This window comes from Schistocerca cancellata, chromosome 3 (assembly GCF_023864275.1).
Source record: "Schistocerca cancellata isolate TAMUIC-IGC-003103 chromosome 3, iqSchCanc2.1, whole genome shotgun sequence".
NCBI lineage: Eukaryota > Metazoa > Arthropoda > Insecta > Orthoptera > Acrididae > Schistocerca > Schistocerca cancellata.
The window spans coordinates 700,243,431-700,387,609 of NC_064628.1; the positions used below are offsets into that span (position 1 = coordinate 700,243,431).

At 41.4% G+C, this 144,179-nt stretch overlaps 2 protein-coding genes across 3 annotated transcripts; both read left to right on the forward strand.

Moving 5' to 3' along the window:
• Window positions 1-17,631: 17,631 nt before the first annotated feature.
• Window positions 17,632-48,312, forward strand: LOC126175689 (ketohexokinase-like). Of its 2 annotated transcripts, XM_049922623.1 has the most exons (6): window positions 17,632-17,762; window positions 17,847-18,035; window positions 23,295-23,414; window positions 39,957-40,164; window positions 40,369-40,613; window positions 47,944-48,312. In XM_049922623.1, exons 2-6 carry the CDS (start codon window positions 17,938-17,940, stop codon window positions 48,215-48,217), a joined length of 945 nt encoding a protein of 314 aa, XP_049778580.1. In that variant the 5' UTR covers window positions 17,632-17,762; window positions 17,847-17,937; the 3' UTR covers window positions 48,218-48,312. The 2 variants fall into 2 exon arrangements, with proteins under 2 accessions (XP_049778580.1, XP_049778579.1); XM_049922622.1 differs by having other exon boundaries at window positions 17,662-18,035.
• A 37,239-nt stretch (window positions 48,313-85,551) lies between these two features.
• Window positions 85,552-112,638, forward strand: LOC126175690 (ketohexokinase-like). The gene is made up of 6 exons (XM_049922624.1): window positions 85,552-85,670; window positions 85,762-85,936; window positions 98,053-98,172; window positions 105,520-105,727; window positions 105,843-106,072; window positions 112,175-112,638. The coding sequence occupies exons 2-6, from the start codon at window positions 85,839-85,841 to the stop codon at window positions 112,446-112,448; spliced, it is 930 nt and encodes a 309-aa protein (XP_049778581.1). The 5' UTR covers window positions 85,552-85,670; window positions 85,762-85,838; the 3' UTR covers window positions 112,449-112,638.
• Window positions 112,639-144,179: the final 31,541 nt, after the last annotated feature.

Here is a 144,179-nt window from a genome sequence, read left to right on the forward strand (position 1 = left end):
GCTCGAATCTCTGCAATTTTATTTTCATGGTCTTTTTGCGAGACTTATGTAGGGAGAAGCAATATATTTATTGACCCTTCAAGGAACGCACCTTCTTGGGACTTTGACAGTAAGCTACACGGTAATGCAAAACGCATCTCTTGCAGCGTGTGCCCCTGGAGTTGGTTGATCTTCTCCGCGATGCTTTCGTGATTACTAGATGAACCTGGAACGATACTTTCTGCTTTTCTTTGGATCTTCTCTATTTCCTATATCAGTCTTGCCTGGCACTGATCCCATACTGATGAGGAATATTAAAGTATTGGTCCAACGAGAGTTTTGTGAGCTACCTCCTTTGTTGATGAACTACATTTCCTGAGGACTCTTCCAATTACTCTCAGTCTGGCATCTTCCTTTCCTGCGATTAGTTTTGTGTGCTCGCTCCACTTTAAATCGCTCTGTAAGCATACTCATAGCCGCTTTATGAGAGTAACTGTTCCCAGTGATTGTTTTGCAATCGTGTCTATGTGTACGCAGTACGTTACATTTGTTTATATTGGGGGCAATTGCCACTCCCTGTACGAAGCGTTTATCCTTTGTGGGTCTTCCTGCATTACGCTACAATTATCTAGTGTTGCGACTTATCTTTATGCAACAGTATCAGCCGCGAAAACCCCCATGTGACTTCTGACGTTATCTACTACGTCGTGAAAAGTACGTACATATTGTGAAAAGTAATGGACCTATAACACTCTCTTGGCGCACACCCCTGTAAAACTCCCTTTCGGTACGTCCGAAGTTACGTTTGCCTCTTCATACTTCTTTCCATTAAGAATGATATGCTGTGTCCTGTTTCCCAGAAACTTCATTTGTCTGATATTCCGTACATTGTGTTTCGTTCAATAAGCGGCAGCGAGCAACTGTATCGAATGCCTTACAAAACTCAATGAAAACCTCTTGCACCGGCAACTACTACCTTCTTGGTCACGTGGACGAACTGAGCGACTTGGATTTCAGACGATCGTTTTTTACGGAACCCATGTTGATTCCTACAGAGAAGATTTTCGGTCTCCAGAAATGTCATAATTAGCAGCCGTAAAACATGACATAAAATTTTACAACAGACTGACGTCAGAGACATGCTCCTATAGTTCTGAGCACCTGTTGAACAATCCTTCTTGAAAACGTGAGTGACCTATGTCTTTTTCCAGTCATTAGGAACGCATAGTTTTTCTACAAGTCTACGGTACACTCCTTCTAGACGAGGGGCAAATTCTTTTGCATATGCGGCGTAGAATCGATTTGGTACCGCGTCAAATCCAGTGGACTTTTCTTTGTTGAGCTATTTCAGTTGCTTTTCTATCCCTTGGTCACTTACTTCGATATCACCCAATCTGTCGTTCACGTGACAATTTGAAAGAGGTGATGAACATTGTAAGAATGTTAGGGTAATGTAATTCATCCACAAAAGAAGTGGCTCACTAAACACTTGATCGACCAATTACTGAGTACTGTTCATCATCCTGGGACACTTGCCAAGCAGAATTAACAGAGACAGAGAATACCCATCGAAGAGCGGCACATTTCGTCACGGTGTCGTTAGTGGGTACGAAAAGATTATGGAGATCCTCAACAAACCCCAGAGGCAAACGCTACAAGAGAGGTGTAGTGTGTCACAGAGACAGTTACTATTAACATTTTGAGAGCATACGTTCGAAGGAAAGTCGGGCACCATATTACATCCTCCCACACGTGTCTCACAAAATGGCCACGACGGGAAAATTAGAGACTTTGAAAGGAAGTTTATCTACTTTAGTATTTCTCACGCATTGTTCGTAGGTGGAACAGGAAAGAGGGATACTGACTGTAATATCATAAGAAGCCATCACCACACACTCTAATTTGGCTTGCAGTGTACAGATGTGGATGCAGATGTCGAAATACCAGATACAAGAACAATTGTAATACTGTAGGAGATGAGGGACTAGATGTGATTAGATTCTCTTCAACTCTTCATAGTGCAATAACATATTTGTATAAGATTTTATGGAGTTACACTTACAGAAACCACATAATGTATATCTGCCATTTGCGAGCAAAGTACAGTGTCAAGTAAACATTGGAAACACATCAATGAACTAACTATGGACAACTAATTGTTATTTTTATGATATACGAGTACAATTGGGGAAAAACAGATTTTGGATTTGTACTTTTATTATTTTTATTAATTATTCATTCCATACTGCCACAAAAGGGGGGATCCTCCTGGGTATGGAACATGTCAGATAAACACATTACAAAAATTAAATTAGAGAAACTTGAGTTTTATTAATTTTAATGATCCTCAGTCAATAAACAGAAAATTATGTATATGAATTAAAATTAAACTTCTAATATTAACAGGTTTAATACTTACATCTGCTCTTATTAAATCCATCATACACACAGTAGCTAGTTACTTGGCTCTTTCAACCAATTATTGTCAAAAATTAAAGTATAATAAATTTTCATTAAAATGGTCTACTGCACTTGTTGAGAAATTCATGGATGGAACAGAAGGAGTTGGCCACCAAAAATTCTTTTAAATTATATTTAAATTGTGCCTTGTCTGAAACTAAACTCTTAATGGTTGCCGGTAACTTACTGAAAATATGCATTGCTGAATACTGAACTCCTCTCTGGGCAAGGGTAAGTGATTTTAAATTTTTATGTATATTGTTCTTATTCTTAGTATTGATACTGTGTATTAAGCAGTTAGTTGGAAAAAGAGATGTATTATTTACAACAAACTTCATTAAGGAATAAATATACTGATAAGCTGTGGTTAGTATGTCCAATTCTTTGAATAGGTTTCGACATGATGTTCTTGGATTTACACTACACATTACTCTTATTATACGCTTCTCTACTCTAAAAAATTTTTCTCAGTTTGTGGAGTTACCCCAAAATATGACACCAAAGTACAGTGTCAAGTAAACATTGGAAACACATCAATGAACTAGCTATGAACAACAAATTGTTATTTTTATGACATACGAGTACAATTGGGGAAATACAGATTTTGGATTTATACTATTATTATTTTTATTAATTATTCATTCCATACTGCCACAAAAGAGAGGATCCTCCTGGGTGTGGAACATGTCACATAAACACATTACAAAAATGAAATTAGAAAATAAAAAATGGGTGACATAATGGGGTGAAAATAAGCAAAATATGCCAGTTTTTTATATTTATATCTACTGTGTCTGACATCATTTGCAGTGCAAACACAGACTTGTTTAAGTGCTTTACCAGTTCGTTAGTATGTCACTCCCAACTGAATTTATTATCAAGTTGTAACACCAAGAATTTTACATTCTCAACTTCTCCTATTTCTGTGACATCATATTTTATACACACACTAGAAAGAAATCTCTTGGAAGTTCTGAACTGCATATAGTGGGTCTTTTCAAAGTTTAATGACAGTGAATTGGCTACAAGCCATTTATTAATGCCAGTAAAAATTTGATTAGCTGCCTTTTCTAAATTTATATTTGATTTACTGTTTATTGCAATGTTTGTATCATCTACAAATAAGATAAACTTGGCAACTGGTAATGTAACAGATGACAGGTCATTAATATACACAAGAAAAAGTAGTGGACCAAAGTACGTAGTTGATGTAATACTTAACTTTATTCCATAATTGGAGAACATCGGTCTTGATGATACATAAGTGCAATCTCAATATACTGGAAATGGCGCCTTGCTAGGTCGTAGCAATTGATGTAGCTGAAAGCTATGCTAACTATCGTCTCGGCAAATGAGAGCGTATTTGTCAGTGTAGCTTCGCTAGCAAAGTCGGCTGTACAACTGGGGCGAGTGCTAGGACGTCTCTCTAGACCTGCCGTGTGGAGGCGCTCGGTCTGCAATCACTGACAGTGGCGACACACGGGTCCGACGTATACTAGCGGACCGCCGCCGATTTAAAGGCTACCACCTAGCAAGTGTGGTGTCTGGCGGTGACACCACAGTATGGAACCTTGGGGAACACCATATGTAATTTCTTCCCAGCCAGATGATGTCTGATTGCCTACTGCTGAAGTGTTACGTAATGACACCCTTTGTTTTCTATTAGTAAGATATGACTGAAACCACATTGCAGCACTACCAGTAATGCCATAATATTTTAATTTATTTAAAAGAATGCTGTGATTCACAGTCAAAAGACTTTGACAGGTCACAGAATATGCCAGTTGCCTCTAATTTGTTGTCTAATGAATTAAGGACATTTTCACTGTAAGTGTAAATAGCCTTCTCAATATCAGAACTCTTATGAAAACCAAACTGTGACTTTGACAGTATGTTATTTTCACTAAGGTGCTTAAGTAGACACTTGAACATAACCGTTTCAAAAATTTTTGAAAAAGCTGGGAAAAGGAGATTGGTCGGTAATTTGTTGGCATTTCTTTACCCCCTTTCTTGTGGAGAGGTATAACTTCAGCATATTTAAGCCAGTCTGGGAATGTTCCTGCGATAAGTGACTGATTACACAAATAACTTAAGATATGACTAAGCTCACATGAACACTCTTTTATTAACTTTGTTGATATGTTATCATAACCGGTAGAATGCTTTGATTTCAAGGACTTTATGATCGATTATATTTCTTTGGGTGAAGTAAGTGTCAATTCCATTTTACTGAGATTGCTTGTGTGCACTGGTCTCAGATATTCCACTGCATTATTTACTGAACCTGACAACCCCATGCTATCAGTGACAGGGATTGCTTCTCCCTTATATTCCAGTCTCGTATTGTTTGTGGAAAGAAGGATTGTCGGTATGCCTCTGTGTGGGCTCTAATCTCTCTGATTTTATCCTCATGGTCTCTTCGCGAGATATACGTAGGAGGGAGCAACATACTGCATGACTCCTCGGTGAAGGTATGTTCTCGAAACTTCAACAAATGCCCGTACCGAGCTACTGAGCGTCTCTCTTGCAGAGTCTTCCACTGGAGTTTATCTATCATCTCCGTAACACTTTCGCGATTACTAAATTGTCCTGTAACGAAGCGCGCTGCTCTCTGTTAGATCCTCTCTATCTGTTCTATCAACCCTATCTGGTACGGATCCCACACTGCTGAGCAGTATTCAAGCAGTGGGCGAACAAGTGTACTGTAACCTACTTCCTTTGTTTTCGGATTGCATTTCCTTAGGATTCTTCCAATGAATCTCAGTCTGGAATCTGTTTTACCGACGATCAACTTTATATGATCATTCTATTTTAAATTACTCCTAATGCATACTCCCAGATAATTTATGGAATCAACTGCTTCCAGTTGCTGACCTGCTATATTGTAGCTAAATAATAGGGGATAATTCTCACTATGTATTCGCAGCACATTACACTTGTCTACATTGAGATTCAATTGCCATTCCCTGCACCATGTGTCAATTCTTTGCAGATCCTCCTGCATTTCAGTAAAAATTCCCATTGTTACAACCTCTCGATATACCACAACATCATCCGCAAAAAGCCTCAGTGAACTTCCGATGTCATCCACATGTTCATGTATGCATATTGTGAATAGCAACGGTTCTACGACATTCCCTGTGGCACACCTGAAATCACTCTTACTTCGGAAGAGTTCTCTCCATTGAGAATGACATGCTGCGTTCTGTTATCTAGGAACTCTTCAATCCAATCACACAATTGGTCTGATAGTCCATATGCTTTTACTTTGTTCATTAAACGACTGTGGGGAACTGTATCGAACGCCTTGCGGAAGTCAAGAAACACGGCATCTGCCCGGGAACCTGTGTCTATGGCCCTCTGAGTCTCGTGGACGAATAGCGCCATGGTTTGCGACACAACATGCGTTTTTTACCAGGGTTTCATTTATTTTTAGAGCTTTTTGTTCCTCCTCATTTCTGGTCCTACCTGTCTCTGACTTAACTATATCCCATATTGTTTTTATTTTATTACTGGATGTATTTATCTTCTTCTCATAATGCAGGAGTTTAGATTTCTGGATAAACTTCTTGAATATTTTGCAGTAATTTTTGTAATGAGCTATAATGCTAGTATCAAAGGTGTCCCTACATATCAGATAGAGTTTCCCTTTTGTCTCACGTAATATCTTTATCTCTTGTGTGATCCATGGTTTGTTATTAGACTTCTGCTTAATTTAAGTTACCTTCAGGGAAAACCAATTTTCCAATAAGGTCCTAACTTTATTAATGAATGTTCTGTATTTTCCATTTGTGTCTTAGATGCTGTAAACATCCACCCAATTAATTTCTTTGAGCAATCTCCTACATTTCTCAGTTTTTGACTGTTTTATTGGCCTTCTCATAGATGTTATACCCTGACAATTTTCAAAATTCGATGTTAGGTGTTGCATGTCATGGTCAGATAGCCCATTTACTACTGGTTTTGTAATGTGGGTTAGTTGCCTAGAATTGTCTATAAACATATTATCACTGGCAGTCTTAGAACATTTGTATGCCCTCGTTGGGAAATTTACAGTAGAAATTAAATTGAATGACAACGTAACTGATTTCAGTAACTGTGTCACTGACAGTGTTTTTCAGGACATCTGTATTAAAATCACCAGCAACCACTAGTCCTTTGTTTTTTAATTTTAGATGAGATTATAAATCTTCTAGACTGTTTATAAACAGGTTGAAATTTCCTGAAGGTGTTCTGTATATGGCTACCATTATAAAGGACCTATTATCAAATTCTATCTCTGTTGAAGACGCTTCTAAGTGCTGCTCTAAGCAAAATTCATTAATGTCAATATTCTTAAATTTAAAACTGTTTTTTAACAAATTTGGCAACTCCTCCATTCTCCATATTATATCTACAGAAGTAAGAGTCTAACTTAAATTCTGTAAGGTTTAACATCTCTATACCAGTGGTCACGTGATGTTCAGAGAGGCTGATTATATCAACTGGGTTCGATGACTCTAATTCATCAATGGACATAAGTAGTTCATTAATTTTACTTCGAAGCCCTCGAATATTTTGATGCACTAAAGACAGTTGCCATTTCACATTTACCGAGATGAAATCGGGTGGAAATAAAATGTCTGCTGATTGCTGTAAATTTTTAACCAACAACTGTGTTCGCAGATCCAATGTGCCAGGATTATGGTGTTTGATTTCTTTCTCAAACTGAAGGTTTGTTTCAATCTGTACTTCCCTCAGAACTTGACTTCGTTCTGTCCTACCTATCCTAAAAAAGGTGCTGCTCCAACACCTATGACCACTGGTATATTACCAGTCATGGCAGTGCCTCCCCCTTTTCATTTCCTGCTACTAGCGCACCCAGTTTACCCTTCCCTTTCCTGTTGAGGTGTAGGCCATATCTAGTATAATCCCACGTACTGAGAGAATCAACAGGAACCAAACCAATAGGTGACCCCGCACCCAACCCAAGTAGCCATTCCAACTCCAAACTAACTCTCCAGGCAGAAGAGTATAAATGAGGTCGGCCATGGCGTCACAGAACAGACACAAACCCAACACTGGTATGTCTCCTTGCTGATGCAATCTTTACTCTATATTGTACCCAGGATCTCTGTCAGTACTATTGCCTGCCCCACCCACAGTAACCACGGTGTCTTCCTTGGTAAAATCTTTACAGAGTGAACCTAAATCCTCTGTCACCTGACACTGAGAAAAGTGAGTGTGATGTGTTCATCTGCTTCCTAATCTCTCAATGTGTCGTATCAAGGAAGGTTCCTTGGACCCCATAATATGCTGTGGTATAGATTATATGGGTATTTCATCTCAAAATTTTATGCATATTTCATGACATATGAATACGTGTATTTCATCATGTAATATCCAACTAACGGAAGCATAGCCAGATTCCTGATGTATGCACTGACGATTTAGATTCTTCCCTTTGGTGATAGGAGTTTATACACACCATAACTAAGTGCCAGTGTTGTCGTAACTGCCATCTGCTTCACATCTCCTGTGCAGCAAGCTAAGTAAATTTGAGTATTAACTGTGTTTCTCTTACTTGTTCCTTCTTTTTCCGTGTGTTTTTGCTTTTAGGAAGCTTTAATTTTCGAGTACAAGTAATAGTGTTCCATAGATTCCGTTTTTGTTTTGAATCATTCCAGAGACAGTTAGTGCTTATTTTCATTGTTTCCAACAAGAAGTGTCTAGTAACCAAAACTTAGCCAGCTGTCAGCCGCCTTTAATGAATTAGCAGTCTAGTTAAAAGTTGATTACTTAACTCTCTGCAGTAAATTGTTGATTTCTTAGGATGGACAGGATGTGTGACTGCTGTATACGGACGCAAGAGGAGCTGGCCACTGTTCGCGAACAGCTGAACATGCTGATGGCCACGGTCAGCCATCTCCAGTCTGCTGCCTCGGAGTGTAGCGGCAATGAGGAGTCTGGTGCATTGCACAGTACACCACAGGTGTTACATGCTTCACCCACGGTCCTGCTGTCGAGACATCTTCGCGGGTACAGGGCGTGGTTGGGCCACCCTCTCCCCAAGGGGAGTGGCGGGTTCAGCGGCGTTCGCGGTACTCGAGGTGGAGGGTCAATGTGGAGGCTGGCCATGAGGCATCGCCCGCTCTGCCTGTGAGTGGACTTGTGCCCGCTCCTTTGGCAAGGTCCAAGCAGGCACACGGGGGGAGGGATTTATTACTGATTGGGAGCTCCAATATTAGGCGGGTGAGTCCTTAGGGAAATAGCGGAAAGGTCGGGGAAGAAGGCCGGTGTTCACTCTGTCTGCTTGCCGGAAGTATCATCCAAGATATGGAGGAGGCCCTGCCGGCGGCGGTAGAGAGCACTGGGCGCACCCGACTGCAAATTGTTGCTCATGTCGGCACCAATGACTCCTGCCGCCTGGCTTCAGAGGTCATCCTCAGTTCATACAGGCGGCTGGCGGAGTTGGTGAAGGCGAAAAGCCTCGTTCGTGGGCTGGAATCTGAGCTAACTATTTGTAGTGTCGTTCCCAGAACCGGTCGCGGTCCTCTGGTTTGAAGCCGAGTGGAAGGCTTAAACCACAAGCCATAGACATTGGTTCCCAGGTAGATGCCGTGTTTCTTGATTTCTACAAGGCGTTTCATACAGTTCCCCACAGTCGTTTAATGAACAAAGTAAGAGCATATGGACTATTAGACCAATTGTGTGATTGGATTGAAGAGTTCCTAGATAACAGCACGCAGCATGTCATTCTCAATGGAGAGAAGTCTTCCAAAGTAAGAGTGATTTCAGGTGCGCCGCAGGGGCGTGTCGTAGGACCATTGCTATTCACAATATATATAAATGACCTTGTGGATAACATCGTAAGTTCACTGAGGCTTTTTGCGGATGATGATGTAGTATATCGAGAGGTTGCAACAATGGAAAATTGTACTGAAATGCAAGAGGATCTGCAACGAATTGACGCACGGTGCAGGGAATGGCAATTCAATCTCAATGTAGACAAGTGTAATGTGCTGCGAATACATAGAAAGAAAGATCCTTTATCATTTAGGTACAATATAGCAGATCAGCAACTGGAAGCAGTTAATTCCATAAATTATCTGGGAGTAGGCATTAGGAGTGATTTAAAATGGAATGACCATATAAAATTAATCGTCGGTAAAGCAGATTCCAGACTGAGATTCATTGGAAGAATCCTAAGGAAATGCAATCCGAAGACAAAGGAAGTAGGTTACAGTACACTTGTTCGCCCACTGTTGGAATACTGCTCACCGGTGTGGGATCCGTACCAGATAGGGCTGATAGAAGAGATAGAGAAGATCCAAAAGAGAGCAGCGCGCTTCGTTACAGGATCTTTTAGAAATTGCGAAAGCGTTACAGAGATGATAGATAAACTCCAGTGGAAGACTCTGCAAGAGAGACGTTCATTAGCTCGGTACAGGCTTTCGTTGAAGATGCGAGAACATACCTTCACCAAGGAGTCAAGCAGGATATTGCTCCCTCCTATGGATATCTCGCGAAGAGACCATGAGGATAAAATCAGAGAGATTAGACAGAGGCATACCGACAATCTTTCTTTCCAAGAACAATACGAGACTGGAATAGAAGGGAGCACCGATAGAGGTTCAAGGTACCCTCCGCCACACACCGTTAGGTGGCTTGCGGAGTATGGATGTAGATGTAGATGTAGATGTAAGTTAAAATACTGGCCCATTCGCCACCAAACGCTTACCATATGTCACAAGTGCTGACATGGCAATGAGAAACAATGGTGAATATGGCTGCAGTTAATAAAATCTTACACTAGGATCACTTGATTCCAAATAACTTTGATACAACTTTTAGCTATGGTACATATAAACTCTCCTTAATAAAAGTAAGAGTCCAAGTCGTCAGTACATACTTTGGGACTCAGGATATGCCTCCCTATGTTGTATATTATGTGATGAAATACATGTACCCACATGCAATGTAATGCAAATACGTTTTTCAGATGAAATACCCACTTAATCTATGCCACAGCGTATTATGGAGTCCAAGGCTCCTCCCTTGATATTACACATTGTTCTTGCCAATGGCCAACTAGTGTAGGTATATGTTTGAGCTTGAAGTGCTTTGAACTGCGTGCCTCCATGGCGTACAGTACATCATGTGAACAGATTACATCCTACCATGTACAAGACAGTATTGGACATGTAAGCAGATTATAATACGAGTGTTGATAAGTTTAAAGATATAGATGTTCTGGAAGGTCGAAGTGTATTTTGTGGTAATCAATTTGATTTTGTTTTAACAGTTTTGGGGTTTACCTGGTCAAACATGGCTTTCTATAGCTATTGTTTGTATGGTTTCTGCACTGCATTCGTTACTAATTGTTTGGAGAGTTTTTCTCCTTGAGATGCTCTGTTGTTTAGGACATTTATGGTAACTCAACCTGAAGTTACTACTCAAACAGATACATCTTTCTTTAAGGGAAGTTTGAATGTACCATAATTATCTTAAAATACCCACCTACCCACTTCCATGCATCCACCATGCGTTACGAGTGTGGACATGGAATGAGCAACAGTGGTGAGCGTGTCAGTGGATAAGTAAGTTCTTACACCAAAGTCACATATCTGTGAAGAACTTTAAAGCTCCAAGATGTGACTAGCATATAACTTTGATTATCGGCTTTTGACAAGATAAACATGTAGTATCAAAGAAGCCCTCTTGGGCTATATAATATGCTGTGGCATAGGTTATATAATGTGTGTTGCATTGCATACGAATATGTCTCGTCCATCACATAATACACAACAAAGGAAGGTGTAGCCAGTGTCCTGGACGCTTGCTTTCATTAACGGTAGTTCATATACACCATAACCATATTAAAATACCCGCTAACCTGCCCCCCCCCCCCACACTTCTTATATGATATGAGCGGTGATGTGACAGTGTGCAATAGTGGTGAATGCTGCAGCGGATAAGTAAAATCTTACACCATGGTCTCATAGTTATACAGTTAGGTCGGCCGAAGTGGCCGTGCGGTTCTAGGCGCTGCAGTCTGGAACCGCGTGACCGCTACGGTCGCAGGTTCGAATTCTACCTCGGGCATGGATGCGTGTGATGTCCTTAGGTTAGTTAGGTTTAACTAGTTCTAAGTTCTAGGGGACTAATGACCTCAGAAGTTGAGTCCCATAGTGCTCAGAGCCATTTGAACCATTTTTTAGTTATACAGTTATGGTAGTTTAATTGTGCTGAATGAAAGCAAAGAATTCAGAACGTCAGTACAAATATTAGACTTTGGCTATGTCTCCCTTAGTTTTGTATTACAGGATGCAATACACATATCCATATGTGATGTAATATATGTTGGTTTTTTAAATTAGACTGATGTTGCGTCAGTGAATAGCTGTAAGAGGTGAAATATTACGTTTTCTGCATACTAAAATCACTCTCAGCTTACTCTTCTTGACTTACCAGGAACCAGCAGAAGATGGTAAAAGTGACTGCATCTTCTGTTACGTAAAAATAGCAGAAAGGAGATTATTAATAGTACAGAGAAATGTAAAATTTGGTATTCTATACAAACATTTATTTTCTGGCATACTTATTGTAAACCCTTGTTTGGTCGTTTAACTATGGAAACTGTGGGATCTGTGACAGTGGACTGAGAGCTGGCAAATACATGTACAAAGGTTGTTGAAAAGTGACCTACCCTGCCTTGGTTCTCAAGGGGAACGGCCTTCATCAGCGTATTCTCTTGGTGAGTTGCTGCTACGTAGATACAGATGAAAGTTATAGCAGAAAAAATGTAAAAATGTTAGCTTTAACCAAACCTACTTCACAAGCAATTAGGGTCCTTTGCCCTAACCAGTCGGCCATCAAACTGCTACTGATACGTAAAATATTATCTGTAATGAATATGAGCACAAAAGTAGTTTCTTGTTTATTAGCAGTGAAGTCAGCAGCTATGTTGAGCCTTCACCCCATCACCCCTAGGTTGTCATGATACGAACGGCTCCCTTCATCGACCAGAAGTGTCATTCTCTCCTTCTATTTGGGTAGCGGATTACATACCCTCCTTGGCTCCTCATTGAGTTTAAATCCTCCCAGCACAATATTTTCCTGCACTTAACAACGTGTTCTAAATGTGCCTATAGTGGATGCGCTGTGTTACAGCCCAAACAATACTTGGTTTTCCAAGGTGATGATTTGGCAGTAAAAAGAAATAGGTATTATTCTTTCTGGAAACAGGGTGACCTGTCCTTCCCACAGGATGTGCTGTGTTCTCACCAGCTTGAGAAAAACGTTGGCCCTTTGTCTACTCGACCTCCCCTGCCATATTAGACAATGGAAGCTACTTAATACATGCATCTACTGACTTCACTTTGCCCGCACATATAGTTCCCTTCATTAGAGTACCCAACGCAATAGTTTAATAATCTATTTCGAGTGCTAAGTGTTTCACAGTTCGTGTAAAACTGTGGATGTTAGATTAGGGAATAATCAGGCATAGGCACTGGTGTAGGAATACCACCATTGGAGACTAGAGGTGAAGGGAATGGTGACTAATGTTAATGAGGCGCCATACAAATTGGTAGACATGAATGGCATGGTACAAGTAAAGCCATATGAATTATTCATTCCCTTCTGCCAGCAAAACTCTGTTGAGATAGGTGGTGGAAGAGGTATTCCTGTATGGGGAGAGGGAGTTTACATGGGGTGAAATTTGGCTTCTGATATGTCTACCATTTCATTGCTGAGTGAAACAGGAGCCTGCCATCCGATCTGCTCTTCTATAACACTTTGCAGATGTTCTGAGCTTCCAACAAGAGCCGGGAGTGGAGGGCATGTTGGGTCACTGGTCCCTTTGTTCTCCTTAGGCAAACAAACCAGTCACTTGGTCCCACCCTCTTAATAACGACTATGTAAACAAACCTCACACTTGCCTCAGGCCTTTATATAAATAAAATTGCTACCATTGCATTTATCGTTATGCAAAGAAACTGCTCATTTGGCTGTGGCCGTTATAAACAAAATGACCACCAGAAACTTATAAACTACTCTATTTATGATGCATAATTGCCATCTTAATTTCTATAACTTATGATCGAAAAAAGGCCACTACCACTCCATTTTAAGTGGGTTTTGGACCATACAGGTGGTATGGGAATGTGCATGTGGTGTGGATGACAAAATAAAATACAATCTCCCTTATCAACCTGCAAAATCAAAGTTTTAAACTGTTCACAAGTTCTGTATCAGCTCAGAGCCCCAATATGCTACTGCACGAAACAATTTACCCACACATTACACAGCACAAACACTTCAATGGGCCCCCATAAATGAGTTTGGACTTGCAAGGTTGGCTAAGTTTCGTCTATGGGGCACCAACTCATGTTCGTCACAATGCATCCAACGTTCCATAAAAATATTTAGTATAAATTCAAAATCAAAAATTTGCTAGGCAAAAATCACATACTGACATACTTTTCGAAGTTTCACAAATTCGTGTTTATTTCCAATAAGAACATAGAAAAATCGAAAGTCACAGTTAGCAATAAATTAATTTCAGAGCCTGATTGAATTTCTTAAGTTATTGGAGATGGTTAAATAAACCACAATAACTGTGTATGTTTACTTTAGAAAACCACTGAAATTCCAAAGTACCTCATACTATAAATTCCACAATGTCTTCACACTGTAACCTTCCAAGTGTGGCTTGTATCACGCGCAACCTGAAAAATAACGAGTCCATCAGATGCCGAAAATTTTCTATGTCCGAAAGTAGGAACACTGAGTAATTCACACACATGAACTAGTGGCTAGTTCACCGCTCATCAGATAAAACTTCACGGAACACAGGTTAACAAAGCCCGACTGCCTCCAATGGAGTATAAACATAGACTCCCTCCAAAACGCCGCCGTTCACCCAGCAAACCTCGAGCAATCATCACTAAAGTCAGATAAACTACTGAATATAAAAATTGCTGAAATCCTTAATTTTAACATTTTATACTCATACGATGTATCAAATCACGCGGAAATTTTCTGACAAATATTATGCTGTTATAAATTTTCTTTTACCTGCCATAGTTTATTTATAAACAATAATTTCTATGATTTCACTCGATTTCGGATTTATAAATACTAACAGATAATTAAAATTATACATTAAACAAGTTCCTTTGTACCTAAATTTACCGTACTGCCGCTACTTTTAGTGTTTCTCTACAACTTAGTGAGAAAAGTTGTTTCTGATTGCACAAAATCTACATCGCCGTGCCCTAAATCAGCTACCAGAGTTCCCTGACCGTGGGATCTACCACCAAGTGAGAACGATCTTTGACATTATATAGCTCTTCTTGGCTTTCATGCAGAAGTCATAGGAACAGTCAATTTTTATGCTGTGTAATGAGTTCAGCATTGTAGAAATCGTAGATAGATTAGAACATTGCTGGAAGACTGCCATATTGTCATGTAGGAACTACGTAAACAGGAGTGCTGGCGACAAAAAGATTGTTGCATTTCAAAATCAGGATGGTGGAAGCTGGGGATACAACAAGCAAATTGCATTTCAAAATTTGGAAGATATATGTTGAAATGCAAATGCTGTATATTGAAGACCAATTTTAGTGGATCATTTGTTGATGACAAGAATTTAAGGAAAAGCAGAACCATAGAGTAATATTCTAAAATACGGCTGAGGTGGAGTGGTGTAGATAATCTATTTTTAGTACAGTTTTGTTGTTGAGAATATTACGAAACATTTATTTGCCTAAAAAAAGATGGCTGCTCTGTATCATCATGTCATGTACTGGGCACTGTATATCTTGTTATTTCATAAATTTAAAAAAAAAATCTGTTGCACCACTGATTGGGGTTTAAATGCCTCGGTTCTCGCTCTGGTCAGTCTCCCGAAGTTGAGGGAGGTGATTGAGTCATCATAGATCAAAATGGATCTGAAAAAACTCTTCCACACCCGATGTAGCTAACACACGCTTGTGCAGTAGAAATCGACTGGGAGGTACACCAGTGGTGGATAAAACTCCCACTGCCAGTATTTGGCCAGCAAGTGGAGAGCGTAAACTTGCCTAAGGCCAGTCTTTGCACCACTGTCCTGGGTTTAATCCCGAATCTCTCCACAGTGTCCCATGAAATGAGGACACGTGGTTGTGTTGATGGTGATATGCTTTCTACTACTGACTTTTATTTATACGCTAAGACCAAGAAAACGGTGCACCACGAAGGAGATATGCAAATTGGTCACTAACCGATGTCCATCTAGGTACTGATGGAAAATGCGTGATTGTAAACTTTGGCAGCCGATGGATGAATGTGTAGCGCTGCAGCTGCCAAGGATAGTAAACAGGGAACATTTCGATATCAGGTCATAAAGCCTTTGCAGATTTTATTCTGTGTAATCGGATAGTAATCATGCCTTCCAGACAGGCACGTGAAAATTATACACAGACGTCAGCATTAGAGAGAGGACGTGTTGTTGGGCTCAACGAAGGCGGTTGGAGTAGTCACTCGACATTTGAATAGGGTCGATACCTCTATTCGACGCTTTTGGGAGGAACTTGCGAACCATGGCCGTCCACAGTGTCAAGGAGCGTGCAGTCGACCTAGAGAGACGACGGAACTTGAGGACAGAGCAATCGTCAGAGGGGGCACTCAGAGCCCACGGTTCATTATTATTGTCGATCCGACGTGCAACTGGTGCTTCAGTGACCACAAGGACTGCTGATAGGTGGCTGACAGAAAGGGAGTGAGCTCGTGGCGCCTTGCGCCACCTACCATTGACCTCTATACACCAACAAGCCCGTTTTCAATGGTGTTGGGCACATTGTGTCTGGAATTTCATTGAATGGAGTAGAATTGTGATGAGTCCCGCTTCGAACGTAGCCCTGATGATCAGTGAAGACATGTATGGAGATTCCAAAGGCAGCGGTCGGGCACGAACCTGACTGTCGCCCGCCATAGGGCACCATAACCAGAATGGTCTGGGGTGACATTTCATTTCACAGCAGGACCCCTTTGGTTGTCACCCATGGCACCCTTAAATCGTAGCCGTAAGTCGATGATGTTCCACGTCTCGTTTTGTTGCCCTTCATGGCGAGCCATCCTGGGCTATTTCGGCAAGATAACGCAGCCTGGACACGGCGAGACTTCTGCTTTTCTTCGTGCTTGCCAAACCCTACCTCGGCCAGCGAAGTCGCCGGATGTCGCCACAAGAGTGCACATTTGGAGCGTTTTGGGTAGGATCCTCCAACCAGCTTGGGATTTTGACGATCTAACGTGCCAGTTGGATAGAATCTGGCACGATATCCCTCAGGAGGACATCCAACAACTCTACCAAACATTCAAAAGACGAATAACTGTTTGCATAAGGGCCAGAGTTGGACCATCGCATTATTGACTTGCTCAGTTTGTGAAGATCTTTCTCTTGAATAAACCATCCAGTTTTTTCTGAAATTGTAATCATTTGTTTGTTTGTCTGTACATGTACATTACATCTACCAAATTCGTCCCATTCGGATAATTCCTTCGTGGTGTGTCCTTTATTTGTTTTGTTTTAGAGTGTATTTGTAGCCGGCCGGTGTGGTCGTGCGGTTCTAGGCGCTTCAGTCTGGAACCGCGTGACCGCTACGGTCGCAGGTTCGAATCCTGCCTCTGGCATGGATGTGTGTGATGTGCTTAGGTTAGTTAGGTTTAAGTAGTTCTAAGTTCCAGGGGACCGATGACCACAGATGTTAAGTCCCATAGTGCTCAGAGCCAGAGTGTATTTGTCGCTAATAGTCAATGACACATTCAACAGTGTTTGTTGGAAATCGAAAACAAATCTTACGGTCTATCGCATAGTGTTATGGGTTTATTACAGCCGATAATGTTCAAATAGAACTGACCACTCTGTACAAGCACCCGCTGTTCGTAATTGTAAAGTATTTCAGCCTTATATTCATGAATCTTGAACACTTATTTATTGCTTGAGACAGAAAAGACACTTCACTCTATGCATGGAGCACATCTAAATGTTAATGATCTTCCCTCTATTTTAGGTAAGCCTTTAATCTTTAAGTAGAGTGATAATCAAGCATTTTACTGGTAGCAGACAGTTATATGGAGGGAGCACGTTCCCAGTTCTCCTCACAGGAAGACTCTTGGCTTAGGTCCCTGACCTGCTAATCACTGATAACCTCTACTTCTCGATTCAACGTTCGTTTTGTAAAGGCACAGATGTCGCCAGCAACCAAGTGCTTGAAATAGTGTTACGTTCACATACAAAAGCCGCACAGCAATCCAAGTGAAGGCCATGCTGCCTTGAACAGCTGTCCAAATGTAAAGAGGTAATTCCACCATGTGATAAGAATGACGTAACGTGCTACTGTCTCCATGTTTGCCGTGTGCTAGTGCATACAGTATGTTGATAGCCTCAAGATTCAGAGACATCATCCACGACTTTGTTCAGCGTAGAGTCCTCACGTTTTCTCCGCGTTCGGCACCGCCGTGAGTGCGTAGACAATGGCGGGGAATGAATTTAAAATACTCTGCATTGGTAAGGTATGCCTTGACGAACTGCTGTACTGCGACAGCTATCCCGTCGAAGACACAGTTTTAAGGTAAATATTCCTGCTGTTTACTACAATCAATAGTTTTTAAGTGCCTGTTTGTTTTCGTACTTGTCCTGTTTGATAAAAAGAATATAAAGTCGCCATTAGCCTTTCTTAAGTATTCCAAGGTGAAATTTACGTAACATAGATATGTTAGGACTAGAAACACAAATGCATATTTCAAACAAGAGGGTAATTTCAATTAATGTTTCAACACGTCTCTACATGATCTACTTCTTGATTCGCGTTTGGTACATAAAAGCTTTCCTTTTTCTCTGACACTTCAGCAATAGTTATCTCCACATTGTCTCATCACTACACAAACACTACGTTGATGGTGAACAGTTCACCGGCAAGTTGCGAAGTGTTAAGATCTATGCAGCAAACAAAAATTATCCATCGCGAGTCGGAAAACCATAAGTAATGCAGTTCAATGACGTATGCTAGATAAGGAAAGAAAGTCCTCGCAATTAAAATGACCGATTATAAAATAAAGAAAAACTTATTATGAAATATGTCTGACATTTATTTTGTACAGTATATTCATTGAACATGCAACGTGACTCCAAGGAGGAACGCTAAAACAGACTTTAACGAACACGTTTCATCATTCCTAGCATTTAACCGATTTCCCTGCACTGTCGAAATAACCTTCAAAACAGATTCTGTCATTAAATAAAAATTTGTACGAAATACTGTTACTGTTACTTAATGTAAACTAGTTTTTACTGTCTTTATTTGCTAATGAAGTTGCACCGCCAGTCAGCTATTTACGAAAGGAACATTTTTAAATACTTAAATTCTGCGACACATTCCGGATTAAGCACGCCAATACATAATTATGCTTGTGACAGCAGAAATTCAGTAAACACTAGACATCGAATGGTGCAAGCGAACAACGTAAGAATGTTTATACTTCGTACCTTTATTTTGTCATCACAGGATTGATGTGGAAACCATTCAGTTCGCTTGGCTATCATTTTTTATATATTTACGTAAATGATTGAAAAATTAAGCCAACTCCTTCCACAAGTTCTTTAGTGATCGTATTTTCCTCACAGCAGAAGAAGCGTAAGTGTTGAATGTCTGTTTACAATGTGCGAGATATTTCTGTTCCTGTTTTCTTGAACCCAAGTTATCCTGCAGCTTTATTTCTAATGGAGCAATATTAGTGTTATTGATCAATACTGTGCCGCGTTAAATCAAATTATGAGCAGATTCATAATTTCATTATGTATTATTTTTATTTGCATAGTAATACAAAAATGTTAAAAGCCGTTGTGACTCTCGACTATACTTCCGTAGGTTCAGTGTAGTATCCAAACTGCAGTCCTTTCTTTACAATTTTCTAATAAAAAACTTCTTCACTTAAAAAAGTTGTTTGCCTCAATCAGGTAAAAATTAGTTCCTAAATTAGCGGTGCGTTTCAACTATCATTACCAGAGGTTTACGTACACTCTAGGGAGAAGTGTTTCAGCGGTTTCAAATGTTACTTATCCTCAATTTTGATCATTATTTTATTTTTATTTATTTGTTTATTTTTTGTCGTCCGCAACATCCTCTTCAATACTTAGGTCTGTGGGCCTTTCTCATTTTCAAGTTGAATTGTTGTTCCATCTGACGAGGAGTCTTGGTACATTCTGTTATACGACTGCATTATGTTCTATTGAATTTACGCTGGCGAATGAGGAAAATATTGGTTAATACTATGTCATAAGAAAACTCTTCAAACACAGCAGCACATTTTAATTGCTATGACACTTACTGTTGTGCTTTATAACAACTGTATAAGACGAACTACACCTACACCCAACAAAAAAATCCTCGATGCTGTGCCTGATACTAGATCATCATTAAACAACGTATCTTATCGTTGTGTAAGATTACTTCATATACTAGAGATGATACAAACAAAAGAGCATTCGAAAGACTTTTCTGTATAATAGTTTGCTAACTGCTTTTATTTCTCATTTCATGTCTCGAATGTAAGGGTTTCTCATTTATTCAAGACTGGAGAAAAAGTAAACTGTTCTTTGCTCACATTTAAAAAAAATCTGTGACTATAACCAGAATTATTCTACTGTTTGCGTTTTCGAGGTTATATTCCATATGCATGTTATATTTTTTCCAGAGTATGTTAACATTTCTTTCATTTCCCCTTTCTTACACTAAAATGACACTTTAATCGTTATAAACAACCACTTAATTTTCTATGTACTAGTCTATACGATTTACAAGTTACAGTATTAAGGATAATTTTACAGTTCTTAGGCTTTTGTGTTTAACTAAACATCACGTTTCATTTCTCGAACAGAATCTTAAGTATGGTAAAAGTTTATTTTCAGATAGTACAAGACTGAGACAGTAAGTTTACATCGAGAATTTTGAATAAATTGTATTACAGAAAGGGATACTGAGTTGCAGAATTAAATACTGAATTAGGTATATGGGTGATGTGATGTCAGCGTTGTGAAAAATGTGTACGTCTGCAGGGCGATTACGTCGAGAAGTAACGCCAGTTTCATCGATTTTGGCTGAGTAGTTAATTAGAAAAAAAATCGGAGGCCTTAGAACTTGAATGCACCTCGTACAAGCACTGTGGATAATTGTACGCTTGCCATTCGGGGAGAGGTATGACATTTAATTAGGTTGTCGGAACACGAGAGAAACTAGAGACTAGAAATGATGGATTCATCCTTTGCGATGCATCTTTTAACATAGAAGCAACCACCTTGTGATGTTAAGAAAAGCAGAAGCACTTGAAAACAGTAAATATATGACTTAAAATGGTGATTTATTTTAAATGTCAAAACACAATTTTCTTTTCCCCTTCGTTAAAATACGTTTCATTTACACAAATGTTTGATTATAATAGTAAAAACCATTTTATTGTGCGCTCACTTTTTAAACTAACAGATAACTTTGCAACGTTTTCAATGCTCTGTGTCTGTACACTCATCTGGCTTACTAAACGACTAAACCGGTCCACGGTCACTTGATGCCAGTTGCAGGTTGCCTATCTAACGACTGCCAGGGACAGTAAAAATTTTAGATTCAATATTTTGTATAAATACAGACCAAATTTAAATATTTAAAATGTTGTCATAATCCACACATTTAGAGGTGTAATCCTAAGTTAAAGGTTTAACACAGAAAGACTAGCTTTACAGTCGGAATGCGTGTATATGTCTTGAGGCAGAATAATTCAAAGCGCGCAAATGACCCTGATTCTGTTCACCAAGTATTGGAGAGTCTGAGCACTTAACGACTTCCAACATACTGTACACATCATTTCAAACATTTACGAAACTTTTTCTGCTATCAGTTTATTCCCCACTGCAAACAAAATAGTTTTAAAGCGGAGTTTTCCATGCCACTTCGATAGAGTGGTCCCAAATTAGTCTATTACGGTACTCGTTTTATCTATATGTATTATCAGGGACAGTAAAACATGATGAATAACCAGTACTCAAGTGCGACTGAGAAGCGCTGCTGCATGGTGGTAGTCAGTGCTGGCCAGAGCTATCCTGTCGCTGCTAGAGTACTAATTATTCCTTGTGTTTTACTGTCATTGGTAATAAATACATATCAATAAAACAAATATCTCACCGGACTAATTTGGGACCGCTCTATCGAAAGGGCACTTAAAATTTCGTTTTAAAAATCATTTTGTTTGTAATAGGAAACAAACCGACGCTTTCCTTCTACACTGGGTCTTGCATGAAAGACGTGATGTGAACTGTCTGTTTGGGCCAACTCCAACTACACATTCAAAACAAGAAACTGCAAATATCTGCCGAAAAAAAAAACAGAGAAAAAACTCTTTACGACTCTTAGTTGAGACGCCCTGAATGTATACATATACAGGGCTATTACAAATGATTGAAGCGATTTCATAAATTCACTGTAGCCCCATTCATTGACATACGGTCACGACCCACTACAGATACGTAGAAAAACTCATAAAGTTTTGTTCGACTGAAGCCGCACTTCAGGTTTCTGCCGCCAGAGCGCTCGAGAGCGCAGTGAGACAAAATGGCGACAGGAACTGAGAAAGCGTATGTCGTGCTTGAAAGGCACTCACATCAGTCAGTCATAACAGGGCAACGACACTTCAGGACGAAGTTCAACAAAGATCCACCAACTGCTAACTCCATTCGGCGATGGTATGCGCAGTTTAAAGCTTCTGGATGCCTCTGTAAGGGGAAATCGACGGGTTGACCTGCAGTGAGCGAAGAAACGGTTAAGCGCGTGCGGGCAAGTTTCACGTGTAGCCCGCGGAAGTCGACGAATAAAGCAAGCAGGGAGCTAAACGTACCACAGCCGACGGTTTGGAAAATCTTACAGAAAAGGCTAAAGCAGAATGCCAGTTCGGCATTTCTTAAACAGGAGATTGGAAAACCGATGGATCGGTCGTGGTGGAGATCATGATCAGCAATTCATGTCATGGCCTCCACGCTCTCCCGACTTAACCCCGTGCGATTTCTTTCTGTCGGGTTATGTGAAAGATTCAGTGTTTAAACCTCCTTTACCAAGAAACGTGCATCAACGATGCTTTCGAACTCATTGATGTGGACATGCTGCGCCGAGTGTGGGAGGAACTTGATTATCGGCTTGGTGTCTGCCGAATCACTAAAGGGGCACATATCGAACATTTGTGAATGCCTAAAAATACTTTTTGAGTTTTTGTATGTGTGTGCAAAGCATTGTGAAAATATCTCAAATAATAAAGTTATTGTAGAGCTGTGAAATCGCTTCAATCATTTGTAACAACCCTGTAGTTTAGGTGATATGACGTCGTGAACAAACGGATGCGTGAAAAATTAACTTCTGCTTAAAACGGAGCGTAAATTAGCCAGAGTATATCCACCCATTGTTTAACAGCGAGAGCACTTAGAGATCTCCAACAAACTTTAAATTTCGTATCAAACCCTTTCTAAACTGTTTTCTCGCTTACATGTTTAACATCAAGTATTTAACACATTAACTCATTTGTGAAGTAATCAGTCATTTGAAGCTGTTTTATACATGAGAGTTATGTGGAGGGTATTTAGTGGTATTTTATAAGATGCATGTCGTTATATATGTGGTCGCGACATTCACTTGTCACCTGACGACTGCCTGAAGCTCCCCCCACACTCACACCAATTCATTGGCCATCCTACCGACTTTTTTTTTAGATTGGCTGCCTGGGTATGGTCATCCGACAGATTTTTTTTTAAATTCTTGTTCCCACTTCTCTAATATTTGATTTTAATTTCTCAACAGAGTCCTTGATCGGAAGCTGAGTTCAGGAGGCAATGCTGCCAATAACTGCAAAGTTTTGGCGGAATTGGGTGTCAAAAGTGATTTGTTTGGAACGCTTAACGTTAACTCTACAACTGGGAGGTAAGTTCTGCATGATTTTATTTTCTTCTTTTGGATGCACTTAGCAACACGCTAAAATGTGACAACTTCTTTTTTTTTTTAATTTTGGAGACTGTTCGCCGAAATGAGTGAACTAACTGAGAGAATCAAAACATTCAAGTGAAATGAAAGCTAATTATGCAGTGCTTGTTACTTGAGGAGGATGTATGTTAGGCAAGAGCACTTTTCCTGCCTCGTATAATGTCAATATGACATACCATTCACACAGTTCATTTTCGCCATTTTGATTGGGCGAAAAGTAGAATCTCAATGTCAACTGGAAAAATCATGTTATAGGGAGTAGTTGTTATTGCTATTGTTGTGGTGTTCAGCCAGAAGACGGTTTGATGTAGTTTTGGACGCAAGTGTGTCCTACACAAGTCACAGTATAAGTACTGCAACCTACATTCACTTCAACGTGCTTACTGTAGTCAAGTTTTTGTCTCTCTTCATAATTATAGAGTGAAAATCAATAATGGGCTAAGTGCCAGAAGACTTATTCCAAGTTATTCAGTTCCTTTTGTTTTGATGGGAAAGCCTTAACAATATTTCTTATTTTTTCTACAGTAAGAGTCACACAACCACTGCAATTTTTTTAAAATTCCCTTCCTTTTATCAATGAAAATACACATTTTATTCTGAAAATCGCAGAACTTGCTAAATGCCATGCAGCTATCGGCAAGAACGAGGTAAGTGCCACTGAAAGAAATCTCAATGATTTATCAGTTTTGTTAATGATAAACATTTTTCAGATACATTTTACAGATGCATTGTTCAGAGTTAAATTATTTTTAATCCTTCTTTTAATTTTATAGAGTACAAAGCAATTTTAATTGATTAATGTTCGAAAAATGTTCTATCAGTTACTTTCAAATACTGCAGCATCTGTTGCAGATCCTTTTTCATTTCAGCTGACAAGTTGTTTTTACATTATTGTGACGTTAAAATAAAGTCATTTATTATGTAAGTGGGAACTCCTTACTTGAAAATCTTGTAGTCTTCAAGTCCGTTAAACATTGTTCTCCTCTCGATGACACTAGGTGCAATTTCTTTCGCTTGAATCCAACCATGTTTGGAAATATTTATTTTCGCTGTGTTACTATGTGTTTTGGCTGCTTTTTTAAAACAAAAAGTTCTCAGATTGGAGCATAGTAACCACAAATGCATTGTTAGGTGTCGCATTCTCCGTAAGTTTTACAATGACCATAGGTGCTTGACATCTGACATTCTTCGAGCCTCCTACGTTTTTCAATCTTGGTAAAATCTCTGTCATACGCGCCAAACAATTGCAAACCTTTGTAGACTTAGGCCGGTTTAGCCTCACCAGTAGACCGTCACATATCGCTCACGCTATCTTTCGGGCGTTATACGGTATGCGCTACTAAGAAATGATTGTAGCGCTTAGCCTGCTTCTCAGGTTGTTGGCAACGGCACTAAGCTTGATTCTTAAATAATTTTTTTTGGTACTTAGCCCGCCATTGATTTCCACTCTACAATTTAGCCTCCCACCCTTCCTTCGATTACATCTTGACTCTCGATGCCTCAGGGCATCAGGCTTCTATGCAGCTGATCCAGCACATACTTCCCTACAATTAAATTAAAATTAGTCGTGTAACCCCGGTTGTGAGCGATGTTTTCTGGAGGTTTCCCGCACAAATGAGACAAATCCAGATTTGAAAATCCCTTCCCACATATTCCCAACTGCGACTCCATCCGCCCCAATCTCGGCTCGCCTGGTGTTTGTCTGAAAATGCCATTAGTGTACAATGGGTCATTACTCGAACATCTCTCTCAACCTAGACCATGACAAAAAAAAGTTAACGCCGTTTCTGTGTATCACTCACTATAGAAGAAATCATCTGTTTTATATTTCAGTCCTTCAAAATATCCACCATTATGAAGACGCAAAAAAAACCTAGCCAACAACCTCACCTTCCATCTCAATACACGTGTCACCTATTCCTAAACTCAAGCCAACGTCTTTTCCAGTTGTCTACAAACATTACACATAAGCCTCAAACACCTTCCTGACTAGCGGAAAATAGCACAGTAGACGTACAATACCCTATACCAAAACAACCATTCCCTTCTCTGCAATAAATATCTCCTTACTTGCACCTTCAGGCAACAAGACGTGCATGCATTACACCTAACCACTCCTTACACATAACTCCTTACACCTGACACCGAACTGACAGTCCCAATCCTATTACCATGGCAGAGTAGCCGTGGCCATCTCCGAAACATGCTTGTTTCTCCTCAATCATTTCTAAGTGGTCCAGTTGAGCACCTCATCTTCGCCATCTGTCTCACGAAACTTACATTAACCCTTGGAACTATCAACATCCGCCCTAACAATCTAATCGCTTACGATTTCATAACTCTTGTGGACTGAACCTGTAACACCTACATAACTGTTGCCAGTATTAACCTGCATTCCCACCTACCTGTCCAAAGACAGCTGTGTCGTCAGTTTATTGATGTAATCAATGTCCATGAAATCCACATCCCTGCCCAACCCAACCTGACACAGATATCACCCTTGTGCCATTACTGCCAACTCAAACCTCTTGAAGTGCACTGCAATAGAAGTCTTGAATCCATCTGGGAGTTGTCGTCTTCCTGTCCTTCTCCACATGTCATGCAGTGTTTCAAACTATAACCAACCCCTACATAACTATCCACCCTGACAAATACAGGAGTTTTCCCATGCAAACTTTAGTGTTTACCATAGCCAAATCCATATCCTAATCGAAAGCAATGGCTTTAACGTTCAGAAGCTTCACGACATCCAGTATGAGGCTGTTTTCTTACAACACACTTCACAAATGCAGTTACCAAACATACCCCATTCGATATTATCTACCATGAACGTTCCACTTTCCCTCCACGATCTTTTCCACTGCCCCAAGAAACCCATTGCCTCTACAGAGAATTCTTTCATATGTGTAATCGAGATACTCTCACACGCCACCGACAGCTCCACCAAAATGTTCACAGTTATAACCTAAACGAAGTTGGAGCTGCCACATAACACGCATAAAACTAAACGAAATACTTACAGACTCTACAAAGTATTAGAAAGCATTCCGTAGACTTTTGGGAAAAATCCCACTCCCACATATCATATCTCTCGCAACAACAGATGCTCCATGGCAAACTCATCAAAGTCAACAACTCCTGTTCTGCCTAGAAGACACCTACACCATTCCACTTGACCCAAACTCTATTAACTCCACTGATCCCTATACCATCCCACTTGACCCAAACTATATTAACTCCACTGATCCCTATGCCTATGAGCATTGAAACTCATATATCCCATATCTCGCCCCAGACTTTCAGCGCTTACGTGGCACAACACGAACAGGACTAAACACACCAATAACAGCTGAAGTCATTACGCTAACACACGACAAAAATCGTGACGCTGCACCTAGTCACGATACAGTTACCTACCGCCATCCCAAGGAATGTCACAAGGTCTAACACGAAACCTCTGCCATCCTACACGACACCACCCTCTACGTGAGAGCAGAGCAGAGCGAAACATTCAAAACCTTACTCTTTCTAAAAACTGATAAACAACCCTGACAGATCTCAATCTACCGACTCACAAAGCTCACGTCAGCCCACAGAAAAAACCTTGAAAGCATCATAACGTAAGGCATTCGTCAGCACCTTGCAACACATCAATCTATCTCCAGCATCCAATGTGACTTTCGTCCCAACTGTTCCATTGATGATCAGCTTCTTAACTTTCCTCCCATCAATTACATAAAATAAAATTCGTCCTATTATTTTTCTTTGATATTCAAGAACCTTTTGATTGGATGTGACATTCTGCACGGCTCTTCAAGCTAAACGACTGATGACCATAGATGTTAAGTCCCATAGTGCTCAGAGCCATTTGAACCATTTGAATCTTCAAGCTAAACAAATAGGTATCCCAGTTATGTCCATCCTCCACCATCGTTCTAGATACAGTATGTTACAAAAATGGACCGCACCTGTTGACCCTACTAACAGTGTGCCTCAAGGCTCATGACGTCCTCCAACTCCACCATGCTTTCCTCCAACTTCGCTTGAATCTCCTAGTCGAGTGGTGTAATACATGGAAACTTAATTCCAAGAAAAGCCAAGCCACCATTACTGGCCGCACTACTCAGAGTTTCCGTCATCCATATTTCTTCCTCTCCATCTACAACTAACCCATCCTTCTCACTAACACAGTAAAATGTTTCAAACTAAACCTTGACAAAAAACCCAATGTGCAATGCACATCTCCTTATCATCCAACACAAAGCTCACAGCCAACAAAAGCCACCGTAGCTATTAGCAAGCTGCATCTGGGGTCTACGTTCTTCTACCATCAACCTCGCCTATAAATCCCTCATCCGCCCAGTCGTCACATACGCCAAAATTTCGTGGATCTGCGCCTCTCCTAAATTATACAAACCACTAGAAATCCATCCTTCCGCCATCTCCATCCACTTAATCGCAAAATTGAGTTTAAGCACCCATTACCTACCCACTATTCATCAATCCGGATGCCATGCTGTGCCACTACATCCATACCCCATATTCCACGTACGTTCATGCTTTATCCAACCTCTCCCGCTCGAATTTCTACCAACTTCCTCTACCTAATGATGAAATCTGCCCCATAATATACCTTTCCTTCTAGCTCCAGTAAACAATGCTTCAATTAACCTTTCCGTTTCCTCTATCCTCTGGCTACATCAAACCCAGTACTCGTTTAGGTAGCAATAACTGCTCCCCCCTTCACTATTCCATTCGTGCATGGCGCATGGAAAGAATGATCGTCGGTAAACATCTGCATTACCTCTAATTTCACCCATTTTCTCGTTGTGCTCATTTCGTGAGACGCATGTGGAGGAAGCAATATGCTACCTAACTCTTCCCAGAAATTACTTTCTCGAAATTTCAGTATTAAAACTCTCTGTGAAGCATAACGCCTCTCTCGTAACGTCTGCCACTGGAGTTTATGGAGCCGGCCGTTGTAGCCGAGCGGTTCTAGGCGCTTCGGTCTGGAGCCGCGCGACCGCTACGGTCGCAGGTTCGAATCCTGCCTCGGGCATGGATGTGTGTGATGTCCTTAGGTTAGTTAGGTTTAAGTAGTTCTAAGTTCTAGGGGACTGATGACCTCAGATGTTAAGTCCCATAGTGCTCAGAGCCATTGAACCATTTTTGGAGTTTATTGAACATCTCTGTAACGCTCTCGTACCGACTAAACAATCCCATGACGAAACGCGCCGCTCTTCGTTGGATCTTTTCTGCTGTAAGTAGGCTGTTTAGGTTTTCTTATTGGTAACGCGACGTAGCGGTCTGTATGAAAATCACTGGCTGTGCTGTGTGCAGTCTGTGGTTAGTTTGCATTGTTGTCTGCCATTGTAGTATTGGGCAGCTGGATGTTAACAGCGCGTAGCGTTGCGCAGTTGGAGGTGAGCCGCCAGCAGTGGTGGATGTGGGGAGTGAGATGGCGGAGTTCTGAGAGCGGATGATCTGGACAGAGACAGTAAATTTGTAATATTGAATATCATGGACTGATACAGATATTATGACTTTTGAACACTATTGAGATAAATACATTGTTTGTTCTCTATCAAAATCTTTCATTTGCTAACTATGCCTATCAGTAGTTAGTGCCTTCAGTAGTTTGAATCTTTTATTTAGCTGGCAGTAGTGGCGCTCGCTGTATTGCAGTAGCTTGAGTAACGAAGATCTTTGTGAGGTAAGTGATTTTTGAAAGGTATAGGTTAATGTTAGTCAGGGCCATTCTTTTGTAGGGATTATTGAAAGTCAGATTGCGTTGCGCTAAAAATATTGTGTGTCAGTTTTGTGTTGATCAGAATAAGTAAAGAGAGTAATGTCTGAGTACGTTCAGTTTTGCTCAGCTGTTTGAAAAGCAAGTAATGTAAGAGGTTTACCAGCACAGCAATTCATTAATTTTTCTAAGGGGACGTTACACTGCCTCTTCTATCAATCCTACCTGGTAAATGGACCCAAACTAATGAACAACACTCAGCAATCGGTCGAGCAAGAACCTTGTAAGCCACTTCTTTATTGTATGCAGACATTCCAGCTAAATTTCTAAAATCATTGAGGGTAGTGGCAACAAAACGACTAATCACACTGATATTTAGAATCTATGAGACTGGCGATACACACACATCAAAAAAAGTTTTGCATCACCTCGGTTCCGGAACCTGTACAGAAAAGTGAAATATAGATCAACATAAATATCATTTCCACCCTTTTTATTGCTCATGAAAACCACACAGTGCATGTTGTACCTCCATACAGGGAGACCTTCAGAGGTGGTGGTCCAGATTGCTGTACACACCGGTACCACTAATACCCAGTAGTACGTCCTCTTGCATTGATGAATGTCTGTATTCGTCGTGGCGTACTATCCACAAATTCATCAAGGCACGGTTGGTCCACATTGTCCCACTTCTCAACGGAGATTCGGCGTGGATCCCTCAGAGTGGTCGGTGGGTCACGTCGTCCATAAACAACCCTTTTCAATCTATCCCAGACATGTTCGAAACGGTTAATATCTGGAGAACATGCTGGCCACTCTAGTCGAGCTATGTCGTTATCTTGAAGGAAGTCATTTACAAAATGTGCACGATGAGGGCGCGAATTGTCGTCCATGGAGACGAATGCCTCGCCAATATGCAGCCCATATGGTTGCACTATCGATCGGAGGATGGCATTCACGTATGTGCAGCCGTTACGGCGCCTTCCATGACCACCAGCGGCGTACGTAGGCCCCACATATTGCCACCCCAAAATAGCAGGGAACCTCCGCCGTGCTGCACTCTCTGGACAATGTGTCTAAGGCCTTCAGCCTGACCAGGTTGCCTCCAAACACGCATTCGACGATTGTCTGGTTGAAGGCATATGCGACACTCATCATTGAAGAGAACGTGATGCCAATCCTGAGTGGTCCATTCGGTATGTTATTGGGCCCGTCTGTACCGGGCCCGTCTGTACCGCACTGCATGGTGTCGTGGTTGCGAAGGTGTACCTCGTCATGGACGTCGGGAGTGAAGTTGGGCATCATGCAGTCTATTGCGCACAGTTTTGAGACGTAACACGACGTCCTGTGGCTGCTCGAAAAGCATTATTCAAAATTCTGGGGTTGCTGTCAGGGTTCCTCCGAGCCATAATCCGTAGGTAGCGGTTTATCCACTGCAGTAGTAGCCCTTGGGCAGCCTGAGCGAGGCATGTCTTTCTGTATCTCCTCCATGTCCAGACAACATCACTTTGGTTCACTCCGACACGCCTGCACACTTCCCTTGTTGAGAGCCCTGGAAGAGCCGACAAGTGAGAGAATTGTTGTACAATTTGCTTAACAGCGCCTGCATACAAGTTCCTGACAAGAATAATATACAGAAGAATGGAAAAGAATATTGACAATCTGTCAGGTGACGATCAGTTTGGCTTTAGGAAAGGTAAAGGCAACAGGGAGGCATCTCTGACTTTGCAGTTGATAATGGAAGCAAGACAGTAGAAAAGTGGAGACATGTTCGTAGGATTTGGGGACATGGAAAAAGCAATCGACAATGTAAAATGGTGCAATTTGTTCGAATTTCTGAGAAAAGTGGAGAAAGCTATAGGGAAAGACAGCTGATATACAACATGAACAAGAACCAAGAGTGAACAACACGACAGGGGGACCAAGAACGAAGTGCTCAGATTAAAAAGGGCGTAAGACACGGATGTAATCTTTCGCCCCTACTGTTCAATCTACACATCGAAGAACCAATGACGGAAACAAAAGAAGGGCTCAAGAGTGGGATTAAAATTCAAGGTGAAAAGACATCAATAGAAAGTTTCGCTGATGACATTGCTATCTTTAGTGAAAGTTTAGAAGAATTAGAGGATCTGTTGAATATGAGAACAGAATATGGATTGAGAGTAAATCGAAGAGAGAAGAAAATAATGAGGAGTAGGTAACATTCTATGGTAGTGAAACATCATGGATCCGGAACAGAAGAGCATTTGAGATGCCGTGCTACAGAACTATGTTGGATGTTAGGTGGACTGATAAAGTAAGAAATAAGGCGAGGAAAGAAGCATATCGACAACACTGACAAGACGAAGGGACACGATGGTAGGACACCTGTGAAGACATCAGGGAATAACTTCCGTGGTACTAGGGGGAGCTGTAGGGTGCAAAAACTGTAGAGGAAGACAGAGATAGGAACACATCCAGCAGATAATTGAGGACATAGGTTGCAAGTGCTATGCTGAGATGAAACGGTTGGCACAGGAGAGGAATTCGTGGCGGGCCGCATCAAACCAGTCAGAAGATTGATGACTGAAAAAAGTTGGTAGCTGCTTCTTGAAGTTTCACAGAGCCTCTGTAATATTCATCATTCCATCTCCACCATGAACATGATCATTTTCATGTACCACCAGTGTTACCATTATAGCATAACAGCATCGACATTGTCTTCACTGATTTAATTTTAGCGATTGTATAAAATCATATAAAAAGTTTTGAACGTTATAATATTTGTGTACACATAAAAAATCAGATTTTATTTTCATCTGCTTTACATTTGTTAAAATTTTTGTTAAGCATGTAAAACCTTGAACAATTTTATCCGCTGGCACCCCAACTCCTTGCAGGAAACTGAAATAACAATAAAGAAACAAATGAAATCTATCGGTATAAAGCGACCATTGCTGAGTGCGATTAAAGTCGTTGACACACATTCCATTTTCTACAGCGTCATTGATGACTCAGCGCCAGTAATTTGAGTGGAAAATGGCTCTGTTCAGACGTCGGTTAGTTTCATGTCTGTAACATCTTCAGTTGCAAGTTTCAACAAATGCCAATGCCAACATTTCGTCACCACAATCTAGTCTGCTACAAACTGGATTTTTTTGATCCTTCACTATTGTGTCGTGCAACGAATTTACACTCAGCTTGTAGGCCTCACGCTGACCTATAGCTTAACAGATGGTATGAGCGGCAGTGCAAGTTGACATTTCTCACATACCAAACACGAAGGTCACACTAAGGGCAAGGAAATCCTGAATCTGAGAATCAGTCACCATACTTTTTATTTTTCGTCGCTTATTTTCTGGTAACTCTCTTCGGGTGAGGTGATACAGTAGTGAAGATACTGAGTTCAATGATGATATTGCTGAACACTGTATGACTTACAGCGGTCGACGTCACGGTCATAAACGCTGTTCCCAAAATGGATTATATCAAGTATGTTCGAAAATGGTACAAATTTAAAATTTTCCACTACAGCTCAAAAGCTAGTCGCACACATACAAAGTGCACACCACTTATGACAGAGCGTATACTACGTCAGATATTAAAACATACACTAAAATAAAAAGAATTATCATTAGAAATTAGCTGTGTTTGCCTATTGAAGAAGTTTCTTTTCACCCGACTGCGTTCAATTCGTGACTGCACAGTTACAAAGTGAACGATTTCGCCATATGCTGTGACAATCGAGAGGTAACAGTCTACGGATTGCGTGGCAGGGTGGGCGACCTGTTTTGACAGCTGAGGGACAGGCCCGCACGTGGCTCGCCCTGACAGCAACGATGCATCAAGCTCCAGGAGGTGGTGGTCAGGCTTTCGGGCACTTGCCGCAAGCAGAAGACAAATTTCGACTCCGCTACTGGCAGAAGTTAGAGCCTGCGAAACAACCCAGCTATCAGAAGGGCAGCAGGTGGAGAGGTGAATTACTGGCAAGTGTTACTGAATGCCGTGCAGTTGCGACCGCGATCAGTGGCGGTCGGCATGGCTCGCCGGACGTTTGTGGTCACCCCCTTCGCCAGATAGTTTGAGCAGCGATCCGTCAGGCAAGGACGGCCCTTTCTTGTACTCGAGTCCGCTTTCAAGCCGCCGTCTCCGCATCTTACCCGAAACAGCCAGTACGTAAGGAGCGTCCTTCTTCTAAATCTTGACTTCTTGAAATTGAAAATACCGACCATAATTATTAATGATCCCCCTCTGAACAGGTGGATTTTAGACATACTGTAGTAGTTGCATCTAATACTAACATATTTCCAACTACCTTTCCATTGTACCGAAATATAGAGCTTCTTTTCAATATCTGAAAATCGAAATATTGAAAACTTTTGGGAAACGAAACCACTACCTTCGACTATGTCAATATGTAATTAGTTCTTTCCAGCATAAATATAACCGCATCCTCACTTCGTTTGTACGGTAGCTTCTTTCCACACTTATTGACTGCGACAGAATCAGCCCATCGCCATGGGAGGAACAGGAAAGGAACGATGTAAAAAGAATGCAAATGTTCGCTAAGCATTTTCAACGCTACATTTGTGACTATTTTAATTACTACGACTGACAGTCCAAAAAAATAAGGAAAGAACGAATGGGCACATGAATGGTTGAAAAAAAGAAAGACATAATCCATGTTAATTTACTCACCATAATGCGATATCCTTTACGGACAAAAATTTATTAATAACGTGTTGTGGCACAGCGTACAAAATAGGAAAAGAAAATACTGTCACTGAATAGGAAATTGCAGTTGAAAATTGATAGATGTAACTGTAATTTCTGATGACAACTAGGTAACTTGAGTGACGTTTAATGTTGGCTTCGTTAAGCTAAACGTCACCGTTTATTGCACTGTTGTAACGTCTGACACACTCTTTAATTTTTTGAAGTAATAAAATCTGATTCCCTTCACACTTTGCACAGGTTTCAGAATGTCAAAATTATAAATGGCCATTTACCATTTCGGCATGTCTGAAACTCATCTTAAATAGACAACATCGTTTTTATGCAAGAATTATAGAACACTTTATTTATAACTATAACTTAATATTAGCGCCGATAATACCAATGCAGTATACTTAATAGCTTTAACTAAATAATCTGCGAAGACTCAGTGCTCTTTATAGGTTACTTTTTAATGTATATTAGTCCAGTTTTTGAATATGGGCAAAGGCTCTCAAGCTACACCTAATGTTGCCAGTCTCTTTACAATTTGTTATGGTTTTCTTTATCCTCTTGTCCAGCTTCAAGTACTTGTTCGTCCCCTTCTTCTCTTCGAGATTCATCTCCAACTTAATGCACACGCAGTTTTTGAACTCCACTTCCTTCTTTCAGTACTCCATTAAATAGGTGAATCTAGGGTGAGTGTTCCCAATAACATTATTTATATTGTTGTTACAAACTTCAATGACATTCGTCGTTCAGTGCCTTTTTTCGTAACAATTCCACACTACTATGGGGATATCCCCACTCTGTAACCACTTGGTCATGAATTAGTTAATATATTGAAAGAGTCTTACGTTATTAGCAGCTTCTTTCTTGAATTTTAACCCATTCGTGTACAGATGCTGACATGAAATCTGAAACCCTCGTTCTAGTTGTAATCCTCAGTTAGATCGAGATCTTTAAGTTCTCTCCACAAGCTCTCCTCTATATGGAAATAACATCAATTTATTTTACTTGAGTGGAAACTTGACGAAGGGCCGATACCACAGCTGCCTCAAAATCGACGTTCACTTCTCTAGGACACTGGTTTAATCAGAAGAACGTGTGTGTCTTTCTTCTTATTAGGGAACAGTGTAAATACAGCAGGAAGAATTTTTGTTTCATCACTGGGACCTCCTAACACAGCGTGTGTGATGTAGATCTGTGCAAACTGCCTGCTGCACCTCTTAAATGTTCCGTCCATGAAAAAAACAGTGGTAAGACGTTTTTAAGCTACCTTTTCTTTTGTTTCGACTAAGAAAGAATATTCTCTCCTCTAATCCATCTCTTCTAGAAGGAAAACTACTGCCATCTCGCATTTTTAAGAAAACTTCATGAAGATCAATTTCATAAGAATTCTTGGGCTCTTGTTGGTTCCCCTGTGCTCGATGCAGCTGACGACAGAAGATCCTCTTCGTAGATTATGAGATAGGTATCACTGTAACAAAGTCATAACCATTGTAAGGAAGCATAGGAAAATAACAATCAGTCGCAGTCTTGTTGGTTTTTGTCTTATTCTTGTATGGAATTGCAACTGATTGCTGTATTCGTCTCCATCCTTATAAAATTACGCAGTCGTTGTGCACAACTGTTCCGTATGGAATCATGCTGGTGAAAATCCATAACCATTATTATGAAGATTTCCCATTTCAGCCACCATACATGCCACATAGCTGCGTAGTTTCTTCCTCGAGCGCTCTTCTCCTCCCTCTCCACTTGCTTCTCCACTTCCATAACTGCATCATCAGGTGGTCTACACAGCTGTTCTGATACGTTAAATACTTTTTAGTTCTTCGATTGCAACCTTCTCTTGCAATGAACCGATTTTTGGTGTTAGCACACAGCACATCCACGCAACTTCAACTTCTTTATATTCCTTCACTTCACTATACGCGTAACCACTGTAATGACCAGAATGCCTGCCCTTGGTCGCTGTAATAACTTCCATACTGATGGACACACTAGGAAGTTAGGAGCCAAAGTGCGCATAAGGACTTGTGTTTCTATCAGCGTGGCGTTATCCCTTCGGAGCGGGGAAAACCGTGTGTCTGTCTAGACACCATCCAGGGGAGTTCCAGCGGTCGGGTGGCGTGGGAGGTGGAGGAGACAAGGGTACCCAACTCTTCGGAGCAGGTAAAACCGCAAATATCCAGGGTCGCATATGTCCGCTTTCGCAGTTGTCCAGACACCGTGTTACTGACGCGGTGGGAACTCAGCCCATACAACAGTTAACGAGACTATAGAGGGAGGTTTCCACTTTGGCGGGAACGAGTGTCTGGAAAATTCATTGCACAGACACAATCAATAAAAATCAAACTGATACAATTATAAAATAAGAAAATACACGTATTAAAGAAAAAGTTATCGTTTTAAATAATTATGTTGGTTTCATCATGTTTGTAATTAATTATTAGCAAATTAGCATATAGAAACTACCAAATTGATTTAACAGTGGTTGGGCTAGAAACAGTTTAGAATTATGTGCCATATTATGCTAGATATAAGAGAAATGTGTATTTGAAAATTTGGATGACGACAGGTGAGGCTGTTTAAGGGCAGCGGCCATCTGGGCTCAGGGTATTGCATTCAGAGTCTGGAAAGCAAGAAAACATGATTTCATGAGCGGTGTGTTGGCCGTATCGTTAAAGTGAACCTAGAATTTTGTGGCACAACTTGGGACCGGTTGGTAGGACATGTCCTGAGGCATCAAGGGATCACAAATTTAGCATTGGAGGGCAGCGTGGAGCGTAAAAATTGTAGAGAGAGAGACCAAGAGATGAATACACTAAGCAGATTCAGAAAGATGTAGGTTGCAGTAAGTACTGGGAGATGAAGAAGCTTGCACAGGATACAGTTGCATGGAGAGCTGCATCAAACCAGTCTCAGGACTGAAGACCACAACAACAACAACAACAGAATTTTTCTGAGGACATTTCCGCGAACTTGTCATAATTTTGTGCTACGATCAGGCATCAGATCAGTGGACTTGGAATTTCCGCCAGTTGTCTAGAGTTGGACTTGTAATATTCGCTAGTTAGCTTGGTCTTTGATTTATAGAGCAAGTGTTGTACTATTTTTCGATATTTAGTTGCTAGGAGTTAATGTCTAATGATAACATGAAGTGACACTCTTAGCGAATTTTTGTAAAGCATTCATTCTGTCGCTGTATGAGTTCAGGAACTGAATGCTTCACAAAGTTTATTTTCTTTAAAATAAAATCAATGTGAATAGTGAACATTGTTTAATTTATCACCAGCCTCATTCCTGTCTGCATTTAATTAACTTGTGATGTAGTGAGTCGACTATTTATTGCGCGATACAATGGGTATGTGGTTCTGCCCTGGACTTTATATAGCCATTCCCTTAAATGGCACAAAATGCATATATTGTATCTCCAGATTTATTTAGTCATATTCAAGAACTAATCTGTGGTATAGAAGGAGTTATCAAGGAGGTATGATTTCAATTTGTTTTTGAAACTATTTTTGCTGTCTGTCAGACATTTTATTTCATCTGGTAATTTATCAGAAAGTATTATAGCAGCATATTTTACCCCTTTCTTTGCCAAAGATAGGTTAAGTAAAGGATAGTGTAGGTCTTTTTTTCTGGTATTGTAATCATGAATGTAGCTGTTGATTTTAAACTGGTCCATGTTGTTGAGAAAAAGTTTCATTATTGAGTAAATGCACTGTGAAGCAGTTGTAAGAATTCCGAAGCTTTTAAACAGATGCCTACAAGATGTGCGACTATGAACTCCACACATTATTCTAACTAATTTCTTTTGAGCAGTGAATACCTTTTGCCTAAGTGTTGAGTGGCCCCAGAATATTATGCCGTATGACATCAGAGAGTGTAAGTATGCAAAGTATGTTAGCTTACTATTTCTACATCCTCAAAATTGGCAATTATTCTGATTGCAAAAGTTGCTGAACCTCGTCGCTTTAGGAGATCCAAAGTATGAATTTTCCAATCAAGATTCTCATCTATATGTACACCCAGAAACTTAGTTTGCTCTACCCTGGCTACTGACTTCTTTTGATGTGTTATTTTTATTGAAGGAATTATACTTTTTGCAGCAGAAAATTGGATGTACTGTGTTTTTTCAAAATTCAGAGCAAGCCCATTCGCAGAAAACCAATTAATAACTTTTCCAAAGACCTTATTTGTATCATTTTTTATCGGACTTTCTTTTACTGGATTAATAATTATGCTTGTATCATTAGCAAACAGTGTCAGTTCAGCATCTTGTTTCACATAAGAAAGGAGGTGATTCACATATATCAAGAACAGGAGGGGACCCCTGATTGAACCTTGTGGAACAAAATGGCTCTGAGCACTATGGGACTTAACCTCTGAGGTCATCAGTCCCCTAGAACTTAGAACTACTTAAACCTAACTAACCTAAGGACATCACACACATCCATGCCCGAGGCAGGATTCGAACCTGCGACCGTAGCGGTCGCGCGGTTCCAGACTTTGGTGGATGTATTTGTATACAGGTTTCCATCCGCAGTATGTTTTTCTCCTATACACCGAAATACACAGGAGATTTTAGAGGGTTCCGGATCAAAACCCACGTCCTAAACCGTCATCCAATGAGGCAACAGGACATCGCATTCATAGGACTCAAGGCCTTTGTATGCAGCAGCCAGCTCCATCTTCTCCACATGGTAATAATCAGTCGCGATCACTGATTAACAAATAATATTCCGAGATGTTTCGCCGTCGGTCCTCCAGCGTACAAAGTCACGTTTGTCGCCGAAGGGATGGCCTCGTGGCAGGATCCAGCGCCTGTAACTTCGACGCTCTGTAGCGTCGTTAGATGACGTTTCCGGGCACGGGTTCCTATCCTCCTTCCTCAAGGCGCTGTGAACTTTGTCGCAACAGTTCTAGGACACCCTGTATAACCAGGTGAGATTTAAACCTTGGTCGTCCTGAATACAAGTCCAATGTGTGAACAAATGCGACACATCTCTCAGCAGTGACTTCTAGTTCAAACTTGGTGTTATGCCTCGTTTCCAACCACTGCTTCCTCAACTGTTGAAAAAAAAATATTGGTCTCAGAGAAATTACAATTTTACCCATTTTCGACAAGAGAATAACAGTTTACATTTTGTAATCAAGCTAACAATGCCTTAACTTCTTTTCGGAGCCATAATGCCGCAAAATACCACTTTAAACAGTTGTCCAGCGTCGTAAATACGCATTTCTCGTTTTCCCCTTTCTTTCTCTTTTTCTTGGCATAAGTTTTGATCTCGTAACACCGTTACTACTATATACAATACATCAATCTTGTTCTGGCACAGTTGTTGCGTAGCAGTTCTTATGTAGACTTTGCAAAATTGAGTACAGTACGCTGCTCCGACGTAAGAGAGGACCCGGAGTCCCTAATCATGCTGGAGTAAATAAATTAATGAAATATACTGCAACAATTTTATTCATGCGCAATAGTCTGTAAGTGGTCTAAGTCACAATGGTAACCAATTCACATTTTTGAAGTGTCCATTGCTGCAAACCTAGAGCAATTTTTTGATACAGTAAAGATTATTTTCTCTTTTCATAATTTTTCGACACAGTTACATGAATATTTCTCAATGGCGTAAGCACTGTCAATCAGCCAGTAGCCATCTCGAGCTTGGCTTTGTGAAAACTGATGTCAATGTGTCGGCATAAAAATAAAAGAACTTTAATTTCTAAAACAGTACGTCATTTTTTTCCAAATTAAAGTTTATTCCAGTTAAAAATACGCATCGTAAGATTGTAGATATACCGATTTCGGCTGTCTGGTTATTACCAATAGCCCAGCAGATGTACATTGTACAGTGACTGCGTTATAAAGTATCAAGCATCATTCGGCCAGTGAGGAGATTTGAGTTCTGCGTGACACGTGACACGTTATGATGCAGTCATTGTGCGAGATCATTGATAAACGTGCCCTATCGCTTTTTATCACAGAGATATGTAATTTTTCTAGATATTTATTCTTGCTGTTCTCCGCACAGCCTTATTAAAGAAGAACTGGAGTCGTTTGGCGTCAACGTGAATCAGTGTGAATTAATTGAAGGCTGTGAAATACCAATAGCGATATCCATCGTTAATGAAGGAAGTGGATCTCGAACATTCCTGTACTACACAGAGGACTGGCCGGAGGTTTCGTACGAAGCTTTTCTAAAAATAGATTTGTCGCAGTATTCTTGGATTCACGTAGAGGTACGTTCTCAAAATAATTCGATAAAGATCTATATTTGTTGTTTCTGTTTCGGCCAAGCATGTTATGTAATATCGCTTGGAACAATTTATTTACAAAATTTTGCTTTTATGTGAAATTTCGTTGATTCTGTACTGTGTCATCCAACCCATGTGTACTGTATTTTCTTCTAGACGTAATTACACCTGTCCGTTATGTCTGTTCAGATGCGAAAAAATGACCAGCTGAAGCAAATAGTACAAAGGATTACTGAATGGAATTCGACACGTGCGGCTTCTGGAAAACACAGTCCAGTTCCAGTGTCTCTGGAAGTAGAGAACAACGATGATCGGTGTCTGGAAGTCATGCCACTTGCTGATTTCGTCGTCGTCAGCAAAGACTTCGCTAGGATTCACGGATACAACTCAATGCCTGAGGCGCTGGATGGTCTTTATGGACGTCTGAAACCTGGGTGAGATATTGCAGCAGTTTACTTAAAAAAAATGAAGGTACTGTTGCACATAAAGCGAATGACTATTCCCCAAAGCGGGTATCAAATTCCGTTCCCTACCTTGCGGAACAATTTTCTTTGGTTCCTTAGAGAATATTGGGAGAATGTTGAGAATGTTTCATGAAAAAAACATTACATACTCGTAAGGTACGTTTAATAAATCTCGCGAAGAGGCCTCTGTAGATTTGGAAACAATTCAAGGATACAGAATGACTTTTTCACTCTGCAGCGGAGTGTGAGCTGACATGAAACTTCCTGGCAGATTAAAACTGAGTACCAGATCGTGACTCGAATTCAGGACCGAGTTCGAATCTCGATCTGGCACACAATTTTAATCTGCCAGGAAGTTTCAAGTCAAGGACATACATTTTCGCAGGTGTTCTTCATTTTCAGCATCCATCTGAAAACTGAACTGGATTCTGAATATGTTCCTCGGCGCAAATGCGTTCCAAACGTTGTTGCTAGTCAGGCAAACGCGAATAATTATTTAAGCAAGTAAAAAAATTTAAGCTGTATCCATTACCATTGTTTACGTGAATTTAGGTGACAGTGTGAAGGCGGGAAGGTTAAGGCTCATTCTTAACACTTTTTACGTGCTTTAATGAGGTGACAATGAAATTAATTTGATATTGTGTTTGATCATAGCTTAATTTTTAAGGTTGTTATACTTCATTATTGCAAAAACTGGTAACGCAAATCTTAGCATCATAAATTGACACTATTCGGACCTTTTAAAACTGTATTTTTGAGAGGTTCCACAGCAATCTTTCGCTAACTCATGCAGCAAGTAAAAATTGATAATGACATTTTGTCAAATGAAGACACGGTTGGAGACCGTGGATGTTATATGAAATAAATTGTTGATAGTGTACAGCAGGCAGTCACAACTTGCTTTTGGGTTACTTTATTCAGAAAATACCGTTACCGGTTACGAAATTACACATTTCATGATCAGATTCGTCAAAACATATGATGCATTGGTTTAATGGTGGGTTGCCGTGAAATGTCCGTGGGACCATTTGATTTCACTATTTTCTTCTAACATAATCATATTCAGGGCCGGCACAAGCCAAAGTGCCGCCCCGTGCGAGCTGCTAGATTGCCGCCCCCCACCGTTTCCGTTATTTTTTTATTTTTTATTTTTTTACAAAACGTTTGTGTAATTTTATTTAAACAAATCTGTAGGAAATGTCAGCAATCAATCGCAATTTTTGTTTTTACTTTTCAGATCTACCTACGTTTCGGCCTCTGAGTGGCCAGTCTCTAAGCTATTAATATGTACCTTACATCTAAATCGTCATGTTGACAGTTACGTTGAGCACGAAGGTATAGATGTAAACATAACTCAAAGCATTGAGAATAGCCACACTGTTCCCGATATATATGTAGATCTGGAAAATAAAAACATTAATTGCGACTGATTGGTGACATTCTCTACAGATTTGTACAAAACAGTCGCTGGGCACCACCTCAAAAATGGAGTCGAACTTGATTGAAGAAATCTAACTAATTTTAATGAGCCATGTGAATTTACACACATTTGAACAAATGTGTGTGATATCTTATGGGACTTAACTGCTAAGGTCATCAATCCCTAAGCTTACACACTACATAACCTAAATTATCCTAAGGACACATACACACACACACACACACACACACACACACACACACACACACACACCCATGCCCGAGGGAGGACTCGGACCTCCGCCGGGACCAGCCGCACAGTCCATGACTGCAGCGCCTGAGACCGCTTGGCCAATCCCGTGTGGCATGAACTTACAGTTAATGTAAATAAATATTTTTCAATGGTTGTGAACAGATAATGTATTCAACGGAAAACAAAATATATTTACAATTTGATAATTTGTTTGAACAATAATATTTGCAATAACTATTTAATGTTGAACAATATAAGAAACAACACAGTAAATAACCAAGACACTGATCATAATATAAAAATTTAAATAAATACTAGACAAATCGAACCCTCCTGGCCTTTGCTTGTGCAAACTCTTTCACATGATCTGTGTAATTTAAATCGTCTGGAAGCTCGTGCTCAATCGATATTGTTGCAAGATCCTTCAAACGAGTTTGGCTCATCGTTGATCAGAGGTATGTCTTTACCAATTTCAGTTTTGAGAAACTCGCAACTGTCACTGGGAGTGTTAGGAGAATTCTCAGAGCGGTGTTAACATTAGGGCAAAAATTATGTCTGTCTATAAACTTCAGAGTCTCTTTTGGACCTATTCTAGGTTTCAACAATGTTGAAAGCAATTTTAGTTCTTCTCTCAACACCGGTGCATCAATGTCGCTTGACTCATGATCTTGCAAAATCGCTGCAAGGTTTCTACACTTTGTGTCCAGGCTATCAGGGGGTGCATTCTTCAGCTTGCCGATGTCGTAGAGAAAATCAATATAATCACAATGAGTTTCAGTTGATTGACTCTATCATCCAAAGATGTGGTTACTATATCTAATAGATAATAGTAGAATTCAATCTTGTAACGTTTTGTTGGGTCATCTATTGTCTTATCCCTTCCTTCATAGGTAAAGTGTATTGACTTCTTACTTCGTCGCCGGGAATCACTTATCTGTGGTAACGTTAGATCTTCTAGCTCTAATACTGTAGCCAATTCTTTGGAATCCGTCAAGAAATACTGTACACAAACTTTTCTTCTGTTCTGCAGGTCTCAAAATATGCTTTCGTTTTTTCAAGCATTTCCACGGCCTCAGAAACATTTGTGTCAATGGCCTGGAGGGTCTTACTGACTACACTTATGTGAAGCAGAACGTCGTACAAGATTACCAGAGAAGTGAGAAAGGTGTAATTTTTTATTTGATTCGCAAGTGACGTTGCTTCGTGAGCAGTCATGCCACCGAATTCTTCTGATATCTGAACCAGTGCATCATAAACGCCTCCAATTTGAAACATCGATGCGTCATTCCCACCTAGCATCGCTCAGTGGCTTCAGCGACAGGTTAGTCACATACTTCTTCAAGACATCCCAACGTCGAACGGAGGACGAGAGGAAGTCATACAAGCTTTTCACTGTCGAAATCATGGAAACAGCATATTTAGAAGTCATAGCGGCATCGTTTACAACAAGATTCAATGAGTGACTGCTACATGGTACATAAAATGCTCGCTTGTTCGTGTTTGAAATTCTTTTCTGGAGACCAGACTTCTTTCCATTCATGTTCGCTCCAATGTCGTATCCTTGCCCTCTCATATTACACAATAGGACTTTTTTTATCTTCCAAGAACTTGAGTACGACCTGCGTCAAATAGGAGCTTGAAGAATCGGGCACTGGAAGAAATCCCAGGAAATGCTCCCGAATTCGGACATCGTATACCCCGTCGAGTCTTGTATCCTGGACGAAACGTACCACAACTGTCATCTGCTCAACTTTTGAAATATCTGGTGTACAGTCCAGAATTATACTGTAATACTTTTCAGATTTCATCATTAATAGAATGTTGTTGGTTATAGATGATCCAATAAGATGAATTATTTCATTCTGTGTTTCTTTTCAATGATAATGATGACCCTTGTTCTCACCTAGCTTTGTTCTGTGCAGGTGCTCCAACATCACAGTGTCGAACTTTTCGAATAATTCAACGAGTTTCAAGAAGTTTCCGTTGTCAGGCTGAAAGAGTGTATCTGTACTTCCTCTCAAAGGCAGACATTGCCGACCCAGGAAATGAATTATTGCTATTAAGCGCTCAAGAACATTTTTCCAATGTTCGCTTTCAGTATTCAGAAGCCTTTGATGATGGGCGCCGACAGTTCGTGACTTTTTCAGTCCCTCGGAAAACAAGATCTACTTTTTATGTGAATTCAAATGCTCGGTAGCCTTCCTGTGACTTTCGAGGTATGAAGCAAGATGCCGCCAGTCGCTTATACCGTTCTTTCCAATTTTTTCTGTAGATGACAAAAAAGTTTGCAACAAAAGCAGAACACAGCATCTTTGAGTACACCAACCAATGTCTATCCGCTTCTTCTTAATTCTTCAAAGAATAGTGCACAGGGCTGAAATGCCAGTTGTCCGCGTTTTAAGAACATTCTTCAGCTTCCTTAATGCGCTCGGGAGGACCTCGCATGACCAAAGTCGTTCGAATGCAGTCGATAATAATTTACGGCCATCTTTCGGGATCTGAGTCAACTGTGTCTTCCAGTCTAGGCTCGCCTTCAATCCCTTCTCCGGTGTTGAGTACCTCGGCTGATGTTCCTCCGGTATTTTCCGAATCGGGTCGCCTAATTTCAGTTCTACCTGATGTTTCAATCTTGGAGCTTTCGTCACAAAGCAGGTCTTGAGTCCAAACGAGGTCTGTTGAACATGTTGTGGATGGCCCACCGTCAGCATTGCTACTGTATGCAGTGGTCGCAGTACTGTGTTTGTCAACTTTCTGGTCATGTCCTGAAGATAAAGATGTAGCTGCAGTAGCTCCTCTAGTTTCTGTGCTTTCAGCATCTATTTTTCCACCGCAGTATCGAACATTGCAGTCGAATTTCCAAATTAGATTTCGTCTTCTGCAAAATTAGTTATGAGTAAACGCAAGGCGCCCTACAGCCTCGCAGCGCTCCACTCATAAGAATACTGGCGTGTACGCCAAACTGCTTCCCCCTCTCTGTTCCTCCGGTGTAAACACGACGGTGCTGCCACAGTGGCGAGGAAGAAACTAGTCCTCCTCCCTCCCCTTGTTCAACAGGGGCGCCCGGCAGGTAGTCGAGGCGCCATGCCACAGTTCCTGAAGCCGCTCCCTCCGAGGTTTGGTTTCGAATCCCCTCTTGGGCATGAATGTCGAGTTTGTCCTAAAAAACATAAAAAAGGGGGGGGCGGCAGATTTGCCGCCCCTCGTAAAGTGCCGCCCCGTGCGGCCGCACGTTTCGCACGTGCCTTGCGCCGCTCCTGATCGTATTGGTAATGTTGTTTGTTTCTTTCACAGTCACATACGTTGGTTTGTATTATTAATACCTTGGAGAGCAGGACCACAACTTTATTGTGCTTCAAAGGCCGCACCCGAGTATAGCTCGGGCCGCGATATTCTCAGCGTGCGAGCCCCCTATCGCTCGAAAATTGGAGTTGTTTTTTGAAAAAAAAAAAAAAATGTATGCGATGAGCTGCTCCTTGACTGGTGCTGCCCTCTGTGGTCAGTTTCTAGAATTATTTCGACAGAAACATTAGCGAACTTAACAACTGCTCTCGTGAATGGCTGAGTCAAAGTTCGCACTGACGTATTACATGTGTGTACTCGTCAGGTTTCGCAGTTTGCTGTAATTCTGCTACAAATACGTCACGTTTGTTGAGTGAGCAAGAAATTTTCGAAAGTCAAGAGGAAGAAACTGCTCAAAAACTCACTTCACACTTTTTTCTTGGGAGGACAATTATACTTTCTGCCACCACTATTTTAAAATTAGTAATGCATCAAAAAACTACGAAAAATAAATCTTGAAGCTTGGCCCTTCTTTAATATGTGTTACTTTTGAAGTTACGTCAATTAAACATCTGCAAGTAAAGTTTAAATTGTCAGTTTCCTAAGCCCAATGTTCTTCTAAGTGGCCAGTCTCGAAAGTGTTAAACACTTTCGCCTGGTCACAAAACGAATTTCCAAACCGCACCACATGTTTTGAACTCAGTTACAACACATGTTGTCGACTGGCTAACTCCATGTCGGCGAGCCATCTTTCTGGCTGATGGCGTAACTGTCAAAGATCTTGTATCTCCCCACCTTCAACAGGGTCTACCTCCCTTGGAATTCATTTCCAGTTACACTTCCATATGATTTTTTTTTTTGCTTCTTATGCTTTGAAGAATCGTTTCCTGTAGTTTGTCCTTATTTAACAAAATCAACCGGTAGATGCACTTTCCCAGTTTAACACGTTATAACACGAAAACTAATTACCGTACGAGTACCAGACTTGGTAGCATTAATATCAAGGAGATAGGGAAGAAAAATAATGCAGAATCAATTCATTTGAAACACTTTTATTGTGCTGCTATGGTACATCATATCATTACATACAGATACCATTACTGCTTCAAAAGGGGCGTAATAAGGCGTCCATCAGTGTCCAGAAGGATCTGAAAACGCAGGATTGCAATCTGCACAGCAGAACGAAGCATGTCGATAGGTATTCTATCTACCTCTGTTGATGTGCTGCGCTTCAGATCAGCACATGTGTGAATGTTCCCCTTGTAAACCCTTTTCCCTCAGGTAGCCCCACAACCATAAATCACAGGGCGTGAGAGAAGGTGATCATGCCGGCCAAGCATTTGGAAACGATCGGCTGATAATAATAGTGGAGGGCGAAGTCAACACGTCGTTGTGCGTCCTGTGGTGCAAGCTGCTGTACGATATGGATTTTTTACGGATACCATTTGAGAATGGTTCGAAGCACTTTCCGCACAGTGGACCACTGGATGTTCAACTGTCGTGACACAGCACCCGCACTGCCTGACAATCGGGAATTGCGCGCAGCGTTGTCTGCCATAGCAACAGCGATTTCATCAACCACCTGTGGTGCGACCGGTCGGCGGGCTCTTATCGGAGCGACGCCCAATTTTCCAGTTGATTCGAACTTCTTCATCATGCTCAGCACAGCAAGTGTAGAAGGAGGACCCTTCCGTAATCGTTTCAGCCAGCTATATTCTCAGAGTGCAGCTGTAGCATTACTGCTGTTTTGAGCTTCGCCAATGATGGCCAGCTCCTTTTGTCCAAGCTCATGTTGCCATGTCAGCAAGTGCACTGCGACTGGTCAGGTGACGCTATGAATCACGATGACTGATCACGGCACCTGGTGACCATAGAACTGGACGGTAGCGCTCTGATGAATGGAAATTATGCGTCCAATACTCTGGATATTAATGCTACCAAGTTTGGTACTCGCACAGTTATTAGTTTCTGTTTTGTAATGTGTTGGAAAGGGAAGTTTAATTATAACCAGCCGTTAGTATAGATGTAGATGTGTTTTCCACATCCTGCTAGGTGAATACTCGGCTGGTCCCCACGTCCCGCCTCAGACATTTGAAACACATTCACACTATTTCACTATTTACACTAGATGCAGACAGCTGGGGTACACTCATTCCGTCCCGGAGGGAGTGGGGTGGCGGCAGGAAGGGTATCTGGCCATCCCTTAAAATTAACCATGCAAAATCCGTACTTAACCTTGCCGACCCTGCGCCCGATGCGGGATAAAGGCTGTAGCAAAAGAAAGAAAAAAAGGTAGTATAGATGTAGATGTGGTCTGAGTGCTTTATTGACAGGTGTGCTACTCTGCAGGGCGACGCTGGTGGTGCCGTGGGCGGAAGAAGGAGCGGCTGCCCGAGGTCCTGAGGGCGTGTTCTTCTCGCCCGCCTTCCCTCCGGAGCGCGTGGTGGACACGCTGGGGGCGGGGGACACGTTCTGCGCGGGCCTCATGCTGGCCCTGGCCAGGGGTCGGCCGCTGGAGCAGAGCCTGCGGTTCGCCTGCCAGGTCGCTGGTACCAAAGTCGGCGTGCGTGGCTTCCGAGGTCTCGGGGATCTGCTCAGGCAGCGAGGCGTTCGGCTCGAGTAGCCGCCAGCTTCGCAGATTACACGGTTCTGCAGGATCAGCATCTTCTTCGTCCATATTGCTTCTTGTGTTACAAAATAAACTTCACTGACTCTACATTTACTGTATGTACCTCATTTCCAATAGAGTAGCCGTCTGAGCTCTCAACTCGGCGGTAGCCGGCTCAAAATCTGGTGGCAGGGAAATTTCCAACGCCAGCAGTTGGCGGGCAATGCGATGACAGGTGTCTGTGTGACATTCCTTACCGACAGACATGCCACCGTGTCCTGGATTAATCTCCAAGCCTCAGGGAGTGAGGGCATGTGACAATGCTGATATAATCAGTCCTTTGGATGGAAGTGTCAAGCTCGGCGGCTGTTCGTGAGGAGAAGGCTATGTGCCAGCACCGAGTTTCACCTTCTCTCTTCGCTTTTGTCCTCATCATCAACAACAACAGAAATACGAAATCGCACACCACATACATTCACCAGTCACCTACACTAAAACGCAAGACAAAATACACTCCCCGTAGAAAAGTTAAAAATGGATGTGAATAAAGAAATTTTTGGAAATATTGAACGTGTGGATACTGCCCGCCTGTTTTGACACATTACAACATCAAGATGTCAGATAAACCACTCATCGGTATCCAACACGTGCAAATAATGCGCCGCAGTACAAATTATAGTGCACGACCGAAGTGTCACGACCCAACCTAACGTCTAATCTAGTTCACAGGCTACACCATAGAGCAACATTTCACCGCAACTTACTTCCCAAAAAAGAACTTCGAAAGCAAAATAAATATTGTCAGTGTTCCTTTCTAACTCCGTTTGAAATGTATGACGATACATGCAACATATCATTACGTCACGATTCAAAGCTAACATCCAATGTGGCTGAACCCATCCGGAATCCCTTCTGAAGGAAAAAAGGGAAGAAGGTTCGGTTAAACGTCCTGTCCACCACGAAGTCGATAGAAGCGGAGTAAAAACTCTGGTTGTAGAAGGAAATGGGCCACTCTCTTTCAAAGAAACAGTCCCAGCATTTTCTTTCAGTGGTTGGGGAAGTCACGGGAATCCTAAATCAAAATGAATGGACGAGGATTTGAACCTCCATCCTCCCGAATACGAACCCATGCCTCATCACTGTGCCACTTTCTGGATTGGGCGCGAGAGAACTTACAACGTATCACAGCCAACAACGACTTACAGCAGGTATTATTTACCAGTAGAATGATGTTATAATGATCATCAGCTGTCAGCAAGAGCAGAAGACACCTATACGAAATGAGCGTCACTCAGAAAGGTGTTACTTGGTCGCCATAGCTAGATGGAGCGATGTTGCCAATAGTTGAGCTTATAGCTGGTGAAGAGTGCATCGTGTAGGAACATCAAAGTGTCGCAGTGTTATAACATGGGAGGAATTTCCCAGTAATGCTGATTGTTTTTCTTGACATCTCACCATAGGGTGATTTAGTGGTTGTGTAATAATATATTAGGAGGATCACTCAGAAATTTTTGAGAAATGTTATTCAGACTGCTTGTTCACCAAAACTTCCTTTGCATATTTACAACGTCATTTCCTTCAAGTTTCTAGTACGTGTTAACCCTCTCAAAACACTTACCGATTATTTTAATAAGTATTTCTAAACAATATATTTACTCTTAAAGAAGTACACGTAAAAAATAAATATAAAAAGCCATGAAATCATTAATTCTTAGTGAGAATCCATAGCGGTTCAGCCAATGAACTCGTTTTCCTAATGAGTAGAGTTCTAATTCCTCTTTTAGCTATCGTATTTACGTCTCTACTTGGGTTCGAATTCCAGGATGATTTCTTGCTAAAGTTCAGGTTGATTTCCACCCCTATCCCTGTGCTGGCGGAGTTGTCGCCTGTCACTAATGACCAGAATTTTATGTGATTTGGTGTTATGTGACAACGCTCGTTGTCTTATTGGTGCAAAATCCCAAAACACTTGCCTTTGGTCACATTTCCTTTCCCTGAAGCGTGGCAGGACACATATTAGCAACATCATTGGCAGTTAGCATCTTGCTTTCTTTCAGTGGGACTAGAGTTGTGACCACTCGCTCGTTGGTAAGTGGCGCAGCGTTCGTCTGCCAAAACGACTTCCACTCAACACTTTTTGGGTCACCATCATTGTAGAAGTTAAAGGAGCTTCACTGACGCTTAATCTCTCCCCCACAATGGAATTATCATGTTCCCTCAATATACAATAATGAATGTACATTTTGGCCTTCGAAATTAAACCCATCGACTATCTACTGACAGAACTTCAAAACACGGATCTTGCACTCGTGGGTTAAATTTTTGGTATCCCCAACCGCAAACCTTCTTCATGAGAAGACCTTCCCAACTCCATGTACAATTTTGGCTATATCCATAAATTCAGTTCCAGGATTACACAGTCAGTTGTAGTAGTTCCATTGGTCATCCTGTTCCATCAGTCCCCTCAATTAGTGGCCCATACGAAGAATTTTCTCTTCCTTCCTGGCTCACAAAAATTACCATCAGAATGCCCCAATAGATGCTTTCTTGCACGTCGCTGAATTGACATGTCAGTTGCCATTTGTATACCGGTCGCACTCAGTACGCTCCAATATCGAAGTAGGATGAGGTGATAATATGCGATTGCGTTATGTATATTTGATCTACCGACTTGAAACCTCTACTGTCAATGAATCCTGCAATAACTTCTCTGTTCAGTTTCCTAACTTGACCTGACACAGAGACAGCAACAATAACAAAAAGATTGTTTAAGTTATGTAGGTGCATGTAGCGAAACAATAAGTGAGAAATATGGTTTTTGGGTGTAGTTGCATTGAATAGCTTCGTAAAGTATTTTTGCTATGTGTGTTTCATTAAGTCGGATAAAAACTGGAATATGATGCCATCATTCAATTCCTTGTTTTGAACTATTTATAACAAATTAAAATTAGTCAAAAGCTGGTGTAGGTTTATAATGACCGTGTTACTTCATTTTCAGAAGTGTCTGATTTCAAAGAAGCAATAACTGTCTTGGGAATGATCCATGTGCAGAAAGTCTCAAAACTACAAGCAAATATGATTTTTTTTGGGTCGTTCGTCTGTCTGCTTCAATCGCTGGCAATATTATATTAACGATTTTTTAATTATGTCTGTCTATGCGGAACTGAATAAAACAATTTTTGTTTTGCTACACACCTTTCTATTTAATTTAGTGTCGCATCTTTAGTGGCCTGAAAACTGGTATACAGCTAGTCCTTGTAATTTATTTCTCTCAGGTGTGGAGCTGATTAAATTTGATTGGCCTGTTTCATCACAATGTATGCAACTTTATGTGTTAATTTGTGTGTGCACTCATGTTCTCTTCTTTTGTGTTGTATAGTTGGCGTCCGTATGTTTTGTCTTTGTTTTTCGTCTGTTGCTCTGCGTATTTCGCTGTATTTTCTGAGTAGATTGTGTTCAGTTCTTCATTTTTAATGTAATTCGGTCTGTCGAATGCTTCTGTGTGACACCGGTTGTCGATTGCTTTTTGTGTTATTGTTTGCACCACATCCTCTTAATTTTTATATAATCTCTGTCAATGTGCAACTGAATTATGAAATTTTCGTTTCACCACGTGTGTTTCGCCTTTATCCCTCTTAGCTGTTGATATGCTTGTTTCCTTCGAGGTTCCTAGTTTTTTTACATGCTATGCAGAGCTTGTTTCTTTACAACGTTTGCAATTTTGTGTGTTAATTTATGTGGATGTCATTTCGTTTGTGTTGTTTAGCCACTGTGTGGATGTTTTGTCTTTGTGTGTGGACTGGTGCTTTGTAAATTTTTCTGTATTGTGTCTGTGTAGAATTTGTTCTGTACTTTTAATTTTGTTTTTCCCTACGAGGCAAAAAAATCGTGACGCACAAAACACAACCATCACCTACACTTTCCCCCCCCCCCACGTCATCACGTTCGTTGGGTGTACTGTTACGAAGGAGGCTAGAATAAAGGAAGATGGCGTTTCAAATGCTGAGAACAAGCATTGGCTGAAACCAGAGGATGTGGCAGTCCACCATTTTACAGAGACCAAGACGAGTGTTTCTCCATTAAAACCCTATGTGTGACTTGCCCTCTCTACCTAAAGCCACTAAACTGACATTCACTTCTGAATATGTACATAGATATGACATACTTTCTAGTAGGAATACTCATAATCAGTCAGCTGACAAGTTAATTTATTGATACAAAATTTCATTAATTAACCGTGGACTTCATGGCGGCAAAACAACTGATCATTATAATTTAAATCGAACTGTAGGCTGTAATACTTCATGGTACAAATGGCACAAGATCTTTCTGGTCATTACACTACCAAAATGTACGATTTGAAGAATGAAAACACTGGAATGATCCGCTTTCTTCAGAGGAACACAAAAAACATTGAATGCAAATATTGATTGAGCTTAGTTTGAATTAAACATTGCCACTAAAATAGAAACGCTGACACTTAATGCCATGTAAAGCCCGTTCTTATCCCCCTCAAACATTTTCCCCTTCTAAGAACGGCAGTTATTAGTGCACATATAATCAGTTATGATGTTGGTGCAAGGAATTTCAGTGACAAATGGGTTATACGCTGAAGTGATCTTTTTATACGCAACTAAACAATACTACAGTGCTTTGTGAAAATAAATCTATTTAACTTTCAAAAACTTGCAACTTACTAATTAACATGGGTTATCACGATATATGTTTTGCTGTCCTTCAAAGACAACTGTGTCACTGTATTTACATTTCATTCTTGTAGCCGGCCGAAGTGGCCGTGCGGTTCTAGGCGATGCAGTCTGGAACCGCGAGACCCCTACGGTCGCAGGTTCGAATCCTGCCTCGGGCATGGATGTGTGTGATGTCCTTAGGTTAGTTAGGTTTAACTAGTTCTAAGTTCTAGGGGACTAATGACCTCAGAAGTTGAGTCCCATAGTGCTCAGAGCCATTTGAACCTTTTTTTTTTTTCATTTTTGTTTCTGTGAGAAAAGACATTCAGCTTCCTCACTGCATGATGCAGGCTATAATACCAAGTGATTGAGGTATTTGTTGCGATTATTTATTTCAGTAATTTAGATATCTCTATATTTGTTGCATGATCGCAAAGTTATTTTAAATGTTCTGTGAACGTGGAAGCTCTAATGCCATACTTAAAACAATTGATACGTTCTTTGGTCGATTTTATAAAATTTCTGCCTGTCGTTCCTACATATACAGCATTGTAGTTTTTACAGTTAAGTTGGTAGGGCTTTTGTTTATTTCTTAGCATTTTCCTCTTTTGAATGTTTTGTTGTTTGTGATGTTTTTTCGTGTATTCTGATATGTTAGGATAGCAGCACATGGGCCGCTCGAGCGGAGAGACCGAACCCGAGTCGAGAATACAGCAAATATATAATTTTCTTTTATTTACCTACACAATACACTGGTAGTATGCATAGAACAATTAAGCAATTTATGGCCTTACAGACAAGCTCAGCAGTCTAAGTAGTACAATCTAGCTTAAGAACAAAAGTTTAAACAGACTTAGATTAAAGCAAAATTTAACATGAAACTATTAGGCATAATGTGAGTTTACAAATAGGCTCAGCATTTTGACCAGTAAAACAGTCAATACAAGTGCTCAGAGAAATTTTCACTAAAGCAAATCTTGACTATAAATGTAAAACTACTAAAAATTTTCCAGTTCAATAAACATGAGGAATTTCAGATACCTGAAAATAAATTTGCACACAAATTTCGTAACCTTACTTAGGATTTAGATAGAAGGAAATTTTCCTACAAGTTAAGGTCAACGTATAACATAGTGATCGCACATTGGTCCTCTAGTTGACCTAGGCGCCGTGGTAAGCGGGGAATAACTTTAGCAATGTTACACAGATAGGTTGAGGTGATCTAAACATATCTAAAGGCAGTTAATATACTCGGCTAATCAACAAGTGATCAGGACTTATGCTTAGCCTTAACACTAACAGAGCACGGTTCCGGACTGAAGCTCCTAGAACCACTCGGCCACAGCGTCCGGCATAGAATATCACAACAATACAATAATCGAACATTATATATTGAATTCATGACTAATGAATCATTCGAACTCCATAATACAATAATACCACAATACAATAAGCGAATATTTTAATTATGTGTGTGTTGATTTTACTATACTTTGCCTAAATTTTACTAACAGTTTTTACCTGTGGATGTAAGATATTGTTGTAAGAAAATTTTTTACACTTAACACATTTCATTGTACTTTTGTTATCATTTTTTCCACATAGAGGACATCTGCATCTCTTCTTACTCGTAGGATCATTTTCTTCCGACGTGTAACGTGCATATTCAAACGATGTCCTGTCTACAGTTTCTCTTGTAGCATTTCCTCTTGGAAGATGTCCTCGTTTCTTCATATCCCTATCAATTAGCTGCTGACGAAGAGTTTCTAGGAGTAGTCTTCTTCGCTGTAGGATGTTTGCTTTCCGTTGGACATAAGTTGCCTCGTATAGTACATAAGAGTTAGGTGCAGATATATCGATGATATTTGAGAACACAACAGTAGGACATCTCTTTGTCTTCCTCTTTACTGTATAATTCACCATCATCTTGTCTACTGTGTCCAAAGCTCCTTTCGTAGCGTTGTAGTCTAAAATAATTTGAGGTTTTCTTTTGGTGTCATCACTGCTTTTGAATCGTGGTGCAGTGTGCTTTGCATAATAACATATTTGTTTTTCTCTTGGATGTACAGTATGATGCAGTCTTTGTGCCCTTTGTGAAAGCAAATATTGGTGTGTAATTAGGAATCCCCCCGGATCTCTAGTAGTTTTGGTAGGGTGGAAGACTTGTTTTTTATTGTGATATTTCTCTTCAGTACCATTTTTCCTAGGTCCTAGGAAGTGAAAATGTTGTCGCAGGTTGTGTTACGCCCTTTCAAGCCATGATACAAGTCAGTTACAATCCTTAGACCTTTGTTCTTTTCAGAGGCACTGCATGGTCGATTCCTAGTATATCGCTGAATATTCCATACATAACTTGTTTCATAGTCACAAAGTACCCAAAACTTGATACCATACTTTTTATTGGTTATATACTGGGGGAAAGACCAGCTTCCCCTGAATACAATAAGTTGTTCGTCTACTGTAAGAATATATTGGGATTGTATAGTTTAGAAAAGATCTCTACCCATTTCTCCCACAAATCCCTTATAGGTGCGAACTCATCTTGTTCAAATCTAATAACGCTTGATATCTTTTTGACAGTTTCTAGTGATAGTGTCGCTCTGAAAACAAGTCGACCTTTATACTCATCCCATAAACTTTCAGTAGATTCATTATGTGACCCATAAACTCCTGCAAATAACAACAGACCTGTGTAAGCATCTACGTCAAAAACATCTAATTTTTTCCACTTACCTCCATACAAAAACATTGCTTCAACATTAGACTGGGCGAGTATAATATTTCCAGTTGATGGAAGAAGACATAATTTGAAATCTCATTATCCACCTGTGATGTGAAAAGTGGCATACCTTATTGGTCTTGGAGTCAGGTGATCTATATTACATGATACATGCTGTCCATTTGGAGGTAGATGTTCTGTCTTCCATTCAATTGATTTATCCTTTGACATCATAGCTGCACTGCTTACCATTTGCTGTTCTGATGTATCGTCTGCGCCTCCTAGTAAAGATGAAGAGCTGCACTCCGAAGCATTATCATTCTCCGAAATTACTTCATCACTATCAGATATGCTCATCAGTATGTCTGCTACTTCATCATCTCGCAAAGAGACTATTATCTTAAGGAAAAAACTTATAAAACGCGTGAACCCAGTAACTTGACTAGAAGTCAATCACATTACAAACTGATTTGGTTACAGGAGAAAACGATGACTCGCAATCCCCCTTCCATCCTTTCCAACGGAAATAGACATCCCATTGTTCAAACAACAATGACTTCAATTCTTTATACGCATCTTACTGCACCCATACACATTCCATTGTTGCCAAACTGAATATTGTCAGAATTTGCTGTAATAATTAACATTAAAATACACAGGGCCTCAAATCACCTGAATATCTTGAGAAGCACTATTCTGTGGATGCCAAACAAAAGTTGCAAAATAATTATTTTTCTGTCAGAACATACTTCACTGAGGTGGAAGCAAATTCAATGAAGGTAGTTTATTAAAGCCAAATATTTTCAAAATTGTAGACCATCAAAAATCCTTCTGTGTCCAAATAGACCTGAACGCCTTCCGAGGGTTAAAAACATGCCACACTAAAGAGATCACTCACCACCAGTGATACCTGCGAGGAAAACCCTCTGGCCAACAACAAGAGCGCTACGTACATGCAATGCAAGTATCATATTATATCAAACGCGCTGCTTCCCGAGCGGGATGGCTTTCCGGTCCCCGGCACAAACCCACCCGGTGGATTAGTGTCGAGGTCCGGCGTGCCGGCCAGCCTGTGGATGCTTTTTAAGGCGGTTTTCCATCTACCTCGGAGAATGTGGGCTGGTTCCCCTTATTCCGCCTCAGTTACACTGTATCGGCGATTGCTGCGCAAACACCATTTACACGTACGCATGCATCGTAATTACTCATCTTTGGACATGTTTGAAAGCATGGCACTTTTGCGTTTTTCTGAAATTTATTACGATTAGCATTCATATACTGCATTTGTCCACTATTGGTTGACTGTGAAGTGCTATTGCTTGTAGATTTTTCTTTGTTGTGTAGTGCTGAATGTTCTTAAGGGTTCTTCTAACATTCGCTTCAAATTATGAAGTTCCAGCTGATTTCAGTATCTGAGTAGTGTGGCTTTTCTAAACTCCTTGGTTATTTTGATATACTGTTCTTTGTTCATGAGTGTTATTTTTTTTTATGATTCTGCTACAGGATCCTAATTGTGGTTTCTTCTGCGTGGGTGTGCTTGTTTTATAATGTCCTTATTTGTTTCCTCGCTAATTGTCTTGCTAGGCCTGCAGTTATTGTTTGTAGTTTCTTTTTTATTTTGATTCTTTAATTAGGAATTGTTCAGTTTCCACCATTAGATTTCCTTTGCATTAAAATACTTACCTTGACCCAGTTCAACTCGTTGTTTGTAAATAATTTTATCTACTAGTAACCGGTTTTGGCTATATGACCTTTAGATCAGATTGTTATTGAGGCAAGAGTGAAAACAGTTTGGAAGTAGTAGATCCAATACTAGGCACCTGTCAACTGCGTAAACGAATCAATTTCTCATCCATGTTTGGACCACTTCAAAAAATCAATTCATTTTACGCTCCAGTTTGTTGTTGTGAATGAACCATGGATTACCAGTCCTCCCCAGGAATGAAAAGGCAGTCGAGGTAGTGGGTGGAAACTGGATCTCTGTGCTAAATAGATGCAGTTGAGTTCATCTCCCAAAAACTTTTCAATCTTCTTTTTTTTTCTTTTTGGATACAAAGCGTAATATTCTTGTGTATCAGCTGGTTGTAAAAATATGTGATGAAGAGATTGCATTGTCGAAGACGGAAAGTATCTTATACCTGCCACAATGCCATTTTGGAAATTGAAAATGTGAGAGATTTGATGTATGAATTGCTAGAAAATCAAGCCTATTCATCAGTTTCGGCGCCCTCTTACACTATCCCATATTCACACCCAAAGAGACTTTTTGCTGGAAAATGTTTCGATTGTAGTCAAGAGGGAAGACTGGAGGGTTGTATGGAGGACATAGCAAGCTAGCGTCCTCGTGTTACTGAATTGGATGACACGTCAGTTGTGTTAAGGACGTATGGTAGTGGGGGTAGGACCGATGGGTGCAGAGTAACAGTCTTTTGACTCACGGTCGGTGCAGAGTACGTACTGGAAACGAGAAAAAAAACATAATCATGGAACACGGCGGCGACTGAATATAACAACATTTTTATCGATTATTAGTGATGTATTTGGAACGCTGATGGAAGCAACAGCTTCAATACGTACGAATAAACTCTTGAAAAAACAATGAGAAAGTAAAAAACTTCCTGGCAGATTAAAACTGTGTGCCCGACCGAGACTCGAACTCGGGACCTTTGCCTTTCGCGGGCACGTGCTCTACCATCCTTTTTTTTTTTTTTTTATTCACCAAAAACAGTAACAAAAATGGCTACAATGAAATGACATAAATAAGGTGACAGATAATTGCAGTCATAAATTTCAGCATTCAAAAAATGAGTCTTTAGCAGTAGCACAATTTAGCACCTTCACTGTCACCTTCAACTGGTGGCAGTTCAGCATGTACATTTTCTTCTTCTGTAGCCGGTTCCTCATCATCATTTCCCAGACCCAAATTAATCATTCAGTAAATCCTTGATGTGTGTTCCTTCCAGGGTAAATTACATGGACAGAAGAGAAGTCCGGAACAGCGACATCGCAAAATATTTCACTGCCTTGTTATTTTTGTCAGTTCCAGCCTTCTAAAAGCACCTATAGGGAGTTCAAGATCTTCCTTTATATCAGACACCAGATGTTTCTCGCCATATTCTTGTATCTGCTGTACTGCTGATTTATTTTTCCATGTGTGACTTGCAGGTGAGGTTAGGGTCGGGAACGTGACCCAATCCATTCCCTCTCTACTAGGAATCCAGTTCCCAACCTATACCCATTCGGTTGAAGACAATTCGGAGCATGTTACCATATTTCTTATTGTGATTCTGATATTTGAGTATTTTCTCGAATTCATTTTCCATATACATCTTGTATTCAATATGTTCATCGCTCCCAATATTGTTAAAAACATAACTTGTATATTTGCCCATTAACCAAATCACTGCGTTATTTTTTGCCTGACGGTAGTAACTTTCCTCTGGTCTGAAGAAATGTTAGTCGGTACATTGTTTGCTGAAGTTCTTGTTATTTGAGCAATTTTCTCCCTGGTCCACCTCCAGTTGATAATCCGATCTCCACAAGTGTAACGATGAGGCACACTATCAACGAGGTTGCATTTGCTGCAGAGGTTAGTGTCACTTAAACCGATGGCAATGAGACGCTCATTAGTGCTGATGATGTTATTGACTACTTTGTACCACGCTGCTCTCACGTCAGACGAAAGAACATCACTACTGATGTTTTTCCACACCACATTCCATGCTATTCCAGCATATTTGGTTTCTATGTTATTTTTCCTTTCATGTTTCAGTCTTTCAGCTAAAATCGCCTTTGCTGTAACGTTTTTGGAGTTTAAAATCTTTTTGCTGAGATAACTTAGTTCAAGATAATACTCCCTAATGTGTTTCAGCTTAAAACTTATTTTTTGTATATTTATCGGAGGCTCTACACTTTCTGGCCTGACAATATCGTATAGTTTTGCTGTAATGCACCCTGGATCATTACACATTATGCTCCATGTTGGTTTGACATATAGTGCCATCGCTTTAGACTTGATGTCGGTTAGACCCATTCCTCCATTGCTTGGATCCAAAACTGCTGTCTTCACCGGCACTCGAAACAATTCCCCTTTCCACAAGAACTTTGCTAAGGTGGACATGATCGTCTTCGCCACCATTGATGGAATGGGGAGAACCTGTGCTATGTAGTAGGCCTTGGATAAAATATACGTGTTGATAAACAGTATTCTCTGGAACTGGTCTATGCTACATTGACAGTTTTGAATCAAAGCTCCCTTGATTTTTCTTGCCACCTCCCGCCAATTTATTGCTATCATTTTTAAAAGGGACGTTGTCAATGCCATTCCAAGAGCTTTGTGTTCATTAACATGGTTCGCCCACTCAATGCGTAAGTTAGCAAGCCGCTTTATATTTAGAAATTTACTTTTATTTTCGTTTACCCTCGCACCTGATGCGGAACAGTATTTTGCAAGTATCATCTCTAGTTGTGTCACATCTGTTTGGTCTCTGATGATTACGCCTACATCGTCCGCGTAAGCACCTACCACGGTCTTTGTTCCTTGAATGGTAATGCCTGTCAGTCTGTGCTGTAGCTGTCTCAAGAAAGGTTCCAGCGATATAACGAACAGGAGCATGGATAAGGGGCTTCCTTGGGTAACACCCCTTTTTATTTCAATTTTTTTTGTCAGTTGACAGTTAACGGAGATTTGTGCAGTAACACCCATTGCCATGTTCTTGATGATGTCGATGGTTTTTGGCAGGAAGTCCATTCGGCGCATTATCTCTATCAGGTATTTGTGATTAATTTGATCAAATGCCTTATGGAAGTCTATGAAAAGCAGTCCACATATTATGTTACTTGCCTGCGCTAGCGCAATGACATCGCGATAAAAAGCCGCAGTTTGTAAAATCGTTCTTCTAAAAGCACAAGTCTGCTGTTGGCCTATGATGTCAGCAGTGCATGGTGTAAAGCGCTTGTTAATTACTCGAGCTATAATTTTATAATCTGAATTTAAAAGCGAAATCGGCCGTAGGTTGTTTATTTTTTTGCAGCCTCTGTTCTTCGGGATCAACACGATTTTGCATTGTTTGAACTCTGCAGGCACTGGCTTTCCTTGTAAGACTTCATTGACAGTTTCGGTGAACTTTTCTCCTATTAGGATCAAAAATCGTTTATAGAATTCAATGGGCAGTCCGTCAGGTCCTGGAGATTTTCTAGCAGGGGAGCTGCACACGATTTCTAAAACATCTTCCTTGGTGATGTCCGAAGAAATGTTCTCATCATCATCATCTCGCGATATTCGTGGAAGATATGTACCAAAGAGCTCATCGTATTCTTCTTCGTTTGTTTCCCCTGATGCATACATACGTTCATAGTATGCTGATATCTCTTTAATTATTTCCTTCTGGGTGGTGATTATGGTACCATCATCTATTTGAAGTGCATCCATGAAACTACTTCTTCTATTCTTGGCGTGTCTGACAAGGTGGTACAATGCAACAGTCTCATCTTCAGTGACTGACTTTGCTTTGGATTTTATTTTAAGTCCCTCCAGTTCCTTACGTTTCAGACTTATTAACTTTGCTTTTATTTTCTTGATGTCTTTTAATCTTGTAGGAATTGCACCTGTCTGATCGTAGAGGTCCCTTAGCACGCTGTAGTAGAATTCTACAGTCTGTTTCCTTGCTCTGGCCATATCTATACTAAAAGATATTAAAACTTTCCTTAGCTTCGGTTTCGCTCGTTGGGTCCACCATTCTATCACACTTGGAAAGTTGTTCAGTGAACGGAGACACATTTCCCAAGCTCTGGTTAGGGCATCTTCTAAGTCTTCTTCTGATAATAACGATATATTTAGATTCCACTGGCTTCTTACTCTTCGGGTAGGTTGTGGTGTTAAATTTACGCAGGTCAACAACGCACTGTGATCGGAAAAACTAACGGGAACAATTTCTGTTTTCAGTACTTTATCTGCTAAATTTTCCGATACGTAAATTCTGTCAATTCTACTACAGGAATTCGCAACAATATGAGTGAAGTTCACCATCGTTGGATATTTTATTTCCCACGCATCTTTTAATTTTAAATCAACAACAAGACGTCTCAAGTCAGTTGAGTAATTGAAGTTGGGGATTTGATCCTTTCGACTCAATACACAATTAAAATCTCCCCCTATTATAAGTTGGAGGGGGTTTTTCCTCAGTAAATAAATTACGCTTTCATTAAAGAATGTGGCTCTTGCAGCTCTATTACTGCTGCCAGAAGGAGCATATAAATTGACTATAGTAACTCCTGCTACATTTATTCCAATACCTCGCCCCGATTCTAATTTATCAACGTCATGTACGGGGATGCCTTCTCTAACTAAAATGGCCGTGCCAACATTCGTTTCAGGGGAAATATTGTAAAAATCAACGTAATTGGAAAAATTTAATTGTGGGAATACCACTTCCTGTAGGAGAACAATATCCGTCGCTGACTCATACAGAAACTGTTTCAGAGCAGCTATTTTAACATCCGACTGTATCCTATTAATGTTTAACGTGGTAATCGTATATGACTGTAATATAGGGGAGTGACCTTTTCCCCGTTAGTCTATCATTTCATGCCACTCCATGCCGGATACTTCCTGAGAATCTGACTGGAGACCACCGTCACGGTTTGCATTAGAGCCTTTCTTTTTACTTTTCCTGCGGTTTGCATTGGCACTAGCCTTCACCGAATGTCTGCTCCGCCCACCCCCTGAGCAGCTTTCCACCGAGAGCGGTGTCGGTGGATCTGAGGGGCAGTCGTGTGCCACCATCTCGTCTGCCAAAGGCGGCGCAGAAGCAGTTTGCAAACATTCTTCCAATGCTCCATCACTTCTATGAACACTTTCGTTTACTGTTTGAGTCTTATTGCTGTAAAACTCCGTTTCTTCGTCTTGGGATTTGGGCTGTGACGCCGCCTGTTGTTGACAATCACTCGCTACCTCGTCAAGTTTGCTTTCAGTTGCATCCGCGAGTGAATCTGTCTGCATTGATTGACGTACGGGCACTGCAGCGCGGGGTTGTGGCGTCACCAAGAGCAGCGCATTGCCATCTACTGGCGCGTCCAGCGTTACAGAATGGGACTCCAATGTCACTTCGACGTGTTCGGGTGATGGTAGCGTATTCTATTTGTCTACTGATGTACTTGACTCAGAGTTCGAATCTATGCTGACAATATTGTCTGAAACAGTTTCCAGTACTGTTTTCTGAATGTCACCTACAGCTTTCAGCGACAGGTTGATATCTTCTTCATCTGTGCTACTGCCGTCACAAGTTCGACGTCTCTTGTTTTTGGCTATACTACTTTTTCCAGCCGGATTGTCTACAGTGTCTTTCCTGAGTAAAGGTGGAAATGCTTCAAGAGTATTTTGTGGCCTGTCGTCTACATTCCCCGAAATGCTGGAAACTTCACCACCCGTCATCTGATTTTCAGTCACAAGATCAGCCAGTGTTAACCTTTTACGCTGTTGTAAATTATTCTGCAATACAAACACCTTTTTTTTCAGTTTTGCCGGAGATGCCCACTTTCATTACATATATGGCAAGTCAAAGTCTGTCCATTGTATATAACGTGCGCTTTGTAGCCACAAACCAAAATATGAGATGGAATGTTTTGTTTGACATGCATATCGACAGAACGAACACCACTGAAGCATTGCAATCTATGCTGGCTTGACCATCGTTCATTACGAATTTGCCTGATGTCACCGTATTTAGATAATGTAGCAGTTTTCTACCTCAGGGGACAAATTAAATACTCTGTTTATAATCAACATCAGCATTTGAGATGGTAACTGTACTCACCGAATTATCGCGATGGCGGAATTCAGCTTTTCCTTCAAATTTCTGCAAAATCCGTTCCAGCACCAACGGGGAAAGCAGCTTCACAAAAAAGCAGTATTGCTCCAAGTCATAATAAGTAGTGTGCGTCTGATCCGAAGTAATGCCAATAACGTCAACGATCCAGTCATGAATTTCTAATGAACTTGGCTGAACATTAGGGTTGCTTTGTCAAATCCAAATCTTAAGGTAAGCTTTCTGGGAAACATTGTTGCCATGTCAGCAGTTAACAGCTCGCGAAAACAAGGAAACTAAAATGCTGCATCATCACAATCACAATTTTACACAACACTGTTATGCAGAGTCATGAAATCCAAACAGAAGCGCCACAGCGCGTCCGCTCAGGACGGCCGGAAAAGCCGATATTCTGGTCCCAGATAAACGAAACTTTTGTGTAATTGCTTGTCAGAAGGCTATGAACGATAATGGACACCGCTCAAAGTATAACTGTCTGTAATACAACTATATTTTAAAATTATTTCGCAATGCGAACCAAACTGCGATCTCTGTTTACGTTGCTAAGCAGAGATATTAGGAGACTCGAACTCGGGACCTTTGCCTTTCGCGGGCAAGTGCTCTACCACTGAGCTACCGAAGCATGACTCACGGCCGGTACTCACAGCTTTACTTCTGCCAGTATCTCGTCTCCTACCTTCCAAACTTTACAGAAGCTCTCCTGCGAACCTTGCAGAACTAGCACTCCTGAAAGAAAGGATACTGCGGAGACAAGGCTTGGCCACAGCCTGGGGAAGGTTTCCAGAATGAGATTTTCACTCTGCAGCGGAGTGTGCGCTGATATGAAACTTCCTGACAGATTAAAACTGTGTGCCCGACCGGTCGGGCACACAGTTTTAATCTGCCAGGAAGTTTCATATTAGCGCACACTCCGCTGCAGAGTGAAAATCTCATTCTGGAAAAGAGAAAGTAATTTGAGGTCAATGAGTAGATAGCCAAGTTATCACGTAATTTGTCGCGGCAGCAGGATAAAGTCGTAGTATTATCACGTTCGCTATCTCATAAATCTACGACATGACTTGAGTGTTCGATGTCTGTGTTCCCTTCATTTGTTAAGTGGCGATAGTTGAAGACATCTGTGGCGTCACCGCCGGACACCACACTTGCTAGGTGGTAGCTTTAAATCGGCCGCGGTCCATTAGTATAAGTCGGACCCGCGTGTCGCCACTGTCAGTAATTGCAGACCGAGCGCCACCACACGGCAGGTCTAGAGAGACGTACTAGGACTCGTCCCAGTTGTACGACGACTTTGCTAGCGACTACACTGACGAAGCCTTTCTCTCATTTGCCGAGAGACAGTTAGAATAGCCTTCAGCTAAGTCCATGGCTACGACCTAGCAAGGCGCCATTAACCATATCTAGAGAGAGTCTCACTGGTATCATCAAGAATGCTGGATATAAATGATGGATTAAAGTTAAGTATTCCTGGAGCTACGTACTTTTCTTTATAGCATTCATTACGTATCCTGTTTCAGACCTAACGCCCATCTACTTGAATTTAACGCGTGCATTTCGGCTACTTCCGAGTGGCGTGGTTGTCTTGTTACGCCACAACAACATCTTTACCTTGTTAGGGGGAAAAAGGATCTTTTCACCTTACTCATATGTGAAAGAATTGACACGGTTGCCACTGAGAAAGTATTTCTTAAGATTTTCCCCCTCCATCCAAACTCAAATTAATTGTACTCATCTGCCATCAATTACCAAAATTAGCGCCATTCAGCCAACTGCACACTCTTGTTTAAACCTTACAGCAATGCTACGATGGCGACAGAGGAAATTCTCCACAATGGTGGTGGTGGTGGTTAGTGTTTAACGTCCCGTCGACAACGAGGTCATTAGAGACGGAGCGCAAGCTCGGGTTAGGGAAGGATTGGAAAGGAAATCGGCCGTGCCCTTTCACAGGAACCATCCCGGCATTTGCCTGAAACGATTTAGGGAAATCACGGAAAACCTAAATCAGGATGGATGGAGACGGGATTGAACCGTCGTCCTCCCGAATGCGAGTCCAGTGTGCTAACCACTGCACCACTTCGCTCGGTCTCCACAATGAAACTTATTTATATTGTGTTGGTAACATCTTACTGCAGAATTAATATAACTGCCAAACCATCGATGGACGAATGTCTATTATTAGTGGACCCTCCAAGAGCGGGAAGAATGCTGAAGTAAGACAAATCATTTCCACCTACGTCCTTTCCTATCATCATGCCATACTTACTACCCCTAATACCCCAAATTTAGCAGTAGGCACACAGTGCTACAATTACTGCTTCTTTCCAAACATCAGTATCAACTTATCAACGCCAACGTTATCTCACCCGCTCACACCTAATGGACGTTGTTGGTCATCAGTTATTGTAAACAAATTCGGAACACACAGCATCACCTGGACTACTATCAGCAGCACTAAAACTTACATGTTATCCTAAGATGGCTCTATACCCACTTAACGCACCGGCACTCCGACCCAAGCAGCAGTAATCTGTAACTTTCCTGCCTGCGACCTGCCTCCAATAAACCAGCCGTACACGGAACCTTAACCCATAATCTTCCTCCCTCCTTCGAAAGGGTCAATGAAACAACCAAAATAGAAAGGGAGGTGAGCTTAGTTGACTCAGTGAAAAACTTTGATAATTTGTTACTTCTGATGTTAGAGGACAGTCAACTGTTTCTTCTAGCACACAGGCAGGATTAACCCATTGATTTTGAATTTCTTTTGCTACTTATCATCTCATATCCAGTACTACATTATATTCAGACGAAGGTTACTCCCGTCTTATTTTGCTGGAGCTTTAGCCTGTTACACCGCACTCCCTGTTTTTTTTTTGTTTGGTTTTTTTTTCGCTTGTTACTTCGCTCTTTTTATCACCTTTCCCTGTTGCTGCTGGTCTTTTTGTCACCTTTTCCTCTCAATCTTACATTTTTCGCACGTTTTACACTCGGAAAGAGACAGTGCAGTCTTTCCCTACAAATACTGAAGCAATGTGGACATAAAAATTTATCACAGGCAGTTCTTTTACGCTACATGCCCGGGTACTGGCATTTGAAGCGTTGTGGCGGAAGACGCCTGGTGTCTATGGTGGAATTAACGTGGCCAATGAAAAAATACACGCCAGTCTGAAAACCTGGATGTTCAGGGAGGCAAGAAAAGCAACACATAATAACAGAATCTTGCTGTTTCGTACACAGACTCACCGTACGATGAATAATGACAACGCTACTACATTGTCTTCGACTTCGTTTGACCAACTGTAGACACCTTGTTTGGAAGGCTACAGGTTTATTCACAGGGCTGTCCGATTGGGTGCCAAAAAGGAAGCATGCTCTTCTAATTGTGCAGATATCTCCGTCGTTCAAAGCTTGGCTATCACAATCTCATAATCATCTGTTAGATATGTCAATATTTATGATCGTACTATTTTTTACTGTGAAATTAGAGTGAGTCTGAAGTTATTCAGGAACTCATTAGGTCAGGTAATCATTGTTCTCCAATCCTTATATGTCACTCACCTTCTAGGCAGCTTCTTCGATACGTATTGAGGTATTTGGTTTCCTCTTGGAACTGTTCTTATTTTTGTTTTACAGGGAATATTCTTCACTCATACACTAAAACTGCAAAGATAAACGTTATAGATATCAGTACTTACATTATTCTAAGGTAGCTGAATTCGCAGAAACTCAACAAGAATTCAGGACAGACAAAGGTTTTACACAGATTAATTATGAGAGTTTTTTCCGTCTTAAGCTAAACATACATACACACACAGACACACACACACACACACACACACACGAGTGCTGTAAAAATCTATTCACAAGCTAACAGTTCTCGCAGCCCACACTAAACAAATGATATATTCAAACACTGAGATGAGTGTGGAGCATGTGAAACTACAGTACTGTTCCTCTTGCGAAATTAAAAAAAACGTGATGAACAAGAAAGAAATACAAATGCGGCATAACAAAAAGAGGGTTCAAAAAAGGCGAAAAATTGCGATAAGGAAATATGTGAGAAAGTTTTCGATCTCAACCTCCGCTAACAACGGGGCTAATGGCAGTCGACTTCATAATATTTAAACAAGAGACAAAAATACCATAAGCAAATGTAAGACAATGTTTAAAGAAATGCTGTTTTTAAAACTTAACAGTGCTGGTCTTGTACGCAGCTGCTATTATCTATGGGCTGGCTAAAGTACATGGTTTTCTTGGAAGTCATAACTCTTATGCACAACTACGTAGTTGGAATTTCAAAACATTTTTAGGTTTATTGGATTTTCCACTTTAAATAAGTATATTTTGGCATTGCTAGTGTTAAATTTGAATCCACAGATGAAAGTTCAATTTAATAGTAATCATCGCAGAAAAATATGAAAATTAGTTCTGCTGTTCAAATACATACACCAGTAAGCAAACAAGTGATCTTTCTGTTTAAGTGTCTTTCACGGGTCATTTAAATATAAAGAAACACACAAAAAAACAAGAACAAAGCAAAATTTATCGTACACGGCGGAGTACAGTGTGATACAAGCAGACATGGGGATATACGTAGTCCAGCGTTACACTCACAACAATCATATGATCATATTGTTTTCCTGATTCACCTGCTGGAAAATCCTTCATAACAACACAATCTCCGAAAATAGTACGATAATAGTAATCTGGTTCAAATGGCTCTGAGCACTATGGGACTTAACTTCTGAGGTCATCAGTCCCCTAGAACTTAGAACTACTTAGACTTAACTAACCTAAGGACATCACACACATCCATGCCCCAGGCAGGATTCGAACCTGCGACCGTAGCGGTCGCGTGGTTCCAGACTGTAGCGCCTAGAACCGATCGGCCATCCCGGCCGGCAAACGTGTAATCTGAATGTTCATCAAGTATATCGTTCTCGTCACCTGCAGACTCGTCAGGGATTTTTGTAAATCTTTTTCCCCAAATGCTTCCCCTCTTCACTGCACATTTTGAACTCAAAATCAATACAAAAGCATACAAAACGCGCGAAACAAAGAGAACTTAAACGTCAGCTAACGCCTACGAAACAAGAGACGATCACAAAGGTTTCCAGTGCTACCATCTAGCAGGAACTACGAAGCCAGAGGACCTGACAGACGTTTGGGGGAGCTACAAATATATATTTGACAACTTGCAAAATCGTCATAACTCGAGGCCACGAGAAAAACGGGCCTTGTGCTTACGTCAGAGCACGTGACCCTGTAGATCTTACGAGTGCCAGCAGCTGCGTCCAGTGAACAGCGAGTTACTAAACTCATGCCCATAATTTAAGGATAATGCTGATACATGGTGACGCTCTGGTGGGCGGTTTGCGGGTTTAAATCACCTCGGGGTATGACCATGCGATGCATTTGACCTGAGGTCGTCGCACAGGGGCACTGGCAGCAGTATTCATACGCAGAGGTGTGTTGGTGCATGTCAGAGAACGGTGCAGCGAGTAAGTGTGCAGACGTCTTCAGAGGTGCTAATGGTGACTGTGTGTTGAAAATGGCTCAAAGAACACATATTGGTGACGTCATGAGGGGTAGAATACTAGGGCGACTGGGGGCTGGTCAAACAGAGCAGGTCGTAGCATGGGCCCTCCGTGTGCCACAAAGTGTGATCTCAAGATTATGGCAACGATTCCAGCAGACAGGAAACGTGTCCAGGCGCTACAGTACAGGACGTCCAAAGTGTACAACACCACAAGAAGACCGATATCTCACCATCAGTGACCGCAGACGGCCACGGAGTACTGCAGGTAGCCTTGCTCGGGACCTTACTGCAGCCACTGGAACAGTTGTCTCCTGACACACAATCTACAGACGACTAAACAGACATGGTTTAGCCGCCTGGAGACCTGAAAGGTGCATTCCACTGACCCCTGGTCATAGAAGAGCCCATAAAGCCTGGTGTCAATAATACAGTACATGGTCATTGGAACAGTGGTCCCAGGTTATGTTCACAGACGTGTGCAGGTATAGTCTGAACAGTGATTCTCACCGGGTTTTCATCTGGCGTGAACCAGGAACCAGATACCAACTCCTTAATGTTCTTGAAAGGGACCTGCATGGAGGTCGTGGTTTGATGGTGTGGGGTGGGATTATGATTGGTGCACGCACACCCCTGCATGTCTTTGACAGAGGAACTGTAACAGGTCAGGTTTATCGGGACGTCATTTTGCACCAGTATGTCCGCCTTTTCAGGGGTGCAGTGGGTCCCGCCTTCCTCCTAATGGATGATAACGCACGGCCCCACCGAGCTGCCATCGCGGAGGAGTACCTTGAAACAGAAGATATCAGGCGAATGGAGTGACCTTCCTGTTCTCCAGACTTAAACCCCACCGAGCACGTCTGGGATGCTCTCGGTCGACGTATTGCTGCACGTTTTCAAACCCCTAGGACCCTTCAGGACTTCCGACAGCCACTATTGCAAGAATGGGAGGCTATACCCCAGAAGCCGCTCGACCACCTATCCAGAGTATGCCAACCCGTTGTGAGGCCTGTGTACGTGTGCATGGTGATCATATCCCATATTGATCTCGGGGTACATGCGCAGGACACAGTGGCGTTTTGTAGCACAAGTGTTTCGGGACGGTTTTCTCAACTTATCAACAATAACATGGACTTACAGATATGTGTTGTGTGTGTTCCCTATGTGCATATGCTATTAGCGCCAGTATTGTGTAGTTCCACGTTGTGTGGCACCACATTCTGCAATTATCCTTAATTTATGAGCATGACTTTAGTTCAGACGAGTTTAATAATTCTTGACTGCGCTTTTAAATCATGCCAGTTCTCGATAGCAGACAACTAAGTTAAGCATTTTAGTGCGTATCTTTTCAATTACATACTGATTTCCCGTGGGCCTTACAAGGAACCGAGCGTTCGCTAAGTGTGCCGGACAAGCCGACTAGTGTGACGTCACAAGCTCGTTGCAGGGCCCGTATTTCTAGTAACTGGCGTGACGTAATATTACGTCCACCGCACATTCCCATTTTCTGCAAACGTTGTAATATCAACTCAGCCACACGCTGAGTGTTAAACTATAAGTACCAAAATGCAGATACATATTATGTGTATCATATTTCCAGAATGACCACAGATGATGCTTTATAATTAAAAACGAAATGCGTATGTTGAAAAATACGCTTTAATTGCTGTTAGTTTTGATGAAAATAACAATAACAATTATTAATTTATACTGTGGAAGATGCCCATGGAAAAACATATTGTTCTACACAGACTTTCCAGGCTATCAGTTCCACGTGAAATATATTCTGACTGATCTGTTGAGCAGAGAACTCATCATCATCATTTAAGACTGATTATGCCTTTCAGCGTTCAGTCTGGAGCATAGTCCCCCTTATAAAATTCCTCCATGATCCCCTAATCAGTGCTAACATTGGTGCCTCTTCTGGTCTTAAGCCTATTACTTCAAAATCATTCTTAACCGAATCCAGGTACCTTCTCCTTGGTCTACCCCGACTCCTCCTGCCCTCAACTGCTGAACCCATGAGTCTCTTGGGTAACCTTGCTTCTCCCATGCGTGTAACATGACCCCACCATCTAAGCCTGTTCGCCCTGACTGCTACATCTATAGAGTTCATTCCCAGTTTTTCTTTGATTTCCTCATTGTGCACACCCTCCTGCCATTGTTCCCATCTACTAGTACCTGCAATCATCCTAGGTACTTTCATATCCGTAACCTCAACCTTATTCATAAGGTAACCTGAATCCACCCAGCTTTCGCTCCCATACAACAAAGTAGGTCGAAAGATTGAACGGTGCACAGATAACTTAGTCTTGGTACTGACTTCCTTCTTGCAGAAGAGAGTAGATCGTAGCTGAGCGCTCACTGCATTAGCTTTGCTACACCTCGCTTCCAGTTCTTTCACTATGTTGCCATCCTGTGAGAATATGCATCCTAAGTACTTGAAACCGTCCACCTGTTCTAACTTTGTTCCTCCTATTTGGCACTCAATCAGTTTATATCTCTTTCCCACTGACATTACTTTTGTTTTGGAGATGCTAATCTTCATACCATAGTCCTTACATTTCCGATCTAGCTCTGAAATATTACTTTGCGAACTTTCAATAGAATCTGCCATCACAACTAAGTCATCCGCATATGCGAGACTGCTTATTTTGTGTTCACCTATCTTAATCTCACCCAGCCAGTCTATTGTTTTCAACATATGATCCATAAATAATATGAACAACAGTGGAGACAGGTTGCAGCCTTGTCTTACCCCTGAAACTACTCTGAACCATGAACTCAATTTACCGTCAATTCTAACTGCTGCCTGACTATCTATGTAAAGACCTCTAATTGCTTGCAAAAGTTTGCCTCCTATTCCATAATCACGTAGAGCAGACAATAACTTCCTCCTAGGAACCCGGTCATATGCCTTTTCTAGATCTATAAAACATAGATACAATTCCCTGTTCCACTCGTAACACTTCTCCATTATTTGCCGTAAGCTAAAGCTCTGGTCCTGACAACCCCTAAGAGGCCTAAACCCACACTGATTTTCATCCAATTTGTCCTCAACTAATACTCGCACTTTCCTTTCAACAATACCTGAGAAGATTTTACCCACAGCGCTGATCAAAGAGATACCTCTGTAGTTGTTACAATCTTTTCTGTTTCCATGTTTAAAGATTGGTGTGATTACTGCTTTCTTCCAGTCTGATGGAACCTGTCCCGACTCCCAAGCCATTTCAATTATCCTGTGTAGCCATTTAAGACCTGACATTTCACTGTACTTGATGAGTTCCGACTTAATTTCATCCACCCCAGCCGCTTTATTGCACTGCAATCTATTGACCATTTTCTCCACTTCCTCAACTGTGATCCTATTTCCATCATCATTCCTGTTCCATTGTACATCGAAATCTGAAACATTACTGATCGTATTTTCACCTACATTGAGCAACTCTTCAATATATTCCCTCCATCTGCCCAAGGCATCAACAGGATTCACTAGCAGTTTTCCTGACCTGTCCAAAATACTTGTCATTTCCTTCTTACCTCCCTTTCGAAAACTGCTAATTACACTCCAGAATGGTTTTCCAGCAGCTTGACCCAAGGTCTCCAACCTGTCTTCCCAAGATTTCTTCTTGGATGCTGTAATTATCTGTTTGGCTTTGTTTCTTTCTTCAACATAACTTTCTCTGTCTACCTGAGTTCTAGTATGTAGCCATTTTTGATATGCCTTCTTTTTCCTTTTACAGGCTGCCTTACCTGTGTCATTCCACCAAGCTGTTTGTTTCATCCTACATTTACACACTACTGATCCAAGACATTCTTTGGCCACTTCTAGTACTGTGTCCCTGTACCTTGTCCATTCCTTTTCCAGTGACTGCAATTGACTACATTCAACTAACTGGTACCTTTCTGAGATCACTGATATGTTCTTGTGTCTGATTTCCTTATCCTGAAGTTTCTCCACTCTTATCGTCCTATACATGGACCTGACCTCCTGCACTTTCGGCCTCACAATACCAATTTCACTGCAGATTAAATAGTGATCAGTGTCATCAAAGAATCCCCTGAATACACGTGTGTCCCTCACAGCCTCCCTTAATTCCTGATCTGTTATTATATAGTCAGTGACAGATCTGGTTCCCCTGCCTTCCCAAGTATAGCGGTGAATGTTCTTATGTTTAAAAAAGGAGTTTGTGATTATTAAGCCCATACTGGCACAGAAATCCAAGAGTTGTTTCCCGTTCCTGTTGGCCTCCATACCCTCTCCAAATTTACCCATAACCTTTTCATACCCTTCTGTTCGATTTCCAATCCTGGCATTAAAATCACCCATGAGCAGAACACTGTCCTTGTCCTTTACTCTAACAACTACATCACTGAGTGCCTCATAAAAACTATCCATCTTATCTTGAACTGTCCCTTCACAATGCGAATATACTGACACAATCCTAATTTTCTTGCTAGACACTGTCAAATCTATCCACATCAGTCGTTCGTTTACGTACCTTATTGCAACTACGCTGGGTTCCATTTCTTTCCTGATGAAAAGTCCTACACGCCATTGTGCTATTCCTGCTTTGACTCCTGACAGGTAGACCTTGCATTCTCCCACTTCCTCATCTTTCTCACCCCTTAACCGAATGTCACTAACAGCTAAAACATCCAACTCCATCTCACTTGCAGCCTCTGCAAGCTCTACCTTCTTCCCAGAGTAGCCCCCATTGATATTAATAGCTCCCCATCTCGTTACCATTCGTTTGCCGAGTCATATCTTAGGAGTCCCTGGTTTGTCAATTAGAGGTGGGACTCCGTCACCTCCAAAGGTCCGAGACATTTTGCTCTGATTGTTGTCAGCATCCTATCTATAGTACCAGAGAAGCAGGTTGCTAGCCTTACTTACCCCGGGTCCCATTGAGTTTTACCCCTAACGGTTGAGGGACTAACCGGTGGATTTGGTAGTCTTTGCCGTCTGAGCACAAAGGTGGCCACGACTCGGAATATGTCCGAGATGCCCAGCCTTATTCCAAAGTAACTGGTATCCCCACTGTCAGGACCACTTACTTGGCCACTCATACGTTGCCCGTGGTTCATGAACCAGGTCATGATACCAGGAACCCATACCATGAACCACGAGCAGAGAACTATTCCCAGCAATTTTAAACGAACACAGGTAACACTCATTCGCTGAGTCACAGAACTGCCATAGCAGAATTCAAGAACGTACTCTGAATTCCGACGCATTGATGCACGCTTTATCGAAATGGCATCTCATATTGCACCACCATGAATTCCGAAAACACCCATAATTTCAAACCAAACTCGAACTCTTCGCACTTGACACCGTAACAGAAACAGATGCAGCTAATTACCCTACGTGAGTGCAGTGATTCTACCCTTACAAAATCTTTCGATCCAGATGGATCGAGATCTTTTTTACAGGAAAAATGCAGTTTGTTATGCCGATCGTTGAGTGAGGTGCGGACACACAATTAATAGCTGAAGTGCCTGACGGGCATTTGGTACCATTTCTAATTATGTAACACATAAAACACATAGTGTATAATATTATTTGGAAAATTAGATTTTTTTGCAGATGAGTAGTTATCTCTAAGAAAATATTATCGAACATAAAATATAGTAATAGATATTTCTTGCCAAGTTATCATACGCTTCGCAGACTGGCAACTACCTCTTAATACAAAATAAGGATAAGGGGCTTTTCAAATCTTTATATTTTAGTCTTGAAACTGGAAAGAGATCTAGAACAAAGAGCGGATTTTTAAAAAAAATTAGATTACAGCGAACAGAAGATTACTGCAAAGCTATTGTTCACTAGACAAGTAAGGTGTTCTGAAGTTAAACTTATCTTAATAAACAGGTATGGGCAGCTGAAACATGCCATCTGTTGGTTGACATTGTCGTGTTGCCCTTATGACGCCAGTCTGCATTCCTCCCTGATAAGTCGCTTGATATTTTAACATACGGGCAATATCTGGGTTCAGATGATATTATCTTAATAGATTGCATTTTGAAAGGGCATTTATCAATGTCCTTTGACACTAATGTTTTCTAGCCTAGCACCATTTCTGCATTAACATCTGGACGCTTCGATCATCTCTTTGAGATGTTCAGTTGCTTCCATCAGTACTATTGGGTTCCATAATCCAACATTTTTATCGCTCGGTAAGTACGATTGGCCACCTACAGAGAATGTAATTCTGTGGTCTTCATGCTACTAATTTGTCTGAGAGTTACACAATTAATGAAGCGGAAAACGGTGACGTTCTTAATTTGACCACCAGCAGAATCACAAAATGTATAGAGCTCTTTAATATCGTCATCCAAAGTATGAGTGATGAAGTGAAAAAGGAATGACGTCTTTTCATTTGCGCACTTTTTTGCAGTGCATTCATTATGAACATAAAAAAATGTATTGGGAAAGAGATTGCATCAGAGTTCTTTTTGCTCTGGCCCGGGTGAGTCACCACTGACTTGCTTGCTAGTTTCCCCTGAAAAATTAGCTTACCTGGTTCTTTTCCCTTAGAGAAAAACTATGAATGATAAAATCTCTGAACTCGCTTGCTTGTTTTTTTTTTTCCTTTTTTTCAGTTTTACCCTCTCCGCTGGCGCCTGTGATCACTCTGAATCGAAATGGAGTAATAACTCAATTTTGAAATAAAGATGACTTATCTGGGTTTTTTCTCCCTGACCCAGGATATCTTAACGTAAAACTGGGCATGCCACGAAATATAAAGATTTAATAACTTTGAACTATAGGATTAGTGAGAAATAACTGGAGTCTGTCATGTGTGGGGAGACTAAGTGGAACGTTGCAGGTAAATCGAATAACTTATTTTATCTCGTCTACGTCTACATCTATACTCTGCGAACCACTCTGAAGTGCATGGCAGACGTGTAATGGTTAGATACGGGTAGCTGCAGTTTGCTGACGATTGTTTGCAATACATTATTTGGGTGCAGACTGGTATACAAGTCAAATGCAAGGGATCCGAATTACATAGAACTAATAGATTGAGCATGAAGAAGATGACGCGAATGCCTACAGACTTGGTTAACTGGAGGTGGAATTTAACACAAATGCTGAACAATCTTAACTGACAAGAGAACGACACTAAATCCCTCAGAAAATGATGTTTAGTAAATTCCAAGAATCGGTTTTCAGTCCAGAATCTATGAATATTGATCAGTGCCCTAAGGGCCTGCAGTAAATGAAGCATTATACTAATAACTGTTCGCACACAGTGCGCTCAAGTCATAGATGGAGTACATGTGCAGAATGGTAAAAATAATTCTTTGCTATGGACCTGTATTGAACCTCAGAGTAAATATTATGTACATCCAGAACTAGTAAATACTTTCGTGCAAAAGAACCATCCCAACGTTAGTCTTAACCGATCCATGGACACAGTGGAAAACTCAAATCTGTATGACCGGATGGTACTGGAGCCCTGCTCCTTCGTAATGAGATTTCAGCTCTTTTACCAATGCCTCATCTCACAATGTGGAAGTAAATGACGTTATGGCAACAGTGCTCAGCTCATTTACTAGTGTAGCCCAATAAAAAGAATTATACTTCAACACAAATATCAGTGAGCTAGTGTTTTCAGCAAGGTATTCCACATCTGTTGCATTATTTAGCCATTGCTTGCGAAATTGATCCAAATTGCCAAAATCTTATTGTGCTGTAACAACCCAGTCTCCAGATGGGTTTAATTCCTGACTGCAAGTAAATAAATGGCATACGACACTTTCATTGAATAGCTTCCGTATGGTAACACACCTGCTAAATAAGGATATTCGAATGTCAGCAGCTATCATCCATGATCATGCTTAAGGTACTCTTTTTTTTTCTAGATTTTTTCAAGGAACTTCCTTTTAATTTTTCTCGAGCTTCAGATGATATTATCTTAATAGATTGCATTTTGAAAGGGCATTTATCAATGTCCTTTGACACTAATGTTTTCTAGCCTAGCACCATTTCTGCATTAACATCTGGACGCTTCGATCATCTCTTTGAGATGTTCAGTTGCTTCCATCAGTACTATTGGGTTCCATAATCCAACATTTTTATCGCTCGGTAAGTACGATTGGCCACCTATAGAGAATGTAATTCTGTGGTCTTCATGCTACTAATTTGTCTGAGAGTTACACAATTAATGAAGCGGAAAACGGTGACGTTCTTAATTTGACCACCAGCAGAATCACAAAATGTATAGAGCTCTTTAATATCGTCATCCAAAGTATGAGTGATGAAGTGAAAAAGGAATGACGTCTTTTCATTTGCGCACTTTTTTGCAGTGCGCCATCTATTGTTTGCTGCATACTATTATCGCACTGGAAGGGGTATAATATGCTTCTAGCTGAATTATTGTGATCTCTATTACGTGAATTTCTACAAGCTGCTGTAAAGAAACGCGTGACGCAACGATAAAAACATGAGAACTCTCTAAATGGTCGTTTTTCTTTTTGTGATAAGTCTATCACGTGTGCGTATTTCAGCTGCCTCTCTAAACAAACAATCGTCGCTCCAAGGACACGAGTTTTATTAATTTTAATGAGTAATCGATTTAGTTTCAAACTAATGTGTGAATTTATGCCACACTCTTGTTGGTTTTCAAAACTCTTGGTGGAATATAGCATTTGTGGAAACTTTAGACGTCACTAAGCGTACAGTGCAAAATTCGAGTTTCGTCTGAAATAAAGCCAGTTACGTTTTCTCTCTCGGCTAATCAAAAATTTCATTTGTGTTTTTATGAGACAAGTAGTCTGTTACAAATATAAAATCAGCTTTGTCTTCAGAAAATCTACAAGGCATACCCAGTTTCTGTTTGTAAATTTCTTAATTTCTGTATTTGTTAATAGATTTGTCTGTCTTTCGCTTATTTTATCTGTGATTGTGACAATTAGTTGTCGTCCGGTTGTGGTATAAGAAACTGAAATCCAATAACAAAGATTATTACAGAACTGAAGACAAGTGGTTTCTGTTTTAAAGTATAATTTTTTAATTGTATTCACGGGTAAGTTCAGGTCGATTCATAAAATAAATCACTTTGTTTTCCGTACAGCGTCTTAAGCAGAAAACCTGATCTTACAAAAAAGTGCTGAATATTTTGCATTCTCCGTGAATAACATTCTGATTAACAAATACTGAATTTCCGACTGGTGCCCGAATCTGAAGTTTCTCGAAACATGTCATTTTCGTGCATGAGATTGTTTTCAGTGTGACATGAACACTTTATTTCATTTGCGATTAGCTAATTTCACCACCCCGGACATTCTCAAGCAACATCATGTATGAACTATGCGATATGATTAAATTTATCAGCACTCTTAGGTAAAAATGGATCATAATTAGAACTGGGCAAAACGCACTTCTCATTGGCGGAGGTACAGAACGAGGTGGTGCAATTGCTCGCGCGCTGGTTTCCTGTCCGGTCATCAGGATTTAAAGTTCCCCTGGTTCCACAAAGCGTTTTAAGGACAATTCCGCCACAGTTCCTTTGAAAGGGACATGGCCGATTTTCTTCCCATAGTTCAAGCTTGTGTTCCGTCTCTAACGACAACATCGTCGACAGTATATTAAATCCATATCTCCATTCCTTCCTTTTTTTACTGTCAGAGACCAAAGTAGCCAAGAGTTTAAAAATATTGGAACCAACTGAGATTTGAAATCCGGACGTTTGGACTTCTACTCCAGTACTTATTCCCTCAGCCACCCAGTCACGTTATCCACAACTCATTTATTTAAGTAAGAGGACGACATAAACGAAAACTGTAAGTTCCGTGGCATCTTGCCATTTTGATATAGTTATACAAATTGGAACATTATTCGTAGTCTGAAGAACTGCTGATAGGGTCATGGATGAGACAAAAAAACATACACACACACACAAAGTGTGGCTCTTTAGGTGAACTCGGAATGTTCAAATTAAATCTTACTTTACTAACAAATAATTAATTTCCTGCAGAAGAGTGTGACAGTCGCAAAAGAGTGAGTTGTGTTAGCCGCACGAATTGTATAAATATTCACCACAATTGCTTTTATTTTCCTTGAATATTCGACAGAAGCTCGTAGAAAAATTTCATTACGGTTACACAGTTCAGACCACATTTCTCTTACAACAGTTTAGTATTTAAAAAATTCTCAAGTCACGGTTTAAAAAAATGTATTATCCGTTCTTCTTATAACAACAGAGTCAGTATTCTTTGGGATTAAATATTTACCTTTTTAAGCGACATATTTTTTCCGTAATTGGGCTATTTTTATTATCCCACCTCGCACATCTGATTCAGCGTACCGTGATTGTTATCATGTGATCAAACTAGATAGATAACCTAAAAAAGTGTGCGTAACACCCAAAATACATGAGTACCTAAGCAGATGTCTGCACATAACCTAAAATTCATTTGCCGGCAGGCAGTGCTTTTCTGTATTCATCAATTTAAACATACAAGCTGCTCTTTCTGTATGGCCTGAAGATGACTGATGACAAACGAATTCGATAATTTCTGTGAAAATTTGCATGGTTACGCCAATGAATAAGCAGTTAAAAAGTAAGAAATTTGTCTATCATAATCTGGTCTCTGTTACCGCATAACGTCTTTCCTTTCCAAAACTGGGTGCGTTAAAGGTCCTTTGGCTATTTTAGTATAGCAGTAGGTGTCTTTCTTAGACTTTCTGATTCTTCAAAGGCTCTGAGAAAATGCAACCCGCATTGCAGACGAACAATGAGCCGATCACATTTAAAATTGTCAGAGCCGACCGTTGTGGCCGAGCCGTTCTAGGCGCTTCAGTCTGGAACCGCGCGACCGCTACGGTCGCAGGTTCGAATCCTGCCTCGGGCAAGGGTGTGTGTGATGTTCTTAGGTTAGTTATAAGTAGTTCTAAGTTCTAGGGGACTGATGACCTCAGATGTTAAGTCCCATAGTGCTCAGAGCCAAAGTTGTCAGAAAACATCAGAAGCGTCAGAAGCAAACAATTACGTCACAAATAAATGATGCTCTTGTGCTATTTCCTTATATAAATCTGTAGATATATTATAATTAAGGTTTTAAAATCTAACCAAATTCATATAAAAACACGGATATGTCTCAGATATGGGATATGACAATGACTAATTCGTAAGAGCAGACAGTTGAATAACTTCCTGTAGAATTAGTGTTCGTAATTTTTCTTCAAAACTTACCAGGCACTAATGCACTGTAGTTAGTTAAAATGGAAAAAAGAAAGACATTAGACAACCCTCCAAAATAGGGACACCGTGAAGTGACAGTAGTTACGTTTTGCAGTGTAATATTTTGCAAAAAGGATGAGAAGAATTTTCTTAATATAAAGACCAAAGTATTCTGGCACAACGCAGTTTCACTCACATTGGATACAGGGCCATATCAAGTATTGTGCTGGCAATCTTCATATTTACATTTACGAAATATCTCTCGTTCTACTTGAAAAACATGACACAACAAATGGTTCAAAGGGCTCTGAGCACTATGGGGCTTAACATCTGAGGTCATCAGTCCCCTAGAACTTAGAACTACTTAAACCTAACTAACCTACGGACATCACACACATCCATGTCCGAGGGAGGATTCGAACCTGCGACCGTAGCGATCGCGCGGTTTCAGACTGAAGCGCCTTGAACCGCTCTGCCACACCTGCCGGCCATGACACAACAAACCATAACTTGGGTCATCTTAAGATACCTCTCTTGTCTATAGTTATTGTATTCCGTTGATAGAACCACTGCATTCAGTATCTCGACGAATAAAAAATTTACAAATTTACTCACAGAGCAAAATATTCAATCCTTTGTCCACCATCTTTAAAGTTCTTGTTTAGATATCGGTAACGGTTCCGCAAATACTTGCAGATGAACATGTTAGGTGACCATTATATACTACAATAAATACTGTGCTATAGAAAATCCATCTGTATTAACTCTCTAGATTACTAAAGAAGTTGTTGCTACCATATACTGATAAACGCCAGATCCTGCTGCCTAGCGCTGACAATATGGAGAGTATTTAGGTATTACTTTCCTCTGCTGGTCTCTAAAACAGAAGCGAGTGACCACATATTAATGATCAGAATTGGAGATACCTGAGTAGTAGAGAGTAACACACATTACACCTTCATGACGCTGGCGACGCGTCGTGACACGAACTCCATGAGACACGTAAAGTGTTCGCGAGCCATCCTGATCCAAACCACAGGGTCGGTCAGAACTAAGTTTAAGGAGCGAATATTTCACTCCTATATTTGCTCAATAAAACTTAAAAGAAGGAGGGAAGATTGGAGTTTAACGTCCCATCAAGAGCGAGGTCATTAGAGACGGAGCAGAAAAGGATGCGGAAGGATCTCAGCCGTTGCCGTTGCCAGGGCACTTATTACGAACCTAAACTCGGAGAGACCCTCTGCTCATTGACATATGTCATTTTTCTTTATGCTTCCATTTTTTACGGCCATTTTCTGAAACTCCAGAGGCACTTATGAATAACCCTGCGTGTGTGGGAAAGAGGCTTCTGAAACCTCTAGCGATGAGGTAATTGTGGAGGCTACGACTGTTCACAGCTTCCTGTTGTCCAACAGTGAACTGTCGAGTAACTTGTAATGGAACCTGTGCCCTCCGCGATAGTCGATGGCGACCCCTTTCATCTATAGATTGCTGCTCCTCACTACATTTACCCGAACTGAAGTAGTCACCTACAACCTCGACGCGACGATGTGTGAAAATCTCAGCGCCTGCAAGTCCTACCTGCCTGCGGTCAAATGCACCATGTATTTGAGGGCTGTCACTTACTTCAGCAATAATGGAATACATTGGTAATCACAGTATCGATTCCAAAAGAGTTGCTCTACAACGGAAGTTGATTATCGATTCATTGAGGACGTAGTAAATATTTTAAATGATAAAATATCACCAACTGGAATCTGAGATTTTCTGTGACATATCAAAGGCATTTGAATGTGTCAAGCGTAATATTCCATCAAAGAAATGAAATTTTAATAGGATACATAGTTCAGCACATTCCTGTTTTAGTTCCTATTTTAGAAGTGCAATTCAGAGTGCTACAACTAGGATGTTGGAATAATGCAAATGGTCGACAACATATCATCTTCAAGGGATTAAATCACAATCGCCTTTCTGCAAAATTCAGCCATGTGCCCATTACTGTTCTTGCTCAGTGTTAATAATCTACCAGTTCATCTGAATCAAGGAGAAAAATTAATCCCCTTTACAGATGATGCTATCATTATTGTCAGTCCACTTAAAGAAGCATTCACAGGGAAAATAGCAAATAATATTTTTTCTGGGGATATTTACTGATTTTACACAAATCGACTAGCTCTAAACTTTCAAAAAACACAGTTCATCTACTTTTGTTCCCTCAAAAGTATTCCAACTAAAGCGAATGAAGTTTACTAACAAAATATGATAAACAGGGTAGAAAGTTCTAAGTTATTGTGTATACAGATAGGTGAAAACTTAGACTGGAAATTATATATACAGTAGATCTGCTAAAACGTTTTATTCAGTTACTTTTCCCATATGAATAATTCGGATCTTTAGCGATAGATGTACACTAGTACAATACTAGAAGGAAAAATGAGCTGGGCTTCCCTGTAGTGATCTTACCTTGGCACAGAATAGAGTGCAATACACAGCTCACAGCTACAAAAAACTCCTTAATATCCTGGCCATTGTGTGAGGCACACAGTCTAAGTTTTATTCACAAGTAGATGACAATTGTGCATTGGGTTCTGTTTAAAAATAGGCGTACTGCTGTTCACATCTTCGTAACGAATGAAGTTACACGGAAGACAGTTATGCTGTTAATGTTCCCCTGGTAGCTAAACAACATTTTTTTCCTAGACAAAAAATTATTTGGGTTGGTCAAGATGAGATAATAATAACACCATCTACATTCTGCACGAAAGGAAATATTACGCAGGGGTTTCTCAACCGCAGATCACATTAATACGTCCACATCTGTAATTCACCAGCAAGCTTACGCTTTGTGGGAGAGAGGGGTGGACACTTCTGTTCCTATCGCCTATGGTACAAGGGAAGAACTATTGCTGGTAAGCTTCCCTGTGCGCTCGAATCTTTTTAATTAAATCTTCATGGTTTTTCCGCAAGATACACGGAGTAGGAAGCAATATATTTGTTGACCATTCCAGAAACGTACACCGCCTCATGGAGCTTTCGACGTTACCTACTACGTCATTTATATATACTGTGGAAAGTAATAGTTCTATAGTACTCACATGGGACTCGCCAGAAATTACCACACACATTAAAAAAAAAAAAAAAAAAAAAAAAAAAGATTTTGCATCACCCTGGTTTCCAGAACTCCTGAAGATAGATGTTGGCCGTGGATATTGTATCACAGACACAGTCCCTTTGACTGTTCAGAGATGTCACTAAACCCGCCCAGAGATGTAAACAACCATGCATGAGCAGCTATTAGACGGAAGGGGTCCGACAGCTGATCAGTTCCAGCCATTCCACCAGGAAGGAGGTACACGGCTCGTGTTGTCTGTAGCTCAACCATGACTAGACTGTCATTACCGCGGTTCGATCACGTTCGCATTGTCACTCTGTGCCAGGAAGGGCTCTCAGCAAGGGAAGGGTCCAGGCGTCTCGGAGTGAACCAAAGCGATGTTGTTCGGACATGGAGGAGATACAGAGAGACAGGGACTGTCCATAACATGCCTCACTCAGACCGCCCAAGGGCTACTACTGCAGTGGGTGACCCTACCTATGGAGGGACCCAGACAGCAACGCCATCATGTTGAATAATGCTTTTCGTGTAGCCAAGGATGTCGTGTTACGACTCAAACTGCCATGGGTCAGGTCACTGTTGGTAGTGAATGAGGTCCGGCGGCACACCACGGACACCCTGTGTCTCATGTGTTACCTCTCACGCAATTGTATCGTGGTGCCATTTTTCAGCAGGACAGTGCTTGTCTACACATGGCTGGTCCATCTTCAGTTATTGAACAATATGAAAAAAGAAAGTAAATTAGGTACAAACTACGGTGTGGACACACTTTAATCAACATGTCAAAGTCATTACAGATATTAGGATTTAGGTTATGACATGTTCGATACGTCTGCCATCATTGGCGATGATGTGGCGCAGACGAATAGCGATATTGTGCAGGACCCGCTGAACTGTCGGAATATCGATGCTGTCGATGATCTCCTGATTTATTTTCAGCTCAACAATGGTTTTGGGTTTATAGCTGTATGTCTTGTCTTTAATATAGCTCCGCCGGCCGGAGTGGCCGAGCGGTTCTAGGCGCTACAGTCTGGAACCACGCGACCGCTACGGTCGCAGGTTCGAATCCTGCCTCGGGCTTGGATGTGTGTGATGTCCTTAGGTTAGATAGGTTTAAGTAGTTCTAAGTTCTAGGGGACTGATGACCTCAGCAGTTAAGTCCCATAGTACTCAGAGCCATTTGAACCATTTTTTTTTAATATAGCTCCACAAAAATGAGTCGCATGTGTTCAGATTTAGAGACTATGGCGGCCAATCGAGGCCCATACCAATGGCCTATGGGTACCACAGAGCCAGAAATCGGTTCCCCAAGTGCTCTTCCAGGACATCAGACCCTCACCTGCTTCGATGGGGTCGAGCTCCGTCTTGCGTGAACCATATCTTGTCGAAATCAGGATCGCTTTGGATAATGAAATCATATTCCAAAACCTTCGTGTCGCTCAGTAGTCACCGAGCCATCAAGGAATATCGCACCGATTATTCCATGACTGTACATTGCACATCACACAGTCACCCGTTGAGGGTGAAGAGACTTCTCGATCCCGAAATACGGATTCTCAGTCCCCCAAATGAGCCAGTTTTGCTTATTGACGAACCAATCCAAATGAAAGTGGGCTGCGTCGCTAAACCAAACCATACATACGCATACTAGTTCCCATCATGCCCCGCGGCCAGCCGTGCAGTTTGAACGTTCTAACGCAAACCGTTCAGAAGTTATGACGATTTTATTTCATATAGTTTAATAATTGTCACCACGTGCGAGTACCTATCCGGTGCACTGCAATGTCGCTAACGGTGAGTACAAACTCTGATGACAACACAGTCACGCGTCACGTCTAACTGTTCCTTTCACCAGGGCGACAGTCACGCTCTCTGACCGACGCAACAGGTCTGAAAAGCCATTTATCGTTAAGTGTTGGTGTTGACTTGTTCCTGTAACTGAGGAACAGGATCTATACACAGACGAAATTTGAGGTTTTCATGGTACTTTTGGTTCTCTCAGCAGTTTTACTGCGCGTGCGCATGTTCGAAAGCCATGAGGCGAGTATTCTTTCGTATTCGTTTACGAGACTCATAAATCAATTCTTGAGGCTTATATGGTACTTTTGGTACTCACTCAGACATTTCAGTGCCATTGCACACGTGCGACAGTCGCTAGACAATGTCGCCCCTGCAGTCGTTTACGAGACTCATGAAGCAAATTCTCAGCTTCCTATGTAGAAAGACTTTTCGCCTCTGTCTTTGACCCGTGTTCCGTTGATAACCGCGGCTATTACTGCTCCCGCCCGTTATGTCACCAGTAGTCGACAGCAAGGCCGAGTGCAATGTTCTCTCACTCATTTTCATACTAAGCAGTAGCTTTAGAAGGCGTTCCTTTTGCATATGCTGTAAATGTTACAAGGTAAGTTTATGAAATCATGAACTTAATGTTATGCTTCCTCATAGTTCATGTGCGTGCTCGTGTTTCTAAAACACCATGATATCTTTCATAGAAGTATTAAGTGCGCCTTATATTCCCGCCATTGGGTATTGCCGTAAAAACTAGTCTCCACAACAGCGACATACACAAATGGCTGGGAACGACCTCAGGTTCCTGTGTATTGGTATGGTGTGTCTCGATGAACTGTTATACTGCAAATATTATCCGATAGAAGATGGCTTCCAAAGGTAATTAGTAGTAATATACTTCAGATCGTGTATGTTAATTCATTTATTTCGCATGTTCTAAATACAAGTATAAAAGTAAACTAGTTTATTATTTTCTCCCAGTTCTTATGAAATTGGTCAATTATTTTAACGCTGTGATGAAAGTAGCTATAGCAACGTAGGTTAAGTGCTACAGCGTCTTCATCATTGAAGTCTATCTAGGGTCATGCATCTGAGTCCCTGTCATTCAGGTAACGCTCTTCATTCACAAATCCAGCAATATTCCGCATCACATCTCCTTTTATTCGGTTCTCTAAGCCTTCAGAAGGTTACACGGTCACACCATACATTCCTTTGCGTCTGACACATTGAATTTAATAACAGTCGCGCTATCAATAATTCGCTACAAACCATCATCACCTTAATTTCGACAATTAAAACAAAAATTATTCCTACCGTTAATGATAAAGTGACAATGAAGATGCGCAGTGCCTGACATTAAATATTATTTTGTTTGTACATTACTGTTAAGCCGATGCCCTTTCGCAGAAGCCCAATAGGGGCAAAATTATCTTGTAGGTATGCGGCGTTATCCAGAAAACGTCCGAGATCTGATTTTAAAAAAAGTCATTGTTCGATCTACTAAAGAATTCGACCGCGAACTGAAACCCTACGTGATACGTTGGGATCTACATAATGTTTAGCTTTGGCAAGTAAACGAAGCTCCAAGTACATAAGTTTTTGGCTTCTGAAATTCGCAACTTCGTTGGGTATACTTATCTTTTGGGGATCTTTGGTCTGTCCAGAAGTGCAGGTGTATTTTAATGTTGCTTTGCCAATGACTAGCGAAAGAAACCGTTGTAATGTTTATCTATCATTTGCGACTCACTAAAAAAGAGTAGATTACACACACACACACACACACACGTACACACACACACGCACGCACGCACACACAAGCACACACACTGATTAATAATTTAAAAATGGGTTACATCAATGTTGACATCATAATATTATTTCAGAATAAACTACTGACGCAAGACCTGTATCATACATTGCGTATCAACCTCCTATTGTTTTGGCACTTTTGCAGCGTGGCTGGTGACAATACTCAAGCGTCTGCCGAGTCACACGTCATATTGACACGTCTTTCAGTTCACTTTATATTTTATATAATGTTAAATTAAGCTGAAAGCTAAATGCATGATTAAGAGTATCATAATACATTGACGGAAAAAAATCGCAGGATCAAGCAGCAGTTTTACGACATAAACGGGAGTTGGTAGGCGTGTTTGTAGGTGTGAAAGATGGTGTCTATTCAAATTCGCACCAGTCGCACGAGAGTGGCGCTAGTACCGTCACAGTGGAAATGCAAATCACGTTTGTACACACTGTAACGGTCGTGAGAGCTACCTTTGACGTGGGATGTGGTAAGTTGATGTTAGTCAAGAATGCCTTTAAGGCGGCAAAGACGTCACAAACAACACCTCACTGAGTTTGGATGAGGTCGTGTTATAGGGCTACGAGAAGCTGGATGTTGTTTCTGCGATACTGCAGAAAGACATGGCAGGAATGTAGCCACTGTACATGATTGCTGGCAGCGCTAGTGACGAGAATGTATGTTCGCAAGAAGACCGGGCACCGTACGGCAATGTGGCACTACCGAAAGAGAGGACCATGGTGTTCGGCGTATGGCTCTAGCGCATCGTACTGCTTCTGGAGCAGCAGTCTGCGCAGCTGTTGGCATCACAGTGACGCAACGAACTGTTACAAATCCGTAACTTTAAGGACAGTTCCGAGTCAGACGCCTTCTAGCATTCCAGTGACCCCAAACAACCGCCATTTGCGACTTTAGTGGTGTAAAGCGAGAGCTTTGGAGGTCGGGGTGGAGGTCTGTTGTGTTTTCTAATGAAAGCTGGTTGTGCTTTGGTGCCAGTGATGGCCTGTGTTGACAAGAACGAGTCCAGTTGGACACATTAGACTTACGCCCGGAGATATGGTCTAGGGAGCGATTTTGTACGACAGCCGCAGCGCTGACATGGTTACCCCACGCACCCTGACTACAAATGTGTACGTCTGTCTGGTGATTCGACCTGTCATGCTGCCATTCATTGACGTCTTACCAGGGGGCGTTTTCCAGCAGGATAACGTTTGCCCACATACCGCTGTTGTAGCAAAACATGCTTTACAGAGTGTCGATATGTTGCTTTGGCCTGCTCGATCGCCAGATCTATCTCCAGTCGAGGACATATGGAACATCATCGACGACAATTCCAGCGTCATCCACAAACAGCATTAACCGTCCCTTTATTGACTTTAAGTGCGACGGACGTGAAATTCCATCCCAAAAACTGACATCCAGCACCTGTACAGTAGGATGGATGCACGTTTGCATGCTTGCCTTCAGCTTTCTACGGTTGCACCCATTATTAATGTACCAACGTTTGCACTGGCTTACCTCACGCTTACATTACTTGTGATCTTGCAATGTTAATCACTTAAATATGTTACCCACACAAATGTAAGTATTATTTTTTTGGAGCTGCGATTTTTACCGTCAGTGTATAAATGGGACTCTTTCATGGAGTGTCTGTTCTGTATACTTGTATATGATGTTTGTAATACAGGGTGTTTATAAACGAATATCGGGATTTTAACGCTTTATAATATTTATTACATTAAACTTACAGTTACAAATGATATGTCAAATGAAAGAGCAACTCAAACAGTTTTACCAAGAACCTTATAAATGTTCAATGTGAGCACCATCCTGGCGGAAAGTTTATGGGCCTCTCCTTTTTGGTGAACCTACTGTAACTGGCACTTCTTATCTTGATACTCTAGACCAATGGCTCTTCCCTCAGTTGAAAGAAGATGAGCCAGAGAGCTTCATTCTCCAGCAAGATCGCACGCTACCTCACTGGCATAGCGAGTACGCGACTGGTTGAACTTCACTGTACCCAAGTGCTGGATAGGCCGCAAGGGGCCCAATGACAGGGCTTGCTTTGCATGGCCTCCACGTTCACCCGACCTAACGCCATGCGATTTTTTCCTTTACTGTTTCATCAGGGATCGTGTGTAAGTGCCTCCGCTATCAGCAGACCTCCCTGAATTAAGAAACCGGATTGAAGCAGCTGTTGCTACAATCACTGAAGACACACTTATCAACGTTTGGGAAGAACTCGTCTACAGACTTAATGTGTGCCGTGTGAGAAATGGTGCTCACATTGAACAATTATAAGATTCCTGGTAAAACTGTTTGAGCTGCTCCTTCATTTGACATATCATTTATAACTGTAAGTTTAATATAATAAATATTATAAAGCGTTATAAGCCCGATATTCATTTATAAACACCCTGTACATTGATTCAACCGGTTTGGTATGAGAAGAATTAAAACAAAATTGCCACAATTGACATTCAATAGAGTGTTGTCATTATGATTGTCGACGGTAGCGTTTGACTTGAGGGGTTTAAATTTGGAATCAGATTTTGTCTGTGCATTTAGAATGAAACTGATTTATTCTTATTGGTGTTTTAATTAATTCATATTAATTAGCACATCGTATTTCGGCAGAAAGTAGTCCAAAAGAAATAAGAAAAACAGTAGCTGCATCCGTACTCTAACAATATCTTGCAAACCGCTGTGAGCTATGTGGCAGACTATACATCCCATTGTACCAGTCATTCCGTTCCATTCACTTACGAAGCGCGGGGGAACGGTTTTTTAGACGCCTCCGTAATCACTTTGATCTTGTCCTCACGATCCCTATGTGAGTGATACGTGGAGGCTGCAGCATATTTCTAGATTCATCATTCGATGTCGGTTCCCGAAACATTGTATGAAGGCTTTCGCGCTATCGTTTACGCCTGTCTTCAAATGTCTGCCAGTTCAGTTCCTTCAACATCGCTGTGACACTCGCCAACAAGTCAAACAAACCTGTGATTATTTGTGCTGCCCTTCACTGGATAAGTTCAATAACCCCTGTTAATCCTGTCTGGTACAGTCTCCACAAACTTGGGTAACATTCTTAGGCGGGTCACCCGAGTGATTTGTAACCAAACTCCCTTGTAGACTGATTGCATTTCACTAGAATTCTACCAATAAATCGAATCTGCAACCTGCTTTACCGACCAATGAGTCTATGTGGTATTTTACGAGTTTATCGATTCCAGTTGTGACTGACTGATAGTGTAGTCATAGGATACTACTTTTTTTCGTTTTCTGACACACAAGTTCACATTTCTGAACATTTAAGGCAAGTTGCCAAACTGCACCACTTTGAAAACTTATCAAGAACTGAGTCTTTGTGCACTTTCTTTCTGAAGGTCCTTCATTACAGATAATTGCATCGCTTGCGAAAAACTGATGCTCCCATTAGCGCTGCCCGCAAGACTATAATATGAATAGCGAGAGATCTAGTACACTTCCCTCAGGTACACCCGATTTTACCTCTAAATCTATCGGTGACTCTCCATCCAATATACCCTGCCGCGTCCTTCCTACCAAGAAATCTTCAATCCAGTCACAAATTTCGCTTGATACAGCATACGATCGAACTTTTGGCAGTAAGCATAGGTGTGGTACTGAGTCAAATGCTTTTTGGAAACCCTGCTGCTTTTCCCCTTGGCTTTCAGTATGTCCTATAAGAAAAGTGCGAGTTCACGTGGTCGGTGTTTTGAAATCAATGCTGATTAGCATGGACTAAGTCATTCTGTTCGAGATACCCCATTATGTCGAGCTCAGAATACATTCAAAGATTCTACAAGTCAAGGATCTTGGACGGTAGTTATGTGGATCACTTCTGCCACCCTTCCTGTAAACGGGTGCGTCCTGTTCTTTCTTTCGACTATTGGGCACGGTTTTTTGTCTGAGGAATCTGCCATAGATTATAGTTACCAGGTTTGGCAGAGGTTTGACAGGGTTGGCTCATTGATTCTGTCTCTCATAAAATCTTTTATCTCACTGCGAACAGAAAGTGGCACTAATTTCAGTAAATATTAGCAACGTTACGCGTTGTTTTACAAAACCTGAAAGCTTGAATTACCCGATGATAACCAACTGAGTAATGGAAGTAAAGTTTATGGTTTGAAAAAAGACGGATAATTCAGACGATTTTATTTTGCAACCGAAAGTGTGTGTTGCGTTACATCAGAACTAAGTTATTATACGAGAAAATTTGGGTTAAAAGGAACAAGGAGCTTCAGTCAGAAGCAGTCGATTAGATGTCGACCGTCTGCCTCCAGTCGATCTTTGATTATTAATAAGTGGTGAGTTCGACACAGAAACATCACGATGTTTCACCGGAATCGACAAACTCAGCGACAGTGGAGCAGTTCACTACAGACGCGTTCTTGCGGGACTCCTGTGTGGTCTCACGGAAAATGATTTGCGGACACGTTTTGGGCAGCAGGAAAACGAACGGGGGTATATATGGATTGAAATGAGTTCTACTTTGAATGTGGTCAATACTAATCGAACATACCTGTATGAACGCAAATTACAGCACGAATTCCGAACCAGTGACATGAGTGGCCATATTAGCGCCATTATGAGGACCCAAATCAGGTTTCCTTTACATAGACGCTGTAATGGTCGTGAGCGTTAGTTACCTTTGAGATTGGACATCGTGAGTTAATGTTAGTCAAGAACGTCTTTAAGTCGACAAAGACGCTATTATTAACACCTCGATGAGTTCGAACGAGGTCGTGTAACAGGGCTACAAGAAGCTGGATAATCCTTCTGCGATATTGCAGGAATACTTGGCAGGAATGTAGAAACTGTGTTCGGTTGCTGGCAGAGGTAGTCAGGAGAATGGACGGCCACAAGAAGACAGAGTTCCAGACTGCCACATGGCACTGACGAGAGGGAAGACCATCGTGTTCGGCGTATAGCTCTGGCGCATCGTACTCCATCTGCAGCAGCAATTTAAGCTGCTGTTGGCACCACAGTAACATAACTAACTGTCACAAATCCGTAGCTTCAGGGAGAGCTTCAAGCCCGTGAGCATTCCGCTGACCCCAAACCACCGCCATTTGCAACTTCAGTGACGTCAAGTAAGAGCTCATTGGAGGACACGGTGGAGATCTATTTTCTAACGAATGCTGATTGTGCGTCGTTGTCAGTGATGGCCATGTGCTGGTAAGAAGGGGGCCAGTTGAGAGCCAGCAACTAACCTGTCTGCGTGCTAAGACACACTGGACCTATACCTGGATTTAGGGTCTAGAGTGTGATTTCGTATGGCACTCTCGTGGTTATCCCACGCACCCTCACTGCAAAATTGTACGTCACTCTGGTGATTCGAGATGTCGTGCTGCCATTCATTAACAGCATTCCAGGGGTGTTTTCCAACAGGATAACGCTCCCACAAATATCGCTGTTTTAACCCATCATGCTCTACAGAGTGTCAACACGTTGCCTTGGCCTACTCAATCACCAGATCTAACTCCAATTGAACACACATAGGACATCATCAGACGACAACTTCAGCGTCATCTACAAACAGTCCCTGTACTGGCCGACCAAATGCAACAGCCATGGAACTCCATCCCACAAACTGACATCCTGCCCATGCCCAATACAATGTATGCAACTAGCATGCTTGCATTCAGTAGTCTGGAGGTTACACCGTTTATTAAAGCACCAGACCTCAAGTTTGCAATAGCTTATCTCCGCTTGCATTAACCGTGATCTTTGAATGTTAATCACTTAAATATGTAACCTAGACAAATGTATTCCAGAAATTTCATTACTCTATGTCAATTAGTTTTTGGTTTTGCGATTTTTTTCCATCAGTATATTTACTTTTTTCCCCAGCTCTCGTACAAGACACTTCTTGATGAAGCCTAAGGATACGTGGGTAGTAAGGTACTCCTCCAAAACCACCGAGTTTATCAGTTTCAGCGAACGTGTCACAGAATGGGGATACAATTAAAGGTATCAAAAAAGTGCGCTCTATTACGCCATGAATTGTATTTCATTAGTAATCCGAACAGTCTCGTTTGTTTATGGTCCTTCTTTGTACGTCAACACTAAATTTAACTGTTGCCTTTACGAAGCCAAACATTGCTCAGTCTTTACGAAATACACACATCAAAAAACGTTTTGCATCACCCCGGTTCGCAGAACTCATGAAGATAGACGTTGACTGTGGATATTGTATCACAGACACAGTCCCTTTGACTGTTCAGAGATGTCCCCGCTGTTTTGGTGTGGCATTATGTGGGGCCGACGTACGCCGCTGATGGTCATGGAAGGCGTCGTAACGGCTGTACCATATGTGAATGCCATCCTCCGACCGATAGTCCAACCATATCGGCAGCATATTAGCGAGGCATTCGTCTTCATGGACGACAATTTGCGCCACCATCGTGCACATCTTGTGAATGACTTCCTTTAGAATAACGACATCGATCGACTAGAGTGGCCAGCACAAACATGAACCCTATCGAACATGCCTGGGATAGATTAAAAAGGGCTGTTTATGGACGACGTGACCCACCAACCACTCTCAGGGATCCATGCCGCATCGCCGTTGCATTGTATCGCACAGGTGCAGGTGTCAGGCTGTAGGATGGAGTCCCATGCCTGTTGCACATGGTCAGTGATACAGCGACGGTTAACGCTGTTTGTGGATGCCACTGGAGTTGTCGTCCGATGATGTCCCATATGTGCTCGATTGGAGGAAGACCTGGTGATCGAGCAGGCGAAGGCAACATTTCGACACTCGGTAGAGCATTCTGGGTTGCAACATCGGCATGTGGGCGAGCGTTATCCTATTGGAAAACACTCAGGGAATGTAGTTGATGAATGGCGGCACAACAAGTCAAATCACCAGACTGACATACAGATTTGCAGTCAGGATACGCAGGATAACCACGTGAGTGCTCCTGCTGCCATACGTAATCGCATCCCTGAGCATAACTTCAAGTGTAGGTTCAGTGTATCTCACATGCAGACAGGTTGTTGTAGGACCTCAACAGGCCTACTTCTAGGCAACACACGGCTATCACTGGCACCTAGGCACAACCGGCTTTCATAAGAAAACAGAACAGTCCTCTGTCCTTCCCTCAAACTAGCTCTCGCTTGATACCACTGTAGTCGCAAATGGCGGTGATTTGGGGTTAGTAAACTTCACGCTACAGGTCCTCAGTCTCGAAGCTGTCCTTGAAGGAACCAATTTGTAGCAGTTCATTGTGTTACTGTGGTGCCAACTGCTGCTCAAACTGCTGTTGCAGGTGCAGTACGAGGCGCCAGAGCCATACGTTGAACACGATGGTCCTCCCACTTGTGAGTGCTACGTGGGCGTCCGGAACCCCGTCTTCTTGCGACCGTACTTTCTCATGACCGCCGCTGCCAGCCGTCTTGTACTGCCAAGTCTTTCTGCAGTATCACAGAAGGAACATCCAGCTTCTCGTAGCCCTATTGCAAGGCCTCATTCGACCTCAATGAGGTGCTGATAGTGGCGTCTTCGTCGTCTTAAAGGCATTCTTGACTAACACCATCTCACCACGTTCTGTCTCAAAGGTAACTAACGATCGTCACAGCATGTATTGAAAGAAAACCGATTTGCATCCTCATAGTAGTCCTACTAGCACCTCTCTTATACGACTGACGGGACATACGAAGAGTCATCATCTTTCCGATGTAGAAACATGCCTTCCAGCTTTCGTTTATGTCGCACAACTCCTTTTTGGTGGCGCGATTTTTGTTTCCGTCATTGTATTTAGGACGTAGTGGACCGCTCTGGGGCACATCCGACAGCTTTCAAGACTCCTGTCAGAGTGAGCTTCTCTCTCGCGGTTATTTACAGGCTGCCGTTCCTATTGCCTTCAACTCTAAATGAACCAGTGGGTGACCGCCATATACCCCACTACAATTCATGTCTCTTTCCCATTAAGAATTAGCGATTTCCCCGCCAGGGGCTGTTCCCACAGTTACGTGTGACCGTTGTTAAATTCTCCTCTCGATGGATGGCAGGTCTAAGGAATGTCTCGCCATTGCCACTACGGACGTTTTAGCGAAAAACAACATAGGAATGCGCCCCTCTGGACGCCTGCTGATTTGTCTCTGTCACTTCGGCACCACGGCCGATTGGTCATCTAGGCCTCCAAGCACACCAGCTGCCCATCACCTTACAGCAGAAAATAATCAGACAATTCACAGCTGGACAAAAACCGGTTAGCAACAGTGACATCAAGAATCACTTCCTGTCTGTGAGTACGGAAGTCACAGCCCCACATACTGTGAGGAGAAAAAAGGTCATGGGATATCTCCTAACATCGTGTCGGAGCTTCCTTTTTTCGACGTAGTGCAGCAACTCGACGTGACATGAATTCAACAAGTCGCTAGAAATCATCAGAAGAAATATTGTGCCATGCTGCAGCATTCCATAATTGCGAAAGTGTCGCTGGTGCAGTATTTTGTGAAGGAACTGACCTCTCGATTATGTGCTATAGATGTTCGATGGGTGGCCAAATCATTCGCTCGAATTGTCCAGAATGTTCTTCAAACCGATTGCAAACATTTGTGGCCCAATGACATCGTGCTTTGTCATCCATGAAAACTCCATCGTTCTTTGGAAATATGAAGTCCATGAATGGCTGCAAATAGTCTCCAAGTTGTTTAAGATAACCATTGCCAGTCAATAATTGGTTCATTTGGACCAGAGTATCCGGTCCATTCCATGTAAACACTGTCCATACCATCATGCGCACAGTGACTTGTTGACAACTTAGGGCTACGCCACACTCTAACCCTACCACCAGCTTTTACTAACTGAAAGCGGGACTTCATCTGACCAGGCCACGATTTTGTAGTCGCCCAGGGTCCACCCGATATGGTCACGAGCACAGGAGAGGCGCTGCATGCGATGTCGTGTTCTCAACATAGGCACTCGCGCCGGTCGTTTGCTGACATAGCCCGTTAACACCAAGTTTCGGTGCAGTTTCCTAGCGGATACGTTCGTCGTTCGTCTGACATTGACTTTTGCTGTTTTTCGCGCAATGTTTCTTGTCTGTTAGCACTGACAACTGCACGGAAACGCCGCTGCTCTCGGTCGTTAATTGAAGACGTCAGCCACTATGCTATCCATGGTGAGAGGTAATGCTTGCAATTCTCGGCACACTCTTGACTCTGTGGATCTAGGAATATTGAATTCGATAACGATTTCCGAAACGAAATATCCCATGTTTCTAGCTCCAAGTACCATTCCTGTTCAAAATATGTTAATTCCCGTCGTGCGGCTATAAGCATGTAGGAAATCTTTTCACATGAATCATCTGACTGCAAATGAGAGCTTTGCCAATGCACTGCCCTTTTATACCTTGTGTACACGATACTACCGCCATCTGCATATATGTGTATACATCTATCTCATAACTTTTGTTACTCCAGTGTATCTATCTCTAGTTTTCACACATAACGGTGCACAGATATGTGTGCACCGGAATGTCATCACTGGTGGCATTGGAAAAACGTTTTCTGGACTGATGAGTCGTTGCACAGTTTCATACTAGCCAACAGAAAGGAGAATTAGTATACTGAAAACTGCGTGAGGTAAAGTCTGTACTTGTCAATCGACCACCGTTCAGCCATATCCTAGAGATAATAACGTGTGGGGGATCTTTACGTGGGATGAAATAGGAGCCTTAATTCCTTTATCACGGTATCAAACCGGTGTACAATGCAGGAGATCGCCCACAAATTGAATCATAACAGTTTGAGAAACAGTGCACAGATATGAGGGTGCTTGGAAACCTGAGGGTGCATGGAAACCTGATCTCATTGCACTGACCAAATGCGCAACGCCGAAGAGCGAGAAATTTCGCCATGGACACAGGTACTCCTTACGTCTGCAAACTGTGAACGACAGTTGACCGAACAAGGATCAGGATGACGCCCCAGTGCTATTCGTGTCTCCTGGAGTACATATCTCGATATGTAGCCGCTGTGAGAAAGAGGATTCTACACGCTGCTAGCCAAGTGTCTCTAAGTCTGTTGCTAACCACTGCTTTTAACAAGCATCAGGCTGCACTGTTACCATACAACTTCCGTCAGACAAAGACATAGCAACTGCATCGCCTGAATATGAAGGCATCTGGAAATTGCAGAACTCTGACTCCACATTTTCTAATCATGTGCTAAGTGAGGACCAACCACAGTCCCATGTTCTACACTTGGCAAAGGAAAGCCTAAAACGCAGTCTTTTAGTACCTTGAAAACCAATAATGATTTAGTTCCCAGTCCACACTTAATATTAACTGACCAAACACACTCATTATTTCTCCTTTCCTAAACTTCATTCGAGTCTCAAATTTTCCTAATTCTTCCCACATGTCTGTCCCATTCTATTTCTCCATTTTTCTTTGTATTTTATTATATTCTGTCGTTTTACTATATGTATAGTTCTCGTACAGTAAGATATAATTCTTCATATCATTGACATGTAACTTAATTGCGGTATTTCACATTACGATTGTCAGTTCTATCTTTTACACTATATCTGCATCAACTTTTATAGGCAATATCTATTCAGTTTATTCGCCAGTTCTCTTGGAGTGTATTAATTTTTTATTGTGGTTGTAATTTAATTATAATTGTTACAAGCCTACTAGGTTATTTCACTATATTCATATATTCACTCCTGTTGAGTGTATTTCTTCGGTAACGTTGTCCTCCTCATTTTCGGTCTCATCTTAACACAAACACACACACATACACTTTTTTTTGTTTAGCTTTAATATTTTTCTGGCGCGCTTGCTTTATATGTATTTACTGTTTAATTTCGTTACGTTAACTTTGCACTGTCAAAGATGAAATTTACTCTGTGTTTGCACTTCACTCTCTTTGTGTAGTATTTTTGCAATTTTGTGTGCACCAGGGCTGTATCCTCTTTGACGATGTTAATCAGTTAAAGTCTGATGATGGCCTTGTAAGACGAAAACTGATTAACAAAATAAATTAATACTGTTCAACGTCACAATTTAGTGCTTTTCACCTATAATTATGACGCTGTTCTACCAAGAAGTGATAGGAGAATCAGCTAATACAGGTATTGCCTTTTAAAACAGTGAAGTTTTAGATAATACTCTTTTCGATTATTAATCGTTGCTACCGGAAACTTTTTCAACAGAGTTCTTGAGAGGAGGCTGCGACCAGGAGGGAACGCCGGCAATAACTGTAAAGTGCTATCGGAGCTGAGCGCTAAATGCGATTTACTTGGATCACTTAATATCAACTGCACATCTGGTCGGTAAGTGACACACAATTTTACTTCCTTTACTGCTGCTTACAGTGGCATCAAAAGTTATTGACACTCCTTTTATCTTAATAATACAATTTTGTGAGCTAGCAGTGTCAGGCAAATTTCGGAAATGTAGTTCCAAAGCTAAGAACAAAAAAAAGAGTTTAAACGAACATAGGACCCTGAACACTGATTTTTCTAAATGACACACCTCAGAAGGAGTATAGTTTGACACTGACATGCACGGTAGAAACACTGTCATGCGTGGGCGAATAAGAAGCGATTTTTTTTGCGGGAGGGGGGGGGGAGGAGGAGGAGAGGACGGGTGTCCAGGCGGGGGGAAAAGAGTAGTAACGAAAGACAGATGATAGTAACAGTTCGATGGTTACTGTTGCGCCAGTCTAAAGTAGAATAAGGCAAACAACAAATCATTGGTTGGTACATGGGTGGATGGCTACCTTGTTAAAGAACCTTAACCTACTAGACTTTTTCTTGGGGATGGATCGAGTGGATGGCTAATTCGCTAACAGATCCTTAACATAGCGGACTTGTTCTTGGGGACGGGGAAAAGCTTTAGCATGCTAATGGATTCCTCTGTAGCAGCCTGACACAATCATTTCATCTCTATGGTCTGACCAGTAACACCAAAACTGATCTGTCTTATAAATAAATACTGTAGAACATTCACAGCAGGTGTTCGCCTTTTTCGGTGATTGGTGTGGATGATTTGCGATATCAAACTACCTACTCATTTTCCAAGAGTCATCATATTCCAGGAACACTAGAAAGTATGTGATACCAAGATTCCGAGACACAGGAAATGTTCGCCGATGGTCAAAAAGCCACCCAAAATAACCATTCAACAATAGTGTCCAAGACACTGGCTGCAAAGCTTACATCTGCCTCGGAGGTTACAGTTTTCTAACTTGTGTATGTACCGTTTTTGGAAGTCTCTGCCATGTAGACTGTTTAACTGCTACTTCCGCTCTTATAATAACGTGAAATTATTTGGCTGATGTTCATGAAAAGGCTGCTGCCCCTCTTCAGGAACCACACGTTTGTCTGGCCTCTCAACAAATAACCCGCCGTTGTGGATGCACCGATAGTATGGCTATCTGTATCACTGAGTGCTGCAGAAAACTGTCAACGTAAATTATTCAAACTAGAATGTAATGAGCACCTGTGTCGCTACAAAATACTCCCGTTACAACGAACAGCGACTGGTGATTTCCATTTTTTCGCTTCCACCAACAGTGGCGACCCACTATGTAACTTTGCTGCTTCACTTAGTGACAATGTTCGAGTGAGAGCATGGTGCCTGGTTCAAGAATCATGGAAGAAGGTTGTATATGTGGAAGAGACCTGGAGACACTGGAAGGTTTCAGATAGAGTATATAATGGTAAGATAGAGATTTAGGAACCAGGTTTTAAACTGAAAGACATTTCCAGGGGCAGATGCGGACTCTGACCACAATCTATTGGTTATGAACAGTATATTAAAACTGCAGAAAGATGGGAACTGGATAAACTGAGAGAACCAGAGATTGTAGACAGTCTCGAAAGAGCATTAGAGAACGATTGACAATAATGGGGAAAGAAATACACTAGAAGAAGAATGGGTAGCTTCCAGAGATGAAATAGTGAAGGCAGCAGAGGATCAAGTAGGGCCGGCCGCGGTGGTCTAGCGGTTCTAGGCGCTCAGTCCGGAACCGCGGGACTGCTACGGTCGCAGGTTCGAATCCTGCCTCGGGCATGGATGTGTGTGATGTCCTTAGGTTAGTTAGGTTTAACTAGTTCTAAGTTCTAGGGGACTGATGACCACAAATGTTAAGTCCCATAGTGCTCAGAGCCATTTGAACCACTTTTGATCAAGTAGGTAAAAGGACGAGGGCTAGTAGAAATCCTTGGGTAACAGAAGAAATATTGAATTTATCTGATGAAAAGAGAAAATATAAAAATGCAGTATATGAAGCAGGCAAAAGGGAATACAAACGTCTCAAAAATTAGATCAACAGGAAGTGCTAAATGGCTAAGCAGGGATGGCTAGACGACAAATGTAACGATGTAGAGGCATATGTCACTAGGGGTAAAATAGATACTGCCTACAGAAAAACGAAAAGAGACCTTTAGAGAAAAGAGAACCACTTGTATGAATATCAATAGCTCAGATGGGAAACCAGTTCTAAGCAAAGAAGGGAAAGCAGAAAGGCGGAAGGAGTATATAGAAGGTCTATAGAAGGGTAATGTAATGGAGGGCAATATTATGGAAATGGAAGAGGACGTAGATGAAGATGAAATGGAAGATGAAGAACTTGACAGAGCACTGTAAGACCTTATTCAAAACAAGGCCCCGAGAGTAGACAACATTCCATTAGAGCTACTGACAGCCTTGGGAGAGCAAGTCCTGACAAAACTCTACCATCTGGAGAGCAAGATGTATGAGACATGTGAAATATCCTCACACTTCAAGCAGAATATAATAATTCCAATCTCAAAAAAAGCTGGTGTTCACAAGTGTGAAAATTACCGAAATGTTAGTTTAATACGTCGTGGCTGCAAAATACTAACACGAATTCTTTACAGAGGAATGGAAAAACTGGTAGCAGCCGACCTCGTGGAAGATAGTTTGGATTCCGTAGAAATGTTGGAACACGTGATTCAATACTGACCCTACAAATTACCTTAGAAGGTAGGTTAAGGAAAGGCAAACCTACGTTTCTAGCATTTGTAGACTTAGAGAAAGCTTTTGACAATGTTTACTGGAATACACTCTTTCAAATTCTGAAAGTGGCATGGGTCAAATATAGGGAACGAAAGGCTATCTACAATTTGTAGAGAAACTAGACGGCAGTTATAAGAGCCAAGGGGCATGAAAAGGAAGCAGTGGTTGGGAAGGGGGTGAGACAGGGCTGTAGCCTATCCTCGATGTTATTCAACCTGTATATTGAGCAAGCAGTAAAGGAAACAAATGAAAAATTTGGAGTAGCAATGAAAATCCATGGAGAAGAACTAAAAACTTTGAGGTTTGCCGATGACACTGTAATCTGTCGGAGACAGAAAAGGACCTGGAAGTGCAGTTGAACGGAATGTACAGTGTCTTGAAAATAGGATATAAGGTGAACATCAAGAAAAGCAAAACGAGGGTAATGGAATGTAGTCGAATTAAGTCGAGTGATGCTGAGGGAATTAGATTAGGAAATGAGACACTTAAAGTAGTAAATGAGTTTTGCTATTTTGGGAGCAAAATAACTGATGATGGTCGAAGTAGAGAGGATATAAAGTGTAGACTGGCAATGGCAAGGCAGCATTAGTATCTTGGAGAAACGTCGGCGGAGACCCTGTAGTATGCTACGGCGAAGGAATTTCTGTGTCCCTTCACGCGAAAGTGCATCGGTTACAAGTTATTTACACTCTGGAGAGGTTTCATGCGCTTACCGTCGTAATCGCCTCAGTACCACTGAAATGTTGGAGGAGAAATTTGTTAACATCGAGTATAGATTTAAGTGTCAGGAAGTCTTCTTTGAAAGTATTTGTATGGAGTATAGCCATGAATGGAAGTGAATCATGGACGATAAATAGTTTAGACAAGAAGAGAAGAGAAGCTATCGAAATGTGGTGCTACAGAAAAATGCTGAAGATTAGATGGGTAGATCACTTAAGTAATGAGGAAGCACTGAACAGAATTGGGGAGAAGAGGAATTTGTGGCACAATTTGACTAGAAGAAGGGATCGGTTGGTAGGATATGTTCTGAGGCATCCAGGGATCTCCAGTTTAGTAGTGGAGGGCAGTGTGGATGGTAGAAATCGTAGAGGGAGACCAGGAATACACTAAGCAGATTCACAAGAATGTAGGTTGCAGTAGGTATTGGGAGATTAAGAAGCTTCCACAGGATGGAGTAGCATGGAGAGCTGCATCAAATCAGTCTGTGGACTGAAGACCGCAACAGCAACACCACAATTTTTTTTTAAAACATTTTCATTTCATTTGTTTGAAGTTGTTGTTGAAGTTACAAATACAGCTTCTTGTATTCTACATTACTTCAAGGAATAATTGTTCCAAGAAGCTGCAACCTGTACAGACATTTATTACATGGCTAAAACAGGACAACAACTTCAAACAAGTTTATAGGAAATCAAGAAATTGTTCAGCGTGAACATCAACAGTATGCAAGTGCAATCAATTAATGGAAGGAATGTGTGTGATCTACGGAGGGAGACATATCGTACACACATAAACACTAAGAAGCGGACACTGAAGATAAATTTACATGGATTCAGTATAAGAATGACAGCAAAGCAAATAAATTTCTAACAAAAGACCTAGATGACATTCTCGCATTCTGGGTGGATATAAGGGAATACCTCATCACAGCACGAAATGGAAGTCCATGCGAGGATTAACGATCGTGATGAAACAGAACATTTAATTATAGCTGAAACCCAAAGAAATAATCCATCATGTTCACCATGCACAGCTACGAGATTGGACAAATTTGATCAACATCCTTTTATTGATTACTTAAAATCTGCAAGAATTTGCCACATTACACATTGAAAACAACATATTTACATCTACATGATTTCTCTGCAGTTCACAATTAAGTGCCTGGCAGAAGGTTCATCGAACTTGTAAGCTACGAGGGTTGCACAGAAAGTAATGCACCGCATTTTTTTCCAACAATTCGTTATTGAACATAATGAATTACACACATGAAAGAATGGAGTTTTATCTACACACCCTATTTTTTCACGTAATCGCCATCCCATTCTACGAGGTGCATTCAAGTTCTAAGGCCTCCGATTTTTTTTCTCCGGACTGGAAAGAGATAGAAACATGCGCATTGATTTAAAATGCGGCCGTGTTCATTGTCAATACATCCCAGAGATGGCAGCACCGTACGGCAGAAGGAATTTTACCGCCAGCGACGAGAATGAGAACTGTTTTACATACTTAAAATGGCGACGTTTTCCTTATTTGAACAGCATGCAATCATTCGTTTTCTGAAGTTGCGTGGTTTGAAACTAATTGAAATTCATCGACAGTTGAAGGAGACATGTGGTGATGGAGTTATGGATGTGTCGAAAGTGCGTTCGAGGGTGCAACAGTTTAATGAAGGCAGGACATCATGTGACAAGAAACTGAAACAACCTCGGGCTCGCACAAGCCGGTCTGACCACATGATCGAGAAAGTGGAAAGAATTGTTTTGGAGGATCGCCGAATGACTGTTGAACAGATCGCCTCCAGAGTTGGTATTTCTGTGGGTTCTGTGCACACAATCCTGCATGACGACCTGAAAATGCGAAAAGTGTCATCCAGGTGGGTGCCACGAATGCTGACGGACAACCACATGGCTGCCCGTGTGGCATGTTGCCAAGCAATGTTGACGCGCAACGACAGCATGAATGGGACTTTCTTTTCGTCGGTTGTGACAATGGATGAGACGTGGATGCCATTTTTCAATCCAGAAACAAAGCGCCAGTCAGCTCAATGGAAGCACACAGATTCACTGCCACCAAAAAAATTTCGGGTAACCGCCAGTGCTGAAAAAATGATGGTGTCCATGTTCTAGGACAGCGAGGGCGTAATCCTTACCCATTGCGTTCCAAAGGGCACTACGGTAACAGGTGCATCCTACGAAAATGTTTTGAAGAACAAATTCCTTCCTGCACTGCAACAAAAACGTCCGGGAAGTGCTGTGCGTGTGCTGTTTCACCAAGACAATGCACCCGCACATCGAGCTAACGTTGCGCAACAGTTTCTTCGTGATAACAACTTTGAAGTGATTCCTCATGCTCCCTACTCACCTGACCTGGCTCCTAGTGACTTTTGGCTTTTTCCAACAATGAAAGACACTCTCCGTGGCCGTACATTCACCAGCCGTGCTGCTATTGCCTCAGCGATTTTCCAGTGGTCAAAATAGACTCCTAAAGAAGCCTTCGCCGCTGCCATGGAATCATGGCGTCAGCGTTGTGAAAAATGTGTACGTCTGCAGGGCGATTACGTCGAGAAGTAACGCCAGTTTCATCGATTTCGGGTGAGTAGTTAATTAGAAAAAAAATCGGAGGCCTTAGAACGTGAATGCACCTTGTAGGTCGACGCCATTAGAATATTTTCGCAATTGGAGTAGAAAGTTGGTGATTGAAATTTCACGAGAAGGTCCTGCCGCATACAAGAACAAAATCTTATGTGTTTTAGATGTACCTCTGTTTATCAAAAGATACCAACTGTTTTCGTTTGTACCATATAAAGAAATGAGAATGAAAATGTAATAGAGCTAGATTGTATATATCATAAAACATGTTAGGGTAAAGTCCCAATACGCACAATTACGTGGTTGCCAAATTTCTAGACATTTCTGAAAATAAATTTATTTTCATTTTTAATGAATTACTAACTGGTTTTTACATCCCAATAGTTACTATTTTCCAAAAAAACGCACAAAATGCAACCTTCGTGCTGTGTATTACTACAACAACCTGGGAGCACTTTCTCATTGCTCTGCAATTAGCTATAAGCCATGTTGCTTTAACACTTTTATGCTTCATGAGTTATCTGATGTGTTGCTCATAGTCACTTGAAGTCAATTGTTATTGTTCTGTGCACGCTATAAATCATTGTACAACTAAAATAAGTGTTAACAACCTAACTTTCCAGTAACCCTGATTCCTAAATTCGTTTCATGGGTCAAAAGTTTGTATATGATGGGCATGTTCGAATTTACTTTCACTGGCAGTCGAAGCTGAAAAATTGCAGGTAGCTTACACAATGTGGCAGATTATTGCCGTTTAGAGAATACTTTAAAAGTAAAATGCAGTCTGCCTTTATAGTCAAGGTCGCTAATGCAGCTTTGTGAGGTGGTGCTCGACTTGGATGTTGCCGGTTCGAATACTAGTGGTGAGAGACTTTTTTGGCACCAGTGTTTGTCTAGCAAGAAGAGAAGAAGCGTGGCACAAAATTCCTCGTCACGACGTGTTTGGCAATTTCTTGGGTTAAATTCCGAATATATCCGCTGTGTCTCATGTAGCGAGATTTTGCGGCACTTGAGGGTAACCGGTCTGTCGTAAGACGACATTGCGCTCAGCTGTTTCAACAGTAATACTCAATACGAAAAGGCTATATGCTAGTACTCAGTTTTACCCTCTGTTTCCTCTCATTATCATCATCAACGACACACAAACGTGACACAACACTATACATGCATTCATCAGTTGCGAACACATGCACATAACACGAGGGAGTCAGTAAATAACTGAAGGCCACAGATTAACCACCAAATTTTTCTGTAGTGTAGGCATCATTAAAATGAATCCTCAGGGTATTCTACAGCTAATAACTCTTATTGTTTCATATATAGTATAATCAAGGAGCACTTGGAGTCATTTGGCATCAACCTGGACAAATGTGACTACATTGAAGGCTACGAAGTACCTATAGCAACCTGCATTATTAATGAAGAAAATGGATCGCGCACATCTTTGTATTACAGTGAGGAGTGGCCTGAAGTTTCGTATGAAGCTTTCCTCAAGATAGATTTGTCTCAGTACTCCTGGATCCACTTGGAGGTAAGTCTGTGGACACACAACTCTCGTTTTTTGTACACTATTTATTCTGTTGCGTCAGTATTATTTCAAAGAATATATTTTTGTCTCCAGACACTTACGTACCTCTTTTATACAGATGCGAAACTTCGACCAGCTGGATAAAATAATACCAAAGATTGCCGAATGGAACTCTGGGAGGCACAATCCAGTCCCAGTATCACTGGAAATGGAAAATTATGACGAACGCTGTATGAAATATATGTCCTATGGAGACGTAATCTTCGTCAGCAAGGATTTTGCAAGAGATCTCGGATATAACTCGATGTCTGCAGCCCTGGATGGATTTTATGGACTTCTGAAACCAGGGTAAGGTAGTTGCAAAGACGCTAAGGGAACTGACTATAGCTCTCCATTTCAAATGATAGTTTAACTTCGACTTCCTACTCGTGAAGTCTTGTTGTTGTTGTTGTTGCGGTCTTCAGTCCTAAGACTGGTTTGATGCAGCTCTCCATGCTACTCTATCCTGTGCAAGCTGCTTCATCTCCCAGTACGTACTGCAGCCTACATCCTTCTGAATCTGCTTAGTGTATTCATCTCTTTGTCTCCCTCTTATATTCTGCCGGCCGAAGTGGCCGTGCGGTTAAAGGCGCTGCAGTCTGGAACCGCAAGACCGCTACGGTTGCAGGTTCGAATCCTGCTTCGGGCATGGATGTTTGTGATGTCCTTAGGTTAGTTAGGTTTAACTAGTTCTAAGTTCTAGGGGACTAATGACCTCAGCAGTTGAGTCCCATAGTGCTCAGAGCCATTTGAACCATCTTATACTCTGTTATTTACATTCAATCGTGGCCCTTACTGTTTTTGCATGCTGGCTAAGATCTTAACACATATCGACAACATTCTTCCACAAAAGTCGTCGCTTTTATCCCGTTTCTACATGTACAGAGCTTGGACAGAAATATGGAAACATTGCGAGAAATTCGCGCTTGAATATAAATGAGGATAAATGTTGTCTTTGACCATGAACGGCACCTGTGCACTATTCTCAATACTTCGCAAGTTTCTGTTGTGGTCAAAGCAGTGTTCTGTGTAGTTGAGAGTGCATTATTTCGGAACTAAGTGAACTTGAATGTGGGCGGATTGTTGGTGCTCTTATCGTGGTTGCTACTGTAAACACGGGAGCCGAAGTATTTGGTGTTTCAAAATGCTCAAATGTGTGTGAATTTCTAAGGGGCCAAATTGCCAAGGTCATCGGTCCCTAGACTTGCACACTACTCAAAGTAACCTATGATAAAGAACAACACACATACCCATGCCCGTGGGGGGACTCGAACCTCCGGCGGGAGGGGCCGCGCAGTCGGTGACATGGCGCCTCCGCGCGACTATTTGGTCTTTCAAGAGGCACCGTATCGAAGATTTATACCACATACCGGGAAAGCGGAAATATACCTTCCGAACAGTCACAACCTGGACGAAAATGAGTGTTGAGAAATCATGGTAGACGGTCACTGAAGACGACTGTGACTAAAAATAAGAGGAGGACAGCTGCAAAAATTGCTGCACAGCCTGGGGCGAGCTGGAATTCCAAAACCCCACATCACTGATGCAAATACCCCTAACAGGGAAACGTGCTGCCGAAGCTAGAAAATCTGGACTTATGAAGCAATGGGAGAATTTCATTTGATCACACTGTTTCCAATTTCTGGCCGAGTTTACGCCCCAAGGGCGAAAAATGGGGTGAGGGGGTGGGGGAGGGGGGGGGGTTGGTGTTACTCGGCAAGGTCGCGTAACTGGCAAGGATTATGGGACCATTTTGGCTGATCACGTCCATCCGATGATACAATGTTTCTTCCCCAGTGGTGTTGCTGTATTCCAAGATTATATGGCCTTTGTTCACACACTCGCATTGTCCGGACTGGATTGTGAGCACGAAGATTAATTGTAGCATTTCCCCTGGCCACCACAGCCATTAGACGTGAATGTCATTGAGCCTTTGGGGTCTGCTTTGGAAAAAAGGGTGACTGATTGCTACCTACCTCCATCATCGATACCTCAATTTGCCACGTTTATGAGGGAAGAATCGTATAAGAGTCCCTTGAAAACCGACAGGACTAATGTTTACCCATTCCGAGAAGACTGGAAGCTATTTTGAACGCCAAAGGTTTTCTTACACTGTATTACACACGGTAATGGGTAGTGTTTTTGGTGTTGCTATATTTTTGTCCCCCCCCCCCTCCCTGCACGAAAAACACAAATGAAAATTCCCCTCTTACGATGACAATGTCGTACATATTTGAGAGAGATCATTGCTTAAACTTTAGAAAAAAATCGAAAGAGCACGACCAACGTACACTATACTGACATCTAAATACATTCTTCACAAGTTACTGTACAGTGCGTGATGGACGGTATTTTGTATTATTGTCATCATTAGCTTTCCTCCTCCATTTGCGATTGGAGCTAACATAGAACTGTTTTTTGTATGCCTTTATATGAGCAATGCTTTCTCTTATTTTGTCGTTACAGTCCTTATGCAAGATGAATGATGTAGGCAGTACAGGAGGTAACCAGTCTGCCGCAAATCTGCTTTGCTAAACTTCCTCAACAGTACAATCCAAAAAAAGTTTTCGCGGCCGAGGTATATTTCTATTAAAACTTCCAGCCTGAGGGTCGTGGTCGATATTAAAACAACACAGCTGGCCGTCAAAACTGCAACGCCGTGAAGACGGCATGCAACAAACGTCAAACTGGTACTAAGTGCACTACATCGTTGGATGTGCAGTTGATTACCACATCAGCGTAACCGCACAAAACAGTTAAGAATAAAATTATCTATACTACTTTATATAATGTAATGTACCTCTTTCTTCATTTGTTATTAGCTTCCGTGTAACTATTCTGCTGGCCACTTATGTTATACACATATTTCTATGAAACCTTATCCTTCAGTGCCACTTGTCCCCGTAAAAATTTCACTTACTTTCTCTTCCCCTCATAACACATTCCCATTTTCAATTCCCAGTGAACCTATCGGCTTGGTATTTTCTAAGCCAGTCCACTCCCAACGAAATGTTTACTCTTAATCCCACTACTGGAAACCCCACTGCTGGAAATTCATTCGTGCTATACAAAATTATATGTTAGCCTTTTCCTTTACAGTCTTACTGCGAATTCTAGTCATCCCACACAAAATTATACCTTTTATGGGTGATGTAACTGCCTCCTCATTCCAACATGTTCTGTAAACTAAGCATATATTGCTTCCAGTATTAATAATTAAAGGTACCTTTGTGTAAGTCCATTTGGGAATAATTTTGACTAGTCTGACTGCTCCATTTTTTCCACTAATAAAACTTCTTTTAACTCTACCCCCTTCGTGAAATCTGAAAAAATTATCTCATATACTACTGCATTGGGTCTGACATTGTCAGCTGCGATGGTTTCTGCCTCAGATCCAGACACTCACAATTTCTCACAAATCCTGCAGAAACTAGCTCTTTCCAAGATCTTTTACTGTCTCTTGGCGTTTGCCACATTTATTGGCTCCCTGGAATTGCACTGATTCTTCCATACCTCTTCCCATTATTGTTCTTACTATTATTATTGTTTTGATATTCTTCGTTTCTATAAAGGTAGTACCTATTGTTTCATTATCTGTTCTTGTTAGTACTCTGCTGGTTGTGTAAAAAATGGCTCTGAGCACTATGGGTCTTAACATCTGAGGTCCTCAGTCCCCTAGACTTAGAACTACTTAAACCTAACTAACCTAAGGACATCACACACATCCACGCGCGAGGCACGATTCGAACCTGCGACTGTAGCGGCAGCTCGGTTCCGGAATGAAGCGCCTAGAACCGCTCGGCCACAACGGCCGGCGCTGGTTGTGTACCATCCATCCATAACCTCCTTGACAGGTATATCCCTCCTTGCTATTCTCTTTCTTGTCTACTCTTTTCACTCTTATTACTACAACTGTCTCTAGATGAACTTAAATAATCAAGTTGGTCAAGAAATTTTAATAATTGCTGGACACTGTCCCAGAAATTTTTCAAAGTGACTGTTGGCGATGTACTGATAAGCGCTTCAATCAGATGAGGTTCATAAATACCTTCATCTAAATATTTCACCTGAATGATATACCACTCCACGGAATTCCAGTAACTACCACACGTCTCTCTGTATACACATGACTCCGGCAATTGCAACCTTAGTCTTATCTGTGGAACTTTTGACCAAAATTTTGACTAGAATTTTAGTTCGAGTCTCTCATAAGACTCAAATCTGTCTATATTCAACAGACCTTACAACAAAGTACTTTCTTCAGAATGACTTAACACACAAAAAGAACTTTTCTTCTTCAGTCCCAAACTACAGAGAATGTTCCTTCGGAAAGATAACTGATTGGATTTTCTCCTCCGGATCAAAGGTCATAAATTTCTGATCTAAATTCTGCTCAAAACTGATTCCCGCTACTACTCCATTCTGCTCGAGAAGGAGTACAATTTCTAAAATTTATACTTCCCTGCCTTTCCCTAAAAGTCCCACACCATTTTCAGAAGTGAATTCTAGCTGTCTAACCCTCACACGTAAGAAATTCTCATCTTCCTGACCACTATAAGGAGTTGGTCTCTCATCACTACGCTGGACTATTTTCTCATGTCAGCTACTCTATCCACTATCACACTTATCGCACAAGCTATCCACAGATCTCTCAACTTACTTGCTGCCCATTTATATACCTCTGAAAGTTCTTTATTCACTTGTCTAAGTATTCCAACCCTCCTTGCAGACGTTGAGTTTAAATATTAAGTTCTCTAGTATCATGTTGCAATTTTGCTGTCTCTTCTCTCACCTTTCCTTCTTTCACTATATATTCTGACACCATCTCATTCAAAAGCATGACTTGATTAGTAATTTTATCTACCTGTTCAGTACAATGAGCTTGCAACGTTTGGTTAAGCTCTTCTTGAATTTTTTTTTAACTCTATAGGTAGTTCTCTTTTTGTGTCATCTGCTATTTTTTTATTGTATGTTTTTTCCTCACCTTTCTGATTCTCTTCTCCCTACCCACTGTCAGTTCCCTTTTTACGTCGTCTAATGACATTCTATTTCTCTCTAGCAAACGAAGAAGAAGTCTCTAATTTCGCTACTAGCCATTTTGTTGAAACTGAAAAATTGCTTGCACATACAAAAATGTATTACAGTACACTCTCAGTTTTTTGAGTTCCACGTTTTCCCTATTACATTTACGATATCGCCTTGCGAAATACAAATTTAGATGATTCTTCTAGTGAATTAACTACCTGTCAAAGTTAGAAAGAGAAAACAAAAAATGATGTTTCTAAACGGGAAAGTCTGCCGAACGCACAGAAAATGTTAATGTCTAGTTTTCACCACAAATCGTAAACATTTTTTTCTAAGATTAGTGCATAAACATAAAAAAATTGTTGTTCTTCAATGAACAGTTTACCTTAGCCCACGAATGTGTGCTGTGCTCTATCACTCGAAAATGACCGTTTTTCAGCGTCCTCCAGACAGTCTTTATTTGCTCAGCCGACAACCTGTTGACGCTGATTTTCCTATTGTTGTCTCGTCTCTCGTCTACTCTCTGTACAAACGCGCTAAGCAGTAAACGTGACACTCCCAGCAGTATTCAACTTACCTAAAGCTTTTTTTAATATTATTACTAACATCATTACTCTGAATGTTGAAAAAGAAGTTTCCCAACAATCGACAAAAATATAGAGCTACTAAATTAGTAGCAGCTATAATCACAAGAATCAGACTTTGCTTTCTCAATAGCGTACAACAGTAGCAAACAAAGGCAAACAAGAAACAATAATTTATTTCCACTCCCTTAACTCCTATGCAGCTTATAAAATACAGCATTTAAACTTAAATTCCCTTTGTGTGCTCAGAACATGTCTGCATATCTTACGAATGATAAATGTAAATTACGATTGCACTGTTAAATACTCACCAGAAAAAAATGCTCACACGATCGATTCTGAACGTTCGACGATACAATCTTTTCATAAAATGATAGTCGTATTTGATATTGGAAATATGATGAGAATCACGTTATTGTTATTATTATTATGATAACTATTATTATTATTATTATATTTGTCCCCATCTCGTTCTCATAACACAGTAACTCTCTAACAGCCTGCTGCTTTAGACGAACGCTACTTTAACGATTGAGTGCTACAACAGCGCAACTTGCGGAAACAGGCTGACTTAAATTTGAATATAGCCAGGAGGAATATTTCTATGACCTCTGAGAATAGCGTAGATGTAGAACGAAAGTTGGAATAGCATAGATATAGAAGAAAAGTTTGATTTAAAAAATGTCGTGCATTTCTTTTGGGTTGACCCACATATATTATCGACATTCCCATCCTCATGTAGAAGAAATTTCCCGGCAACTCGAAATGGAAATGTTCATACCGTCGGTGGCGTATGTTGCAGGGCGAGCCTGGTGGTACCGTGGGGGGAGGAAGGAGCCGCTGCCCGAAGTCCTGGAGGCGTGTTCTTCTCGCCCGCCTTCCCTCCGGAGAAGGTGGTGGACACGCTGGGGGCGGGGGACTCGTTCTGCGCGGGTATCATGTTGGCTCTGGCCAGGGGTCGGCCGCTGGAGCAGAGCCTGCGGTTCGCCTGCCAGGTCGCGGGCGCCAAGGTCGGCCTCCGCGGCTTCAAAGGCCTTGGCGAGGTCCTCAGGCAGCGAGGCGCTCTCCTCGACTAGCTGCCAACTTCAGCAATCAGTTGGCGGGCCGAGCCGACGACAAGTGATCTTGCGTCGTTTTTTTGCTTTTGGGTCAATTTCAAAACGAACAAAGTAAAAGATCTGACGTTCCTACGTTAAAGCTTGTGCCTGTACGTTATTTGTCGTATTTAGCTGTTTACAGTCTGTGATAAACCTGCTTTAATTCAAAGGAATTGCGTTGTTACTACAACTCACTCCCAACGTCGGGGAGGTCTGCCGGTCCGCCCCCCCCCCCCCCCCTGAAACAATCTGCTAGGACTGGAACTGAAGTCTTCAAGCCAAGAATAGACTATGTGATGGAAAGTATCCAGGCATTCCCAGGTAATGCGATATTGACCACTAGAAGTCACCTACCAGCACAAAAGGAGGCGGGGAATATTGTGTGGTCAGTGACAGCAGAATGGGTCGGCCGGCCGCGGTGGTGAGCGGTTCTAGGCGCTTCAGTCCGGAACAGCGCTGCTGCAACGGTCGCAGGTTCGAATCCTGCCTCGAGCATGGATGTGTGTGATGTCCTTAGGTTAGTTAGGTTTAAGTAGTTCTAAGTTCTAGGGGACTGATGACCTCAGACATTAAGTCCCATAGTGCTCAGAGCCATTTGAACCATTTGAAGAATGGGTCGTCAGGACAGCTCTGTAACCTGGAACGTGGACTGTTCATTGGGTATCATCTGAGTAGTAAATCAGTCTAGGTAATTTCAATCCTTTTGAAGCTGCCGAAGTCGACCGTTAGCATAGTGATTTCATGAAGCGGAAATATGAAGGAACAACCACAGCTAAATCACGACCAGGCAGACATCGTGTACTGACAGATAGCGACCGTCGAGCATTGCAGAGGGCTGTTGTAAAAACTGCATGAAATCAGTAGAAGGAATTACCCACGAGGCACAAAGCACTATTAGTTGTCCAGCTAGTACAATAACTGTGTGTAGGGAGTTAAGTAGAATGGAGTACAGTGCAATGATAAAACAAAAGTCGTCTGCCACAGATAGCACGAAAAGAGGACAATTGAATGTTTCACAGTAAATTGATCTTCATAACTATTGTTTCCAACATGTTGATGTTGCGGGTCCTAGGATGGTGGGTAAAATTAGACATCCTGCTACAGTTTGTGATGGTGCGGTGAGTTTATTAGGAGGGCAGCACGTTCTTGGAGCCAGATGGATGCCAAATGATAAATCACAGAGGCAGTACAATGTAGGCCATTTATTCAGTCTGTACAGTATAGGGGTTGCATTATTGTCTTGCTGTAGTCATTGTCCAGGAACAGACGCAGGCCATGGAGTGAGGAGAGGTTGCTGAATGCAGCATGTGCCCTTCGAAGACAAGGCTAGCTTGCAGCATCACCCCACCAAGCAGGTGGTAGCAGAGCAGAGTCATCGTGTCGGCGCTCTGGCACTCAGAGAAGTGCAGCGTCTGGACCCAGACTGGTGACAGGCAAACAGCTATGACAGTTTCCACAGAAGTCAGTCACGTTGGCTGGGACAGACGTGTGGCTAAGTACAGGAAGCATCTGAGCATGCAACAGTCTACCAGAGACCCCAGTGTACGATACAGGGACAGCTACCTGCAGAGGCAAGCCTGCAATATTAGAACATGCCTGCACAGGGTAGGTGGCTGCTTAGTCGGTGGTAAGACTCAGGCGAGAATCATGTACCCTCGAGTAGGCACCCATAAATCGGCAGGAGTCGGCTGGAAGCCCCCAGCGGCAGCAGGCCTAGGTGCAGCCCATAGTTCCGCGTCTAGCAACAGCAGAAGATGACCCATTTCAGATCGACGACTGTTGTGGAGTACGTCTCGAAGTTGTCCGCAGATGGTGACAGAAACTGCATAGCTGAAATGGGAGATATTTATGATGCCTCGACCTGGCACTCTTGTACCAGGCCATCACTATACGAGTACATCACTTAGAACCAGCCAGTGCCCCAGTGCCAGGCCTGGTCAGTATTACTGTAGTCTGTCTTCAGTACCTGTGCTGTGTCAGTGGAGCTACAGCCCTGACAGTGGTGTCAAGGTTGAACACGTGGTAACTCGTTCTGCTGTGGGTCCCAGCTGGTGATTCTTGCTGTGGCAGCAGAGCCCACTTGATGCTTCTGGCAGAAGAATGCCTTGCAGGATTCCATCTGCTTTCCCTCCCTAAGGCTTCTTGCGTCAGCTCTTGGTTGCAGCTGTCCACTTGCTTGGTGCAACACAGCTTCTCTCTTTGCACGATCCAGTCCACTGGACCACAGCTTGATAAAATCTCTAAAAATAACTTAATAATACGTATCATAATTATGCACATATGTACATTCCATTCAGGTTTCACTTATACTCATTCAGCTTGAACAACAACTTTCACTGGCTGTGTACTTAATTACTGACTATTTACTGCAGTGAACCACTCGGTCGGTATATGATGTGCGGAGAGTTCAGGAGCACAGCCAATTCTCCACCTTAATTAGATATAGGCTTCGCGGACAAGAAATCAGAACCATCAATATAGCTGAGGTTCAAATACTTATTGCAACGGCTCTATGGTGGTGAGTACTATGATACTGCTCCACGTCCGGAAGGATTTGCTCTGCACTAATACAGCCCGCCTGCTTAGCTGGGTGGTAACGTACTCGCCTCCAATGAAAGTGGGCACAGGTTCGATTCCTGACCGGATCGGAGATTTTCTCTCTTGGGGACTGGGTGTTGTGTTGTCCTCATCATCATTTCATCATCATCATCATCGGCGCGCAAGTCGCCCAGTCTGGTGTCAACTGAACTAAGACTTGCACTTGGTGGCCGAACTTCTCCGGATAGGGCCTCCTGGCCAATGATGCCATACGCTCATTTCATTTTTTTGCACAGATACAAGCTTTCTGTGTTGCTATTAACACACCGAAATTCTCTCCTTTTGCACTCATAAATATTACTACATTGAATAATCACATATAAATATAGAGAAAAAATTAACAAACTGATATCGGAAAACTTTTTCTTTCCAGTTATCTGCTGGTTTGTTCATTCACTGTTTTGATACGTACCTTGGTACATTTTGTTTGCAACTAAGGTTTCCATCACTTTTCCCCAAGAAAGCTGTCCCTAAAACTATGCTGGCACATAACGCACATATCGTATTACTAGTACCCGTTATGGCATTCTCGCCTACATGGCCCACTCCAATATTAATTACAAGCTGAACCCTATCTGCTTTGGGTATTTATTGTACTCCCCCACCGTGTTTTTCATGCTGTACGTTTTTTTCTTGGCTGTTGACTTCATCCCAAATCCTCATGGCCGCTTCTGACCAGTATCAAAAGTTACTTTTGCCTCCTGTTGTAGCGTACCTGTTGTGAACACTTCTGACACCAGTTCTAGTGGGGATCAGGCTAATGGCTGCAAATAGGTACTGCACGATAGTCTTTGATGGCAAGGCGAGTTGATTAGCAAGGCAGCAGGTTCTTGGAGCCAGGTGGATATCTGCTGATAAATCGTGGAAGCACTACAATGAAGGCCATGTGTCGGGGACAGCAGTTGTATTGTTGTCTTGCTGAGGTCAGCAGAAAGGGGTAGACGACAGCCGTGGAGTGAGGAGAGAGTTCTGAACTCAGCACATGGCCTTAGAAGACACAGCTGGCTCAGAACTTTGCCCCACAAAGCAAGTGGTGACAGTGGAGCGGACACACAATGTCAGCACTCGGGCGAGCGGAGAAGTCCAGCGTCAGGATCTAGGATGGCGACCGGCGCACCGCTGCAAATGACAGTCTCCACAGAAGTCAGTCACGTTGCATGGAGTAGACGTGCGGCTCACTGCAGTCAGTGATGAACCAAAGATTCCAGTGCAGGATATGGCGACTTTAGCCTGCAGAGGCAAGCCTGCAGTAGTAGCCTGTGCCCATACAGAGCAGGCGGCGGTTCAGTGAGTGGTCAGACCCATGTGTAAACCATTAACCCCTGAGAAGTCAACCTGAGGTCGGCAGAGGCCGGCCCGAGCAGATGACACCCAGCTAGATGCCACCTATTCAGCACCTGGTGACAGCACGGCTCAGGTGCGGCCCATAGTTCCACAGTAAGTGGAAGTGGCGCCTAGTGACAGCAATTAGTTGAGACACTTTGAGTCGACGACTTCAGTACCTCACGAAGCTGGCTTCATGCTGTTAAAGAGACTGCATAGCTGAAACAGGTCGTATTTATGGTGGCTTGATCCACTATTGTTTTGGTAGACCATCACTCTTCACCTAGACCAAGGCTGAGGCCTGGTGCCAGGCCTGGACGTTTGGTAATCCAGGTCATCATTGTTACAGTCTGGCCTCCGTATTTTCTGTCACAGTAGTGTTGCAGCCCTGGCAGCACCAACGAGGTTCTGTACAGTATGTGGTAACTTGGTCCACTGTGAGGCACCGCTGGTGATTATTGCTGCGTCAGTACAGCCTGCCTACTGTTTCTTGCGCAAGAACACCTCCCCAATGCTTCTTGCGTCAGTTTATCATGGCAGCTGTCCACTTGCTAAGCTGTGGATTATAAATGCAGAGTCACAGAGCAGGAGCGCAACAAAAGTATCTCTAAATCCAAATATAGTCTCAACTTGCCACATGGTGAATTTTTTGATCTGCAAAACTGATCTGCTATATGTAATATCTATCATGATGCATACGTTACGAAGTTGTAAGTTATTGTACACACAACCAGTGGAATATGTAAGCAGGTAATCATCCAATATCTCAGTGGAAGTTCACAAGAAGAAAAGACGCCTAGTTCTTCATGGTGTATAGAATGCGCTAGCCTGACGACCTCGTAAAGTTTTTACTCTCAGCCTTTATTGAGGAGCTTATCACACGGACTGGGAACAATAGGCCGTAGCTGACGATAGGCAGCGATACAGTTCCACAGACTGGCATCGTTGGGTATAGGAAACAGAGCTGTAAGCTTCCTTCTTTTATCGGCAGACATGTTAGTGAGCAACAGAAGTTCCACCAACATAAACAGGGTCGTTATATAGGAGCGAAATTCCTATCTTGCATAACCGGTGCCGCGAATCATAGAAACACGAGCGACTTCTCATCAGCATTATCACGAACGTTACAGAGCAGTGATTGAAGTTACTTGTGTCTGCAGAAACGTCATATTGATGCGGAAGTTATCTTTATAATTCTCCAGGACTTTGCAGAAATACGGAAGTTCACAGCGGATTTTTCGGAATTTCACAGATAAACCTGTGCCTTGAGGACTGAGGACTGATAGCCGCGAGAGCTCACACCGTTTTCGCCAGAAATGATACAGAGAGGCTCTGAGGAAAATCATATCGTATTTTGTCCTGGAAATTCTCTTGCAAATCTGACGGAGAACTGTTGAGACGACTGTACGAAACGGCAATGAGGTTATCTTTCGGACAGGAATAACAGAAATCCTTGTCAGTACCAGATGCTGTTACGATTTCTTAAAGAATAACAAAGGGACACTGTAATTCGTAATAGTTTGTCACTCTAGAAATGATATATGCAAGTACTAATTACAAAAAACTGATGGCTTACATTAACTATGGTTATAAGAATACTTAGCTTGCTTCTTTGTGAATATTTATACACTAGCCTGATGAAAAAGAAACCGCTATCTTCCAAATATCGCCACTATTGTCATTTAAGTTACAACAAATGTATTTGCATTACCTTACAGGTATCAATAAATGGCAAAATTTGTGAGTCTAAGAATACTTTAATACTTGTTACTGTGAACGGATGGCTCAATGTCAAAGATCGGGAGTTCGATCCACAGTCGGTACTCAAGTTTTTTTGTCACGTATCGTTTCTTTCACGTCGGGTAATGATTGGTTAAACTGAAAGCGCCAACTTCTGCCGTCACCAGAAGTCCACATTAAGCTAAACGTCCATCTACAGGATGGTCAGAAACAGCCTGAAAAGCTTGTAAGAATGTTGCAGAGTAGGTTGTGCTAAGAAAAAATTGTTAAGAAAGAATTCGATACATTGACTGTTTCCGACTTAGGCTACGTCCACGATAGATGGGCAACTTTTTTTCTTCAGCATAAAGTTCGTGTTTTTCAACGTTTTTTTTTTTTTTACTGCTGGCAGCATGTTAGCACAGAGGGTAATCTCAACTTAAGTACAATAAGTCACTGAGGCACTGCGACTTAAAGTACAAGAAATATGTAAAAAAATGAATATGTACACTCCTGGAAATTGAAATAAGAACACCTTGAATTCATTGTCCCAGGAAGGGGAAACTTTATTGACACATTCCTGGGGTCAGATACATCACATGATCATACTGACAGAACCACAGGCACATAGACACAGGCAACAGAGCATGCACAATGTCGGCACTAGTACAGTGTATATCCACCTTTCGCAGCAATGCAGGCTGCTATTCTCCCATGGAGACGATCGTAGAGATGCTGGATGTAGTCCTGTGGAACGGCTTGCCATGCCATTTCCACCTGGCGCCTCAGTTGGACCAGCTTTCGTGCTGGACGTGCAGACCGCGTGAGACGACGCTTCATCCAGTCCCAAACATGCTCAATGGGGGACAGATCCGGAGATCTTGCTGGCCAGGGTAGTTGACTTACACCTTCTAGAGCACGTTGGGTGGCACGGGATACATGCGGACGTGCATTGTCCTGTTGGAACAGCAAGTTCCCTTGCCGGTCTGGGAATGGTAGAACGATGGGTTCGATGACGGTTTGGATGTACCGTGCACTATTCAGTGTCCCCTCGACGATCACCAGTGGTGTACGGCCAGTGTAGGAGATCGCTCCCCACACCATGATGCCGGGTGTTGGCCCTGTGTGCCTCGGTCGTATGCAGTCCTGATTGTGGCGCTCACCTGCACGGCGCCAAACACGCATACGACCATCATTGGCACCAAGGCAGAAGCGACTCTCATCGCTGAAGACGACACGTCTCCATTCGTCCCTCCATTCACGCCTGTCGCGACACCACTGGAGGCGGGCTGCACGATGTTGGGGCGTGAGCGGAAGACGGCCTAACGGTGTGCGGGACCGTAGCCCAGCTTCATGGAGACGGTTGCGAATGGTCCTCGCCGATACCCCAGGAGCAACAGTGTCCCTAATTTGCTGGGGAGTGGCGGTGCGGTCCCCTACGGCACTGCGTAGGATCCTACGGTCTCGGCGTGCATCCGTGCGTCGCTGCGGTCCGGTCCCAGGTCGACGGGCACGTGCACCTTCCGCCGACCACTGGCGACAACATCGATGTACTGTGGAGACCTCACGCCCCACGTGTTGAGCAATTCGGCGGTACGTCCACCCGGCCTCCCGCATGCCCACTATACGCCCTCGCTCAAAGTCCGTCAACTGCACATACGGTTCACGCCCACGCTGTCGCGGCATGCTACCAGTGTTAAAGACTGCGATGGAGCTCCGTATGCCACGGCAAACTGGCTGACACTGACGGCGGCGGTGCACAAATGCTGCGCAGCTAGCGCCATTCGACGGCCAACACCGCGGTTCCTGGTGTGTCCGCTGTGCCGTGCGTGTGATCATTGCTTGTACAGCCCTCTCGCAGTGTCCGGAGCAAGTATGGTGGGTCTGACACACCGGTGTCAATGTGTTCTTTTTTCCAATTCCAGGAGTGTATATGAGTGGTCCTGCTCAGCCATAGGTATATGGGTGAGATGGACTACTGCGCTGGGAGATGTGGATCATATAAAAAATATATATATAAATGACTATACACGAAGAGAAGTCAATTAAAATTGCATATTTTTATTTGGAATATGTTGTAAGCATTAGCTTTTCTCTGTCTCACCACAGCAATCACCCTTATTAACAAACGCTGAACGACATTCATGTGATCATCGTGAATGGGAAAGTCGTTTAATCCAATCGTCTGTTTTATCAGTTTCGTAATAGATTTTACCACATCAAATACATTCATCTTCATCCCATTCACCAAAGTTACTTTCGTAGACTTCTACTATACGTTCAATGTTATGGCATTCTGCATCTGATGAACACAGTGAGCTACATGCAGTACTTTTCTTTCTTACCTTTTTCGGCCTGTTTTTCTTTTCACTAGTATTTTCATTTGGTGATGTTTTGTACCTTTTTTCTGTTTCATTTCTTTTCTTAACCCTCTTTTCCTTTACAATTTCAATATTTTCAGTAGATTTTAGCACTTTGGATACAATTGCTACCTACCTTTCTCTTATAATTCATGGTATAATCATCAGGAGGAACAGATTATATTTCCTCCAAAAGTTCGGTCTGTGTTGGCTTAGGAGTAGTCAGTTCTGAAATGATAATTCTGGAAGTTTCAGGTTCAGTAGGAGTGAAATTCCAATTTCTGTCAGTGAAGGAATTTCGTTTTTGCATGTAACTCTATTCCTTTGATGTGCTGGGTATCACTAAGTCTTCTGACGAGCTTTGGAGTTGTTAGTTGGCCTGTGTGTGAAATTCTGCTCTTCCATTTCTTGTCACAGGCGTATCTTCTAACAACCACAGTCTGGGACTGCGCCCATATCCAGTGGGATTATTCCACATGCCCTGAAACTGAATTGTGATCTATCTTCCACATTAATACATGTGATACATCCCTCCCGATTTTCTGGGAAAGGTGGAACATCCCGACTTCTGTCTGCAGGTAGCGAACTCGGTGGGATTTTAGGTTATGTTCATGCCTACATATGTGTCAAGCTTGTATAAATAAAGCTGTGTCAGTATTATGCAAACTAAGCATTAATGCTAAAGTTATGTAACTGCATGATAAAACTTCTCGGCTTGTCAGAGGATGTGATTTTTCACTAGAACTAATACGAAAATTACATCAATACTTTTGCATCATCATTGTTCACAAAAGAACTTCCTCATAAGTAGCGGAAGCTGTTCTCTGGCTGCGCATTTATGAAATGCGCCATTGGTCAGTCTCATCCACTGGTCCGACTCTCGCAGACTTATCGTAATTAGCACTGAAGATAGCCAATCAGGTCGTTGTGCCTGCAAATTCAAACTGTCTGTCAGAGACAGTGTCGCCAAAGGTGTTAGTTTGATTTCCTCAAACCGAACAAACGAAGTTTTTGCTTACCTATTTTAAACTTATTACTGCCAAAAATGCATAATTTAACTGGTAATGAGCATTTGAACAACCGGTAACTTACAGACCCACAGATTCCTATGCATTGCCGCATTTTAGCGCGTGAAAGTGTTTGAATTTGAGCGTACAACGACCTTTTTGGCTAATGTCATTGCTAATTAAATCGGAAACGACGCAACGTATCGAATGTTTTCTTAACAATCATTTCTCAGCGCAACCTGCTTTGCAATAGCCTCACAAGCTTTTCTGACCACCCTGTATAACTGGCTGGCTACGTAACTTCGAAGGTCGAAAGAAGCCAAGGGAAAATTCCTCCAATATTACCACACCTAGTAAAGCACTGTGCTATAAAATTTTAACTTTCGGTTGAGGGCAGCTTTACGTTTCTTAATACTTGTAAATGAAAACACTGATTGTGACTGTTCCATAGAACTGAAGCCTCAGTTTGGAATGACTTTCTTCTTCCTCAGCGTTTGTCCCACAGTGCAGTAGGGATGTGCTCTTTTGGCCCTCTGTCTCCATTTGGTGTGATCTTGGCCGTGATCGGGGTGGAGACCCGCTGTCTTGAGGTCTAGCAAGGTATCTAGCCAACGTTGTCTCGTTCTCCCAATAGCTAGTTTACCAACTACTTTCAACGAAAATCCTTGTTTTCTATTGTGCTTGTCTGAACCATCGTAGAATATTTTCCCCTCATATTTTGAACGATAGATGCCACCCCGAATTTCATCATTGCTGACATAGTTATGAAGTGTCAGGTCAAATGTCCACCACAGCATTTTAGTTTCCATTACAAAAAGTCGTTGTTCTGCTTCTTTTGTTGCAAGCCATCATTCTGCACAACCCAGTTGGGCGGATTTGCAGAGCATATTATTTTTGACTTGACTCGCTTCACGATCTTCTTGCCACAGAGCACAGCAGTCAATGGACACACTATAAGCCATGTGTTTCTAGCGCGGTTTGTTATTTTGGGAAGTAGTGAGCCGTCGGCACCGATTTCTGAACCAAGAAACTTGGAAATATTATTCTTTTGGAGATGTTGATGGTGTCTGTTATGACCAGACGAAACAACAATCGTCCTGCCATAACTCTGGGTTCTTTAATTGCTCGGGAAGATGGCTCATTAGAAATACATCACATCAAATTTCACTTCATGACGTAAATGATAAAAAGATTTGTTTAACTTGATACAATCGTTTTCCACATGAGTGCTTGATAATTTACGGCTGTCATTGACTATTAAAACACCACATGATGCGCCAGTTAACGAACTGTTCTCTTGAAGTACAGTGTTCAACATTTACAAAAGTACATTTCCATCTGAGACTTGACTGACTCTTTAGTCGTAGTCGAAGATGATGACTGCTTCAGCTGAGATCGTGAAGTGGGCAGAGAGCTTCCAGACTCGACTCTACATCGAACGCCATGCGAGGGCGCTGCTGCGCTGAGAAACAGCTGTGGTGTTCAGCAGCGCCTCCCATTAGTCGTTGCGGATTCCTGTGACATCACTAATGTCTGTCATATCGAAGTGCGTTGTTAACTTTGGTGTGACGCCCTGATCTTTGGATGGTACCGCAGTGTCCATATTATTTGTATCTGCTTGTAACACCGAAAATGCCGGATGCATGGTACCTGCTACTGATGTATAACTTTTTTTTTAATTGTATGTAAATATTTGTAATTTAAATGCTTTCTTTTAATAAGTAAAGACATTGCTTCACTGTATGTGTACATTTAGGTAGACGTCTGTTGACCTTTCATTGTATTTATATGAGTTTTCTGTGAAACTTATAAGCTCTGGGAAAAAGCCAAAGGAATTGTTATTTGCATCGACTAGCAACGGTAATAGCACTGCTTGTGCATTGTAAAATCTTTGGGTAGGGAGTTGTTGCGCAGAGCGCGCGAAGAGAGGGAGAGATGGGTTCCAGCGCTTGTAGTGTGCGAAGTGTGGTGTTAACACTCTCACGGTAGAGAGTACCATTTTCGGCGGCATCATGTACGCGCTCCGGCCAGATGTCTAGAGCAGGAGTACGGACGGTGGATGGGCGGAAGAGGCTGTATTAATTACGATTGCCCGTTCCTATAATTAGCTGTGGCTCCACAATATGCTATGTGAGAGCCAAAGAAACAAATTGAATAGTTACAGCCAGTTTACTAATGAATAATTTCTCTTTTAAGAATTTCAGTCTCAGTCTAGTTTCAGTTAACTGTTGTACAACAGAGACTTCAGTATATGACTAAAGTACAGCAATTTCATTTTTCAAGTCTGAGAGTCAATCACTGGAAAAAATCCAAATGTAAAGAAATGCACAAATTAAGAGTGCGGAAGTTTTATTTATTTTACATATAGCTTGGAGCACATGGCTGTTTGGTTTGGTACGTATTCTAGTATTTAATTCTGTTCAAGTCAGTAAAAAAGGCTCAGTTGTTCAGACAATAATATGAAATCCAATTTGCAAAATAAGTAATGGCAAAGTAAAAAGTGCTTGTTTTTTTTCTAAATTTCTTTGATGACGTTATGCTGAGGTCACTGAAAGTCATTGTTCACATAACGAAGTTCAGTACTAACATACAGTTTAAATGCATATTTTCAAATCATTACTCAATTGACTTTTTCAAAATTTAATGCCAAACATAACGTAAGAGTGACTTCTCAGTTTTCTTTACCATTACATACTCACTTAAAATTAGTGTCAAAAAAAGCGTGGCAACAGTGTTTAATAATACATGTTTTTCTTTCCCATCATCTTGTAGAGGATTTAGGATGTAAATTGCCCTAGTGGGCTGGCGACCGTTAATTACTTCCTTTTCGTTCATTAGTGTAACTTTTGGATTCATGATCAGTGGTACCCCTTTCTGTCCAGTGTTGTTCGTGAGTGAATGCACAAAAAACTTTCATTTTCCAAATTATAGCCCCGTTCGGTTTAATCACTTTTATTTTTAGTAGACTTTCTATCAGAAGGGTCGGTTGTACACTTTCCTCCTACTTATCGATATGACTTCTGTGGGAAAGGTAGCCTTATACAATTAGAAAAAAGCCATTAGGCACACACGCGATCCACGGTCATATTTTATATCGCAAGCACGATAGGCCGATTAGTAAGAGGGAGGTTACATGCTGATACTGTGGAAAGCCCTTAATCCTCACTTATTGCCAGTATCTGGTACTCGATATTGCTCCAGTTTTTGTAACTGCTGTGTTGGTTATTGTATTTCAACTCCTCATTTTTCGTAACATGAATTTCCGGCAGTATTTTTTAGACGACATACTGTAATTCACAGAAATTAAGGCCTGAAAATAGATAGGCTATATAAAACTAAGTAAAGTTTGCACTAGTGAAAATGATCTTTTGCTAAACCAAAAACACAACACCTACTACAGCACATGTGTTATTGCTTTTTACATCTACAGGAATGAACGAAGTAACTAAGGCAAACAGTCAAAAATTTTGCGGGTACGAAGAAAGCATAAGAAAAGTAAATCTCAAATGGAGAAAGGCAGTTATTAAAGACACTTCGACAAATTCAAGCAGACAATAACAGATACGATATGGCAGAATACGCTGGGTTAAACATATACGTTCGGAAAAACAGAGGATGTCAGCAGACACGAGAGAATTATGATAACAGGAACAACAGCAAATAACAGTATGAAGTACGAGCTTATCGACGATCTGAGATGGTTGAAAGTGGCAACAAACAGTAATTTTACGAGAGAGGGAAGGCGGAGGAAACGACGAACAAATTTCATATAAAATAAAACTCGAAACCACCGAAAACCAGTTATTATTCATCAACAAACGTAATAATGAAACTTGAAACTTCCTGGCAGATTAAAACTGTGTGCCAGACCGAGACTCGAACTCGGGACCTTTGCCTTTCGCAGGCAAGTGCCCTAATTTCGGAAGGTAGGAGACGAGGTACTGGCAGAAGTAAAGCTGTGAGGACGGGGCGTGAGTCGTGCTTGGGTAGCTCAGATGGTAGAGTACTTGCCCGCGAAAGGCAAAGGTCCCGAGTTCGAGTCTCGGTCCGGCACACAGTTTTAATCTGCCAGGAAGTTTCATATCAGCGCACGCTCCGCTGCAGAGTGAAAATCTCATTCTGGAAATATAATAATGTTACCACTTCATAATAGACAAAAAAATGGTTCAAATGGCTGTGAGCACTATGAGACTTCTGGTCATCAGTCCCCTAGAACTTAGAACTACTTAAACCTAACTAACCTAAGGACATCACACACATCCATACCTGAGGCAGGATTCGAACCTGCGACCGTAGCGGTCGCGCGGTTCCAAACTGTAGAGCCTAGAACCGCTCGGCCACCCCGGCCGGCCATAATAGACACCTGCCTCGTGCAATGTACAGCACCAAACGGAGATGTATAGTTTCTGTGCGACTCAATCATATTATTTGCTGCAGGCAGGTATCGTTCAGATACATGCGATATTTTCTGTACTCACAGCTTCAGCAGCTTTTAACGCTGGCACGTGCCATCAGGAAAAGTATTGAGAATTTACAGCCTTAATGGAAGCTTCTAGAAGCCAGAGCCATTGGGTACTTTTAGTTGTACGGAGAACAGCGACGAACGGCGAAATAGTAACAAAGGGAAGGGCTCTGTGTACATTTCTTGGTACTCAGTATCAGTTACATGTTCTGACTTTCTTCTAACTGATACATTTTCTTATGTAGCAGGGTATTATTCGAATTTGGTTTGCGAAGCACATTTTGATCTTTTTCATGGTGACGGATGGTGCAGTAATAACAAGAGTAAGAAAACTACGAGCATTCATTAAATTCTTTCAGCTCTTTTGTGGTTTAACAGATGGTTAGCTATGAATATAATGATCCCGGAAGTAATGTCAAATGTCGTGTATAAAACCATTCAAGGTATTGTATGAAGAAAGAAGAAGCGCCCGGAGATGAGAGGCATAAATAGAAACATTTAAAGCGCCTGGCAGAGTAATACAAAATTATGTGCTAATTGTTTACAGTGGAATACGGTTCACGAAAACTTGAATGGCACTGTAAGAATTCCATTTTATCTAAAAGGAGACAGACAAAACATAAAAAACTGTAGACCTATCAGTCTCCTCTCTGTAATAGACAAAATATTCAGTGAAATTATTATTAAACCATTGTAAAAACGTTAGATTTTATTCAGTCAAAAGAGCAGGTTGATTTCAGATATATGGGATACAGTAAGCTATGAATAAAATTCTGTGGTGGAGCAATGAGTATGAATTATCATTTTGCCTACGTTTCACAGACTTCGAAATAAATTTTGTCTCGATTTAGATGAAAACTCTACTAGTATCCCTTAAGAAACAAAGCATAGATTCAACCTATGTTAGTGCACTGAAAAATTAGTATCCTAAATCTCCATTTTCCATTATAGTATTCGAATAGGTGGAGAATCAGAATATAAAGAGAAGTCAGGCAAGAAGACGAAATATCAGAAGATCTACTCTCAACAGTCTTACATGAAGTTTTTACAACCGCAAAATTGGGAAGATGATGAAGCAACGTGTGTTGATGGATCATATCTGAACCGCCTTTGTTTTGTGGATGAAATTTTACTGTTTGCCTATAATGAACTTCAACAGCGAACGGAAAAAAAATAACAGAGCAATCTGAAAAGAGGCCGGAAAATCAGTCGTAATAAGGCGCAAATAATGTATAAACAGAAAAGGAAGTTGAACAAATCAACAAAGTCACATCAGAAGTTGATGAGTTCATATGCATTAGACTAGTTGAAGACTGCAGTTGGAGAGACAGCGAAAAAAAGAATAAACAAAAGAGTAAACTAAATAACATTTTCAACACAAAGCTGCTAATTTGTTTGAAAAACGAAACTTTCAGTCAGTGAGAACTACAAATTACTCAGTGGAATAAGGACTATGAATGGAAAACTATTTCTCTGTCATGAAAGGTAATATTACTACAGCACGTTCGTGTGATAATGGTCACACAGATGATGACTAACTGGAACTGTCGTGACATACATATTTTCACCACTGTTATTAGATCAACCATCGAAGACCGATGGTGTAGTAATTTACTAATTAACAGACCATTCGTCAGTGCCAGAGACGACCTAGCCTACCCAAACCGGGGTGCGAGCACTACCTTGCTGCCCCCAACTTACGTTGAAGCTGTCGAGTTAGCCAGTCCAGCCCGAGTATTAAACAAATTATTACGATATAAATTTTCTATTAGGATCTTCACAAAAACACATTTTCTAGAAGATTCATTCATTATCTCACACACAACATTAAAACACAAGTTAGTCAATTAATTTTAAAAATAACTAAAATATATTTACAGACAATCTACTTTTCGACCTTAAGCATTCGTAAAATCCTTGACAATGTCGCTAATTTCAGTTCAGTTCATAGGAGTATCCAACTAAACATGTGAGTCATAGGTGTTTAGAAGCCTATTGTCATTGTTTGAACGTCAAAAAACAAAATTAATAATACAGTAGGTTTGAGTACACATTATTAATTAGCTCAGTAATGGATCGTGCGCTTACCCCTTGCACTCCTGGATAGGGCAGCCTCTGTATAGTTGACTTGGCTGAAACCCAAATATGCTAACAATGTCAAGCCCCATATGGAATGGTCACGTACATTCAGCGGTGATCCGACTAAACAGAAGATTAAGAATCCCAGTTAAGGTAACAAGAAACTATAATATGAAATGAAGAATTATCCTTAATTCATTCAAGTCTGTGAAGCATCAGGTGATGAAATATTACAAAAATAATAGATACTATCTGATAATTAATAATTAAGTAACAAGACTAGTATTTTAAAAGGACAGAGTTATACCATATACTTATTGCCTGTTTAATTCAATGCGTGTATTTAGATAAATACACAAAGCGACAACAAATTTTAAATCTTATGTAAAAAACTGGCAGTTAAACTCAGCATTAGGTGTTAGAAAAGGCATAAAACTAAGATTGTAGCTTTAAAACGAGCGGTTAACGTAATTTCGTAGATAGTTGTAAATGGCTCCTAGCCAATTCTTTGTCACTAAACTTTGAAAAGATATATTATGTACAGTTAAGAAGTTATTTCCTCGTGATGTATGACTAAAATATGGTGACAGGCAGATAGAATAGATCGACAGTATGACTAAAATATGGTGACGGGCAGATAGAATATATCGACAGAGTTAAGTTCATGGGATCACAACTTTGTAATATGTTCAACTGGGAGCAGCATACTACAGAATTACAGAAGCGCCTAAAAAAGTATTTGGGGTTATTTTATCCATGTTGGATAAAACTCCGCGGCCGTTAATAATGGTTGATGAATGACGGAACCAGCCACAAATATTCGCCAATTAAGTATTTGGAGAGTTGTCAGACATAGGAGATACAAAAATAAAAATGCCACCATATTTCGCTTATCATTATTCCATCATGTCATGCAAGATGATTTTTTGGGATAGTCATCAAGCCAAGCTAAAGAATTTCGCGTCGAAAAGCGTGTAATGTGAATTTTTTTCGAGCTGAACTTACGAACGTCCTGCAGAGACATGTTTAAGAAACTGGGGATATTAAATACCTCTTTACAAAATATTTATTCCTTAATTAAATATGCCATATGTAACATTTTTCAAATCATAAACTCAGTTCATGGAATCATGGATCTCCTCCTACTCCACAGACAAATTTCTTAGAATAACTGAGTGATGCATCTATTATTAACTAGCGATCCACCTCGGCTTCGCACAGGTACGCAAATAGCACTAATTACCTGCGTTAGGACGTCTTGTCTGACGCAGAGATAATAAAGTATGTACACAAACTTTAGTCAAGAATCAGTCTATCTGTTTGTAAAACCGTATCAAAATCGCTAAAGTAATTCCTGGGGTACTTACAGACAGAAAAACGCTGTGATGGACTTCCTAACACACTCTACGGCAAAAAAAAAAAAAAAAAAAAAAAAGAAAAAAAACGACACGCCATGAAGGAATTATCTGAATGGGACGGGAATCGGTAGATATGATGATTACAATTTCAGAAAAATTGTTTGATTTAACCAAGAGAAAGAGCTTCACAAATTGATTGACAGAGTTGTTGGGTGTCCTTCTGAGGGATGTCGTGCCACATTCTGTCCATTCTGTCCAAATCCCGAGTTGGTTGGAGGACCCTGCCTGTAAATACTCCAAATGTCCTCAACTGGAGGACCTTTCTGGGCAAGGCAGGTTTGGCAAGCACGAAGAATCTCTTGTCGTGTGCAGACGGACATTATCTTACTGAAATGTAAGCGCAGGATAGATTGCCACGAAGGGCAACAAAACTGGGCGTAGAATATTGTCGACGTACCACCGTATTGTAAGAATCCCGCGGATGACAACCAAAGGAGCCGTGCTTTGAAAAGAATGTGCACTCCAGATCATCACTCCCGGTTGTCAGGCCGAATGGTGGGTGACGCACAGGTTGGTATCCCACCACCGTCCGGGACGTCTCCAGACACGTCTTCAGCCTGGAATCTCATCGACTTGAATGGAATTGTCTTCAGTGATAAGACCCACTTCGAACTGAGCCCCAATGACCAGCGAATCCGATTACACTCAGTTTCTGCATGTGAAGAAATCATCATTCTAAATTGCTGACTGGTTATCATTGTATTATCTTACAATACAGTTTGACGAATCTATTACTTGTAGTGTAGCAAGTTGTAAACAGTTCACTGACGGTATTTGCGCGAAGCTCAGCGTCATAAACAACTGCAAGGAGTTACTGCAAACTGTGCGCTTAGCTACGTGTTACCACCATTTGTGGTTCTTTTACAAAACGCATTGTAGCTATGTACTAATTATAAATTTTTATACACAGCTAATTTTTCAAAATTTAAGTGTCAAATAAGGAGACTATACTGCTACTGAAGCTGGGACTAGTACTATGGCTGAATGAGCAATAGATATTGTCATACCTTACGTGTTAGCTGTTAACAATGTTAACAATGTTGTCTTCACAAGAACTTATTAATTGTAATTTCTTCTTACTTCATGCCTTTTTCCTTGATGTTACTGGTTTCAAATGAACTTCGTTCTCTTTTTAAAATGGATTTTTCACCTTATGAGGACTCACGTATCAGATTAACATCGCACGTATCTGTCATTGGCATACATGAAAAAAAAAACAGTCATGAAACACATATGTTTTTAAATATAATTACATACAAATCGTATTAGTGATCTATTTCAACTGTGCTGTGAGCGGTCGCCAGTTTAACTTTACTAGAGAGTTAAAATGATGATGAACAGAAAATCTTCAATTTGCACAAAATATTATATGTTTCGGGAAAAACTGGCTTGGTTTCCTATTTTCGCGACGGTGTCAGCCTCGAATATCTCAAGTGCACCACTGCTGTTCACACTAGCAAATCTAAATTCGTAAAATTAATAGGAACAAGGTCCTGAATAGTTACTACAGTTCTTAGCGATCTCAGTGAGATAGCATTTTCACTGTAAAAACCTCTCAATAACACAACAAGGGTATTAGTGGTACAAAATAAAAGAATATGATACAATATCTGAATAAAAGGAGTGATTGTTTTCACTCAAAGAAACTTACAATGATAACATGCGTCTTAACAGATAGCGGCTAGAATGAGAAAAGATGAAGGGGAAAATAACAGGTGAAGTATGTCAAACAAAAGACTGATATTTCTTTACAAAGATAACTTGTTTACTAACCTGATTACTCCAAACTTTATGCACTATGGCTGCACGTTTCACATACTGGAGTCTTTTCTTAATCACAAATAACACATTTATAATGAGACTATAATATTTGCTCTAAAAAAATAGTTCTGTAAAAACAAGGAAAAAAAGAAAAAAATTGCTGATATGTTGTTATAACCTGGCGAGCTCATAGCTCCCACCATTGTTAAGAAATATCACTCCAAAAACCAATTAAACTACAATTCAAATGGAACAGATAACACAATATATACGAGTATTACATGTATATTATTACTACGATTATAATTTATATAAATAAGCCCTCTTAGTGAAACAGTCTGTCTATTAGTGAAAACCGTATCAAAATCCGATGGCAGTTCCTGAGATTAGCCTCTGCACAGAGACAGAAAACGCGGCTGGCGGCGACACCAAGGTGTGTCGTGAATACATGTCAGCAGTGTCGTGAAGTTTTTGATGTCTTCTAATCTCCCGATAAAAATCTAGAACATGAAAAAATTACCACCAAATCGTTTCTTCGCGTAGCCTAAAATCTCCCATTATTATACTTGATTTCATGCATAATAATAAAAAAAATCATATGTACTTAATCTGTTTCGTTCTTTACAACTAGGAAAAAAATCGGATGTAGAGGTCTCTCGAAAGTTTGAAACGTAGTTTGGTGTGCCCCAAAGGAAAAAATATCGAGAAACGTGGATCTAATCATTGTAAATAAGCGTTGCAAAGTACTTTCTGTTTGATAATGTGGGCCTATAATAGCCTAAGAATTATCATTTGCATCTCCATGTTTATTGATTTGCATGTTTGTGACAAATTTGTTATTACCTCTGAATTCAAAATATGTTTCAGTTTTGTTGACTTATTAAACACTCATCAGGGCTATTTCATTTAACATTTGTGAAAGGAACATAGCATATCCATTTCTTTGGTATACATGTGTTTTTATGACTTTCTACGACTTGTGTGTCACCTCTCTATGGATCTGTGGACTAAAAGAGTATGCACAACCTATGTAACGTGTTATCTCGTCAACGACGGGAGGTGATGCTAGGATAGAACCCTGATAGGGAACAAAATTAGCCAATTCCTTCTCACGGGAATGATCTGGGTATTTACCTTTTACGAGATAGAGGAACCTAAACCAGGTGGTGATGGAGGTGGTGGTGGCGGCGGTGTTGGTAAGTTCCTATGGGACCAAACTGCTGAGGTCATCGGTCGCTAGTGGCCGAGCGGTTCTAGGCGCTACAGTCTGGAACCGCGCGACCACTACGGTCGCAGGTTCGAATCCTGCCTCGGGCATGGATGTGTGTGATGTCCTTAGGTTAGTTAGGTTTAAGTAGTTCTAAGTTCTAGGGGACTGATGACCACAGCAGTTAAATCCCATAGTGCTCAGAGCCATTTGAACCATTTCATCGGTCCCTAGGCTTAACACTACTCAATCTAACTTAAACTTAGGCTAAGGACAACATAAACATCCATGCCCGAGGGAGGACGCGAACCTCCGACGAGGGGGAGCCGCGCAAACCGGACAAGGTTCCCACGACCGCGCGGCTTCTACGCGCGGCCCTAGACCAGGATTGGCGGGGAGAGACACGTAGCTGGTTCCTCACGAATGCGAGTCAGTATTCTTATCCAGTGTGACCAGTGTGCCGCCCGACTCAGCCTTGGCGTTTCATACACTGGACTCGCATTCTGAACGAGGAAATTAAGATTTAGATTTTTTGTGGTTTTCCCAAGGCTCCTGAAGTGAGTCATGGAACGGTTCACTTAATACAGCTAAATTATTTTTATGAAATGAGGTCGCTTTAACGTCTGGAGACCATAGACCTTGATATCCAAGTACACTTAGCAATTCGCTGTCTTTGACATATTTTAATTTCCCAATAATTGGTTTCCGCTTTGCAGCCATCATTTTAAAAAGAGACGTGTTTATACGTCTCCTGTGTGACGCTGCTCTTCTTAAGATCTGATGGTGAATGTAATGCCGTAACTCTATATCTGTTCACATTTCATTCAAACACATGGAGCGCGCTCATAAATAACAAAAATTACTCTGTTCAAAGATTCATGTGTGTTATTATGCGAACGAATTGAATTCGTAGGAGCAATAATATTGGAGAGGAACGTGCAGATAGCAACGAAATCACTTATGGTGAGGGAGATGCAAAAAGTACCAAAACTGAAATGACGGAACATACAGCAAATGAGATTGGTGAGATAATACTCAATAAACAATTTATTTGTTAAAAGGTGCGCAAAGGAGAAGGGAGTTAAAAAGGACGCTGACTTAAAACAGATTTATAGCATCTGTAGCTGACCTTGAAGACATGACTGACATCTTTTATAATAAGCAGTGTAGGAAAACATCTGAAGACATAATTTCAGAATGAAAGAACACTATGTGATGATTGAAATATTTCTGTAACATGATTAGTTGTTTACTATTGATATGTGGTTGGGCATTTACTGAACTTCTCAGTAAATAATGCAGTGGCTTAAAAAACGAGGTTAAGAATGTCAATGCAACAGTCTATCATCTTTTCACTTCTTCCTCTCTGTTCTATTGGGTTAACATTCCGTCAGTGATGATCTCGACATCGATGAGTTGTTCCACTGTACCCTTTATCTCTTGTTCATTCCGCACAAATGTGATAAAACAAATGGTTTTAAACGCTTATTCCCTCTCTTCAGATAGATCTATAAATGCTAGTGATAACTACAGCTTATATTCAGGACAGTAGTTACTGGAAAAAAATATTTTTCTTGATTTCATTCAACGAAATCAAAAACTGCGGTTCGACAATCGTCAACAGACAATAGACAATAGCCAATTGCCCAACATCAGGTAAGTGGGACAGTTTAAATTCTTTGGAGACAAGAGAGACAGAAGAATACATACGATAAGTGAGATTAGAAACAATGTAGTTGTTGTATTGTTTATATTTCTTAACTATGAGCACAAAAGCCTAGAGAGATCGACCGACAGGTATTTGGTATGCTACGTAAGATATGGTGTAATGTGTTGTAAAATATAAACTTGACTACGGCAGCTCTGGGACGTTGTTCAGCAGCCTAAAGTCAAAATTATGGTAGAGTAAAAGCAGGGAACAAGAATGAAAAATGCTCCTACCATGGCACGAAAAAGGGGAATAAGCCCTGGACAGAGTTAGGAATGTAAAAAGAATGGCACTTGCTGTTCGATTTATCTGGCAGCTTCAAAGACATTTAAATCAGAACATCTGGATATATCCGTGCTTTTTTACGAGTTAACCCTACTTTCCCAGCGCTGTAAGCTCTCTTAGCTGCACGTGTTTGCACATCTGCATGTTGCAATTTATAAGCTAAAGTCCCTCGTTCCGAACGCAAAATGCAGAAGACTCGCCAGCCGTGGTAAACAATGTATAACATCATATGGATCTTTAATGACACGTTGTGTCATATTGCACGACATGACAAATGCCATGTTCGATGACATGATGGCATGTGTAATTTTATATGACGCGTCATTTTGTGCCACGTTGCTTTACTTGACATGATGCATTCTATTACATGACATGTGTATTAATACTGACAAGTAAAAAAGTGCGACTATGTCATGATGTTTTGATGTAAATGCCTTTAAAGCTGCCAGATAAGTCGAAAAGCTAGATCCCTTCTTCTACAGCCCTAGCTCTGCCCAGGAAGTATTCACTTTTTTGTGCTACGACAGAAGCATTTTTCATTCTCCTACGATAATAATTACGAAATGCGTACCGCATTCAAATGTAACATTACGTTATATGCCTTCCACATGCTTCTCGATATGATTTATAAGTAATGTACTTTACAATCAATATTTGCTTAGCACTACTTTGTAATACCTACGTCAGCAGATCAATAGTGTAGTAGTTTTGTCCCGTTGAAACGAGTGGAGCTCAGATTGCCGTCGTGCCATTCTTATTTAGATTTCCTACAGTTTTTGTGTAATACTTGTATAGAATTTTGGACGACTCCTTTAGCGAGACATTAGCCGATTCGCTACCCGTCCAAGGCGATCTCAGGTAATGCCCGTCTTGGATGATGTCGACTGTAAATGTTAACCTGCGTCGGTACGGGTTTGTTATCAGTCCTTCACAAACAGCTCATATGGTAAGCCCATTATGAAATTTTTAAACCTTGTTTCCTCTCTTAACTGCGCTAATAAATCTAGCGAGATAGACAGAAGACAGACTCGTGACACCAAGGAGTAAAGACAGAGTTAATCTTTATTGTGATGGTCCGCCCACAAAGAGATTATTGTGCTTCGTCATATAAATTTCTCACACGCTTTTGGACATAATTATAGCTTACACCTTCCTAGATAAAGTGAGTGACTCACTTCGTATTGAACAGATAGGAAGCAAAAGGTCATGTTGTGTAGCTCATGCAACTTTCGTAATGATTCTTCGTAATTGTGGCTAAAAGGGTATGCCATAGAGTCCGACGTTGTGGAGAACGATATTGATGAAGGCGAAGAGCAACTCTTTCATCATCGTGAGATTCGCCATTTAGAAGGATCATGTCGATATATTCTGCAAACGTGTACTATACCATGTTGCTCTAACACTCACAGACACGTGACTGAGGCCTGAACCACGTGGTGGTGGTAAGTGCCTATGGGATCAAACTGCTGAGGTCATCGGTCCCTAGGCTTACACACTTCTTAATCTAACTTCAACTAACTTACGCTAAGGACAACACACACGCCTATGCCCGAGGGAGGACTCGAACCTCCGATGGGGGCAGCCGCGTGAACCGTAGCAAGGCGCCCTAGACCGCGCGGCTACCCCGCGCGGCCTTGAACCAAGTCAAGGATGCAAGATAGACGTCAAATTATATCAGACGATCATACGTAACCACCTCCCATCATGACTATCCTGTTGCATACCTGCCTAGTAAACATGTTTTCAAACGTTTTTAGCTTGGAAACAGTACATTTTCGTCCATGGGATCTATCCAAAAAATTAATAATTAACTCCCCTCTACGAGCCATAGAAATTCGTAACAGGAATTTCCAAAGACCCAGTACGTAGCGTTACTACAACGCGTAAATGCTAACTGCCAGACGGCTCTACTAACCAATGAAGTTTCACAAATTCGTTGCTGTAGAGTAATACAAAGAAGTGTAACGCAGCGAACTTTATATTTCATTTACGTTAAATAAAATGTAAGGAACTATGTTCAATTTATACCATTTGTAGCAACCATATACAGAACATAAGCTGTTCGTTAAGTAATACAAACCAGGAGAAGAAGGAAATTAACATGGTCACAATCGAACGCACTACAATATTTTGAGATACAGGAAAGTATTCACAGTACCAATGATCAAAAAATGATAAATCCATAATCTTGAACAATAAAGTGAATAATACCGTAACGCAAAGTCGAGGTTCCAATTACAACTATCGTTACAGGTGGCTTTAATTATCAGCCAGTAAATAGATGGATAAAACCTAAGTGGTACAACTGAGCCATCGAATGTTACATTAAAAACGGGTATAGGTATCGAACTTCATGAATCTAATCATAGTACCCTACATCTAGGTACTTGCTATAGATTACACATCAAACAATACAAATACGGTGGATGTCAAAATACACGTTAACTGATGAACAGTAAGCATTATTTCTGTATATTTCGTAATATATGTTCGTGAAGTCAGTCATATTCGACCCAACATTCAGAGGACGTGGACATATGTATAATCCAATTAAGCTTAAGGGTTAGATGTTAAACACACGCCGGCCGCGGTGGCCGTGCAGTTCTAGGCGCTACAGTCCGGAACCGCGGGACTGCTAAGGTCGCAGGTTCGAATCCTGCCTCGGACATGGATGTGTGTGATGTCCTTCGGTTAGTTAGGTTTAAGTAGTTCCAAGTTCTAGGGGACTGATGACCTAAGATGTCAAGTCCCATAGTGTTCAGAGCCAAGTTAAACACACAATACGTACATACCCAGTAAGATAACCCAGTTTTAGTGCTTCATGTAAAAGAAGTGAACAACTGAAATTACAAATGTTGTAACGTGAGGTGTAGGTCCAAAGGGTAACCAGCATTATATGTGGTCTTTATTATGAAACATAGAAAACAGTATAGGAAACAAACAGACACACTGAATCCATTAGAGTTTAATTACAATTGTAAGTCACTCGGGAGGACGATGATTCAAACTCGTGCCCGGCAATCCTGTTTTAATGTTTCCGTGATTTCCCTAAATCACTTCAGGCAAATGCCAGGATGGTTCCTTTGAAAGGACACGGCCGGCTTCCTCCATCATCCTCCCCTAATCCGATGGGACCGATGACTTCGTAGTTTGGTCCCCTCCCCCAGATCAGCCAAACCAACAATCGTAACTAGCCTTAGGCTTCTGTATGATACAGAATAAAGTATCTCCTGATCGTGTGTGTAAAGGCACAAAATAACTGACATGTATTTGAAGACCAAGGCCCGAAAATGTAAGCCACAGAGAATAAATACGGATCAAATGTATCTGAAGGTCTAGGTGCTAAATATATGGTAATACATCGAGTGAAACACACTGAAGCGCCAAAGAAACTGGTATACGCATCCGTATTCAATTACAGAGATATGTAAACAGGTAGAATATGACGCTGTGGTCGGCAATGCCTATATAAGACAATAAGTGTCAGACTCACTTGTTAGATCCGTTACTGCTGGTACAATGGCAGGTTATCAAGATTTAAGTGAATTTGAACGTGGTGTTATAGTCGGCGCACGAGCAATGAGACAGTATCTCCGACGTAACGATGAAGTGGGGATTTTCCCGTTCGATCATTTCACGGGTGTACCGTGAATATTTGGAATCCGAATCAAATCTCCGACGTCGCTGCGGCCCGAATGAGATCCTGCAAGAACGCGACCAATGACGACTGAAGAGAATCGTTCAACGTGATAGAAGTGCAACCCTTCCGCAAATTGCTGAACCTTCAGCAAGTATCACCGTGAGAACCATTCAGCGAAACATCACCGATATGGACTTTCAGAGCCGAAGGTCCACTTGTGTACCCTTGATGTCTGGACGACAAAAAGCTTTACGCCTCACCTAAGCCCGTCAACGCCCACATTGGCCTATTGATGACATACTCTGTATTGCCTGATCGGACGAGTCTCGTTTCAAATTTTATTGAGTGAATGGGCCTGTACGGGTACGGAGACAACCTCATGAATCCATGGACCATGCACGTCAGCAGGGGACTTTTCAAGCTGGTGGAGGCTCTGTAATGGTGTAGGTTGGGTTGATTCGGTGGAAGAGACCAAACAGCAAGGTCATCGGTCTCATCGGAGTAGGGAAGGATGGGGATGAAGTCGACAATGCCCTTTCAAAGGAACCATCCCGGCATTTGCCTGAAGCGATATAGGGAAATCACGGAAAACCTAAATCAGGATGGCTGAACGCTGGATTGAACCATCGTCCTCCCGAATGCGAGTCCAGTATGCTAACAACTGCGCCACCTCGCTCGGTAATGGTGTGGTGCGTGTGCAGTTGGAGTGGTATGGGGCACCTGACAACATCTACAGTAGATACGACTCTGACAGGTGACATGTAAGTAAGTATCCTGTCTGATCACCGTATCCATTCTTGTCCATTATGCATTACGACGGACATGGGCAATTCCAGCAGGACAATGTGACACCCTATACGTCCAGAATTGCTACAGAGTGGCTCCAGGAACACTCTTCTGAGTTTAAACACTTCCTCTGGGCACCAAATTCCGCAGACACGAACATTGTTAAGCATATCTGGGATACCTTGCAACGTGCTGTTCAAAAGATAACTCCATCCCGTCGTACTCTTACGGATTTGTGGACAGCCCAGACATTAGTCGAGTCGATGCCACGTCGTGTTGCGGCTATTCCGCGTGCTCGTGGGGGCCCTACACGATATTGGGCAGGTGTACCAATTTCTTTGGCTCTTCAGCGTAACGTCGGAAGTTCCATGAGACTTTTCGCTGATGTTGCTGTTGTGTAGAAAGCTGCAACGCTAGAAAACTGTACTGAAATCTTGATACAGGGATTTGCAGTTGACCCTCAACACCGACAAACATACCGTACTGCACATAAATAAACAGAAAGACCCCCTATTGTATGACTATCTGGGGTATCCACATTCGCTCAGGCAGTTGATGTGAGACTGTGTAGTAGATGGGATAAACGATAAACTTTAAAGTATAAGAGGTAAGGAATTTTTATTCAAAACATGGTCTAACTGTTTGCAATACTTGTTAAAGAATAAAGATAAATTTTTTTATTGAAAGCAGATTATATCTATTTACAACACCTGTTGATGAACAACATTTCCCATTTTGTTATCGGCAGTATGCATGTACAAATTTTTCGAATTTTCTACTCGAGAGTCGTGTCCGTGTGAGAAGGAGTCTTTGAATTTTATGCAGCAATATTTTAAAGTTTGTCTTTGTGCTTTGTTAATTATAAAACTATAGGATAATTCGATTAGAAATTGCAGTCTTTCAAATTGGAATGACTGTTCAGTAGAGATCAGTGGTATTCTGAGGATAAATAGTGTGTGTGCTTTGTACTTTCCAGTCATAAGTTCGACTTCGATGATGTCATTCGAAAGCTGTTTTACGATCATCCTTGTTCCATTACATAGTTTTGGTGAGTTGATATTTCTGAGTAGCATGACCGGAGATCCAGTTTTAAATCGAAGGCAGTGTAATGGCATTCCTGGTACTTGCAAAGAGTTCAGAAATGTATAGAAGTTCACACTTTCTTCAACGTTTACCATCGTGTCAATAAATTTGTATATTCTCTCTTCACCAGGAATTTTCTTTTGAATATTGAAGTTGATCTCGTCGACTATATCATTTTTAGTTGTCAAAACTGCCCTTTCAAATAGTGCGTCCGGACTGGTATATTTTTGATCAATGTTTGGAAAAATTTCGTCGGTGAGTCCGTTTTCAGCAGTGGCTATGTTGCAGAAATCACTGTTGAGTTTAATGAGGCCGGTCTTCTGGTCAACAGTGGTGTGCCTACGCCTATTTGTAAAAGTTGTTGAGGAAAATGTGGCGTTGTTTCATCTTTCGACAGTTCAACTCTCACATTTTTTGCTAGTCGCAGTATTTGTGTGCTGTGATTTTTTTAAACATGCGTTGGTCTCGTCTGCTGGTGTTCACTTGGAGATAACTGGAAGTGTTGGTCAAAAATCTTCTGAGAGTATGAGTAGAGCTCCTCCCATTACTTCAAAGTTTCCTCGCAAGTCTTGTAATGTTCTGTCCACGACTTCGAGTGTTTTTTATGTGCATTCGTCGCAGAAGATAATTTTAGTATGTTTTAGAAGTTCACTGCATCCAGATGCTCTTGAGATTTTACTTACCAGGCATTGTTCTTTGGCTATATTCAACGGTAGTTGTCGTGAGGAATTGGCAGTTCGTCCCTGCAATGCCGTATGATGCCAGCGCAAGTGCGATGTGTTGTTAAGCTCGTATTTCCACCGGCTATAGATTTGTTAGAAACGTTTTCCCGGTGCGTCCAGGTAAATTTTTCCGCTAGTGTTGTTGTTGATCGGGGCCATGATACGTTGTAAATTTTCTATTGATTGTCATTGAGGAGTGGTTTGTTGTGAACAACGTATTGAAGTAGTTCATTAATATTATAGCTTTTTTCCTTTGTAATTTCACAGTTTAGCACACTGATGGCATTTTTTCGTAGTGCTTGTATCCCAAGTTCTACTAAGGTCTGGTTATTTATTGCTAAACATTTATCTACTAGGTGAATGAGTATTTCATTGAATATGTCGTTGAATTCGATGATCAGTTCACAATGAGCTCTACAGATTTGGTACAGTATGTGTTCACTCATATTCTCTTTGAAGGAGTCCATAGCTGCTTGATGTGTTACATGTTGTTAGAATTATTGCGAATAAGTCTCTCATTTGTTCAGCTGAGGCTGTGAGTGCGGCTTCTTCTACTGTTAATTCCCAGTGGTTGTCGTTTTCCAGTAGCCCTAAGCGTTTGCATGATTCTCTGTACGTCTGATATAGGTAACTTTCAACAGTCTTTGAGATCTGTGAAGCTTGTTGATTCCCGTATTTTGTTCCAGCAACATCTGGAGATAGAAACATTCCGCATTGTTCGGATGTACAGTGTATACTCGACCTAGTGCGCCAATTTTCGTGGTTCCTGGATGATCTTCTACTGGGATGTCGACATATAGTAATGTTTTCGCGAATTGATCCGTTTGGCACAGTTGGTAAAAAACTGTTAATGTTTTTTTCTGAGGTGGTTGCTTGCAATTTCTATGACGGAGTCTTTTGTGAAGTAAACTCTCTGCCCGTTCTCCATATGTATTGCTAGATGTTTCACAGTTGATTCGCGTTCGTATATGGAAAAACCGAAACCCGCCACGCTGCTTCGTTACTATTGATATGTCTTCCCATTTGGTACATGAGGACCTTGTCGTTTCTGTTTTGTTGTTCGCTGTCTTTGCTTGTTTGAAATACTGCCCTGTCACTTCTTTTGTTCACATACTTGCAGACATATTTGATGGGTTTCACTGAACTGCAGTGTTCTATGCTTATGTGTGCTTGGAACATTTGAGTAAGTAGTGTGTTGTTTGGTACTTCCTATTAATTATCTATGTCTAGTTCGTCGCCGCCTCGTAATCGTTTTTTTGCTGTGAAGCTACCGTTTTTGGGTGATCGTCTTATGTACTTGCGATAGCCAACAACTCCGGTTTGTGTGTCTTCCAAGTATGGTTTTGGGTATATTTTGTACATTTTCCATTACTCATACATGGCGAATTGAGGTTTAATGGCAGTGTGGTCCGTGAATCATGCTTTCACAACTTTGTCATACAGATCTGGATCTTCTTCTGGATTTGGAAATTCAGGTTGGATGATTTTGTCGATATCTGGGGGATGAATCCTGTCTTGTAGGCATATGAGATAGTGTGAGTGAAGCAGTCCTCGTTTCTGGCATTCGATTGTGTACATCCAGTATCTAACGGTTCCAAAGATGTGTATTTTGTGAGAATTTCAATAAATCTCATTTGTTTTTGTAGTAAAACTCGGGTTATTATATCGTACCGATGTATGGGGGGGGGGGGGGGGTTGTCCGTATCTTAGTTGTTCTTTGATTTCTGGCCACGACCAGTTGCATAAGAATGTTATGAAGAGGTCAGGTCGTCCATATTTTCTATGTAAGTCATGACATCTTGGTGTATTCGTGCATGTGTCTCTGACATCCTATTTATGATGTTCCAATGTCGTCAATGTTTCTGTCATATGACTGCGATTCGATGGTGGATGAATGCTTCCGTGTGTGGTTTCTTCTGATTCAGTACCCGTTCCGCTTCTGTTTTTGCAGTCATATCCACCAGGAATTGTTGGCATAAACGGCAATTGTTGAGAATGTGATTGTATGTTTCATTTTCTCTGATCATTAAGCGGTAAATATAGAAGTCTTTGAAAGTGAGCTTTTTGTTTGTTTCTACGCCTGTTTCAGCTTGAATTAGTTTCACAGTTAAATGATATCCATCCTCTCTGTGCAGAAATATTAATAGTTACTGGAGGGCATCATATGAACTGTGTGTTTCTGCAATGCGTTGTAGTCCTTCTCTTCTTCACTGCAATTATGTCACGGCTTGTGTTTCCATTGTCCACAATTACGATGGCGACTTCGTCTGTCTGAGATGCATTAAATCGACGTTCCTGTTATCCAGGTGGTCATTTGTTGGGTCGAATTATAGCTTTATAATCATTAGAAATCATTCGACCCGAATTATAACTTTATAGTCATCAGAAATCATTCGACCTGGCGCTGTTTTGAATCTGTGAATGAGATGACTATGTTTGTAACATCCTCTGAACATCCTGGACCATTTCTCGTCTCAGTTCACTGATATTTTTGTGCATATGTGATCAATTTCTGTTTCTTCACTTCCTATGAAATATACTTGCAGAAATTTATGGTCTTTATTGGTTATTGATAGTAATGATCCCATGTGATAGATTTGTCCTTGGAAGGGAAAAAAATATTCGATTTCATTTCTGTTAGTGTTGATCTAAGTGGCACCGAAAGAAGTCATTTGTAAGTAAGCGTTGTATGCGTTTATATTTTGTAGAAAGTGTTTCGATTCTGGAGTTTCCCCGATCACGTAATGCAAAAATTCCTGCGGAGTTGCTTCCAGTGGTGGTAATCGAATTTTTCCATTCATGCAACAGAATCCTAGTGTTTCTCTACTGAATTTTTTCACGTTGCAGAATTGGCAGATGTTATCCATTATTTCCATTACGACGTATTCTTGTTCGCTGTATTCTTTCGTTGAGTCGTAGTGGAATGCTTCATTTGTTAGGTTGTACTGTATACTGGTCCTCGTCGGCGCTTCTCGCAGGGTGATATTTTCATGGCTGGCTTGAGTTCGCAGTCTTGTATTACAATATTTTATCGCAATTCTTGATTTTTCAGTCCACTCATTTCGGTGTTCTTCGGTTTCTCTGCTTCTCGGCGTGCTCATTATCGTTGGTTGGGAACTTAAACGTGCTTCGCGCTCTTGGTGTGCTTCGTTTTTTTCCGCCGTTTTGCTTCCGAACTGGCAAGATCTCCTCCTCTTTTACGTTTGGGCATTGTCTAAAATATAAATCAATTAATTTATTAACAAATACACCAAGTACACTTGACACACTCTTCTCACTTTATTTTCGATTTATATTCAGACACTGTATCACTTTGATTACTCACGCCTCACTGTTTGTTTTTATTCACCCACTGCACTAGTTTTTCGGTTCCTCCCTTCGTCACTGATAAGAAACTGGCTTTCGAACCCACAACGGGTCTTGCTTTATATACCCCTGCCAATGTGTAGCCACCCCAGTGGCGAATTCCAGAACATACCTAAAGGGCCTCGAACGGTCCACAGTGTTCCAGAACATTCCACGACATACGACAGCGTTCTGGAACGTTGCACA

Bases quoted from the DNA above. Each gene is read 5' to 3' on its own strand.
- LOC126175690 (XM_049922624.1), top strand. From the start codon at position 85,839: ATGGCTGGGAACGACCTCAGGTTCCTGTGTATTGGTATGGTGTGTCTC. The intron at 85,937-98,052 runs GTAATTAGTAGT...CTTTTTCAACAG, and splicing joins ATAGAAGATGGCTTCCAAAG to AGTTCTTGAGAGGAGGCTGC. The intron at 105,728-105,842 runs GTAAGTCTGTGG...TCTTTTATACAG, and splicing joins ACTCCTGGATCCACTTGGAG to ATGCGAAACTTCGACCAGCT.
- LOC126175689 (XM_049922623.1), top strand. From the start codon at position 17,938: ATGGCGGGGAATGAATTTAAAATACTCTGCATTGGTAAGGTATGCCTT. The intron at 23,415-39,956 runs GTAAGTTCTGCA...TTCTCCGCACAG, and splicing joins GTTAACTCTACAACTGGGAG to CCTTATTAAAGAAGAACTGG. The intron at 40,614-47,943 runs GTGAGATATTGC...GCTACTCTGCAG, and splicing joins TATGGACGTCTGAAACCTGG to GGCGACGCTGGTGGTGCCGT.